A 141,961-nucleotide genomic window follows, 5' to 3' on the forward strand; every position below is an offset into this window, starting at 1 on the left:
GTCGTGCCACCATTCCAAGAGTCCCCCAGATGTGTCAGTCCATTCCAGAGGAACCTGTTTTCCCTGCACTGCCTTGACGTTCAAGCCGAGGATCGACTCCCACCACGTGTGCACCTGGGACAGCCCTGTGGGAAAGCCTCGTGGGAAAGACTCGAGGGAAAACCATAGATCCTTTGATCCACGCGGCGGACTGCGTGACACTGCTGCTACCGCTCTGGAGGAAAGCGCAAGTGCATGCCCGCATTCGAGACGAGGACTGACTCCCCTGGGGAGACTCCAGAAGTACCCCAAGATCCATGTCAGCACTGGAGAGGAATCCTCAGGTTCCGGCCCCGACTCCACACAAGGTCTTAGGCCCCGGCATCGATGGGCGAGGAATCCCGAGACGCCCCCGAGGAACTCGCATGGGACTGGCCTTTACTGAGGCCACCAGAGCGGGTCCCTGAGGTCCCCGTCGTAAGTCGAGAGCACCTGCCGCAACTCGAGAAAATCCAGGAGGTTTTGCCCTCCAGGCGAGATGAGGCCCATTTCCGCTGAGGCTTCTCGAGGCTAATCACGTCTAACCACTGGAACTTCCAAAGGGTCCTTCACACCCTTGCTGCAACTCAAGAAGTTGCCCGACATACCCGTCTCCACTCGAGAGGAAGCACGTGGGGTTCCGCACACATCCAGGGGAGCCCCGTTTCAGCCTCCTAGCTCGAGATGAGGGATCCTTTCCCTGTTTCGTAGGGAAAGAATTCCCGGCGTTCCCGTCGCATCTCAAGAGGAGGCGCTCTCCACAGGAAAGGCGAGAGGAACTCCAGGGTCGTGCCACCATTCCAAGAGTCCCCCAGATGTGTCAGTCCATTCCAGAGGAACCTGTTTTCCCTGCACTGCCTTGACGTTCAAGCCGAGGATCGACTCCCACCACGTGTGCACGTGGGACAGCCCTGTGGGAAAGCCTCGTGGGAAAGCCTCTTGGGAAAGACTCGAGGGAAAACCATAGATCCTTTGATCCACGCGGCGGACTGCGTGACACTGCTGCTACCGTTCTGGAGGAAAGCGCAAGTGCATGCCCGCATTCGAGACGAGGACTGACTCCCCTGGGGAGACTCCAGAATTACCCCAAGATCCATGTCAGCACTGGAGAGGAATCCTCAGGTTCCGGCCCCGACTCCACACAAGGTCTAAGGCCCCGGCATCGACGGGAGAGGAATCCCGAGAGGCCCCCGAGGAACTCGCATGGGGACTGGCCTTTCCTGAGGCCACCAGAGCGGGTCCCTGAGGTCCCCGTCGTAAGTCGAGAGCACCTGCCACAACTCGAGAAAATCCAGGAGGTTTTGCCCTCCAGGCGAGATGAGGCCCATTTCCGCTGAGGCTTCTCGAGGCTAATCACGTCTAACCACTGGAACTTCCAAAGGGTCCTTCACACCCTTGCTGTAACTCAAGAAGTTCCCCGACTTACCCGTCTCCACTCGAGAGGAAGCACGTGGGGTCCCGCACACATCCAGGGGAGCCCCGTTTCCGCCTCCTAGCTCGAGATGAGGGATCCTTTCCCTGTTTCGTAGGGAAAGAATTCCCGGCGTTCCCGTCGCATCTCATTAGGAGGCGCTCTCCACAGGAAAGGCGAGAGGAACTCCAGGGTCGTGCCACCATTCCAAGAGTCCCCCAGATGTGTCAGTCCATTCCAGAGGAACCTGTTTTCCCTGCACTGCCTTGACGTTCAAGCCGAGGATCCACTCCCACCACGTGTGCACGTGGGACAGCCCTGTGGGAAAGCCTCGTGGGAAAGCCTCGTGGGAAAGACTCGAGGGAAAACCATAGATCCTTTGATCCACGCGGCGGACTGCGTGACACTGCTGCTACCGCTCTGGAGGAAAGCGCAAGTGCATGCCCGCATTCGAGACGAGGACTGACTCCCCTGGGGAGACTCCAGGAGTACCCCAAGATCCATGTCAGCACTGGAGAGGAATCCTCAGGTTCCGGCCCCGACTCCACACAAGGTCTTAGGCCCCGGCATCGACGGGAGAGGAATCCCGAGAGGCCCCCGAGGAACTCGCATGGGGACTGGCCTTTCCTGAGGCCACCAGAGCGGGTCCCTGAGGTCCCCGTCGTAAGTCGAGAGCACCTGCCGCAACTCGAGAAAATCCAGGAGGTTTTGCCCTCCAGGCGAGATGAGGCCCATTTCCGCTGAGGCTTCTCGAGGCTAATCACGTCTAACCACTGGAACTTCCAAAGGGTCCTTCACACCCTTGCTGCAACTCAAGAAGATCCCCGACATACCCGTCTCCACTCGAGAGGAAGCACGTGGGGTCCCGCACACATCCAGGGGAGCCCCGTTTCCGCCTCCTAGCTCGAGATGAGGGATCCTTTCCCTGTTTCCTAGGGAAAGAATTCCCGGCGTTCCCGTCGCATCTCAAGAGGAGGCGCTCTCCACAGGAAAGGCGAGAGGAACTCCAGGGTCGTGCCACCATTCCAAGAGTCCCCCAGATGTGTCAGTCCATTCCAGAGGAACCTGTTTTCCCTGCACTGCCTTGACGTTCAAGCCGAGGATCCACTCCCACCACGTGTGCACATGGGACAGCCCTGTGGGAAAGCCTCGTGGGAAAGCCTCGTGGGAAAGACTCGAGGGAAAACCATAGATCCTTTGATCCACGCGGCGGACTGCGTGACACTGCTGCTACCGCTCTGGAGGAAAGCGCAAGTGCATGCCCGCATTCGAGACGAGGACTGACTCCCCTGGGGAGACTCCAGAAGTACCCCAAGATCCATGTCAGCACTGGAGAGGAATCCTCAGGTTCCGGCCCCGAGTCCACACAAGGTCTTAGGCCCCGGCATCGACGGGAGAGGAATCCCGAGACGCCCCCGAGGAACTCGCATGGGACTGGCCTTTCCTGAGGCCTCCAGAGCGGGTCCCTGACGTCCCCGTCCTAAGTCGAGAGCACCTGCCGCAACTCGAGAAAATCCAGGAGGTTTTGCCCTCCAGGCGAGATGAGGACCATTTCCGCTGAGGCTTCTCGAGGCTAATCACTTCTAACCACTGGAACTTCCAAAGGGTGCTTCACAACCTTGCTGCAACTCAAGAAGTTCCCCGACATACCCGTCTCCACTCGAGAGGAAGCACGTGGGGTCCCGCACACATCCAGGGGAGCCCCGTTTCCGCCTCCTAGCTCGAGATGAGGGATCCTTTCCCTGTTTCGTAGGGAAAGAATTCCCGGCGTTCCCGTCGCATCTCAAGAGGAGGCGCTCTCCACAGGAAAGGCGAGAGGAACTCCAGGGTCGTGCCACCATTCCAAGAGTCCCCCAGATGTGTCAGTCCATTCCAGAGGAACCTGTTTTCCCTGCACTGCCTTGACGTTCAAGCCGAGGATCGACTCCCACCACGTGTGCACGTGGGACAGCCCTGTGGGAAAGCCTCGTGGGAAAGCCTCGTGGGAAAGACTCGAGGGAAAACCATAGATCCTTTGATCCACGCGGTGGACTGCGTGACACTGCTGCTACCGCTCTGGAGGAAAGCGCAAGTGCATGCCCGCATTCGAGACGAGGACTGACTCCCCTGGGGAGACTCCAGAAGTACCCCAAGATCCATGTCAGCACTGGAGAGGAATCCTCAGGTTCCGGCCCCGACTCCACACAAGGTCTTAGACCCCGGCATCGACGGGAGAGGAATCCCGAGAGGCCCCCGAGGAACTCGCATGGGGACTGGCCTTTCCTGAGGCCACCAGAGCGGGTCCCTGAGGTCCCCGTCGTAAGTCGAGAGCACCTGCCGCAACTCGAGAACATCCAGGAGGTTTTGCCCTCCAGGCGAGATGAGGCCCATTTCCGCTGAGGCTTCTCGAGGCTAATCACGTCTAACCACTGGAACTTCCAAAGGGTCCTTCACACCCTTGCTGCAACTCAAGAAGTTCCCCGACATACCCGTCTCCACTCGAGAGGAAGCACGTGGGGTCCCGCACACATCCAGGGGAGCCCCGTTTCCGCCTCCTAGCTCGAGATGAGGGATCCTTTCCCTGTTTCGTAGGGAAAGAATTCCCGGCGTTCCCGTCGCATCTCAAGAGGAGGCGCTCTCCACAGGAAAGGCGAGAGGAACTCCAGGGTCGTGCCACCATTCCAAGAGTCCCCCAGATGTGTCAGTCCATTCCAGAGGAACCTGTTTTCCCTGCACTGCCTTGACGTTCAAGCCGAGGATCGACTCCCACCACGTGTGCACGTGGGACAGCCCTGTGGGAAAGCCTCGTGGGAAAGCCTCGTGGGAAAGACTCGAGGGAAAACCATAGATCCTTTGATCCACGCGGCGGACTGCGTGACACTGCTGCTACCGCTCTGGAGGAAAGCGCAAGTGCATGCCCGCATTCGAGACGAGGACTGACTCCCCTGGGGAGACTCCAGGAGTACCCCAAGATCCATGTCAGCACTGGAGAGGAATCCTCAGGTTCCGGCCCCGACTCCACACAAGGTCTTAGGCCCCGGCATCGACGGGAGAGGAATCCCGAGAGGCCCCCGAGGAACTCGCCTGGGGACTGGCCTTTCCTGAGGCCACCAGAGCGGGTCCCTGAGGTCCCCGTCGTAAGTCGAGAGCACCTGCCGCAACTCGAGAAAATCCAGGAGGTTTTGGCCTCCAGGCGAGATGAGGCCCATTTCCGCTGAGGCTTCTCGAGGCTAATCACGTCTAACCACTGGAACTTCCAAAGGGTCCTTCACACCCTTGCTGCAACTCAAGAAGTTCCCGGACATACCCGTCTCCACTCGAGAGGAAGCACGTTCGGTCCCGCACACATCCAGGGGAGCCCCGTTTCCGCCTCCTAGCTCGAGATGAGGGATCCTTTCCCTGTTTCGTAGGGAAAGAATTCCCGGCGTTCCCTTCGCATCTCAAGTGGAGGCGCCCTCCACAGGAAAGGCGAGAGGAACTCCAGGGTCGTGCCACCATTGCAAGAGTCCCCCAGATGTGTCAGTCCATTCCAGAGGAACCTGTTTTCCCTGCACTGCCTTGACGTTCAAGCCGAGGATCCACTCCCACCACGTGTGCACGTGGGACAGCCCTGTGGGAAAGCCTCGTGGGAAAGCCTCGTGGGAAAGACTCGAGGGAAAACCATAGATCCTTTGATCCACGCGGCGGACTGCGTGACACTGCTGCTACCGCTCTGGAGGAAAGCGCAAGTGCATGCCCGCATTCGAGACGAGGACTGACTCCCCTGGGGAGACTCCAGAAGTACCCCAAGATCCATGTCAGCACTGGAGAGGAATCCTCAGGATCCGGCCCCGACTCCACAGAAGGTCTTAGACCCCGGCATCGACGGGAGAGGAATCCCGAGAGGCCCCCGAGGAACTCGCATGGGGACTGGCCTTTCCTGAGGCCACCAGAGCGGGTCCCTGAGGTCCCCGTCGTAAGTCGAGAGCACCTGCCGCAACTCGAGAAAATCCAGGAGGTTTTGCCCTCCAGGCGAGATGAGGCCCATTTCCGCTGAGGCTTCTCGAGGCTAATCACGTCTAACCACTGGAACTTCCAAAGGGTCCTTCACACCCTTGCTGCAACTCAAGAAGTTCCCCGACATACCCGTCTCCACTCGAGAGGAAGCACGTGGGGTCCCGCACACATCCAGGGGAGCCCCGTTTCCGCCTCCTAGCTCGAGATGAGGGATCCTTTCCCTGTTTCTTAGGGAAAGAATTCCCGGCGTTCCCGTCGCATCTCAAGAGGAGGCGCTCTCCACAGGAAAGGCGAGAGGAACTCCAGGGTCGTGCCACCATTCCAAGAGTCCCCCAGATGTGTCAGTCCATTCCAGAGGAACCTGTTTTCCCTGCACTGCCTTGACGTTCAAGCCGAGGATCGACTCCCACCACGTGTGCACGTGGGACAGCCCTGTGGGAAAGCCTCGTGGGAAAGCCTCGTGGGAAAGACTCGAGGGAAAACCATAGATCCTTTGATCCACGCGGCGGACTGCGTGACACTGCTGCTACCGCTCTGGAGGAAAGCGCAAGTGCATGCCCGCATTGGAGGCGAGGACTGACTCCCTGGGGAGACTCCAGAAGTACCCCAAGATCCATGTCAGCACTGGAGAGGAATCCTCAGGTTCCGGCCCCGACTCCACACAAGGTCTTAGGCCCGGCATCGACGGGAGAGGAATGCCGAGAGGCCCCCGAGGAACTCGCCTGGGGACTGGCCTTTCCTGAGGCCACCAGAGCGGGTCCCTGAGGTCCCCATCGTAAGTCGAGAGCACCTGCCGCAACTCGAGAAAATCCAGGAGGTTTTGCCCTCCAGGCGAGATGAGGCCCATTTCCGCTGAGGCTTCTCGAGGCTAATCACATCTAACCGCTGGAACTTCCAAAGGGTCCTTCACACCCTTGCTGCAACTCAAGCAGTTCCCCGACATACCCTTCTCCACTCGAGAGGAAGCACGTGGGGTCCCGCACACATCCAGGGGAGCCCCGTTTCCGCCTCCTAGCTCGAGATGAGGGATCCTTTCCCTGTTTCGTAGGGAAAGAATTCCCGGCGTTCCCGTCGCATCTCAAGAGGAGGCGCTCTCCACAGGAAAGGCGAGAGGAACTCCAGGGTCGTGCCACCATTCCAAGAGTCCACCAGATGTGTCAGTCCATTCCAGAGGAACCTGTTTTCCCTGCACTGCCTAGACGTTCAAGCCGAGGATCCACTCCCACCACGTGTGCACGTGGGACAGCCCTGTGGGAAAGCCTCGTGGGAATGCCTCGTGGGAAAGACTCGAGGGAAAACCATAGATCCTTTGATCCACGCGGCGGACTGCGTGACACTGCTGCTACCGCTCTGGAGGAAAGCGCAAGTGCATGCCCGCATTCGAGACGAGGACTGACTCCCCTGGGGAGACTCCAGAAGTACCCCAAGATCCATGTCAGCACTGGAGAGGAATCCTCAGGTTCCGGTCCCGACTCCACACAAGGTCTTAGGCCCCGGCATCGACGGGAGAGGAATCCCGAGAGGCCCCCGAGGAACTCGCATGGGGACTGGCCTTTCCTGAGGCCACCAGAGCGGGTCCCTGAGGTCCCCGTCGTAAGTCGAGAGCACCTGCCGCAACTCGAGAAAATCCAGGAGGTTTTGCCCTCCAGGCGAGATGAGGCCCATTTCCGCTGAGGCTTCTCGAGGCTAATCACGTCTAACCACTGGAACTTCCAAAGGGTGCTTCACACCCTTGCTGCAACTCAAGAAGTTCCCCGACATACCCGTCTCCATTCGAGAGGAAGCACGTGGTGTCCCGCACACATCCAGGGGAGCCCCGTTTCCGCCTCCTAGCTCGAGATGAGGGATCCTTTCCCTGTTTCGTAGGGAAAGAATTCCTGGCGTTCCCGTCGCATCTCAAGAGGAGGCGCTCTCCACAGGAAAGGCGAGAGGAACTCCAGGGTCGTGCCACCATTCCAAGAGTCCCCCAGATGTGTCAGTCCATTCCAGAGGAACCTGTTTTCCCTGCACTGCCTTGACGTTCAAGCCGAGGATCGACTCCCACCACGTGTGCACGTGGGACAGCCCTGTGGGAAAGCCTCGTGGGAAAGCCTCGTGGGAAAGACTCGAGGGAAAACCATAGATCCTTTGATCCACGCGGTGGACTGCGTGACACTGCTGCTACCGCTCTGGAGGAAAGCGCAAGTGCATGCCCGCATTCGAGACGAGGACTGACTCCCCTGGGGAGACTCCAGAAGTACCCAAGATCCATGTCAGCACTGGAGAGGAATCCTCAGGTTCCGGCCCCCACTCCACACAAGGTCTTAAGCCCCGGCATCGACGGGAGAGGAATCCCGAGAGGCCCCCGAGGAACTCGCATGGGGACTGGCCTTTCCTGAGGCCACCAGAGCGGGTCCCTGAGGTCCCCGTCGTAAGTCGAGAGCACCTGCCGCAACTCGAGAAAATCCAGGAGGTTTTGCCCTCCAGGCGAGATGAGGCCCATTTCCGCTGAGGCTTCTCGAGGCTAATCACGTCTAACCACTGGAACTTCCAAAGGGTCCTTCACACCCTTGCTGCAACTCAAGAAGTTCCCCGACATACCCGTCTCCACTCGAGAGGAAGCACGTGGGGTCCCGCACCCATCCAGGGGAGCCCCGTTTCCGCCTCCTAGCTCGAGATGAGGGATCCTTTCCCTGTTTCGTAGGGAAAGAATTCCCGGCGTTCCCGTCGCATCTCAAGAGGAGGCGCTCTCCACAGGAAAGGCGAGAGGAACTGAAGGGTCGTGCCACCATTCCAAGAGTCCCCCAGATGTGTCAGTCCATTCCAGAGGAACCTGTTTTCCCTGCACTGCCTTGACGTTCAAGCCGAGGATCGACTCCCACCACGTGTGCACGTGGGACAGCCCTGTGGGAAAGCCTCGTGGGAAAGCCTCGTGGGAAAGACTCGAGGGAAAACCATAGATCATTTAATCCACGCGGCGGACTGCGTGACTCTGCTGCTACCGCTCTGGAGGAAAGCGCAAGTGCATGCCCGCATTCGAGACGAGGACTGACTCCCCTGGGGAGACTCCAGAAGTACCCCAAGATCCATGTCAGCACTGGAGAGGAATCCTCAGGTTCCGGCCCCGACTCCACACAAGGTCTTCGGCCCCGGCATCGACGGGAGAGGAATGCCGAGAGGCCCCCGAGGAACTCGCCTGGGGACTGGCCTTTCCTGAGGCCACCAGAGCGGGTCCCTGACGTCCCCGTCGTAAGTCGAGAGCACCTGCCGAAACTCGAGAAAATCCAGGAGGTTTTGCCCTCCAGGCGAGATGAGGCCCATTTCCGCTGAGGCTTCTCGAGGCTAATCACGTCTAACCACTGGAACTTCCAAAGGGTCCTTCACACCCTTGCTGCAACTCAAGAAGTTCCCCGACATACCCGTCTCCACTCGAGAGGAAGCACGTGGGGTCCCGCACACATCCAGGGGAGCCCCGTTTCCGCCTCCTAGCTCGAGATGAGGGATCCTTTCCCTGTTTCGTAGGGAAAGAATTCCCGGCGTTCCCGTCGCATCTCAAGAGGAGGCGCTCTCCACAGGAAAGGCGAGAGGAACTCCAGGGTCGTGCCACCATTCCAAGAGTCCCCCAGATGTGTCAGTCCATTCCAGAGGAACCTGTTTTCCCTGCACTGCCTTGACGTTGAAGCCGAGGATCGACTCCCACCACGTGTGCACGTGGGACAGCCCTGTGGGAAAGCCTCGTGGGAAAGCCTCGTGGGAAAGACTCGAGGGAAAACCATAGATCCTTTGATCCACGCGGCGGACTGCGTGACACTGCTGCTACCGCTCTGGAGGAAAGCGCAAGTGCATGCCCGCATTGGAGGCGAGGACTGACTCCCCTGGGGAGACTCCAGAAGTACCCCAAGATCCATGTCAGCACTGGAGAGGAATCCTCAGGTTCCGGCCCCGACTCCACACAAGGTCTTAGGCCCGGCATCGACGGGAGAGGAATGCCGAGAGGCCCCCGAGGAACTCGCATGGGGACTGGCCTTTCCTGAGGCCACCAGAGCGGGTCCCTGAGGTCCCCATCGTAAGTCGAGAGCACCTGCCGCAACTCGAGAAAATCCAGGAGGTTTTGCCCTCCAGGCGAGATGAGGCCCATTTCCGCTGAGGCTTCTCGAGGCTAATCACATCTAACCGCTGGAACTTCCAAAGGGTCCTTCACACCCTTGCTGCAACTCAAGAAGTTCCCGGACATACCCGTCTCCACTCGAGAGGAAGCACGTTCGGTCCCGCACACATCCAGGGGAGCCCCGTTTCCGCCTCCTAGCTCGAGATGAGGGATCCTTTCCCTGTTTCGTAGGGAAAGAATTCCCGGCGTTCCCGTCGCATCTCAAGTGGAGGCGCCCTCCACAGGAAAGGCGAGAGGAACTCCAGGGTCGTGCCACCATTGCAAGAGTCCCCCAGATGTGTCAGTCCATTCCAGAGGAACCTGTTTTCCCTGCACTGCCTTGACGTTCAAGCCGAGGATGAACTCCCACCACGTGTGCACGTGGGACAGCCCTGTGGGAAAGCCTCGTGGGAAAGCCTCGTGGGAAAGACTCGAGGGAAAACCATAGATCCTTTGATCCACGCGGCGGACTGCGTGACACTGCTGCTACCGCTCTGGAGGAAAGCGCAAGTGCATGCCCGCATTCGAGACGAGGACTGACTCCCCTGGGGAGACTCCAGAAGTACCCCAAGATCCATGTCAGCACTGGAGAGGAATCCTCAGGTTCCGGCCCCGACTCCACACAAGGTCTTAGGCCCCGGCATCGACGGGAGAGGAATCCCGAGAGGCCCACGAGGAACTCGCATGGGGACTGGCCTTTCCTGAGGCCACCAGAGCGGGTCCCTGAGGTCCCCGTCGTAAGTCGAGAGCACCTGCCGCAACTCGAGAAAATCCAGGAGGTTTTGCCCTCCAGGCGAGATGAGGCCCATTTCCGCTGAGGCTTCTCGAGGCTAATCACGTCTAACCACTGGAACTTCCAAAGGGTCCTTCACACCCTTGCTGCAACTCAAGAAGTTCCCCGACATACCCGTCTCCACTCGAGAGGAAGCACGTGGGGTCCCGCACACATCCAGGGGAGCCCCGTTTCCGCCTCCTAGCTCGAGATGAGGGATCCTTTCCCTGTTTCTTAGGGAAAGAATTCCCGGCGTTCCCGTCGCATCTCAAGAGGAGGCGCTCTCCACAGGAAAGGCGAGAGGAACTCCAGGGTCGTGCCACCATTCCAAGAGTCCCCCAGATGTGTCAGTCCATTCCAGAGGAACCTGTTTTCCCTGCACTGCCTTGACGTTCAAGCCGAGGATCGACTCCCACCACGTGTGCACGTGGGACAGCCCTGTGGGAAAGCCTCGTGGGAAAGCCTCGTGGGAAAGACTCGAGGGAAAACCATAGATCCTTTGATCCACGCGGCGGACTGCGTGACACTGCTGCTACCGCTCTGGAGGAAAGCGCAAGTGCATGCCCGCATTGGAGGCGAGGACTGACTCCCCTGGGGAGACTCCAGAAGTACCCCAAGATCCATGTCAGCACTGGAGAGGAATCCTCAGGTTCCGGCCCCGACTCCACACAAGGTCTTAGGCCCGGCATCGACGGGAGAGGAATGCCGAGAGGCCCCCGAGGAACTCGCCTGGGGACTGGCCTTTCCTGAGGCCACCAGAGCGGGTCCCTGAGGTCCCCATCGTAAGTCGAGAGCACCTGCCGCAACTCGAGAAAATCCAGGAGGTTTTGCCCTTCAGGCGAGATGAGGCCCATTTCCGCTGAGGCTTCTCGAGGCTAATCACATCTAACCGCTGGAACTTCCAAAGGGTCCTTCACACCCTTGCTGCAACTCAAGCAGTTCCCCGACATACCCGTCTCCACTCGAGAGGAAGCACGTGGGGTCCCGCACACATCCAGGGGAGCCCCGTTTCCGCCTCCTAGCTCGAGATGAGGGATCCTTTCCCTGTTTCGTAGGGAAAGAATTCCCGGCGTTCCCGTCGCATCTCAAGAGGAGGCGCTCTCCACAGGAAAGGCGAGAGGAACTCCAGGGTCGTGCCACCATTCCAAGAGTCCACCAGATGTGTCAGTCCATTCCAGAGGAACCTGTTTTCCCTGCACTGCCTAGACGTTCAAGCCGAGGATCTACTCCCACCACGTGTGCACGTGGGACAGCCCTGTGGGAAAGCCTCGTGGGAATGCCTCGTGGGAAAGACTCGAGGGAAAACCATAGATCCTTTGATCCACGCGGCGGACTGCGTGACACTGCTGCTACCGCTCTGGAGGAAAGCGCAAGTGCATGCCCGCATTCGAGACGAGGACTGACTCCCCTGGGGAGACTCCAGAAGTACCCCAAGATCCATGTCAGCACTGGAGAGGAATCCTCAGGTTCCGGTCCCGACTCCACACAAGGTCTTAGGCCCCGGCATCGACGGGAGAGGAATCCCGAGAGGCCCCCGAGGAACTCGCATGGGGACTGGCCTTTCCTGAGGCCACCAGAGCGGGTCCCTGAGGTCCCCGTCGTAAGTCGAGAGCACCTGCCGCAACTCGAGAAAATCCAGGAGGTTTTGCCCTCCAGGCGAGATGAGGCCCATTTCCGCTGAGGCTTCTCGAAGCTAATCACGTCTAACCACTGGAACTTCCAAAGGGTGCTTCACACCCTTGCTGCAACTCAAGAAGTTCCCCGACATACCCGTCTCCATTCGAGAGGAAGCACGTGGGGTCCCGCACACATCCAGGGGAGCCCCGTTTCCGCCTCCTAGCTCGAGATGAGGGATCCTTTCCCTGTTTCGTAGGGAAAGAATTCCTGGCGTTCCCGTCGCATCTCAAGAGGAGGCGCTCTCCACAGGAAAGGCGAGAGGAACTCCAGGGTCGTGCCACCATTCCAAGAGTCCCCCAGATGTGTCAGTCCATTCCAGAGGAACCTGTTTTCCCTGCACTGCCTTGACGTTCAAGCCGAGGATCGACTCCCACCACGTGTGCACGTGGGACAGCCCTGTGGGAAAGCCTCGTGGGAATGCCTCGTGGGAAAGACTCGAGGGAAAACCATAGATCCTTTGATCCACGCGGCGGACTGCGTGACACTGCTGCTACCGCTCTGGAGGAAAGCGCAAGTGCATGCCCGCATTCGAGACGAGGACTGACTCCCCTGGGGAGACTCCAGAAGTACCCCAAGATCCATGTCAGCACTGGAGAGGAATCCTCAGGTTCCGGTCCCGACTCCACACCAGGTCTTAGGCCCCGGCATCGACGGGAGAGGAATCCCGAGAGGCCCCCGAGGAACTCGCATGGGGACTGGCCTTTCCTGAGGCCACCAGAGCGGGTCCCTGACGTCCCCGTCGTAAGTCGAGAGCACCTGCCGCAACTCGAGAAAATCCAGGAGGTTTTGCCCTCCAGGCGAGATTAGGCCCATTTCGGCTGAGGCTTCTCGAGGCGAATCACGTCTAACCAGTGGAATTTCCAAAGGGTCCTTCACACCCTTGCTGCAACTCAAGAAGTTCCCGACATACCCGTCTCCACTCGAGAGGAAGCACGTGGGGTCCTGCACACATCCAGGGGAGCCCCGTTTCCGCCTCCTAGCTCGAGATGAGGGATCCTTTCCCTGTTTCGTAGGGAAAGAATTCCCGGCGTTCCCGTCGCATCTCAAGAGGAGGGGCTCTCCACAGGAGAGGCGAGAGGAACTCCAGGGTCGTGCCACCATTCCAAGAGACGCCCAGATGTGTCAGTCCATTACAGAGGAACCTGTTTTCCCTGCACTGCCTTGACTTTCAAGCCGAGGATCGACTCCCACCACGTGTGCACGTGGGACAGCCCTGTGGGAAAGCCTCGTGGGAAAGCCTCGTGGGAAAGACTCGAGGGAAAACCATAGATCCTTTGATCCATGCCGCGGATTGCATAACACTGCTGCTACCGCTCTAGAGGAAAGCGCAAGTGCATGCCCGCATTCGAGACGAGGACTGACTCCCCTGGGGAGACTCCAGAAGTACCCCAAGATCCATGTCAGCACTGGAGAGGAATCCTCAGGTTCCGGCCCCGACTCCACACAAGGCCTTAGGCCCCGGTATCGACGGGAGAGGAATCCCGAGAGGCCTCCGAGGAATTCGCATGGGGACTGGCCTTTCCTGAGGCCACCAGAGCGGGTCCCTGAGGTCCCCGTCGTAAGTCGAGAGCACCTGCCGCAACTCGAGAAAATCCAGGAGGTTTTGCCCTTCAGGCGAGATGAGGCCCATATCCGCTGAGGCTTCTCGAGGCGAATCACGTCTAACCACTGAAACTTCCAAAGGGTCCTTCACACCCTTGCTGCAACTCAAGAAGTTCCCCGACATACCCGTCTCCACTCGAGAGGAAGCACGTGTGGTCCCGCACACATCCAGGGGAGCCCCGTTTCCGCCTCCTAGCTCGAGATGAGGGATCCTTTCCCTGTTTCGTAGGGAAAGAATTCCCGGCGTTCCCGTCGCATCTCAAGAGGAGGGGCTCTCCACAGGAGAGGCGAGAGGAACTCCAGGGTCGTGCCACCATTCCAAGAGACGCCCAGATGTGTCAGTCCATTACAGAGGAACCTGTTTTCCCTGCACTGCCTTGACGTTCAAGCCGAGGATCGACTCCCACCACCTGTGCACGTGGGACAGCCCTGTGGGAAAGCCTCGTGGGAAAGCCTCGTGGGAAAGACTCGAGGGAAAACCATAGATCCTTTGATCCACGCGCCGGACTGCGTGACACTGCTGCTACCGCTCTGGAGGAAAGCGCAAGTGCATGCCCGCATTCGAGACGAGGACTGACTCCCCTGGGGAGACTCCAGAAGTACCCCAAGATCCATGTCAGCACTGGAGAGGAATCCTCAGGTTCAGGCCCCGACTCCACACAAGGTCTTAGGACCCGGCATGGACGGGAGAGGAATCCCGAGAGGACCCCGAGGAACTCGCATGGGGACTGGCCTTTCCTGAGGCCACCAGAGTGTGTCCCTGAGGTCCCTGTCGTAAGTCGAGAGCACCTGCCGCAACTCGAGAAAATCCAGGAGGTTTTGCCCTCCAGGCGAGATGAGGCCCATTTCCGCTGAGGCTTCTCGAGGCTAATCACGTCTAACCACTGGAACTTCCAAAGGGTCCTTCACACCCTTGCTGCAACTCAAGAAGTTCCCCGACATACCCGTCTCCACTCGAGAGGAAGCACGTGGGGTCCCGCACACATCCAGGGGAGCCCCGTTTCCGCCTCCTAGCTCGAGATGAGGGATCCTTTCCCTGTTTCGTACGGAAAGAATTCCCGGCGTTCCCGTCGCATCTCAAGAGGAGGCGCTCTCCACAGGAAAGGCGAGAGGAACTCCAGGGTCGTGCCACCATTCCAAGAGTCCCCCAGATGTGTCAGTCCATTCCAGAGGAACCTGTTTTCCCTGCACTGCCTTGACGTTCAAGCCGAGGATCGACTCCCACCACGTGTGCACGTGGGACAGCCCTGTGGGAAAGCCTCGTGGGAAAGACTCGTGGGAAAGACTCGAGGGAAAACCATAGATCCTTTGATCCACGCGGCGGACTGCGTGACACTGCTGCTACCGCTCTGGAGGAAAGCGCAATTGCATGCCCGCATTCGAGACGAGGACTGACTCCCCTGGGGAGACTCCAGAAGTACCCCAAGATCCATGTCAGCACTGGAGAGGAATCCTCAGGTTCCGGCCCCGACTCCACACAAGGTCTTAGGCCCCGGCATGGACGGGAGAGGAATGCCGAGAGGCCCCTGAGGAACTCGCATGGGGACTGGCATTTCCTGAGGTCACCAGAGCGGGTCCCCGAGGTCCCCGTCGTAAGTCGAGAGCACATGCCGCAACTCGAGAAAATCCAGGAGGTTTTGCCCTCCAGGCGAGATGAGGCCCATTTCCGCTGAGGCTTCTCGAGGCTAATCACATCTAACCACTGGAACTTCCAAAGGGTCCTTCACACCCTTGCTGCAACTCAAGAAGTTCCCCGACATACCCGTCTCCACTCGAGAGGAAGCACGTGGGGTCCCGCACACATCCAGGGGAGCCCCGTTTCCGCCTCCTAGCTCGAGATGAGGGATCCTTTCCCTGTTTCTTAGGGAAAGAATTCCCGGCGTTCCCGTCGCATCTCAAGAGGAGGGGCTCTCCACAGGAGAGGCGAGAGGAACTCCAGGGTCGTGCCACCATTCCAAGAGACGCCCAGATGTGTCAGTCCATTATAGAGGAACCTGTTTTCCCTGCACTGCCTTGACGTTCAAGCCGAGGATCGACTCCCACCACGTGTGCACGTGGGAGAGCCCTGTGGGAAAGCCTCGTGGGAAAGCCTCGTGGGAAAGACTCGAGGGAAAACCATAGATCCTTTGATCCACGCGGCGGACTGCGTGACACTGCTGCTACCGCTCTGGAGGAAAGCGCAAGTGCATGCCCGCATTCGAGACGAGGACTGACTCCCCTGGGGAGACTCCAGAAGTACCCCAAGATCCATGTCAGCACTGGAGAGGAATCCTCAGGTTCCGGCCCCGACTCCACACAAGGTCTTAGGCCCCGGCATCGACGGGAGAGGAATCCCGAGAGGCCCCCGAGGAACTCGCATGGGGACTGGCCTTTCCTGAGGCCACCAGAGTGTGTCCCTGAGGTCCCCGTCGTAAGTCGAGAGCACCTGCCGCAACTCGAGAAAATCCAGGAGGTTTTGCCCTCCAGGCGAGATGAGGCCCATTTCCGCTGAGGCTTCTCGAGGCTAATCACGTCTAACCACTGGAACTTCCAAAGGGTCCTTCACACCCTTGCTGCAACTCAAGAAGTTCCCGGACATACCCGTCTCCACTCGAGAGGAAGCACGTTCGGTCCCGCACACATCCAGGGGAGCCCCGTTTCCGCCTCCTAGCTCGAGATGAGGGATCCTTTCCCTGTTTCGTAGGGAAAGAATTCCCGGCGTTCCCGTCGCATCTCAAGAGGAGGCGCTCTCCACAGGAAAGGCGAGAGGAACTCCAGGGTCGTGCCACCATTCCAAGAGTCCCCCAGATGTGTCAGTCCATTCCAGAGGAACCTGTTTTCCCTGCACTGCCTTGACGTTCAAGCCGAGGATCGACTCCCACCAGGTGTGCACGTGGGACAGCCCTGTGGGAAAGCCTCGTGGGAAAGCCTCGTGGGAAAGACTTGAGGGAAAACCATAGATCCTTTGATCCACGCGGCGGACTGCGTGACACTGCTGCTACCGCTCTGGAGGAAAGCGCAAGTGCATGCCCGCATTGGAGGCGAGGACTGACTCCCCTGGGGAGACTCCAGAAGTACCCCAAGATCCATGTCAGCACTGGAGAGGAATCCTCAGGTTCCGGCCCCGACTCCACACAAGTTCTTAGGCCCGGCATCGACGGGAGAGGAATCCCGAGAGGCCCCCGAGGAACTCGCATGGGGACTGGCCTTTCCTGAGGCCACCAGAGCGGGTCCCTGAGGTCCCCGTCGTAAGTCGAGAGCACCTGCCGCAACTCGAGAAAATCCAGGAGGTTTTGCCCTCCAGGCGAGATGAGGCCCATTTCCGCTGAGGCTTCTCGAGGATAATCACGTCTAACCACTGGAACTTCCAAAGGGTCCTTCACACCCTTGCTGCAACTCAAGAAGTTCCCCGACATACCCGTCTCCACTCGAGAGGAAGCACGTGGGGTCCCGCACACATCCAGGGGAGCCCCGTTTCCGCCTCCTAGCTCGAGATGAGGGATCCTTTCCCTGTTTCTTAGGGAAAGAATTCCCGGCGTTCCCGTCGCATCTCAAGAGGAGGCGCTCTCCACAGGAAAGGCGAGAGGAACTCCAGGGTCGTGCCACCATTCCAAGAGTCCCCCAGATGTGTCAGTCCATTCCAGAGGAACCTGTTTTCCCTGCACTGCCTTGACGTTCAAGCCGAGGATCGACTCCCACCACGTGTGCACGTGGGACAGCCCTGTGGGAAAGCCTCGTGGGAAAGCCTCGTGGGAAAGACTCGAGGGAAAACCATAGATCCTTTAATCCACGCGGCGGACTGCGTGACACTGCTGCTACCGCTCTGGAGGAAAGCGCAAGTGCATGCCCGCATTCGAGACGAGGACTGACTCCCCTGGGGAGACTCCAGAAGTACCCCAAGATCCATGTCAGCACTGGAGAGGAATCCTCAGGTTCCGGCCCCGACTCCACACAAGGTCTTCGGCCCCGGCATCGACGGGAGAGGAATGCCGAGAGGCCCCCGAGGAACTCGCCTGGGGACTGGCCTTTCCTGAGGCCACCAGAGCGGGTCCCTGACGTCCCCGTCGTAAGTCGAGAGCACCTGCCGCAACTCGAGAAAATCCAGGAGGTTTTGCCCTCCAGGCGAGATGAGGCCCATTTCCGCTGAGGCTTCTCGAGGCTAATCACGTCTAACCACTGGAACTTCCAAAGGGTCCTTCACACCCTTGCTGCAACTCAAGAAGTTCCCCGACATACCCGTCTCCACTCGAGAGGAAGCACGTGGGGTCCCGCACACATCCAGGGGAGCCCCGTTTCCGCCTCCTAGCTCGAGATGAGGGATCCTTTCCCTGTTTCGTAGGGAAAGAATTCCCGGCGTTCCCGTCGCATCTCAAGAGGAGGCGCTCTCCACAGGAAAGGCGAGAGGAACTCCAGGGTCGTGCCACCATTCCAAGAGTCCCCCAGATGTGTCAGTCCATTCCAGAGGAACCTGTTTTCCCTGCACTGCCTTGACGTTGAAGCCGAGGATCGACTCCCACCACGTGTGCACGTGGGACAGCCCTGTGGGAAAGCCTCGTGGGAAAGCCTCGTGGGAAAGACTCGAGGGAAAACCATAGATCCTTTGATCCACGCGGCGGACTGCGTGACACTGCTGCTACCGCTCTGGAGGAAAGCGCAAGTGCATGCCCGCATTGGAGGCGAGGACTGACTCCCCTGGGGAGACTCCAGAATTACCCCAAGATCCATGTCAGCACTGGAGAGGAATCCTCAGGTTCCGGCCCCGACTCCACACAAGGTCTTAGGCCCGGCATCGACGGGAGAGGAATGCCGAGAGGCCCCCGAGGAACTCGCCTGGGGACTGGCCTTTCCTGAGGCCACCAGAGCGGGTCCCTGAGGTCCCCATCGTAAGTCGAGAGCACCTGCCGCAACTCGAGAAAATCCAGGAGGTTTTGCCCTCCAGGCGAGATGAGGCCCATTTCCGCTGAGGCTTCTCCAGGCTAATCACATCTAACCGCTGGAACTTCCAAAGGGTCCTTCACACCCTTGCTGCAACTCAAGCAGTTCCCCGACATACCCGTCTCAACTCGAGAGGAAGCACGTGGGGTCCCGCACACATCCAGGGGAGCCCCGTTTCCGCCTCCTAGCTCGAGATGAGGGATCCTTTCCCTGTTTCGTAGGGAAAGAATTCCCGGCGTTCCCGTCGCATCTCAAGAGGAGGCGCTCTCCACAGGAAAGGCGAGAGGAACTCCAGGGTCGTGCCACCATTCCAAGAGTCCACCAGATGTGTCAGTCCATTCCAGAGGAACCTGTTTTCCCTGCACTGCCTAGACGTTCAAGCCGAGGATCCACTCCCACCACGTGTGCACGTGGGACAGCCCTGTGGGAAAGCCTCGTGGGAAAGCCTCGTGGGAAAGACTCGAGGGAAAACCATAGATCCTTTGATCCACGCGGCGGACTGCGTGACACTGCTGCTACCGCTCTGGAGGAAAGCGCAAGTGCATGCCCGCATTGGAGGCGAGGACTGACTCCCCTGGGGAGACTCCAGAAGTACCCCAAGATCCATGTCAGCACTGGAGAGGAATCCTCAGGTTCCGGCCCCGACTCCACACAAGGTCTTAGGCCCGGCATCGACGGGAGAGGAATGCCGAGAGGCCCCCGAGGAACTCGCCTGGGGACTGGCCTTTCCTGAGGCCACCAGAGCGGGTCCCTGAGGTCCCCATCGTAAGTCGAGAGCACCTGCCGCAACTCGAGAAAATCCAGGAGGTTTTGCCCTCCAGGCGAGATGAGGCCCATTTCCGCTGAGGCTTCTCGAGGCTAATCACATCTAACCGCTGGAACTTCCAAAGGGTCCTTCACACCCTTGCTGCAACTCAAGCAGTTCCCCGACATACCCGTCTCCACTCGAGAGGAAGCACGTGGGGTCCCGCACACATCCAGGGGAGCCCCGTTTCCGCCTCCTAGCTCGAGATGAGGGATCCTTTCCCTGTTTCGTAGGGAAAGAATTCCCGGCGTTCCCGTCGCATCTCAAGAGGAGGCGCTCTCCACAGGAAAGGCGAGAGGAACTCCAGGGTCGTGCCACCATTCCAAGAGTCCACCAGATGTGTCAGTCCATTCCAGAGGAACCTGTTTTCCCTGCACTGCCTAGACGTTCAAGCCGAGGATCCACTCCCACCACGTGTGCACGTGGGACAGCCCTGTGGGAAAGCCTCGTGGGAATGCCTCGTGGGAAAGACTCGAGGGAAAACCATAGATCCTTTGATCCACGCGGCGGACTGCGTGACACTGCTGCTACCGCTCTGGAGGAAAGCGCAAGTGCATGCCCGCATTCGAGACGAGGACTGACTCCCCTGGGGAGACTCCAGAAGTACCCCAAGATCCATGTCAGCACTGGAGAGGAATCCTCAGGTTCCGGTCCCGACTCCACACAAGGTCTTAGGCCCCGGCATCGACGGGAGAGGAATCCCGAGAGGCCCCCGAGGAACTCGCATGGGGACTGGCCTTTCCTGAGGCCACCAGAGCGGGTCCCTGAGGTCCCCGTCGTAAGTCGAGAGCACCTGCCGCAACTCGAGAAAATCCAGGAGGTTTTGCCCTCCAGGCGAGATGAGGCCCATTTCCGCTGAGGCTTCTCGAGGCTAATCACGTCTAACCACTGGAACTTCCAAAGGGTGCTTCACACCCTTGCTGCAACTCAAGAAGTTCCCCGACATACCCGTCTCCATTCGAGAGGAAGCACGTGGGGTCCCGCACACATCCAGGGGAGCCCCGTTTCCGCCTCCTAGCTCGAGATGAGGGATCCTTTCCCTGTTTCGTAGGGAAAGAATTCCTGGCGTTCCCGTCGCATCTCAAGAGGAGGCGCTCTCCACAGGAAAGGCGAGAGGAACTCCAGGGTCGTGCCACCATTCCAAGAGTCCCCCAGATGTGTCAGTCCATTCCAGAGGAACCTGTTTTCCCTGCACTGCCTTGACGTTCAAGCCGAGGATCGACTCCCACCACGTGTGCACGTGGGACAGCCCTGTGGGAAAGCCTCGTGGGAAAGCCTCGTGGGAAAGACTCGAGGGAAAACCATAGACCCTTTGATCCACGCGGCGTACTGCGTGACACTGCTGCTACCGCTCTGGAGGAAAGCGCAAGTGCATGCCCGCATTCGAGACGAGGACTGACTCCCCTGGGGAGACTCCAGAAGTACCCCAAGATCCATGTCAGCACTGGAGAGGAATCCTCAGGTTCCGGCCCCCACTCCACACAAGGTCTTAAGCCCCGGCATCGACGGGAGAGGAATCCCGAGAGGCCCCCGAGGAACTCGCATGGGGACTGGCCTTTCCTGAGGCCACCAGAGCGGGTCCCTGAGGTCCCCGTCGTATGTCGAGAGCACCTGCCGCAACTCGAGAAAATCCAGGAGGTTTTGCCCTCCAGGCGAGATGAGGCCCATTTCCGCTGAGGCTTCTCGAGGCTAATCACGTCTAACCACTGGAACTTCCAAAGGGTCCTTCACACCCTTGCTGCAACTCAAGAAGTTCCCCGACATACCCGTCTCCACTCGAGAGGAAGCACGTGGGGTCCCGCACCCATCCAGGGGAGCCCCGTTTCCGCCTCCTAGCTCGAGATGAGGGATCCTTTCCCTGTTTCGTAGGGAAAGAATTCCCGGCGTTCCCGTCGCATCTCAAGAGGAGGCGCTCTCCACAGGAAAGGCGAGAGGAACTGAAGGGTCGTGCCACCATTCCAAGAGTCCCCCAGATGTGTCAGTCCATTCCAGAGGAACCTGTTTTCCCTGCACTGCCTTGACGTTCAAGCCGAGGATCGACTCCCACCACGTGTGCACGTGGGACAGCCCTGTGGGAAAGCCTCGTGGGAAAGCCTCGTGGGAAAGACTCGAGGGAAAACCATAGATCATTTAATCCACGCGGCGGACTGCGTGACTCTACTGCTACCGCTCTGGAGGAAAGCGCAAGTGCATGCCCGCATTCGAGACGAGGACTGACTCCCCTGGGGAGACTCCAGAAGTACCCCAAGATCCATGTCAGCACTGGAGAGGAATCCTCAGGTTCCGGCCCCGACTCCACACAAGGTCTTCCGCCCCGGCATCGACGGGAGAGGAATGCCGAGAGGCCCCCGAGGAACTCGCCTGGGGACTGGCCTTTCCTGAGGCCACCAGAGCGGGTCCCTGACGTCCCCGTCGTAAGTCGAGAGCACCTGCCGCAACTCGAGAAAATCCAGGAGGTTTTGCCCTCCAGGCGAGATGAGGCCCATTTCCACTGAGGCTTCTCGAGGCTAATCACGTCTAACCACTGGAACTTCCAAAGGGTCCTTCACACCCTTGCTGCAACTCAAGAAGTTCCCCGACATACCCGTCTCCACTCGAGAGGAAGCACGTGGGGTCCCGCACACATCCAGGGGAGCCCCGTTTCCGCCTCCTAGCTCGAGATGAGGGATCCTTTCCCTGTTTCGTAGGGAAAGAATTCCCGGCGTTCCCGTCGCATCTCAAGAGGAGGCGCTCTCCACAGGAAAGGCGAGAGGAACTCCAGGGTCGTGCCACCATTCCAAGAGTCCCCCAGATGTGTCAGTCCATTCCAGAGGAACCTGTTTTCCCTGCACTGCCTTGACGTTGAAGCCGAGGATCGACTCCCACCACGTGTGCACGTGGGACAGCCCTGTGGGAAAGCCTCGTGGGAAAGCCTCGTGGGAAAGACTCGAGGGAAAACCATAGATCCTTTGATCCACGCGGCGGACTGCGTGACACTGCTGCTACCGCTCTGGAGGAAAGCGCAAGTGCATGCCCGCATTCGAGACGAGGACTGACTCCCCTGGGGAGACTCCAGAAGTACCCCAAGATCCATGTCAGCACTGGAGAGGAATCCTCAGGTTCCGGCCCCGACTCCACACAAGGTCTTAGGCCCCGGCATCGACGGGAGAGGAATCCCGAGAGGCCCCCGAGGAACTCGCATGGGGACTGGCCTTTCCTGAGGCCACCAGAGCGGGTCCCTGAGGTCCCCGTCGTAAGTCGAGAGCACCTGCCGTAACTCGAGAAAATCCAGGAGGTTTTGCCCTCCAGGCGAGATGAGGCCCATTTCCGCTGAGGCTTCTCGAGGCCAATCACATCTAACCACTGGAACTTCCAAAGGGTCCTTCACACCCTTGCTGCTACTCAAGAAGTTCCCCGACATACCCGTCTCCACTCGATAGGAAGCACGTGGTATCCCGCACACATCCAGGGGAGCCCCGTTTCCGCCTCCTAGCTCGAGATGAGGGATCCTTTCCCTGTTTCTTAGGGAAAGAATTCCCGGTGTTCCCGTCGCATCTCAAGAGGAGGCGCTCTCCACAGGAATGGCGAGAGGAACTCCAGGGTCGTGCCACCATTCCAAGAGTCCCCCAGATGTGTCAGTCCATTCCAGAGGAACCTGTTTTCCCTGCACTGCCTTGACGTTCAAGCCGAGGATCCACTCCCACCACGTGTGCACGAGGTACAGCCCTGTGGGAAAGCCTCGTGGGAAAGCCTCGTGGGAAAACTCGAGGGAAAACCATAGATCCTTTGATCCACGCGGCGGACTGCGTGACACTGCTGCTACCGCTCTGGAGGAAAGCGCAAGTGCATGCCCGCATTCGAGACGAGGACTGACTCCCCTGGGGAGACTCCAGAAGTACCCCAAGATCCATGTCAGCACTGGAGAGGAATCCTCAGGTTCCGGCCCCGACTCCACACAAGGTCTTAGGCCCCGGCATCGACGGGAGAGGAATCCCGAGAGGCCCCCGAGGAACTCGCATGGGGACTGGCCTTTCCTGAGGTCACCAGAGCGGGTCCCTGAGGTCCCCGTCGTATGTCGAGAGCACATGGCGCAACTCGAGAAAATCCAGGAGGTTTTGCCCTCCAGGCGAGATGAGGCCCATTTCCGCTGAGGCTTCACAAGGCTAATCACGTCTAACCACTGGAACTTCCAAAGGGTAATTCACACCCTTGCTGCAACTCAAGAAGTTCCCCGACATACCCGTCTCCACTCGAGAGGAAGCACGTGGGGTCCCGCACACATCCAGGGGAGCCCCGTTTCCGCCTCCTAGCTCGAGATGAGGGATCCTTTCCCTGTTTCGTAGGGAAAGAATTCCCGGCGTTCCCGTCGCATCTCAAGAGGAGGCGCTCTCCACAGGAAAGGCGAGAGGAACTCCAGGGTCGTGCCACCATTCCAAGAGTCCCCCAGATGTGACAGTCCATTCCAGAGGAACCTGTTTTCCCTGCACTGCCTTGACGTTCAAGCCGAGGATCGACTCCCACCACGTGTGCACGTGGGACAGCCCTGTGGGAAAGCCTCGTGGGAAAGCCTCGTGGGAAAGACTCGAGGGAAAACCATAGATCCTTTGATCCACGCGGCGGACTGCGTGACACTGCTGCTACCGCTCTGGAGGAAAGCGCAAGTGCATGCCCGCATTCGAGACGAGGACTGACTCCCCTGGGGAGACTCCAGAAGTACCCCAAGATCCATGTCAGCACTGGAGAGGAATCCTCAGGTTCCGGCCCCGACTCCACACAAGGTCTTAGGCCCCGGCATCGACGGGAGAGGAATCCCGAGAGGCCCCCGAGGAACTCGCATGGGGACTGGCCTTTCCTGAGGCCACCAGAGCGGGTCCCTGAGGTCCCCGTCGTAAGTCGAGAGCACCTGCCGCAACTCGAGAAAATCCAGGAGGTTTTGCCCTCCAGGCGAGATTAGGCCCATTTCCGCTGAGGCTTCTCGAGGCCAATCACATCTAACCACTGGAACTTCCAAAGGGTCCTTCACACCCTTGCTGCTACTCAAGAAGTTCCCCGACATACCCGTCTCCACTCGATAGGAAGCACGTGGTATCCCGCACACATCCAGGGGAGCCCCGTTTCCGCCTCCTAGCTCGAGATGAGGGATCCTTTCCCTGTTTCGTAGGGAAAGAATTCCCGGTGTTCCCGTCGCATCTCAAGAGGAGGCGCTCTCCACAGGAAAGGCGAGAGGAACTCCAGGGTCGTGCCACCATTCCAAGAGTCCCCCAGATGTGTCAGTCCATTCCAGAGGAACCTGTTTTCCCTGCACTGCCTTGACGTTCAAGCCGAGGATCCACTCCCACCACGTGTGCACGAGGTACAGCCCTGTGGGAAAGCCTCGTGGGAAAGCCTCGTGGGAAAACTCGAGGGAAAACCATAGATCCTTTGATCCACGCGGCGGACTGCGTGACACTGCTGCTACCGCTCTGGAGGAAAGCGCAAGTGCATGCCCGCATTCGAGACGAGGACTGACTCCCCTGGGGAGACTCCAGAAGTACCCCAAGATCCATGTCAGCACTGGAGAGGAATCCTCAGGTTCCGGCCCCGACTCCACACAAGGTCTTAGGCGCCGGCATCGACGGGAGAGGAATGCCGAGATGCCCCCGAGGAACTCGCCTGGGGACTGACCTTTCCTGAAGCCACCAGAGCGGGTCCCTGACGTCCCCGTCGTAAGTCGAGAGCACCTGCCGCAACTCGAGAAAATCCAGGAGGTTTTGCCCTCCAGGCGAGATGAGGCCCATTTCCGCTGAGGCTTCTCGAGGCTAATCACGTCTAACCACTGGAACTTCCAAAGGGTCCTTCACACCCTTGCTGCAACTCAAGAAGTTCCCCGACATACCCGTCTCCACTCGAGAGGAAGCACGTGGGGTCCCGCACACATCCAGGGGAGCCCCGTTTCCGCCTCCTAGCTCGAGATGAGGGATCCTTTCCCTGTTTCGTAGGGAAAGAATTCCCGGCGTTCCCGTCGCATCTCAAGAGGAGGCGCTCTCCACAGGAAAGGCGAGAGGAACTCCAGGGTCGTGCCACCATTCCAAGAGTCCCCCAGATGTGTCAGTCCATTCCAGAGGAACCTGTTTTCCCTGCACTGCCTTGACGTTGAAGCCGAGGATCGACTCCCACCACGTGTGCACGTGGGACAGCCCTGTGGGAAAGCCTCGTGGGAAAGCCTCGTGGGAAAGACTCGAGGGAAAACCATAGATCCTTTGATCCACGCGGCGGACTGCGTGACACTGCTGCTACCGCTCTGGAGGAAAGGCAAGTGCATGCCCGCATTGGAGGCGAGGACTGACTCCCCTGGGGAGACTCCAGAAGTACCCCAAGATCCATGTCAGCACTGGAGAGGAATCCTCAGGTTCCGGCCCCGACTCCACACAAGGTCTTAGGCCCGGCATCGACGGGAGAGGAATGCCGAGAGGCCCCCGAGGAACTCGCATGGGGACTGGCCTTTCCTGAGGCCACCAGAGCGGGTCCCTGAGGTCCCCATCGTAAGTCGAGAGCACCTGCCGCAACTCGAGAAAATCCAGGAGGTTTTGCCCTCCAGGCGAGATGAGGCCCATTTCCGCTGAGGCTTCTCGAGGCTAATCACATCTAACCGCTGGAACTTCCAAAGGGTCCTTCACACTCTTGCTGCAACTCAAGCAGTTCCGCCACATACCCGTCTCCACTCGAGAGGAAGCACGTGGGGTCCCGCACACATCCAGGGGAGCCCCGTTTCCGCCTCCTAGCTCGAGATGAGGGATCCTTTCCCTGTTTCGTAGGGAAAGAAGTCCCGGCGTTCCCGTCGCATCTCAAGAGGAGGCGCTCTCCACAGGAAAGGCGAGAGGAACTCCAGGGTCGTGCCACCATTCCAAGAGTCCCCCAGATGTGTCAGTCCATTCCAGAGGAACCTGTTTTCCCTGCACTGCCTAGACGTTCAAGCCGAGGATCCACTCCCACCACGTGTGCACGTGGGACAGCCCTGTGGGAAAGCCTCGTGGGAAAGCCTCGTGGGAAAGACTCGAGGGAAAACCATAGATCCTTTGATCCACGCGGCGGACTGCGTGACACTGCTGCTACCGCTCTGGAGGAAAGCGCAAGTGCATGCCCGCATTCGAGACGAGGACTGACTCCCCTGGGGAGACTCCAGAAGTACCCCAAGATCCATGTCAGCATTGGAGAGGAATCCTCAGGTTCCGGCCCCGACTCCACACAAGGTCTTAGGCCCCGGCATCGACGGGAGAGGAATCCCGAGAGGCCCCCGAGGAACTCGCATGGGGACTGGCCTTTCCTGAGGCCACCAGAGCAGGTCCCTGACGTCCCCATCGTAAGTCGAGAGACCTGCCGCAACTCGAGAAAATCCAGGAGGTTTTGCCCTCCAGGCGAGATGAGGCCCATTTCCGCTGAGGCTTCTCGAGGCGAATCACGTCTAACCACTGGAATTTCCAAAGGGTCCTTCACACCCTTGCTGCAACTCAAGAAGTTCCCGACATACCCGTCTCCACTCGAGAGGAAGCACGTGTGGTCCCGCACACATCCAGGGGAGCCCCGTTTCCGCCTCCTAGCTCGAGATGAGGGATCCTTTCCCTGTTTCGTAGGGAAAGAATTCCCGGCGTTCCCGTCGCATCTCAAGAGGAGGCGCTCTCCACAGGAAAGGCGAGAGGAACTCCAGGGTCGTGCCACCATTCCAAGAGTCCCCCAGATGTGTCAGTCCATTCCAGAGGAACCTGTTTTCCCTGCACTGCCTTGACGTTCAAGCCGAGGATCGACTCCCACCACCTGTGCACGTGGGACAGCCCTGTGGGAAAGCCTCGTGGGAAAGCCTCGTGGGAAAGCCTCGTGGGAAAGACTCGAGGGAAAACCATAGATCCTTTGATCCACGCGGCGGACTGCGTGACACTGCTGCTACCGCTCTGGAGGAAAGCGCAAGTGCATGCCCGCATTCGAGACGAGGACTGACTCCCCTGGGGAGACTCCAGAAGTACCCCAAGATCCATGTCAGCACTGGAGAGGAATCCTCAGGTTCCGGCCCCGACTCCACACAAGGTCTTAGGCCCCGGCATCGACGGGAGAGGAATGCCGAGAGGCCCCTGAGGAACTCGCATGGGGACTGGCATTTCCTGAGGTCACCAGAGCGGGTCCCCCAGGTCCCCGTCGTAAGTCGAGAGCACATGCCGCAACTCGAGAAAATCCAGGAGGTTTTGCCCTCCAGGCGAGATGAGGCCCATTTCCGCTGAGGCTTCTCGAGGCTAATCACATCTAACCACTGGAACTTCCAAAGGGTCCTTCACACCCTTGCTGCAACTCAAGAAGTTCCCCGACATACCCGTCTCCACTCGAGAGGAAGCACGTGGGGTCCTGCACACATCCAGGGGAGCCCCGTTTCCGCCTCCTAGCTCGAGATGAGGGATCCTTTCCCTGTTTCTTAGGGAAAGAATTCCCGGCGTTCCCGTCGCATCTCAAGAGGAGGGGCTCTCCACAGGAGAGGCGAGAGGAACTCCAGGGTCGTGCCACCATTCCAAGAGACGCCCAGATGTGTCAGTCCATTCCAGAGGAACCTGTTTTCCCTGCACTGCCTTGACTTTCAAGCCGAGGATCGACTCCCACCACGTGTGCACGTGGGACAGCCCTGTGGGAAAGCCTCGTGGGAAAGCCTCGTGGGAAAGACTCGAGGGAAAACCATAGATCCTTTGATCCACGCGGCGGATTGCGTAACACTGCTGCTACCACTCTAGAGGAAAGCGCAAGTGCATGCCCGCATTCGAGACGAGGACTGACTCCCCTGGGGAGACTCCAGAAGTACCCCAAGATCCATGTCAGCACTGGAGAGGAATCCTCAGGTTCCGGCCCCGACTCCACACAAGGTCTTAGGCCCCGGTATCGACGGGAGAGGAATCCCGAGAGGCCTCCGAGGAATTCGCATGGGGACTGGCCTTTCCTGAGGCCACCAGAGCGGGTCCCTGAGGTCCCCGTCGTAAGTCGAGAGCACCTGCCGCAACTCGAGAAAATCCAGGAGGTTTTGCCCTCCAGGCGAGATGAGGCCCATTTCCGCTGAGGCTTCTCGAGGCTAATCACGTCTAACCACTGGAACTTCCAAAGGGTCCTTCACACCCTTGCTGCAACTCAAGAAGTTCCCCGACATACCCGTCTCCACTCGAGAGGAAACACGTGGGTCCAGCACACATCCAGGGGAAACCCGTTTCCGCCTCCTAGCTCGAGATGAGGGATCCTTTCCCTGTTTCGTAGGGAAAGAATTCCCGGCGTTCCCGTCGCATCTCAAGAGGAGGCGCTCTCCACAGGAAAGGCGAGAGGAACTCCAGGGTCGTGCCACCATTCCAAGAGTCCCCCAGATGTGTCAGTCCTTTCCAGAGGAACCTGTTTTCCCTGCACTGCCTTGACGTTCAAGCCGAGGATCGACTCCCACCACGTGTGCACGTGGGACAGCCCTGTGGGAAAGCCTCGTGGGAAAGCCTCGTGGGAAAGACTCGAGGGAAAACCATAGATCCTTTGATCCACGCGGCGGACTGCGTGACACTGCTGCTACCGCTCTGGAGGAAAGCGCAAGTGCATGCCCGCATTCGAGACGAGGACTGACTCCCCTGGGGAGACTCCAGAAGTACCCCAATATCCATGTCAGCACTGGAGAGGATCCTCAGGTTCCGGCCCCGACTCCACACAAGGTCTTAGGCCCCGGCATCGACGGGAGAGGAATCCCGAGAGGCCCCCGAGGAACTCGCATGGGGACTGGTCTTTCCTGAGGCCACCAGAGCGGGTCCCTGAGGTCCCCGTCGTAAGTAGAGAGCACCTGCCGCAACTCGAGAAAATCCAGGAGGTTTTGCCCTCCAGGCGAGATGAAGCCCATTTCCGCTGAGGCTTCTCGAGGCTAATCACATCTAACCACTGGAACTTCCAAAGGGTCCTTCACACCCTTGCTGCAACTGAAGAAGTTCCCCGACATACCCGTCTCCACTCGAGAGGTAGCACGTGGGGTCCCGCACACATCCAGGGGAGCCCCGTTTACGCCTCCTAGTTCGAGATGAGGGATCCTTTCCCTGTTTCGCAGGGAAAGAATTCCCGGCGTTCCCGTCTCATCTCAAGGGGAGGCGCTCTCCACAGGAAAGGCGAGAGGAACTCCAGGGTCGTGCCACCATTCCAAGAGACCCCCAGATGTGTCAGTCCATTCCAGAGTAACCTGTTTTCCCTGCACTGCCTTGACGTTCAAGCCGAGGATCGACTCCCATCACGTGTGCACGTGGGACAGCCCTGTGGGAAAGCCTCGTGGGAAAGCCTCGTGGGAAAGACTCGAGGGAAAACCATAGATCCTTTGATCCACGCGGCGGACTGCGTGACACTGCTGCTACCGCTCTGGAGGAAAGTGCAAGTGCAATCCCGCATTCGAGACGAGGACTGACTCCCCTGGGGAGACTCCAGAAGTACCCCAAGATCCATGTCAGCACTGGAGAGGAATCCTCAGGTTCCGGCCCCGACTCCACACAAGGTCTTAGGCCCCGGCATCGACGGGAGAGGAATCCCGAGACGCCCCCGAGGAACTCGCATGGGGACTGGCCTTTCCTGAGGCCACCAGAGCGGTTCCCTGAGGTCCCCGTCGTAAGTCGAGAGCACCTGCCGCAACTCGAGAAAATCCAGGAGGTTTTGCCCTCCAGGCGAGATGAGGCCCATTTCCGCTGAGGCTTCTCGAGGCCAATCACATCTAACCACTGCAACTTCCAAAGGGTCCTTCACACCCTTGCTGCAACTCAAGAAGTTCCCCGACATACCCGTCTCCACTCGAGAGGAAGCACGTGGGGTCCCGCACACATCCAGGGGAGCCCCGTTTCCGCCTCCTAGCTCGAGATGAGGGATCCTTTCCCTGTTTCGTAGGGATAGAATTCCCGGTGTTCCCGTCGCATCTCAAGAGGAGGCGCTCTCCACAGGAAAGGCGAGAGGAACTCCAGGGTCGTGCCACCATTCCAAGAGTCCCCCAGATGTGTCAGTCCATTCCAGAGGAACCTGTTTTCCCTGCACTGCCTTGACGTTCAAGCCGATGATCGACTCCCACCACGTGTGCACGTGGGACAGCCCTGTGGGAAAGCCTCGTGGGAAAGCCTCATGATAAAAACTCGAGGGAAAACCATAGATCCTTTGATCCACGCAGCGGACTGCGTGACACTGCTGCTACCGCTCTGGAGGAAAGCGCAAGTGCATGCCCGCATTCGAGACGAGGACTGACTCCCCGGGGACACTCCAGAAGTACCCCAAGATCCATGTCAGCACTGGAGAGGAATCCTCAGGTTCCGGCCCCGAATCCACACAAGGTCTTAGGCCCCGGCATCGACGGGAGAGGAATCCCGAGAGGCCCCCGAGGAACTCGCATGGGGACTGGCCTTTCCTGAGGCCACCAGAGCGGGTCCCTGAGGTCCCCGTCGTAAGTCGAGAGCACCTGCCGCAACTCGAGAAAATCCAGGAGGTTTTGCCCTCCAGGCGAGATGAGGCCCATTTCCGCTGAGGCTTCTCGAGGCCAATCACGTCTAACCACTGGAACTTCCAAAGGGTCCTTCACACCCTTGCTGCAACTCAAGAAGTTCCCCGACATACCCGTCTCCACTCGAGAGGAAGCACGTGGGGTCCCGCACACATCCAGGGGAGCCCCGTTTCCGCCTCCTAGCTCGAGATGAGGGATCCTTTCCCTGTTTCGTAGGGAAAGAATTCCCGGCGTTCCCGTCGCATCTCAAGAGGAGGCGCTCTCCACAGGAAAGGCGAGAGGAACTCCAGGGTCGTGCCACCATTCCAAGAGTCCCCCAGATGTGTCAGTCCATTCCAGAGGAACCTGTTTTCCCTGCACTGCCTTGACGTTCAAGCCGAGGATCGACTCCCACCACGTGTGCACGTGGGACAGCCCTGTGGGAAAGCCTCGTGGGAAAGCCTCGTGGGAAAGACTCGAGGGAAAACCATAGATCCTTTGATCCACGCGGCGGACTGCGTGACACTGCTGCTACCGCTCTGGAGGAAAGCGCAAGTGCATGCCCGCATTCGAGACGAGGACTGACTCCCCTGGGGAGACTCCAGAAGTACCCCAAGATCCATGTCAGCACTGGAGAGGAATCCTCAGGTTCCGGCCCCGACTCCACACAAGGTCTTAGGCCCCGGCATCGACGGGAGAGGAATCCCGAGAGGCCCCCGAGGAACTCGCATGGGGACTGGCCTTTCCTGAGGCCACCAGAGCGGTTCCCTGAGGTCCCCGTCGTAAGTCGAGAGCACCTGCCGCAACTCGAGAAAATCCAGGAGGTTTTGCCCTCCAGGCGAGATGAGGCCCATTTCCGCTGAGGCTTCTCGAGGCCAATCACATCTAACCACTGGAACTTCCAAAGGGTCCTTCACACCCTTGCTGCAACTCAAGAAGTTCCCCGACATACCCGTCTCCACTCGAGAGGAAGCACGTGGGGTCCCGCACACATCCAGGGGAGCCCCGTTTCCGCCTCCTAGCTCGAGATGAGGGATCCTTTCCCTGTTTCGTAGGGATAGAATTCCCGGCGTTCCCGTCGCATCTCAAGAGGAGGCGCTCTCCACAGGAAAGGCGAGAGGAACTCCAAGGTCGTGCCACCATTCCAAGAGTCCCCCAGATGTGTCAGTCCATTCCAGAGGAACCTGTTTTCCCTGCACTGCCTTGACGTTCAAGCCGAGGATCGACTCCCACCACGTGTGCACGTGGGACAGCCCTGTGGGAAAGCCTCGTGGGAAAGCCTCGTGGGAAAAACTCGAGGGAAAACCATAGATCCTTTGATCCACGCGGCGGACTGCGTGACACTGCTGCTACCGCTCTGGAGGAAAGCGCAAGTGCATGCCCGCATTCGAGACGAGGACTGACTCCCCGGGGAAACTCCAGAAGTACCCCAAGATCCATGTCAGCACTGGAGAGGAATCCTCAGGTTCCGGCCCCGACTCCACACAAGGTCTTAGGCCCCGGCATCGACGGGAGAGGAATCCCGAGAGGCCCCCGAGGAACTCGAATGGGGACTGGCCTTTCCAGGGGCCAACAGAGCGGGTCCCTGAGGTCCCCGTCGTAAGTCGAGAGCACCTGCCGCAACTCGAGAAAATCCAGGAGGTTTTGCCCTCCAGGCGAGATGAGGCCCATTTCCGCTGAGGCTTCTCGAGGCTAATCACGTCTAACCACTGGAACTTCCAAAGGGTCCTTCACACCCTTGCTGCAACTCAAGAAGTTCCCCGACATACCCGTCTCCACTCGAGAGGAAGCACGTTTGTCCCGCACACATCCAGGGGAGCCCCGTTTCCGCCTCCTAGCTCGAGATGAGGGATCCTTTCCCTGTTTCGTAGGGAAAGAATTCCCGGCGTTCCCGTCGCATCTCAAGAGGAGGCGCTCTCCACAGGAAAGGCGAGAGGAACTCCAGGGTCGTGCCACCATTCCAAGAGTCCCCCAGATGTGTCAGTCCATTCCAGAGGAACCTGTTTTCCCTGCACTGCCTTGACGTTCAAGCCGAGGATCGACTCCCACCACGTGTGCACGTGGGACAGCCCTGTGGGAAAGCCTCGTGGGAAAGCCTCGTGGGAAAGACTCTAGGGAAAACCATAGATCCTTTGATCCACGCGACGAACTGCGTGACACTGCTGCTACCGCTCTGGAGGAAAGCGCAAGTGCATGCCCGCATTCGAGACGAGGACTGATTCCCTGGGGAGACTCCAGAAGTACCCCAAGATCCATGTCAGCACTGGAGAGGAATCCTCAGGTTCCGGCCCCGACTCCACACAAGGTCTTTGGCCCCGGCATGGACGGGAGAGGAATCCCGAGAGGCCCCCGAGGAACTCGCCTGGGGACTGGCCTTTCCTGAGGCTACCAGAGCGGGTCCCTGAGGTCCCCGTCGTAAGTCGAGAGCACCTGCCGCAACTCGAGAAAATCCAGGAAGTTTTGCCCTCCAGGTGAGATGAGGCCCATTTCCGCTGAGGCTTCTCGAGGCCAATCACATCTAACCACTGGAACTTCCAAAGGGTCCTTCACACCCTTGCTGCAACTCAAGAAGTTCCCCGACATACCCGTCTCCACTCGAGAGGAAGCACGTGGTGTCCCGCACACATCCAGGGGAGCCCCGTTTCCGCCTCCTAGCTCGAGATGAGGGATCCTTTCCCTGTTTCGTAGGGAAAGAATTCCCGGCGTTCCCGTCGCATCTCAAGAGGAGGCGCTCTCCACAGGAAAGGCGAGAGGAACTCCAGGGTCATGCCACCATTCCAAGAGTCCCCCAGATGTGTCAGTCCTTTCCAGAGGAACCTGTTTCCCCTGCACTGCCTTGACGTTCAAGCCGAGGATCGACTCCCACCACGTGTGCACGTGGGACAGCCCTGTGGGAAAGCCTCGTGGGAAAGCCTCGTGGGAAAGACTCGAGGGAAAACCATAGATCCTTTGATCCACGCGGCGGACTGCGTGACACTGCTGCTACCGCTCTGGAGGAAAGCGCAAGTGCATGCCCGCATTCGAGACGAGGACTGACTCCCCTGGGGAGACTCCAGAAGTACCCCAAGATCCATGTCAGCACTGGAGAGGAATCCTCAGGTTCCGGCCCCGACTCCACACAAGGTCTTAGGCCCCGGCATCGACGGGAGAGGAATCCCGAGAGGCCCCCGAGGAACTCGCATGGGGACTGGCCTTTCCTGAGGCCACCAGAGCGGGTCCCTGAGGTCCCCATCGTAAGTCGAGAGCACCTGCCGCAACTCGAGAAAATCCAGGAGGTTTTGCCCTCCAGGCGAGATGAGGCCCGTTTCCGCTGAGGCTTCTCGAGCCTAATCACATCTAACCACTGAACTTCCAAAGGGTCCTTCACACCCTTGCTGCAACTCAAGCATTTCCGCGACATACCCGTCTACACTCGAGAGGAAGCACGTGGAGTCCCGCACACATCCAGCGGAGCCCCGTTTCCGCCTCATAGCTGGAGATGAGGGATCCTTTCCCTGTTTCGTAGGGAAAGAATTCCCGGCGTTCCCTTCGCATCTCAAGAGGTGGCGCTCTCCACAGGAAAGGCGAGAGGAACTCCAGGGTCGTGGCACCAATCCAAGAGACCCCCAGATGTGTCAGTCCATTCCAGAGGAACCTGCTTTCCCTGCACTGTCTTGACGTTCATGCCGAGGATCGACTCCCACCACGTGTGCACGTGGGACAGCCCTGTGGGAAAGCCTCGTGGGAAAGACTCGAGGGAAAACCATAGATCCTTTGATCCACGCGGCGGACTGCGTGACACTGCTGCTACCGCTCTGGAGGAAAGCGCAAGTGCATGCCCGCATTCGAGACGAGGACTGACTCCCCTGGGGAGACTCCAGAAGTACCCCAAGATCCATGTCAGCACTCGAGAGGAATCCTCAGGTTTCGGCCCCGAATTCCACACAAGGTCTTAGGCCCCGGCATCGACGGGAGAGGGATCCCGAGAGGCCCCCGAGGAACTCGCATGGGGACTGGCCTTTCCTGAGGCCACCAGAGCGGGTCCCTGAGGTCCCCGTCGTAAGTCGAGAGCACCTGCCGCAACTCGAGAAAATCCAGGAGGTTTTGCCCTCCAGGCGAGATGAGGCCCATTTCCGCTGAGGCTTCTCGAGGCTAATCACGTCTAACCACTGGAACTTCCAAAGGGTCCTTCACACCCTTGCTGCAACTCAAGAAGTTCCCCGACATACCCGTCTCCACTCGAGAGGAAGCACGTGGGGTCCCGCACACATCCAGGGGAGCCCCGTTTCCGCCTCCTAGCTCGAGATGAGGGATCCTTTCCCTGTTTCGTAGGGAAAGAATTCCCGGCGTTCCCTTCGCATCTCAAGAGGAGGCGCTCTCCACAGGAAAGGCGAGAGGAACTCCAGGGTCGTGCCACCATTCCAAGAGTCCCCCAGATGTGTCAGTCCATTCCAGAGGAACCTGTTTTCCCTGCACTGCCTTGACGTTCAAGCCGAGGATCCACTCCCACCACGTGTGCACGTGGGACAGCCCTGTGGGAAAGCCTCGTGGGAAAGCCTCGTGGGAAAGACTCGAGGGAAAACCATAGATCCTTTGATCCACGCGGAGGACTGCGTGACACTGCTGCTACCGCTCTGGAGGAAAGCACAAGTGCATGCCCGCATTCGAGACGAGGACTGACTCCCCTGGGGAGGCTCCAGAAGTACCCCAAGATCCATGTCAGCACTGGAGAGGAATCCTCAGGTGCCGGCCCCGACTCCACACAAGGTCTTAGGACCCGGCATCGACGGGAGAGGAATCCCGAGAGGCCCCCGAGGAACTCGCATGGGGACTGGCCTTTCCTGAGGCCACCAGAGCGGGTCCCTGAGGTCCCCGTCGTAAGTCGAGAGCACCTGCCGCAACTCGAGAAAATCCAGGAGGTTTTGCCCTCCAGGCGAGATGAGGCCCATTTCCGCTGAGGCTTCTCGAGGCTAATCACGTCTAACCACTGGAACTTCCAAAGGGTCCTTCACACCCTTGCTGCAACTCAAGAAGTTCCCCGACATACCCGTCTCCACTCGAGAGGAAGCACGTGGGGTCCCGCACACATCCAGGGGAGCCCCGTTTCCGCCTCCTAGCTCGAGATGAGGGATCCTTTCCCTGTTTCGTAGGGAAAGAATTCCCGGCGTTCCCGTCGCATCTCAAGAGGAGGCGCTCTCCACAGGAAAGGCGAGAGGAACTCCAGAGTCGTGCCACCATTCCAAGAGTCCCCCAGATGTGTCAGTCCATTCCAGAGGAACCTGTTTTCCCTGCACTGCCTTGACGTTCAAGCCGAGGATCGACTCCCACCACGTGTGCACCTGGGACAGCCCTGTGGGAAAGCCTCGTGGGAAAGACTCGAGGGAAAACCATAGATCCTTTGATCCACGCGGCGGACTGCGTGACACTGCTGCTACCGCTCTGGAGGAAAGCGTAAGTGCATGCCCGCATTCGAGACGAGGACTGACTCCCCTGGGGAGACTCCAGAAGTACCCCAAGATCCATGTCAGCACTGGAGAGGAATCCTCAGGTTCCGGCCCAGACTCCACACAAGGTCTTAGGCCCCGGCATCGACGGGAGAGGAATCCCGAGAGGCCCCCGAGGAACTCGCATGGGGACTGGCCTTTCCTGAGGCCACCAGAGCGGGTCCCTGAGGTCCCCGTCGTAAGTTGAGAGCACCTGCCGCAACTCGAGAAAATCCAGGAGGTTTTGCCCTCCAGGCGAGATGAGGCCCATTTCCGCTGAGGCTTCTCGAGGCTAATCACGTCTAACCACTGGAACTTCCAAAGGGTCCTTCACACCCTTGCTGCAACTCAAGAAGTTCCCCGACATACCCGTCTCCACTCGAGAGGAAGCACGTGGGGTCCCGCACACATCCAGGGGAGCCCCGTTTCCGCCTCCTAGCTCGAGATGAGGGATCCTTTCCCTGTTTCGTAGGGAAAGAATTCCCGGCGTTCCCGTCGCATCTCCAGAGGAGGCGCTCTAAACAGGAAAGGCGAGAGGAACTCCAGGGTCGTGCCACCATTCCAAGAGTCCCCCAGATGTGTCAGTCCATTCCAGAGGAACCTGTTTTCCCAGCACTGCCTTGACGTTCAAGCCGAGGATCGACTCCCACCACGTGTGCACGTGGGACAGCCCTGTGGGAAAGCCTCGTGGGAAAGCCTCGTGGGAAAGACTCGAGAGAAAACCATAGATCCTTTGATCCACGCGGCGGACTGCGTGACACTGCTGCTACCGCTCTGGAGGAAAGCGCAAGTGCATGCATGCATTCGAGACGAGGACTGACTCCCCTGGGGAGACTCCAGAAGTACCCCAAGATCCATGTCAGCACTGGGGAGGAATCCTCAGGTTCCGGCCCCGACTCCACACAAGGTCTTAGGCCCCGGCATCGACGGAGAGGAATGCCGAGAGGCCCCCGACGAACTCGCATGGGGACTGGCCTTTCCTGAGGCCACCAGAGCGGGTCCCTGAGGTCCCCGTCGTAAGTCGAGAGCACCTGCCGCAACTCGAGAAAATCCAGGAGGTTCTGCCCTCCAGGAGAGATGAGGCCCATTTCCGCTGAGGCTTCTCGAGGCTAATCACGACTAACCACTGGAACTTCCAAAGGGTCCTTCACACCCTTGCTGCATCTCAAGAAGTTCCCCGACAAACCCGTCTCCACTCGATAGGAAGCACGTGGGGTCCCGCACACATCCAGGGGAGCCCCGTTTCCGCCTCCTAGCTCGAGATGAGGGATCCTTTCCCTGTTTCGTAGGGAAAGAATTCCCGGCGTTCCCGTCGCATCTCAAGAGGAGGCGCTCTCCACAGGAAAGGCGAGAGGAACTCCAGGGTCGTGCCACCATTCCAAGAGTCCCCCAGATGTGTCAGTCCATTCCAGAGGAACCTGTTTTCCCTGCACTGCCTTGACGTTCAAGCCGAGGATCGACTCCCACCACGTGTGCACGTGGGACAGCCCTGTGGGAAAGCCTCGTGGGAAAGCCTCGTGGGAAAGACTCGAGGGAAAACCATAGATCCTTTGATCCACGCGGCGGACTGCGTGACACTGCTGCTACCGCTCTGGAGGAAAGCGCAAGTGCATGCCCGCATTCGAGACGAGGACTGACTCCCCTGGGGAGACTCCAGAAGTACCCCAAGATCCATGTCAGCACTGGAGAGGAATCCTCAGGTTCCGGCCCCGACTCCACACAAAGTCTTAGGCCCCGGCATCGACGGGAGAGGAATGCCGAGAGGCCCCCGAGGAACTCGCATGGGGACTGGCCTTTCCTGAGGCCACCAGAGCGGGTCCCTGAGGTCCCCGTCGTAAGTCGAGAGCACCTGCCGCAACTCGAGAAAATCCAGGAGGTTTTGCCCTCCAGGCGAGATGAGGCCCATTTCCGCTGAGGCTTCTCGAGGCTAATCACGTCTAACCACTGGAACTTCCAAAGGGTCCTTCAAACCCTTGCTGCATCTCAAGAAGTTCCCCGACATACCCGTCTCCACTCGAGAGGAAGCACGTGGGGTCCCGCACACATCCAGGGGAGCCCCGTTTCCGCCTCCTAGCTCGAGATGAGGGATCCTTTCCCTGTTTCGTAGGGAAAGAATTCCCGGCGTTCCCGTCGCATCTCAAGAGGAGGCGCTCTCCACAGGAAAGGCGAGAGGAACTCCAGGGTCGTGCCACCATTCCAAGAGTCCCCCAGATGTGTCAGTCCATTCCAGAGGAACCTGTTTTCCCTGCACTGCCTTGACGTTCAAGCCGAGGATCGACTCCCACCACGTATGCACGTGGGACAGCCCTGTGGGAAAGCCTCGTGGGAAAGCCTCGTGGGAAAGACTCGAGGGAAAACCATAGATCCTTTGATCCACGCGGCGGACTGCGTGACACTGCTGCTACCGCTCTGGAGGAAAGCGCAAGTGCATGCCCGCATTCGAGACGAGGACTGACTCCCCTGGGGAGACTCCAGAATTACCCGAAGATCCATGTCAGCACTGGAGAGGAATCCTCAGGTTCCGGCCCCGACTCCACACAAGGTCTTAGGCCCCGGCATCGACGGGAGAGGAATCCCGAGAGGCCCCCGAGGAACTCGCATGGGGACTGGCCTTTCCTGAGGCCACCAGAGCGGGTCCCTGAGGTCCCCGTCGTAAGTCGAGAGCACCTGCCGCAACTCGAGAAAATCCAGGAGGTTTTGCCCTCCAGGCGAGATGAGGCCCATTTCCGCTGAGGCTTCTCGAGGCTAATCACGTCTAACCACTGGAACTTCCAAAGGGTCCTTCACACCCTTGCTGCATCTCAAGAAGTTCCCCGACATACCCGTCTCCACTCGAGAGGAAGCACGTGGGGTCCCTCACACATCCAGGGGAGACCCGTTTCCGCCTCCTAGCTCGAGATGAGGGATCCTTTCCCTGTTTCGTAGGGAAAGAATTCCCGGCGTTCCCGTCGCATCTCAAGAGGAGGCGCTCTCCACAGGAAAGGCGAGAGGAACTCCAGGGTCGTGCCACCATTCCAAGAGTCCCCCAGATGTGTCAGTCCATTCCAGAGGAACCTGTTTTCCCTGCACTGCCTTGACGTTCAAGCCGAGGATCGACTCCCACCACGTGTGCACGTGGGACAGCCCTGTGGGAAAGCCTCGTGGGAAAGCCTCGTGGGAAAGACTCGAGGGAAAACCATAGATCCTTTGATCCACGCGGCGGACTGCGTGACACTGCTGCTACCGCTCTGGAGGAAAGCGCAAGTGCATGCCCGCATTCGAGACGAGGACTGACTCCCCTGGGGAGACTCCAGAAGTACCCCAAGATCCATGTCAGCACTGGAGAGGAATCCTCAGGTTCCGGCCCCGACTCCACACAAGGTCTTAGGCCCCGGCATCGACGGGAGAGGAATCCCGAGAGGCCCCCGAGGAACTCGCATGGGGACTGGCCTTTCCTGAGGCCACCAGACCGGGTCCCTGAGGTCCCCGTCGTAAGTCGAGAGCACCTGCCGCAACTCGAGAAAATCCAGGAAGTTTTGCCCTCCAGGCGAGATGAGGCCCATTTCCGCTGAGGCTTCTCGAGGCTAATCACGTCTAACCACTGGAACTTCCAAAGGGTCCTTCACACCCTTGCTGCAACTCAAGAAGTTCCCCGACATACCCGTCTCCACTCGAGAGGAAGCACGTGGGGTCCCGCACACATCCAGGGGAGCCCCGTTTCCGCCTCCTAGCTCGAGATGAGGGATCCTTTCCCTGTTTCGTAGGGAAAGAATTCCCGGCGTTCCCGTCGCATCTCAAGAGGAGGCGCTCTCCACAGGAAAGGCGAGAGGAACTCCAGGGTCGTGCCACCATTCCAAGAGTCCCCCAGATGTGTCAGTCCATTCCAGAGGAACCTGTTTTCCCTGCACTGCCTTGACGTTCAAGCCGAGGATCCACTCCCACCACGTGTGCACGTGGGACAGCCCTGTGGGAAAGCCTCGTGGGAAAGCCTCGTGGGAAAGACTCGAGGGAAAACCATAGATCCTTTGATCCACGCGGCGGACTGCGTGACACTGCTGCTACCGCTCTGGAGGAAAGCGCAAGTGCATGCCCGCATTCGAGACGAGGACTGACTCCCCTGGGGAGACTCCAGAATTACCCGAAGATCCATGTCAGCACTGGAGAGGAATCCTCAGGTTCCGGCCCCGACTCCACACAAGGTCTTAGGCCCCGGCATCGACGGGAGAGGAATCCCGAGAGGCCCCCGAGGAACTCGCATGGGGACTGGCCTTTCCTGAGGCCACCAGAGCGGATCCCTGAGGTCCCCGTCGTAAGTCGAGAGCACCTGCCGCAACTCGAGAAAATCCAGGAGGTTTTGCCCTCCAGGCGAGATGAGGCCCATTTCCGCTGAGGCTTCTCGAGGCTAATCACGTCTAACCACTGGAACTTCCAAAGGGTCCTTCACACCCTTGCTGCATCTCAAGAAGTTCCCCGACATACCCGTCTCCACTCGAGAGGAAGCACGTGGGGTCCCGCACACATCCAGGGGAGCCCCGTTTCCGGCTCCTAGCTCGAGATGAGGGATCCTTTCCCTGTTTCGTAGGGAAAGAATTCCCGGCGTTCCCGTCGCATCTCAAGAGGAGGCGCTCTCCACAGGAAAGGCGAGAGGAACTCCAGGGTCGTGCCACCATTCCAAGAGTCCCCCAGATGTGTCAGTCCATTCCAGAGGAACCTGTTTTCCCTGCACTGCCTTGACGTTCAAGCCGAGGATCGACTCCCACCACGTGTGCACGTGGGACAGCCCTGTGGGAAAGCCTCGTGGGAAAGCCTCGTGGGAAAGACTCGAGAGAAAACCATAGATCCTTTGATCCACGCGGCGGACTGCGTGACACTGCTGCTACCGCTCTGGAGGAAAGCGCAGGTGCATGCATGCATTCGAGACGAGGACTGACTCCCCTGGGGAGACTCCAGAAGTACCCCAAGATCCATGTCAGCACTGGGGAGGAATCCTCAGGTTCCGGCCCCGACTCCACACAAGGTCTTAGGCCCCGGCATCGACGGGAGAGGAATGCCGAGAGGCCCCCGAGGAACTCGCATGGGGACTGGCCTTTCCTGAGGCCACCAGAGCGGGTCCCAGAGGTCCCCGTCGTAAGTCGAGAGCACCTGCCGCAACTCGAGAAAATCCAGGAGGTTTTGCCCTCCAGGCGAGATGAGGCCCATTTCCGCTGAGGCTTCTCGAGGCTAATCACGTCTAACCACTGGAACTTCCAAAGGGTCCTTCACACCCTTGCTGCATCTCAAGAAGTTCCCCGACAAACCCGTCTCCACTCGAGAGGAAGCACGTGGGGTCCCGCACACATCCAGGGGAGCCCCGTTTCCGCCTCCTAGCTCGAGATGAGGGATCCTTTCCCTGTTTCGTAGGGAAAGAATTCCCGGCGTTCCCGTCGCATCTCAAGAGGAGGCGCTCTCCACAGGAAAGGCGAGAGGAACTCCAGGGTCGTGCCACCATTCCAAGAGTCCCCCAGATGTGTCAGTCCATTCCAGAGGAACCTGTTTTCCCTGCACTGCCTTGACGTTCAAGCCGAGGATCGACTCCCACCACGTGTGCACGTGGGACAGCCCTGTGGGAAAGCCTCGTGGGAAAGCCTCGTGGGAAAAACTCGAGGGAAAACCATAGATCCTTTGATCCACGCGGCGGACTGCGTGACACTGCTGCTACCGCTCTGGAGGAAAGCGCAAGTGCATGCCCGCATTCGAGACGAGGACTGACTCCCCTGGGGAGACTCCAGAAGTACCCCAAGATCCATGTCAGCACTGGAGAGGAATCCTCAGGTTCCGGCCCCGACTCCACACAAGGTCTTAGGCCCCGGCATCGACGGGAGAGGAATCCCGAGAGGCCCCCGAGGAACTCGCATGGGGACTGGCCTTTCCTGAGGCCACCAGAGCGGGTCCCTGAGGTCCCCGTCGTAAGTCGAGAGCACCTGCCGCAACTCGAGAAAATCCAGGAGGTTTTGCCCTCCAGGCGAGATGAGGCCCATTTCCGCTGAGGCTTCTCGAGGCTAATCACGTCTAACCACTGGAACTTCCAAAGGGTCCTTCACACCCTTGCTGCAACTCAAGAAGTTCCCCGACATACCCGTCTCCACTCGAGAGGAAGCACGTGGGGTCCCGCACACATCCAGGGGAGCCCCGTTTCCGCCTCCTAGCTCGAGATGAGGGATCCTTTCCCTGTTTCGTAGAGAAAGAATTCCCGGCGTTCCCGTCGCATCTCAAGAGGAGGCGCTCTCCACAGGAAAGGCGAGAGGAACTCCAGGGTCGTGCCACCATTCCAAGAGTCCCCCAGATGTGTCAGTCCATTCCAGAGGAACCTGTTTTCCCTGCACTGCCTTGACGTTCAAGCCGAGGATCGACTCCCACCACGTGTGCACGTGGGACAGCCCTGTGGGAAAGCCTCGTGGGAAAGCCTCGTGGGAAAGACTCGAGGGAAAACCATAGATCCTTTGATCCACGCGGCGGACTGCGTGACACTGCTGCTACCGCTCTGGAGGAAAGCGCAAGTGCATGCCCGCATTCGAGACGAGGACTGACTCCCCTGGGGAGACTCCAGAAGTACCCCAAGATCCATGTCAGCACTGGAGAGGAATCCTCAGGTTCCGGCCCCGACTCCACACAAGGACTTAGGCCCCGGCATCGACGGGAGAGGAATCCCGATACGCCCCCGAGGAACTCGCATGGGGACTGGCCTTTCCTGAGGCCACCAGAGCGGGTCCCTGAGGTCCCCGTCGTAAGTCGAGAGCACCTGCCGCAACTCGAGAAAATCCAGGAGGTTTTGCCCTCCAGGCGAGATGAGGCCCATTTCCGCTGAGGCTTCTCGAGGCTAATCACGTCTAACCACTGGAACTTCCAAAGGGTCCTTCACACCCTTGCTGCATCTCAAGAAGTTCCCCGACATACCCGTCTCCACTCGAGAGGAAGCACGTGGGGTCCCGCACACATCCAGGGGAGCCCCGTTTCCGCCTCCTAGCTCGAGATGAGGGATCCTTTCCCTGTTTCGTAGGGAAAGAATTCCCGGCGTTCCCGTCGCATCTCAAGAGGAGGCGCTCTCCACAGGAAAGGCGAGAGGAACTCCAGAGTCGTGCCACCATTCCAAGAGTCCCCCAGATGTGTCAGTCCATTCCAGAGGAACCTGTTTTCCCTGCACTGCCTTGACGTTCAAGCCGAGGATCGACTCCCACCACGTGTGCACGTGGGACAGCCCTGTGGGAAAGCCTCGTGGGAAAGCCTCGTGGGAAAGACTCGAGGGAAAACCATAGATCCTTTGATCCACGCGGCGGACTGCGTGACACTGCTGCTACCGCTCTGGAGGAAAGCGCAAGTGCATGTCCGCATTCGAGACGAGGACTGACTCCCCTGGGGAGACTCCAGAAGTACCCCAAGATCCATGTCAGCACTGGAGAGGAATCCTCAGGTTCCGGCCCCGACTCCACACAAGGTCTTAGGCCCCGGCATCGACGGGAGAGGAATGCCGAGAGGCCCCCGAGGAACTCGCATGGGGACTGGCCTTTCCTGAGGCCACCAGAGCGGGTCCCTGAGGTCCCCGTCGTAAGTCGAGAGCACCTGCCGCAACTCGAGAAAATCCAGGAGGTTTTGCCCTCCAGGCGAGATGAGGCCCATTTCCGCTGAGGCTTCTCGAGGCTAATCACGTCTAACCACTGGAACTTCCAAAGGGTCCTTCACACCCTTGCTGCAACTCAAGAAGTTCCCCGACATACCCGTCTCCACTCGAGAGGAAGCACGTGGGGTCCCTCACACATCCAGGGGAGCCCCGTTTCCGCCTCCTAGCTCGAGATGAGGGATCCTTTCCCTGTTTCGTAGGGAAAGAATTCCCGGCGTTCCTGTCGCATCTCAAGAGGAGGCGCTCTCCACAGGAAAGGCGAGAGGAACTCCAGGGTCGTGCCACCATTCCAAGAGTCCCCCAGATGTGTCAGTCCATTCCAGAGGAACCTGTTTTCCCTGCACTGCCTTGACGTTCAAGCCGAGGATCGACTCCCACCACGTGTGCACGTGGGACAGCCCTGTGGGAAAGCCTCGTGGGAAAGCCTCGTGGGAAAGACTCGAGGGAAAACCATAGATCCTTTGATCCACGCGGCGGACTGAGTGACACTGCTGCTACCGCTCTGGAGGAAAGCGCAAGTGCATGCCCGCATTCGAGACGAGGACTGACTCCCCTGGGGAGACTCCAGAAGTACCCCAAGATCCATGTCAGCACTGGAGAGGAATCCTCAGGTTCCGGCCCCGACTCCACACAAGGTCTTAGGCCCCGGCATCGACGGGAGAGGAATCCCGAGAGGCCCCCGAGGAACTCGCATGGGGACTGGCCTTTCCTGAGGCCACCAGAGCGGGTCCCTGAGGTCCCCGTCGTAAGTCGAGAGCACCTGCCGCAACTCGAGAAAATCCAGGAGGTTTTGCCCTCCAGGCGAGATGAGGCCCATTTCCGCTGAGGCTTCTCGAGGCCAATCACATCTAACCACTGGAACTTCCAAAGGGTCCTTCACACCCTTGCTGCAACTCAAGAAGTTCCCCGACATACCCGTCTCCACTCGAGAGGAAGCACGTGGGGTCCCGCACACATCCAGGGGAGCCCCGTTTCCGCCTCCTAGCTCGAGATGAGGGATCCTTTCCCTGTTTCGTAGGGAAAGAATTCCCGGCGTTCCCGTCGCATCTCAAGAGGAGGCGCTCTCCACAGGAAAGGCGAGAGGAACTCCAGGGTCGTGCCACCATTCCAAGAGTCCCCCAGATGTGTCAGTCCATTCCAGAGGAACCTGTTTTCCCTGCACTGCCTTGACGTTCAAGCCGAGGATCCACTCCCACCACGTGTGCACGTGGGACAGCCCTGTGGGAAAGCCTCGTGGGAAAGCCTCGTGGGAAAGACTCGAGGGAAAACCATAGATCCTTTGATCCACACGGCGGACTGCGTGACACTGCTGCTACCGCTCTGGAGGAAAGCGCAAGTGCATGCCCGCATTCGAGACGAGGACTGACTCCCCTGGGGAGACTCCAGAATTACCCGAAGATCCATGTCAGCACTGGAGAGGAATCCTCAGGTTCCGGCCCCGACTCCACACAAGGTCTTAGGCCCCGGCATCGACGGGAGAGGAATCCCGAGAGGCCCCCGAGGAACTCGCATGGGGACTGGCCTTTCCTGAGGCCACCAGAGCGGGTCCCTGAGGTCCCCGTCGTAAGTCGAGAGCACCTGCCGCAACTCGAGAAAATCCAGGAGGTTTTGCCCTCCAGGCGAGATGAGGCCCATTTCCGCTGAGGCTTCTCGAGGCTAATCACGTCTAACCACTGGAACTTCCAAAGGGTCCTTCACACCCTTGCTGCAACTCAAGAAGTTCCCCGACATACCCGTCTCCACTCGAAAGGAAGCACGTGGGGTCCCGCACACATCCAGGGGAGCCCCGTTTCCGCCTCCTAGCTCGAGATGAGGGATCCTTTCCCTGTTTCGTAGGGAAAGAATTCCTGGCGTTCCCGTCGCATCTCAAGAGGAGGCGCTCTCCACAGGAAAGGCGAGAGGAACTCCAGGGTCGTGCCACCATTCCAAGAGTCCCCCAGATGTGTCAGTCCATTCCAGAGGAACCTGTTTTCCCTGCACTGCCTTGACGTTCAAGCCGAGGATCGACTCCCACCACGTGTGCACGTGGGACAGCCCTGTGGGAAAGCCTCGTGGGAAAGCCTCGTGGGAAAGACTCGAGGGAAAACCATAGATCCTTTGATCCACGCGGCGGACTGCGTGACACTGCTGCTACCGCTCTGGAGGAAAGCGCAAGTGCATGCCCGCATTCGAGACGAGGACTGACTCCCCTGGGGAGACTCCAGAATTACCCGAAGATCCATGTCAGCACTGGAGAGGAATCCTCAGGTTCCGGCCCCGACTCCACACAAGGTCTTAGGCCCCGGCATCGACGGGAGAGGAATCCCGAGAGGCCCCCGAGGAACTCGCATGGGGACTGGCCTTTCCTGAGGCCACCAGAGCGGGTCCCTGAGGTCCCCGTCGTAAGTCGAGAGCACCTGCCGCAACTCGAGAAAATCCAGGAGGTTTTGCCCTCCAGGCGAGATGAGGCCCATTTCCGCTGAGGCTTCTCGAGGCTAATCACGTCTAACCACTGGAACTTCCAAAGGGTCCTTCACACCCTTGCTGCAACTCAAGAAGTTCCCCGACATACCCGTCTCCACTCGAGAGGAAGCACGTGGGGTCCCTCACACATCCAGGGGAGCCCCGTTTCCGCCTCCTAGCTCGAGATGAGGGATCCTTTCCCTGTTTCGTAGGGAAAGAATTCCCGGCGTTCCCGTCGCATCTCAAGAGGAGGCGCTCTCCACAGGAAAGGCGAGAGGAACTCCAGGGTCGTGCCACCATTCCAAGAGTCCCCCAGATGTGTCAGTCCATTCCAGAGGAAACTGTTTTCCCTGCACTGCCTTGACGTTCAAGCCGAGGATCGACTCCCACCACGTGTGCACGTGGGACAGCCCTGTGGGAAAGCCTCGTGGGAAAGCCTCGTGGGAAAGACTCGAGGGAAAACCATAGATCCTTTGATCCACGCGGCGGAGTGCGTGACACTGCTGCTACCGCTCTGGAGGAAGGCGCAAGTGCATGCCCGCATTCGAGACGAGGACTGACTCCCCTGGGGAGACTCCAGAAGTACCCCAAGATCCATGTCAGCACTGGAGAGGAATCCTCAGGTTCCGGCCCCGACTCCACACAAGGTCTTAGGCCCCGGCATCGACGGGAGAGGAATCCCGAGAGGACCCCGAGGAACTCGCATGGGGACTGGCCTTTCCTGAGGCCACCAGAGCGGGTCCCTGAGGTCCCCGTCGTAAGTCGAGAGCACCTGCCGCAACTCGAGAAAATCCAGGAGGTTTTGCCCTCCAGGCGAGATGAGGCCCATTTCCGCTGAGGCTTCTCGAGGCAAATCACGTCTAACCACTGGAACTTCCAAAGGGTCCTTCACACCCTTGCTGCAACTCAAGAAGTTCCCCGACATACCCGTCTCCACTCGAGAGGAAGCACGTGGGGTCCCGCACACATCCAGGGGAGCCCCGTTTCCGCCTCCTAGCTCGAGATGAGGGATCCTTTCCCTGTTTCGTAGGGAAAGAATTCCCGGCGTTCCCGTCGCATCTCAAGAGGAGGCGCTCTCCACAGGAAAGGCGAGAGGAACTCCAGGGTCGTGCCGCCATTCCAAGAGTCCCCCAGATGTGTCAGTCCATTCCAGAGGAACCTGTTTTCCCTGCACTGCCTTGACGTTCAAGCCGAGGATCCACTCCAACCACGTGTGCACGTGGGACAGCCCTGTGGGAAAGCCTCGTGGGAAAGCCTCGTGGGAAAGACTCGAGGGAAAACCATAGATCCTTTGATCCACGCGGCGGACTGCGTGACACTGCTGCTACCGCTCTGGAGGAAAGCGCAACTGCATGCCCGCATTCGAGACGAGGACTGACTCCCCTGGGGAGACTCCAGAATTACCCGAAGATCCATGTCAGCACTGGAGAGGAATCCTCAGGTTCCGGCCCCGACTCCACACAAGGTCTTAGGCCCCGGCATCGACGGGAGAGGAATCCCGAGAGGCCCCAGAGGAACTCGCATGGGGACTGGCCTTTCCTGAGGCCACCAGAGCGTGTCCCTGAGGTCCCCGTCGTAAGTCGAGAGCACCTGCCGCAACTCGAGAAAATCCAGGAGGTTTTGCCCTCCAGGCGAGATGAGGCCCATTTCCGCTGAGGCTTCTCGAGGCTAATCACGTCTAACCACTGGAACTTCCAAAGGGTCCTTCACACCCTTGCTGCAACTCAAGAAGTTCCCCGACATACCCGTCTCCACTTGAGAGGAAGCACGTGGGGTCCCGCACACATCCAGGGGAGCCCCGTTTCCGCCTCCTAGCTCGAGATGAGGGATCCTTTCCCTGTTTCGTAGGGAAAGAATTCCTGGCGTTCCCGTCGCATCTCAAGAGGAGGCGCTCTCCACAGGAAAGGCGAGAGGAACTCCAGGGTCGTGCCACCATTCCAAGAGTCCCCCAGATGTGTCAGTCCATTCCAGAGGAACCTGTTTTCCCTGCACTGCCTTGACGTTCAAGCCGAGGATCCACTCCCACCACGTGTGCACGTGGGACAGCCCTGTGGGAAAGCCTCGTGGGAAAGCCTCGTGGGAAAGACTCGAGGGAAAACCATAGATCCTTTGATCCACGCGGCGGACTGCGTGACACTGCTGCTACCGCTCTGGAGGAAAGCGCAAGTGCATGCCCGCATTCGAGACGAGGACTGACTCCCCTGGGGAGACTCCAGAATTACCCGAAGATCCATGTCAGCACTGGAGAGGAATCCTCAGGTTCCGGCCCCGACTCCACACAAGGTCTTAGGCCCCGGCATCGACGGGAGAGGAATCCCGAGAGGCCCCCGAGGAACTCGCATGGGGACTGGCCTTTCCTGAGGCCACCAGAGCGGATCCCTGAGGTCCCCGTCGTAAGTCGAGAGCACCTGCCGCAACTCGAGAAAATCCAGGAGGTTTTGCCCTCCAGGCGAGATGAGGCCCATTTCCGCTGAGGCTTCTCGAGGCTAATCACGTCTAACCACTGGAACTTCCAAAGGGTCCTTCACACCCTTGCTGCATCTCAAGAAGTTCCCCGACATACCCGTCTCCACTCGAGAGGAAGCACGTGGGGTCCCGCACACATCCAGGGGAGCCCCGTTTCCGCCTCCTAGCTCGAGATGAGGGATCCTTTCCCTGTTTCGTAGGGAAAGAATTCCCGGCGTTCCCGTCGCATCTCAAGAGGAGGCGCTCTCCACAGGAAAGGCGAGAGGAACTCCAGGGTCGTGCCACCATTCCAAGAGTCCCCCAGATGTGTCAGTCCATTCCAGAGGAACCTGTTTTCCCTGCACTGCCTTGACGTTCAAGCCGAGGATCCACTCCCACCACGTGTGCACGTGGGACAGCCCTGTGGGAAAGCCTCGTGGGAAAGCCTCGTGGGAAAGACTCGAGGGAAAACCATAGATCCTTTGATCCACGCGGCGGACTGCGTGACACTGCTGCTACCGCTCTGGAGGAAAGCGCAAGTGCATGTCCGCATTCGAGACGAGGACTGACTCCCCTGGGGAGACTCCAGAAGTACCCCAAGATCCATGTCAGCACTGGAGAGGAATCCTCAGGTTCCGGCGCCGACTCCACACAAGGTCTTAGGACCCGGCATCGATGGGAGAGGAATCCCGAGACGCCCCCGAGGAACTCGCATGGGGACTGGCCTTTCCTGAGGCCACCAGAGCGGGTCCCTGAGGTCCCCGTCGTAAGTCGAGAGCACCTGCCGCAACTCGAGAAAATCCAGGAGGTTTTGCCCTCCAGGCGAGATGAGGCCCATTTCCGCTGAGGCTTCTCGAGGCTAATCACGTCTAACCACTGGAACTTCCAAAGGGTCCTTCACACCCTTGCTGCAACTCAAGAAGTTCCCCGACATACCCTTCTCCACTCGAGAGGAAGCACGTGGGGTCCCTCACACATCCAGGGGAGCCCCGTTTCCGCCTCCTAGCTCGAGATGAGGGATCCTTTCCCTGTTTCGTAGGGAAAGAATTCCCGGCGTTCCCGTCGCATCTCAAGAGGAGGCGCTCTCCACAGGAAAGGCGAGAGGAACTCCAGGGTCGTGCCACCATTCCAAGAGTCCCCCAGATGTGTCAGTCCATTCCAGAGGAACCTGTTTTCCCTGCACTGCCTTGACGTTCAAGCCGAGGATCGACTCCCACCACGTGTGCACGTGGGACAGCCCTGTGGGAAAGCCTCGTGGGTAAGCCTCGTGGGAAAGACTCGAGGGAAAACCATAGATCCTTTGATCCACGCGGCGGACTGCGTGACACTGCTGCTACCGCTCTGGAGGAAAGCGCAAGTGCATGCCCGCATTCGAGACGAGGACTGACTCCCCTGGGGAGACTCCAGAAGTACCCCAAGATCCATGTCAGCACTGGAGAGGAATTCTCAGGTTCCGGCCCCGACTCCACACAAGGTCTTAGGCCCCGGCATCGACGGGAGAGGAATCCCGAGAGGCCCCCGAGGAACTCGCATGGGGACTGGCCTTTCCTGAGGCCACCAGAGCGGGTCCCTGAGGTCCCCGTCGTAAGTCGAGAGCACCTGCCGCAACTCGAGAAAATCCAGGAGGTTTTGCCCTCGAGGCGAGATAAGGCCCATTTCCGATGAGGCTTCTCGAGGCTAATCACGTCTAACCACTGGAACTTCCAAAGGGTCCTTCACACCCTTGCTGTAACTCAAGAAGTTCCCCGACATACCCGTCTCCACTCGAGAGGAAGCACGTGGGGTCCCGCACACATCCAGGGGAGCCCCGTTTCCGCCTCCTAGCTCGAGATGAGGGATCCTTTCCCTGTTTCGTAGGGAAAGAATTCCCGGCGTTCCCATCGCATCTCAAGAGGAGGCGCTCTCCACAAGAAAGGCGAGAGGAACTCCAGGGTCGTGCCACCATTCCAAGAGTCCCCCAGATGTGTCAGTCCATTCCAGAGGAACCTTTTTTCCCTGCACTGCCTTGACGTTCAAGCCGAGGATCCACTCCCACCACGTGTGCACGTGGGACAGCCCTGTGGGAAAGCCTCGTGGGAAAGCTTCGTGGGAAAGACTCGAGGGAAAACCATAGATCCTTTGATCCACGCGGCGGACTGCGTGACACTGCTGCTACCGCTCTGGAGGAAAGCGCAAGTGCATGCCCGCATTCGAGACGAGGACTGACTCCCCTGGGGAGACTCCAGAAGTACCCCAAGATCCATGTCAGCACTGGAGAGGAATCCTCAGGTTCCTACCCCGACCCACACAAGGTCTTAGGCCCCGGCATCGACGGGAGAGGAATGCCAAGAGGCCCCCGAGGAACTCGCATGGGGACTGGCCTTTCCTGAGGCCACCAGAGCGGGTCCCTGAGGTCCCCGTCGTAAGTCGAGAGCACCTGCCGCAACTCGAGAAAATCCAGGAGGTTTTGCCCTCCAGGCGAGATGAGGCCCATTTCCGCTGAGGCTTCTCGAGGCTAATCACGTCTAACCACTGGAACTTCCAAAGGGTCCTTCACACCCTTGCTGCAACTCAAGAAGTTCCCCGACATACCCTTCTCCACTCGAGAGGAAGCACGTGGGGTCCCTCACACATCCAGGGGAGCCCCGTTTCCGCCTCCTAGCTCGAGATGAGGGATCCTTTCCCTGTTTCGTAGGGAAAGAATTCCCGGCGTTCCCGTCGCATCTCAAGAGGAGGCGCTCTCCACAGGAAAGGCGAGAGGAACTCCAGGGTCGTGCCACCATTCCAAGAGTCCCCCAGATGTGTCAGTCCATTCCAGAGGAACCTGTTTTCCCTGCACTGCCTTGACGTTCAAGCCGAGGATCGACTCCCACCACGTGTGCATGTGGGACAGCCCTGTGGGAAAGCCTCGTGGGTAAGCCTCGTGGGAAAGACTCGAGGGAAAACCATAGATCCTTTGATCCACGCGGCGGACTGCGTGACACTGCTGCTACCGCTCTGGAGGAAAGCGCAAGTGCATGCCCGCATTCGAGACGAGGACTGACTCCCCTGGGGAGACTCCAGAAGTACCCCAAGATCCATGTCAGCACTGGAGAGGAATCCTCAGGTTCCGGCCCCGACTCCACACAAGGTCTTAGGCCCCGGCATCGACGGGAGAGGAATCCCGAGAGGCCCCCGAGGAACTCGCATGGGGACTGGCCTTTCCTGAGGCCACCAGAGCGGGTCCCTGAGGTCCCCGTCGTAAGTCGAGAGCACCTGCCGCAACTCGAGAAAATCCAGGAGGTTTTGCCCTCGAGGCGAGATAAGGCCCATTTCCGATGAGGCTTCTCGAGGCTAATCACGTCTAACCACTGGAACTTCCAAAGGGTCCTTCACACCCTTGCTGTAACTCAAGAAGTTCCCCGACATACCCGTCTCCACTCGAGAGGAAGCACGTGGGGTCCCGCACACATCCAGGGGAGCCCCGTTTCCGCCTCCTAGCTCGAGATGAGGGATCCTTTCCCTGTTTCGTAGGGAAAGAATTCCCGGCGTTCCCGTCGCATCTCAAGAGGAGGCGCTCTCCACAGGAAAGGCGAGAGGAACTCCAGGGTCGTGCCGCCATTCCAAGAGTCCCCCAGATGTGTCAGTCCATTCCAGAGGAACCTGTTTTCCCTGCACTGCCTTGACGTTCAAGCCGAGGATCCACTCCAACCACGTGTGCACGTGGGACAGCCCTGTGGGAAAGCCTCGTGGGAAAGCCTCGTGGGAAAGACTCGAGGGAAAACCATAGATCCTTTGATCCACGCGGCGGACTGCGTGACACTGCTGCTACCGCTCTGGAGGAAAGCGCAAGTGCATGCCCGCATTCGAGACGAGGACTGACTCCCCTGGGGAGACTCCAGAATTACCCGAAGATCCATGTCAGCACTGGAGAGGAATCCTCAGGTTCCGGCCCCGACTCCACACAAGGTCTTAGGCCCCGGCATCGACGGGAGAGGAATCCCGAGAGGCCCCAGAGGAACTCGCATGGGGACTGGCCTTTCCTGAGGCCACCAGAGCGGGTCCCTGAGGTCCCCGTCGTAAGTCGAGAGCACCTGCCGCAACTCGAGAAAATCCAGGAGGTTTTGCCCTCCAGGCGAGATGAGGCCCATTTCCGCTGAGGCTTCTCGAGGCTAATCACGTCTAACCACTGGAACTTCCAAAGGGTCCTTCACACCCTTGCTGCAACTCAAGAAGTTCCCCGACATACCCGTCTCCACTTGAGAGGAAGCACGTGGGGTCCCGCACACATCCAGGGGAGCCCCGTTTCCGCCTCCTAGCTCGAGATGAGGGATCCTTTCCCTGTTTCGTAGGGAAAGAATTCCTGGCGTTCCCGTCGCATCTCAAGAGGAGGCGCTCTCCACAGGAAAGGCGAGAGGAACTCCAGGGTCGTGCCACCATTCCAAGAGTCCCCCAGATGTGTCAGTCCATTCCAGAGGAACCTGTTTTCCCTGCACTGCCTTGACGTTCAAGCCGAGGATCCACTCCCACCACGTGTGCACGTGGGACAGCCCTGTGGGAAAGCCTCGTGGGAAAGCCTCGTGGGAAAGACTCGAGGGAAAACCATAGATCCTTTGATCCACGCGGCGGACTGCGTGACACTGCTGCTACCGCTCTGGAGGAAAGCGCAAGTGCATGCCCGCATTCGAGACGAGGACTGACTCCCCTGGGGAGACTCCAGAATTACCCGAAGATCCATGTCAGCACTGGAGAGGAATCCTCAGGTTCCGGCCCCGACTCCACACAAGGTCTTAGGCCCCGGCATCGACGGGAGAGGAATCCCGAGAGGCCCCCGAGGAACTCGCATGGGGACTGGCCTTTCCTGAGGCCACCAGAGCGGATCCCTGAGGTCCCCGTCGTAAGTCGAGAGCACCTGCCGCAACTCGAGAAAATCCAGGAGGTTTTGCCCTCCAGGCGAGATGAGGCCCATTTCCGCTGAGGCTTCTCGAGGCTAATCACGTCTAACCACTGGAACTTCCAAAGGGTCCTTCACACCCTTGCTGCATCTCAAGAAGTTCCCCGACATACCCGTCTCCACTCGAGAGGAAGCACGTGGGGTCCCGCACACATCCAGGGGAGCCCCGTTTCCGCCTCCTAGCTCGAGATGAGGGATCCTTTCCCTGTTTCGTAGGGAAAGAATTCCCGGCGTTCCCGTCGCATCTCAAGAGGAGGCGCTCTCCACAGGAAAGGCGAGAGGAACTCCAGGGTCGTGCCACCATTCCAAGAGTCCCCCAGATGTGTCAGTCCATTCCAGAGGAACCTGTTTTCCCTGCACTGCCTTGACGTTCAAGCCGAGGATCCACTCCCACCACGTGTGCACGTGGGACAGCCCTGTGGGAAAGCCTCGTGGGAAAGCCTCGTGGGAAAGACTCGAGGGAAAACCATAGATCCTTTGATCCACGCGGCGGACTGCGTGACACTGCTGCTACCGCTCTGGAGGAAAGCGCAAGTGCATGTCCGCATTCGAGACGAGGACTGACTCCCCTGGGGAGACTCCAGAAGTACCCCAAGATCCATGTCAGCACTGGAGAGGAATCCTCAGGTTCCGGCGCCGACTCCACACAAGGTCTTAGGCCCCGGCATCGATGGGAGAGGAATCCCGAGACGCCCCCGAGGAACTCGCATGGGGACTGGCCTTTCCTGAGGCCACCAGAGCGGGTCCCTGAGGTCCCCGTCGTAAGTCGAGAGCACCTGCCGCAACTCGAGAAAATCCAGGAGGTTTTGCCCTCCAGGCGAGATGAGGCCCATTTCCGCTGAGGCTTCTCGAGGCTAATCACATCTAACCACTGGAACTTCCAAAGGGTCCTTCACACCCTTGCTGCAACTCAAGAAGTTCCCCGACATACCCTTCTCCACTCGAGAGGAAGCACGTGGGGTCCCTCACACATCCAGGGGAGCCCCGTTTCCGCCTCCTAGCTCGAGATGAGGGATCCTTTCCCTGTTTCGTAGGGAAAGAATTCCCGGCGTTCCCGTCGCATCTCAAGAGGAGGCGCTCTCCACAGGAAAGGCGAGAGGAACTCCAGGGTCGTGCCACCATTCCAAGAGTCCCCCAGATGTGTCAGTCCATTCCAGAGGAACCTGTTTTCCCTGCACTGCCTTGACGTTCAAGCCGAGGATCGACTCCCACCACGTGTGCACGTGGGACAGCCCTGTGGGAAAGCCTCGTGGGTAAGCCTCGTGGGAAAGACTCGAGGGAAAACCATAGATCCTTTGATCCACGCGGCGGACTGCGTGACACTGCTGCTACCGCTCTGGAGGAAAGCGCAAGTGCATGCCCGCATTCGAGACGAGGACTGACTCCCCTGGGGAGACTCCAGAAGTACCCCAAGATCCATGTCAGCACTGGAGAGGAATTCTCAGGTTCCGGCCCCGACTCCACACAAGGTCTTAGGCCCCGGCATCGACGGGAGAGGAATCCCGAGAGGCCCCCGAGGAACTCGCATGGGGACTGGCCTTTCCTGAGGCCACCAGAGCGGGTCCCTGAGGTCCCCGTCGTAAGTCGAGAGCACCTGCCGCAACTCGAGAAAATCCAGGAGGTTTTGCCCTCGAGGCGAGATAAGGCCCATTTCCGATGAGGCTTCTCGAGGCTAATCACGTCTAACCACTGGAACTTCCAAAGGGTCCTTCACACCCTTGCTGTAACTCAAGAAGTTCCCCGACATACCCGTCTCCACTCGAGAGGAAGCACGTGGGGTCCCGCACACATCCAGGGGAGCCCCGTTTCCGCCTCCTAGCTCGAGATGAGGGATCCTTTCCCTGTTTCGTAGGGAAAGAATTCCCGGCGTTCCCATCGCATCTCAAGAGGAGGCGCTCTCCACAAGAAAGGCGAGAGGAACTCCAGGGTCGTGCCACCATTCCAAGAGTCCCCCAGATGTGTCAGTCCATTCCAGAGGAACCTTTTTTCCCTGCACTGCCTTGACGTTCAAGCCGAGGATCCACTCCCACCACGTGTGCACGTGGGACAGCCCTGTGGGAAAGCCTCGTGGGAAAGCTTCGTGGGAAAGACTCGAGGGAAAACCATAGATCCTTTGATCCACGCGGCGGACTGCGTGACACTGCTGCTACCGCTCTGGAGGAAAGCGCAAGTGCATGCCCGCATTCGAGACGAGGACTGACTCCCCTGGGGAGACTCCAGAAGTACCCCAAGATCCATGTCAGCACTGGAGAGGAATCCTCAGGTTCCTACCCCGACCCACACAAGGTCTTAGGCCCCGGCATCGACGGGAGAGGAATGCCAAGAGGCCCCCGAGGAACTCGCATGGGGACTGGCCTTTCCTGAGGCCACCAGAGCGGGTCCCTGAGGTCCCCGTCGTAAGTCGAGAGCACCTGCCGCAACTCGAGAAAATCCAGGAGGTTTTGCCCTCCAGGCGAGATGAGGCCCATTTGCGCTGAGGCAACTCGAGGCTAATCACGTCTAACCACTGGAACTTCCAAAGGGTCCTTCACACCCTTGCTGCAACTCAAGCATTTCCGCGACATACCCGTATCCACTCGAGAGGAAGCACGTGGGGTCCCGCACACATCCAGGGGAGCCCCGTTTCCGCCTCCTAGCTCGAGATGAGTGATCCTTTCCCTGTTTCGTAGGGAAAGAATTCCCGGCGTTCCCGTCGCATCTCAAGAGGAGGCGCTCTCCACAGGAAAGGCGAGAGGAACTCCAGGGTCGTGCCACCATTCCAAGAGTCCCCCAGATGTGTCAGTCCATTCCAGAGGAACCTGTTTTCCCTGCACTGCCTTGACGTTCAAGCCGAGGATCCACTCCAACCACGTGTGCACGTGGGACAGCCCTGTGGGAAAGCCTCGTGGGAAAGCCTCGTGGGAAAGACTCGAGGGAAAACCATAGATCCTTTGATCCACGCGGCGGACTGCGTGACACTGCTGCTACCGCTCTGGAGGAAAGCGCAAGTGCATGTCCGCATTTGAGACGAGGACTGACTCCCCTGGGGAGACTCCAGAAGTACCCCAAGATCCATGTCAGCACTGGAGAGGAATCCTCAGGTTCCGGCGCCGACTCCACACAAGGTCTTAGGCCCCGGCATCGATGGGAGAGGAATCCCGAGACGCCCCCGAGGAACTCGCATGGGGACTGGCCTTTCCTGAGGCCACCAGAGCGGGTCCCTGAGGTCCCCGTCGTAAGTCGAGAGCACCTGCCGCAACTCGAGAAAATCCAGGAGGTTTTGCCCTCGAGGCGAGATGAGGCCCATTTCCGCTGAGGCTTCTCGAGGCTAATCACGTCTAACCACTGGAACTTCCAAAGGGTCCTTCACACCCTTGCTGCAACTCAAGAAGTTCCCCGACATACCCTTCTCCACTCGAGAGGAAGCACGTGGGGTCCCTCACACATCCAGGGGAGCCCCGTTTCCGCCTCCTAGCTCGAGATGAGGGATCCTTTCCCTGTTTCGTAGGGAAAGAATTCCCGGCGTTCCCGTCGCATCTCAAGAGGAGGCGCTCTCCACAGGAAAGGCGAGAGGAACTCCAGGGTCGTGCCACCATTCCAAGAGTCCCCCAGATGTGTCAGTCCATTCCAGAGGAACCTGTTTTCCCTGCACTGCCTTGACGTTCAAGCCGAGGATCGACTCCCACCACGTGTGCACGTGGGACAGCCCTGTGGGAAAGCCTCGTGGGTAAGCCTCGTGGGAAAGACTCGAGGGAAAACCATAGATCCTTTGATCCACGCGGCGGACTGCGTGACACTGCTGCTACCGCTCTGGAGGAAAGCGCAAGTGCATGCCCGCATTCGAGACGAGGACTGACTCCCCTGGGGAGACTCCAGAAGTAACCCAAGATCCATGTCAGCACTGGAGAGGAATCCTCAGGTTCCGGCCCCGACTCCACACAAGGTCTTAGGCCCCGGCATCGACGGGAGAGGAATCCCGAGAGGCCCCCGAGGAACTCGCATGGGGACTGGCCTTTCCTGAGGCCACCAGAGCGGGTCCCTGAGGTCCCCGTCGTAAGTCGAGAGCACCTGCCGCAACTCGAGAAAATCCAGGAGGTTTTGCCCTCGAGGCGAGATAAGGCCCATTTCCGATGAGGCTTCTCGAGGCTAATCACGTCTAACCACTGGAACTTCCAAAGGGTCCTTCACACCCTTGCTGTAACTCAAGAAGTTCCCCGACATACCCGTCTCCACTCGAGAGGAAGCACGTGGGGTCCCGCACACATCCAGGGGAGCCCCGTTTCCGCCTCCTAGCTCGAGATGAGGGATCCTTTCCCTGTTTCGTAGGGAAAGAATTCCCGGCGTTCCCATCGCATCTCAAGAGGAGGCGCTCTCCACAAGAAAGGCGAGAGGAACTCCAGGGTCGTGCCACCATTCCAAGAGTCCCCCAGATGTGTCAGTCCATTCCAGAGGAACCTTTTTTCCCTGCACTGCCTTGACGTTCAAGCCGAGGATCCACTCCACCACGTGTGCACGTGGGACAGCCCTGTGGGAAAGCCTCGTGGGAAAGCCTCGTGGGAAAGACTCGAGGGAAAACCATAGATCCTTTGATCCACGCGGCGGACTGCGTGACACTGCTGCTACCGCTCTGGAGGAAAGCGCAAGTGCATGCCCGCATTCGAGACGAGGACTGACTCCCCTGGGGAGACTCCAGAAGTACCCCAAGATCCATGTCAGCACTGGAGAGGAATCCTCAGGTTCCTACCCCGACCCACACAAGGTCTTAGGCCCCGGCATCGACGGGAGAGTAATGCCAAGAGGCCCCCGAGGAACTCGCATGGGGACTGGCGTTTCCTGAGGCCACCAGAGCGGGTCCCTGAGGTCCCCGTCGTAAGTCGAGAGCACCTGCCGCAACTCGAGAAAATCCAGGAGGTTTTGCCCTCCAGGCGAGATGAGGCCCATTTGCGCTGAGGCAACTCGAGGCTAATCACGTCTAACCACTGGAAATTCCAAAGGGTCCTTCACACCCTTGCTGCAACTCAAGCATTTCCGCGACATACCCGTATCCACTCGAGAGGAAGCACGTGGGGTCCCGCACACATCCAGGGGAGCCCCGTTTCCGCCTCCTAGCTCGAGATGAGTGATCCTTTCCCTGTTTCGTAGGGAAAGAATTCCCGGCGTTCCCGTCGCATCTCAAGAGGAGGCGCTCTCCACAGGAAAGGCGAGAGGAACTCCAGGGTCGTGGCACCATTCCAAGAGACCCCCAGATGTGTCAGTCCATTCCAGAGGAACCTGTTTTCCCTGCACTGCCTTGACGTTCAAGCCGAGGATCGACTCCCACCACGTGTGCACGTGGGACAGCCCTGTGGGAAAGCCTCGTGGGAAAGCCTCGTGGGAAAGACTCTAGGGAAAACCTTAGATCCTTTGATCCACGCGGCGGACTGCGTGACACTGCTGCTACCGCTCTGGAGGGAAGCGCAAGTGCATGCCCGCATTCGAGACGAGGACTGACTCCCCTGGGGAGACTCCAGAAGTACCCCAAGATCCATGTCAGCACTGGAGAGGAATCCTCAGGTTCCGGCCCCGACTCCACACAAGGTCTTAGGCCCCGGCATCGACGGGAGAGGAATCCCGAGAGGCCCCCGAGGAACTCGCCTGGGGACTGGCCTTTCCTGAGGCCACCAGAGCGGGTCCCTGAGGTCCCCGTCGTAAGTCGAGAGCACCTGCCGCAACTCGAGAAAATCCAGGAGGTTTTGCCCTCCAGGCGAGATGAGGCCCATTTCCGCTGAGGCTTCTCGAGGCTAATCACGTCTAACCACTGGAACTTCCAAAGGGTCCTTCACACCCTTGCTGCAACTCAAGAAGTTCCCCGACATACCCGTCTCCACTCGAGAGGAAGCACGTGGGGTCCCTCACACATCCAGGGGAGCCCCGTTTCCGCCTCCTAGCTCGAGATGAGGGATCCTTTCCCTGTTTCGTAGGGAAAGAATTCCCGGCGTTCCCGTCGCATCTCAAGAGGAGGCGCTCTCCACAGGAAAGGCGAGAGGAACTCCAGGGTCGTGCCACCATTCCAAGAGTCCCCCAGATGTGTCAGTCCATTCCAGAGGAATCTGTTTTCCCTGCACTGCCTTGACGTTCAAGCCGAGGATCGACTCCCACCACGTGTGCACGTGGGACAGCCCTGTGGGAAAGCCTCGTGGGAAAGCCTCGTGGGAAAGACTCGAGGGAAAACCATAGATCCTTTGATCCACGCGGCGTACTGCGTGACACTGCTGCTACCGCTCTGGAGGAAAGCGCAAGTGCATGCCCGCATTCGAGACGAGGACTGACTCCCCTGGGGAGACTCCAGAAGTACCCCAAGATCCATGTCAGCACTGGAGAGGAATCCTCAGGTTCCGGCCCCGACTCCACACAAGGTCTTAGGCCCCGGCATCGACGGGAGAGGAATCCCGAGAGGCCCCCGAGGAACTCGCATGGGGACTGGCCTTTCCTGAGGCCACCAGAGCGGGTCCCTGAGGTCCCCGTCGTAAGTCGAGAGCACCTGCCGCAACTCGAGAAAATCCAGGAGGTTTTGCCCTCCAGGCGAGATAAGGCCCATTTCCGCTGAGGCTTCTCGAGGTTAATCACGTCTAACCACTGGAACTTCCAAAGGGTCCTTCACACCCTTGCTGCAAATCAAGAAGTTCCCCGACATACCCGTCTCCACTCGAGAGGAAGCACGTGGGGTCCCGCACACATCCAGGGGAGCCCCGTTTCCGCCTCCTAGCTCGAGATGAGGGATCCTTTCCCTGTTTCGTAGGGAAAGAATTCCCGGCGTTCCCGTCGCATCTCAAGAGGAGGCGCTCTCCACAGGAAAGGCGAGAGGAACTCCAGGGTCGTGCCACCATTCCAAGAGTCCCCCAGATGTGTCAGTCCATTCCAGAGGAACCTGTTTTCCCTGCACTGCCTTGACGTTCAAGCCGAGGATCCACTCCCACCACGTGTGCACGTGGGACAGCCCTGTGGGAAAGCCTCGTGGGAAAGCTTCGTGGGAAAGACTCGAGGGAAAACCATAGATCCTTTGATCCACGCGGCGGACTGCGTGACACTGCTGCTACCGCTCTGGAGGAAAGCGCAAGTGCATGCCCGCATTCGAGACGAGGACTGACTCCCCTGGGGAGACTCCAGAAGTACCCCAAGATCCATGACAGCACTGGAGAGGAATCCTCAGGTTCCTACCCCGACCCACACAAGGTCTTAGGCCCCGGCATCGACGGGAGAGGAATGCCAAGAGGCCCCCGAGGAACTCGCATGGGGACTGGCCTTTCCTGAGGCCACCAGAGCGGGTCCCTGAGGTCCCCATCATAAGTCGAGAGCACCTGCCGCAACTCGAGAAAATCCAGGAGGTTTTGCCCTCCAGGCGAGATGAGGCCCATTTCCGCTGAGGCAACTCGAGGCTAATCACGTCTAACCACTGGAACTTCCAAAGGGTCCTTCACACCCTTGCTGCAACTCAAGCATTTCCGCGACATACTCGTATCCACTCGAGAGGAAGCACGTGGGGTCCCGCACACATCCAGGGGAGCCCCGTTTCCGCCTCCTAGCTCGAGATGAGTGATCCTTTCCCTGTTTCGTAGGGAAAGAATTCCCGGCGTTCCCGTCGCATCTCAAGAGGAGGCGCTCTCCACAGGAAAGGCGAGAGGAACTCCAGGGTCGTGGCACCATTCCAAGAGACCCCCAGATGTGTCAGTCCATTCCAGAGGAACCTGTTTTCCCTGCACTGCCTTGACGTTCAAGCCGAGGATCGACTCCCACCACGTGTGCACATGGGACAGCCCTGTGGGAAAGCCTCCTGTGAAAGCCTCGTGGGAAAGACTCTAGGGAAAACCTTAGATCCTTTGATCCACGCGGCGGACTGCGTGACACTGCTGCTACCGCTCTGGAGGGAAGCGCAAGTGCATGCCCGCATTCGAGACGAGGACTGACTCCCCTGGGGAGACTCCAGAAGTACCCCAAGATCCATGTCAGCACTGGAGAGGAATCCTCAGGTTCCGGCCCCGACTCCACACAAGGTCTTAGGCCCCGGCATGGACGGGAGAGGAATCCCGAGAGGCCCCCGAGGAACTCGCCTGGGGACTGGCCTTTCCTGAGGCCAACAGAGCGGGTCCCTGAGGTCCCCGTCGTAAGTCGAGAGCACCTGCCGCAACTCGAGAAAATCCAGGAGGCTTTGCCCTCCAGGCGAGATGAGGCCCATTTCCGCTGAGGCTTCTCGAGGCTAATCACGTCTAACCACTGGAACTTCCAAAGGGTCCTTCACACCCTTGCTGCAACTCAAGAAGTTCCCCGACATACCCGTCTCCACTCGAGAGGAAGCACGTGGGGTCCCTCACACATCCAGGGGAGCCCCGTTTCCGCCTCCTAGCTCGAGATGAGGGATCCTTTCCCTGTTTCGTAGGGAAAGAATTCCCGGCGTTCCCGTCGCATCTCAAGAGGAGGCGCTCTCCACAGGAAAGGCGAGAGGAACTCCAGGGTCGTGCCACCATTCCAAGAGTCCCCCAGATGTGTCAGTCCATTCCAGAGGAACCTGTTTTCCCTGCACTGCCTTGACGTTCAAGCCGAGGATCGACTCCCACCACGTGTGCACCTGGGACAGCCCTGTGGGAAAGCCTCGTGGGAAAGCCTCGTGGGAAAGACACGAGGGAAAACCATAGATGCTTTGATCCACGCGGCGGACTGCGTGACACTGCTGCTACCGCTCTGGAGGTAAGCGCAAGTGCATGCCCGCATTCGAGACGAGGACTGACTCCCCTGGGGAGAATCCAGAATTACCCGAAGATCCATGTCAGCACTGGAGAGGAATCCTCAGGTTCCGGCCCCGACTCCACACAAGGTCTTAGGCCCCGGCATCGACGGGAGAGGAATCCCGAGAGGCCCCCGAGGAACTCGCATGGGGACTGGCCTTTCCTGAGGCCACCAGAGCGGGTCCCTGAGGTCCCCGTCGTAAGTCGAGAGCACCTGCCGCAACTCGAGAAAATCCAGGAGGTTTTGCCCTCCAGGCGAGATGAGGCCCATTTCCGCTGAGGCTTCTCGAGGCTAATCACGTCTAACCACTGGAACTTCCAAAGGGTCCTTCACACCCTTGCTGCATCTCAAGAAGTTCCCCGACAAACCCGTCTCCACTCGAGAGGAAGCACGTGGGGTCCCGCACACATCCAGGGAAGCCCCGTTTCCGCCTCCTAGCTCGAGATGAGGGATCCTTTCCCTGTTTCGTAGGGAAAGAATTCCCGGCGTTCCCGTCGCATCTCAAGAGGAGGCGCTCTCCACAGGAAAGGCGAGAGGAACTCCAGGGTCGTGCCACCATTCCAAGAGTCCCCCAGATGTGTCAGTCCATTCCAGAGGAACCTGTTTTCCCTGCACTGCCTTGACGTTCAAGCCGAGGATCGACTCCCACCACGTGTGCACGTGGGACAGCCCTGTGGGAAAGCCTCGTGGGAAAGCCTCGTGGGAAAGACTCGAGGGAAAACCATAGATCCTTTGATCCACGCGGCGGACTGCGTGACACTGCTGCTACCGCTCTGGAGGAAAGCGCAAGTGCATGCCCGCATTCGAGACGAGGACTGACTCCCCTGGGGAGACTCCAGAAGTACCCCAAGATCCATGTCAGCACTGGAGAGGAATCCTCAGGTTCCGGCCCCGACTCCACACAAGGTCTTAGGCCCCGGCATCGACGGGAGAGGAATGCCGAGAGGCCCCCGAGGAACTCGCATGGGGACTGGCCTTTCCTGAGGCCACCAGAGCGGGTCCCTGAGGTCCCCGTCGTAAGTGGAGAGCACCTGCCGCAACTCGAGAAAATCCAGGAGGTTTTGCCCTCCAGGCGAGATGAGGCCCATTTCCGCTGAGGCTTCTCGAGGCTAATCACGTCTAACCACTGGAACTTCCAAAGGGTCCTTCACACCCTTGCTGCAACTCAAGAAGTTCCCCGACATACCCGTCTCCACTCGAGAGGAAGCACGTGGGGTCCCTCACACATCCAGGGGAGCCCCGTTTCCGCCTCCTAGCTCGAGATGAGGGATCCTTTCCCTGTTTCGTAGGGAAAGAATTCCCGGCGTTCCCGTCGCATCTCCAGAGGAGGCGCTCTCCACAGGAAAGGCGAGAGGAACTCCAGGGTCGTGCCACAATTCCAAGAGTCCCCCAGATGTGTCAGTCCATTCCAGAGGAACCTGTTTTCCCTGCACTGCCTTGACGTTCAAGCCGAGGATCGACTCCCACCACGTGTGCACGTGGGACAGCCCTGTGGGAAAGCCTCGTGGGAAAGCCTCGTGGGAAAGACTCGAGGGAAAACCATAGATCCTTTGATCCACGCGGCGGACTGCGTGACACTGCTGCTACCGCTCTGGAGGAAAGCGCAAGTGCATGCCCGCATTCGAGACGAGGACTGACTCCCCTGGGGAGACTCCAGAAGTACCCCAAGATCCATGTCAGCACTGGAGAGGAATCCTCAGGTTCCGGCCCCGACTCCACACAAGGTATTAGGCCCCGGCATCGACGGGAGAGGAATCCCGAGACGCCACCGAGGAACTCGCATGGGGACTGGCCTTTCCTGAGGCCACCAGAGCGGGTCCCTGAGGTCCCCGTCGTAAGTCGAGAGCACCTGCCGCAACTCGAGAATATCCAGGACTTTTGCCCTCCAGGCGAGATGAGGCCCATTTCCGCTGAGGCTTCTCGAGGCTAATCACGTCTAACCACTGGAACTTCCAAAGGGTCCTTCACACCCTTGCTGCAACTCAAGAAGTTCCCCGACATACCCGTCTCCACTCGAGAGGAAGCACGTGGGGTCCCGCACACATCCAGGGGAGCCCCGTTTCCGCCTCCTAGCTCGAGATGAGGGATCCTTTCCCTGTTTCGTAGGGAAAGAATTCCCGGCGTTCCCGTCGCATCTCAAGTGGAGGCGCTCTCCCCAGGAAAGGCGAGAGGAACTCCAGGGTCGTGCCACCATTCCAAGAGTCCCCCAGATGTGTCAGTCCATTCCAGAGGAACCTGTTTTCCCTGCACTGCCTTGACGTTCAAGCCGAGGATCGACTCCCACCACGTGTGCACGTGGGACAGCCCTGTGGGAAAGCCTCGTGGGAAAGCCTCGTGGGAAAGACTCGAGGGAAAACCATAGATCCTTTGATCCACGCGGCGGACTGCGTGACACTGCTGCTACCGCTCTGGAGGAAAGCGCAAGTGCATGCCCGCATTCGAGACGAGGACTGACTCCCCTGGGGAGACTCCAGAAGTACCCCAAGATCCATGTCAGCACTGGAGAGGAATCCTCAGGTTCCGGCCCCGACTCCACACAAGGTCTTAGGCCCCGGCATCGACGGGAGAGGAATCCCGAGAGGCCCCCGAGGAACTCGCATGGGGACTGGCCTTTCCTGAGGCCACCAGAGCGGGTCCCTGAGGTCCCCGTCGTAAGTCGAGAGCACCTGCCGCAACTCGAGAAAATCCAGGAGGTTTTGCCCTCCAGGCGAGATAAGGCCCATTTCCGATGAGGCTTCTCGAGGCTAATCACGTCTAACCACTGGAACTTCCAAAGGGTCCTTCACACCCTTGCTGCATCTCAAGAAGTTCCCCGACATACCCGTCTCCACTCGAGAGGAAGCACGTGGGGTCCCGCACACATCCAGGGGAGCCCCGTTTCCGCCTCCTAGCTCGAGATGAGGGATCCTTTCCCTGTTTCGTAGGGAAAGAATTCCCGGCGTTCCCGTCGCATCTCAAGAGGAGGCGCTCTCCACAGGAAAGGCGAGAGGAACTCCAGGGTCGTGCCACCATTCCAAGAGTCCCCCAGATGTGTCAGTTCATTCCAGAGGAACCTTTTTTCCCTGCACTGCCTTGACGTTCAAGCCGAGGATCGACTCCCACCACGTGTGCACGTGGGACAGCCCTGTGGGAAAGCCTCGTGGGAAAGCCTCGTGGGAAAGACTCGAGGGAAAACCATAGATCCTTTGATCCACGCGGCGGACTGCGTGACACTGCTGCTACCGCTCTGGAGGAAAGCGCAAGTGCATGCCCGCATTCGAGACGAGGACTGACTCCCCTGGGGAGACTCCAGAAGTACCCCAAGATCCATGTCAGCACTGGAGAGGAATCCTCAGGTTCCTACCCCGACCCACACAAGGTCTTAGGCCCCGGCATCGACGGGAGAGGAATGCCGAGAGGCCCCCGAGGAACTCGCATGGGGACTGGCCTTTCCTGAGGCCACCAGAGCGGGTCCCTGAGGTCCCCATCGTAAGTCGAGAGCACCTGCCGCAACTCGAGAAAATCCAGGAGGCTTTGCCCTCCAGGCGAGATGAGGCCCATTTCCGCTGAGGCTTCTCGAGGCTAATCACGTCTAACCACTGGAACTTCCAAAGGGTCCTTCACACCCTTGCTGCATCTCAAGAAGTTCCCCGACATACCCGTCTCCACTCGAGAGGAAGCACATGGGGTCCCGCACACATCCAGGGGAGCCCCGTTTCCGCCTCCTAGCTCGAGATGAGGGATCCTTTCCCTGTTTCGTAGGGAAAGAATTCCCGGCGTTCCTGTCGCATCTCAAGAGGAGGCGCTCTCCACAGGAAAGGCGAGAGGAACTCCAGGGTCGTGCCACCATTCCAAGAGTCCCCCAGATGTGTCAGTCCATTCCAGAGGAACCTGTTTTCCCTGCACTGCCTTGACGTTCAAGCCGAGGATCGACTCCCACCACGTGTGCACGTGGGACAGCCCTGTGGGAAAGCCTCGTGGGAAAGCCTCGTGGGAAAGACTCGAGGGAAAACCATAGATCCTTTGATCCACGCGGCGGACTGAGTGACACTGCTGCTACCGCTCTGGAGGAAAGCGCAAGTGCATGCCCGCATTCGAGACGAGGACTGACTCCCCTGGGGAGACTCCAGAAGTACCCCAAGATCCATGTCAGCACTGGAGAGGAATCCTCAGGTTCCGGCCCCGACTCCACACAAGGTCTTAGGCCCCGGCATCGACGGGAGAGGAATCCCGAGAGGCCCCCGAGGAACTCGCATGGGGACTGGCCTTTCCTGAGGCCACCAGAGCGGGTCCCTGAGGTCCCCGTCGTAAGTCGAGAGCACCTGCCGCAACTCGAGAAAATCCAGGAGGTTTTGCCCTCCAGGCGAGATGAGGCCCATTTCCGCTGAGGCTTCTCGAGGCCAATCACATCTAACCACTGGAACTTCCAAAGGGTCCTTCACACCCTTGCTGCAACTCAAGAAGTTCCCCGACATACCCGTCTCCACTCGAGAGGAAGCACGTGGGGTCCCGCACACATCCAGGGGAGCCCCGTTTCCGCCTCCTAGCTCGAGATGAGGGATCCTTTCCCTGTTTCGTAGGGAAAGAATTCCCGGCGTTCCCGTCGCATCTCAAGAGGAGGCGCTCTCCACAGGAAAGGCGAGAGGAACTCCAGGGTCGTGCCACCATTCCAAGAGTCCCCCAGATGTGTCAGTCCATTCCAGAGGAACCTGTTTTCCCTGCACTGCCTTGACGTTCAAGCCGAGGATCCACTCCCACCACGTGTGCACGTGGGACAGCCCTGTGGGAAAGCCTCGTGGGAAAGCCTCGTGGGAAAGACTCGAGGGAAAACCATAGATCCTTTGATCCACGCGGCGGACTGCGTGACACTGCTGCTACCGCTCTGGAGGAAAGCGCAAGTGCATGCCCGCATTCGAGACGAGGACTGACTCCCCTGGGGAGACTCCAGAATTACCCGAAGATCCATGTCAGCACTGGAGAGGAATCCTCAGGTTCCGGCCCCGACTCCACACAAGGTCTTAGGCCCCGGCATCGACGGGAGAGGAATCCCGAGAGGCCCCCGAGGAACTCGCATGGGGACTGGCCTTTCCTGAGGCCACCAGAGCGGGTCCCTGAGGTCCCCGTCGTAAGTCGAGAGCACCTGCCGCAACTCGAGAAAATCCAGGAGGTTTTGCCCTCCAGGCGAGATGAGGCCCATTTCCGCTGAGGCTTCTCGAGGCTAATCACGTCTAACCACTGGAACTTCCAAAGGGTCCTTCACACCCTTGCTGCAACTCAAGAAGTTCCCCGACATACCCGTCTCCACTCGAAAGGAAGCACGTGGGGTCCCGCACACATCCAGGGGAGCCCCGTTTCCGCCTCCTAGCTCGAGATGAGGGATCCTTTCCCTGTTTCGTAGGGAAAGAATTCCTGGCGTTCCCGTCGCATCTCAAGAGGAGGCGCTCTCCACAGGCAAGGCGAGAGGAACTCCAGGGTCGTGCCACCATTCCAAGAGTCCCCCAGATGTGTCAGTCCATTCCAGAGGAACCTGTTTTCCCTGCACTGCCTTGACGTTCAAGCCGAGGATCGACTCCCACCACGTGTGCACGTGGGACAGCCCTGTGGGAAAGCCTCGTGGGAAAGCCTCGTGGGAAAGACTCGAGGGAAAACCATAGATCCTTTGATCCACGCGGCGGACTGCGTGACACTGCTGCTACCGCTCTGGAGGAAAGCGCAAGTGCATGCCCGCATTCGAGACGAGGACTGACTCCCCTGGGGAGACTCCAGAATTACCCGAAGATCCATGTCAGCACTGGAGAGGAATCCTCAGGTTCCGGCCCCGACTCCACACAAGGTCTTAGGCCCCGGCATCGACGGGAGAGGAATCCCGAGAGGCCCCCGAGGAACTCGCATGGGGACTGGCCTTTCCTGAGGCCACCAGAGCGGGTCCCTGAGGTCCCCGTCGTAAGTCGAGAGCACCTGCCGCAACTCGAGAAAATCCAGGAGGTTTTGCCCTCCAGGCGAGATGAGGCCCATTTCCGCTGAGGCTTCTCGAGGCTAATCACGTCTAACCACTGGAACTTCCAAAGGGTCCTTCACACCCTTGCTGCAACTCAAGAAGTTCCCCGACATACCGGTCTCCACTCGAGAGGAAGCACGTGGGGTCCCTCACACATCCAGGGGAGCCCCGTTTCCGCCTCCTAGCTCGAGATGAGGGATCCTTTCCCTGTTTCGTAGGGAAAGAATTCCCGGCGTTCCCGTCGCATCTCAAGAGGAGGCGCTCTCCACAGGAAAGGCGAGAGGAACTCCAGGGTCGTGCCACCATTCCAAGAGTCCCCCAGATGTGTCAGTCCATTCCAGAGGAAACTGTTTTCCCTGCACTGCCTTGACGTTCAAGCCGAGGATCGACTCCCACCACGTGTGCACGTGGGACAGCCCTGTGGGAAAGCCTCGTGGGAAAGCCTCGTGGGAAAGACTCGAGGGAAAACCATAGATCCTTTGATCCACGCGGCGGACTGCGTGACACTGCTGCTACCGCTCTGGAGGAAGGCGCAAGTGCATGCCCGCATTCGAGACGAGGACTGACTCCCCTGGGGAGACTCCAGAAGTACCCCAAGATCCATGTCAGCACTGGAGAGGAATCCTCAGGTTCCGGCCCCGACTCCACACAAGGTCTTAGGCCCCGGCATCGACGGGAGAGGAATCCCGAGAGGACCCCGAGGAACTCGCATGGGGACTGGCCTTTCCTGAGGCCACCAGAGCGGGTCCCTGAGGTCCCCGTCGTAAGTCGAGAGCACCTGCCGCAACTCGAGAAAATCCAGGAGGTTTTGCCCTCCAGGCGAGATGAGGCCCATTTCCGCTGAGGCTTCTCGAGGCAAATCACGTCTAACCACTGGAACTTCCAAAGGGTCCTTCACACCCTTGCTGCAACTCAAGAAGTTCCCCGACATACCCGTCTCCACTCGAGAGGAAGCACGTGGGGTCCCGCACACATCCAGGGGAGCCCCGTTTCCGCCTCCTAGCTCGAGATGAGGGATCCTTTCCCTGTTTCGTAGGGAAAGAATTCCCGGCGTTCCCGTCGCATCTCAAGAGGAGGCGCTCTCCACAGGAAAGGCGAGAGGAACTCCAGGGTCGTGCCGCCATTCCAAGAGTCCCCCAGATGTGTCAGTCCATTCCAGAGGAACCTGTTTTCCCTGCACTGCCTTGACGTTCAAGCCGAGGATCCACTCCAACCACGTGTGCACGTGGGACAGCCCTGTGGGAAAGACTCGTGGGAAAGCCTCGTGGGAAAGACTCGAGGGAAAACCATAGATCCTTTGATCCACGCGGCGGACTGCGTGACACTGCTGCTACCGCTCTGGAGGAAAGCGCAACTGCATGCCCGCATTCGAGACGAGGACTGACTCCCCTGGGGAGACTCCAGAATTACCCGAAGATCCATGTCAGCACTGGAGAGGAATCCTCAGGTTCCGGCCCCGACTCCACACAAGGTCTTAGGCCCCGGCATCGACGGGAGAGGAATCCCGAGAGGCCCCAGAGGAACTCGCATGGGGACTGGCCTTTCCTGAGGCCACCAGAGCGGGTCCCTGAGGTCCCCGTCGTAAGTCGAGAGCACCTGCCGCAACTCGAGAAAATCCAGGAGGTTTTGCCCTCCAGGCGAGATGAGGCCCATTTCCGCTGAGGCTTCTCGAGGCTAATCACGTCTAACCACTGGAACTTCCAAAGGGTCCTTCACACCCTTGCTGCAACTCAAGAAGTTCCCCGACATACCCGTCTCCACTTGAGAGGAAGCACGTGGGGTCCCGCACACATCCAGGGGAGCCCCGTTTCCGCCTCCTAGCTCGAGATGAGGGATCCTTTCCCTGTTTCGTAGGGAAAGAATTCCTGGCGTTCCCGTCGCATCTCAAGAGGAGGCGCTCTCCACAGGAAAGGCGAGAGGAACTCCAGGGTCGTGCCACCATTCCAAGAGTCCCCCAGATGTGTCAGTCCATTCCAGAGGAACCTGTTTTCCCTGCACTGCCTTGACGTTCAAGCCGAGGATCCACTCCCACCACGTGTGCACGTGGGACAGCCCTGTGGGAAAGCCTCGTGGGAAAGCCTCGTGGGAAAGACTCGAGGGAAAACCATAGATCCTTTGATCCACGCGGCGGACTGCGTGACACTGCTGCTACCGCTCTGGAGGAAAGCGCAAGTGCATGCCCGCATTCGAGACGAGGACTGACTCCCCTGGGGAGACTCCAGAATTACCCGAAGATCCATGTCAGCACTGGAGAGGAATCCTCAGGTTCCGGCCCCGACTCCACACAAGGTCTTAGGCCCCGGCATCGACGGGAGAGGAATCCCGAGAGGCCCCCGAGGAACTCGCATGGGGACTGGCCTTTCCTGAGGCCACCAGAGCGGATCCCTGAGGTCCCCGTCGTAAGTCGAGAGCACCTGCCGCAACTCGAGAAAATCCAGGAGGTTTTGCCCTCCAGGCGAGATGAGGCCCATTTCCGCTGAGGCTTCTCGAGGCTAATCACGTCTAACCACTGGAACTTCCAAAGGGTCCTTCACACCCTTGCTGCATCTCAAGAAGTTCCCCGACATACCCGTCTCCACTCGAGAGGAAGCACGTGGGGTCCCGCACACATCCAGGGGAGCCCCGTTTCCGCCTCCTAGCTCGAGATGAGGGATCCTTTCCCTGTTTCGTAGGGAAAGAATTCCCGGCGTTCCCGTCGCATCTCAAGAGGAGGCGCTCTCCACAGGAAAGGCGAGAGGAACTCCAGGGTCGTGCCACCATTCCAAGAGTCCCCCAGATGTGTCAGTCCATTCCAGAGGAACCTGTTTTCCCTGCACTGCCTTGACGTTCAAGCCGAGGATCCACTCCCACCACGTGTGCACGTGGGACAGCCCTGTGGGAAAGCCTCGTGGGAAAGCCTCGTGGGAAAGACTCGAGGGAAAACCATAGATCCTTTGATCCACGCGGCGGACTGCGTGACACTGCTGCTACGCTCTGGAGGAAAGCGCAAGTGCATGTCCGCATTCGAGACGAGGACTGACTCCCCTGGGGAGACTCCAGAAGTACCCCAAGATCCATGTCAGCACTGGAGAGGAATCCTCAGGTTCCGGCGCCGACTCCACACAAGGTCTTAGGCCCCGGCATCGATGGGAGAGGAATCCCGAGACGCCCCCGAGGAACTCGCATGGGGACTGGCCTTTCCTGAGGCCACCAGAGCGGGTCCCTGAGGTCCCCGTCGTAAGTCGAGAGCACCTGCCGCAACTCGAGAAAATCCAGGAGGTTTTGCCCTCCAGGCGAGATGAGGCCCATTTCCGCTGAGGCTTCTCGAGGCTAATCACGTCTAACCACTGGAACTTCCAAAGGGTCCTTCACACCCTTGCTGCAACTCAAGAAGTTCCCCGACATACCCTTCTCCACTCGAGAGGAAGCACGTGGGGTCCCTCACACATCCAGGGGAGCCCCGTTTCCGCCTCCTAGCTCGAGATGAGGGATCCTTTCCCTGTTTCGTAGGGAAAGAATTCCCGGCGTTCCCGTCGCATCTCAAGAGGAGGCGCTCTCCACAGGAAAGGCGAGAGGAACTCCAGGGTCGTGCCACCATTCCAAGAGTCCCCCAGATGTGTCAGTCCATTCCAGAGGAACCTGTTTTCCCTGCACTGCCTTGACGTTCAAGCCGAGGATCGACTCCCACCACGTGTGCACGTGGGACAGCCCTGTGGGAAAGCCTCGTGGGTAAGCCTCGTGGGAAAGACTCGAGGGAAAACCATAGATCCTTTGATCCACGCGGCGGACTGCGTGACACTGCTGCTACCGCTCTGGAGGAAAGCGCAAGTGCATGCCCGCATTCGAGACGAGGACTGACTCCCCTGGGGAGACTCCAGAAGTACCCCAAGATCCATGTCAGCACTGGAGAGGAATTCTCAGGTTCCGGCCCCGACTCCACACAAGGTCTTAGGCCCCGGCATCGACGGGAGAGGAATCCCGAGAGGCCCCCGAGGAACTCGCATGGGGACTGGCCTTTCCTGAGGCCACCAGAGCGGGTCCCTGAGGTCCCCGTCGTAAGTCGAGAGCACCTGCCGCAACTCGAGAAAATCCAGGAGGTTTTGCCCTCGAGGCGAGATAAGGCCCATTTCCGATGAGGCTTCTCGAGGCTAATCACGTCTAACCACTGGAACTTCCAAAGGGTCCTTCACACCCTTGCTGTAACTCAAGAAGTTCCCCGACATACCCGTCTCCACTCGAGAGGAAGCACGTGGGGTCCCGCACACATCCAGGGGAGCCCCGTTTCCGCCTCCTAGCTCGAGATGAGGGATCCTTTCCCTGTTTCGTAGGGAAAGAATTCCCGGCGTTCCCATCGCATCTCAAGAGGAGGCGCTCTCCACAAGAAAGGCGAGAGGAACTCCAGGGTCGTGCCACCATTCCAAGAGTCCCCCAGATGTGTCAGTCCATTCCAGAGGAACCTTTTTTCCCTGCACTGCCTTGACGTTCAAGCCGAGGATCCACTCCCACCACGTGTGCACGTGGGACAGCCCTGTGGGAAAGCCTCGTGGGAAAGCTTCGTGGGAAAGACTCGAGGGAAAACCATAGATCCTTTGATCCACGCGGCGGACTGCGTGACACTGCTGCTACCGCTCTGGAGGAAAGCGCAAGTGCATGCCCGCATTCGAGACGAGGACTGACTCCCCTGGGGAGACTCCAGAAGTACCCCAAGATCCATGTCAGCACTGGAGAGGAATCCTCAGGTTCCTACCCCGACCCACACAAGGTCTTAGGCCCCGGCATCGACGGGAGAGGAATGCCAAGAGGCCCCCGAGGAACTCGCATGGGGACTGGCCTTTCCTGAGGCCACCAGAGCGGGTCCCTGAGGTCCCCGTCGTAAGTCGAGAGCACCTGCCGCAACTCGAGAAAATCCAGGAGGTTTTGCCCTCCAGGCGAGATGAGGCCCATTTGCGCTGAGGCAACTCGAGGCTAATCACGTCTAACCACTGGAACTTCCAAAGGGTCCTTCACACCCTTGCTGCAACTCAAGCATTTCCGCGACATACCCGTATCCACTCGAGAGGAAGCACGTGGGGTCCCGCACACATCCAGGGGAGCCCCGTTTCCGCCTCCTAGCTCGAGATGAGTGATCCTTTCCCTGTTTCGTAGGGAAAGAATTCCCGGCGTTCCCGTCGCATCTCAAGAGGAGGCGCTCTCCACAGGAAAGGCGAGAGGAACTCCAGGGTCGTGCCACCATTCCAAGAGTCCCCCAGATGTGTCAGTCCATTCCAGAGGAACCTGTTTTCCCTGCACTGCCTTGACGTTCAAGCCGAGGATCCACTCCAACCACGTGTGCACGTGGGACAGCCCTGTGGGAAAGCCTCGTGGGAAAGCCTCGTGGGAAAGACTCGAGGGAAAACCATAGATCCTTTGATCCACGCGGCGGACTGCGTGACACTGCTGCTACCGCTCTGGAGGAAAGCGCAAGTGCATGTCCGCATTCGAGACGAGGACTGACTCCCCTGGGGAGACTCCAGAAGTACCCCAAGATCCATGTCAGCACTGGAGAGGAATCCTCAGGTTCCGGCGCCGACTCCACACAAGGTCTTAGGCCCCGGCATCGATGGGAGAGGAATCCCGAGACGCCCCCGAGGAACTCGCATGGGGACTGGCCTTTCCTGAGGCCACCAGAGCGGGTCCCTGAGGTCCCCGTCGTAAGTCGAGAGCACCTGCCGCAACTCGAGAAAATCCAGGAGGTTTTGCCCTCGAGGCGAGATGAGGCCCATTTCCGCTGAGGCTTCTCGAGGCTAATCACGTCTAACCACTGGAACTTCCAAAGGGTCCTTCACACCCTTGCTGTAACTCAAGAAGTTCCCCGACATACCCGTCTCCACTCGAGAGGAAGCACGTGGGGTCCCGCACACATCCAGGGGAGCCCCGTTTCCGCCTCCTAGCTCGAGATGAGGGATCCTTTCCCTGTTTCGTAGGGAAAGAATTCCCGGCGTTCCCGTCGCATCTCAAGAGGAGGCGCTCTCCACAGGAAAGGCGAGAGGAACTCCAGGGTCGTGCCGCCATTCCAAGAGTCCCCCAGATGTGTCAGTCCATTCCAGAGGAACCTGTTTTCCCTGCACTGTCTTGACGTTCAAGCCGAGGATCCACTCCAACCACGTGTGCACGTGGGACAGCCCTGTGGGAAAGCCTCGTGGGAAAGCCTCGTGGGAAAGACTCGAGGGAAAACCATAGATCCTTTGATCCACGCGGCGGACTGCGTGACACTGCTGCTACCGCTCTGGAGGAAAGCGCAAGTGCATGCCCGCATTCGAGACGAGGACTGACTCCCCTGGGGAGACTCCAGAATTACCCGAAGATCCATGTCAGCACTGGAGAGGAATCCTCAGGTTCCGGCCCCGACTCCACACAAGGTCTTAGGCCCCGGCATCGACGGGAGAGGAATCCCGAGAGGCCCCAGAGGAACTCGCATGGGGACTGGCCTTTCCTGAGGCCACCAGAGCGGGTCCCTGAGGTCCCCGTCGTAAGTCGAGAGCACCTGCCGCAACTCGAGAAAATCCAGGAGGTTTTGCCCTCCAGGCGAGATGAGGCCCATTTCCGCTGAGGCTTCTCGAGGCTAATCACGTCTAACCACTGGAACTTCCAAAGGGTCCTTCACACCCTTGCTGCAACTCAAGAAGTTCCCCGACATACCCGTCTCCACTTGAGAGGAAGCACGTGGGGTCCCGCACACATCCAGGGGAGCCCCGTTTCCGCCTCCTAGCTCGAGATGAGGGATCCTTTCCCTGTTTCGTAGGGAAAGAATTCCTGGCGTTCCCGTCGCATCTCAAGAGGAGGCGCTCTCCACAGGAAAGGCGAGAGGAACTCCAGGGTCGTGCCACCATTCCAAGAGTCCCCCAGATGTGTCAGTCCATTCCAGAGGAACCTGTTTTCCCTGCACTGCCTTGACGTTCAAGCCGAGGATCCACTCCCACCACGTGTGCACGTGGGACAGCCCTGTGGGAAAGCCTCGTGGGAAAGCCTCGTGGGAAAGACTCGAGGGAAAACCATAGATCCTTTGATCCACGCGGCGGACTGCGTGACACTGCTGCTACCGCTCTGGAGGAAAGCGCAAGTGCATGCCCGCATTCGAGACGAGGACTGACTCCCCTGGGGAGACTCCAGAATTACCCGAAGATCCATGTCAGCACTGGAGAGGAATCCTCAGGTTCCGGCCCCGACTCCACACAAGGTCTTAGGCCCCGGCATCGACGGGAGAGGAATCCCGAGAGGCCCCCGAGGAACTCGCATGGGGACTGGCCTTTCCTGAGGCCACCAGAGCGGATCCCTGAGGTCCCCGTCGTAAGTCGAGAGCACCTGCCGCAACTCGAGAAAATCCAGGAGGTTTTGCCCTCCAGGCGAGATGAGGCCCATTTCCGCTGAGGCTTCTCGAGGCTAATCACGTCTAACCACTGGAACTTCCAAAGGGTCCTTCACACCCTTGCTGCATCTCAAGAAGTTCCCCGACATACCCGTCTCCACTCGAGAGGAAGCACGTGGGGTCCCGCACACATCCAGGGGAGCCCCGTTTCCGCCTCCTAGCTCGAGATGAGGGATCCTTTCCCTGTTTCGTAGGGAAAGAATTCCCGGCGTTCCCGTCGCATCTCAAGAGGAGGCGCTCTCCACAGGAAAGGCGAGAGGAACTCCAGGGTCGTGCCACCATTCCAAGAGTCCCCCAGATGTGTCAGTCCATTCCAGAGGAACCTGTTTTCCCTGCACTGCCTTGACGTTCAAGCCGAGGATCCACTCCCACCACGTGTGCACGTGGGACAGCCCTGTGGGAAAGCCTCGTGGGAAAGCCTCGTGGGAAAGACTCGAGGGAAAACCATAGATCCTTTGATCCACGCGGCGGACTGCGTGACACTGCTGCTACCGCTCTGGAGGAAAGCGCAAGTGCATGCCCGCATTCGAGACGAGGACTGACTCCCCTGGGGAGACTCCAGAAGTACCCCAAGATCCATGTCAGCACTGGAGAGGAATCCTCAGGTTCCGGCGCCGACTCCACACAAGGTCTTAGGCCCCGGCATCGATGGGAGAGGAATCCCGAGACGCCCCCGAGGAACTCGCATGGGGACTGGCCTTTCCTGAGGCCACCAGAGCGGGTCCCTGAGGTCCCCGTCGTAAGTCGAGAGCACCTGCCGCAACTCGAGAAAATCCAGGAGGTTTTGCCCTCCAGGCGAGATGAGGCCCATTTCCGCTGAGGCTTCTCGAGGCTAATCACGTCTAACCACTGGAACTTCCAAAGGGTCCTTCACACCCTTGCTGCAACTCAAGAAGTTCCCCGACATACCCTTCTCCACTCGAGAGGAAGCACGTGGGGTCCCTCACACATCCAGGGGAGCCCCGTTTCCGCCTCCTAGCTCGAGATGAGGGATCCTTTCCCTGTTTCGTAGGGAAAGAATTCCCGGCGTTCCCGTCGCATCTCAAGAGGAGGCGCTCTCCACAGGAAAGGCGAGAGGAACTCCAGGGTCGTGCCACCATTCCAAGAGTCCCCCAGATGTGTCAGTCCATTCCAGAGGAACCTGTTTTCCCTGCACTGCCTTGACGTTCAAGCCGAGGATCGACTCCCACCACGTGTGCACGTGGGACAGCCCTGTGGGAAAGCCTCGTGGGTAAGCCTCGTGGGAAAGACTCGAGGGAAAACCATAGATCCTTTGATCCACGCGGCGGACTGCGTGACACTGCTGCTACCGCTCTGGAGGAAAGCGCAAGTGCATGCCCGCATTCGAGACGAGGACTGACTCCCCTGGGGAGACTCCAGAAGTACCCCAAGATCCATGTCAGCACTGGAGAGGAATTCTCAGGTTCCGGCCCCGACTCCACACAAGGTCTTAGGCCCCGGCATCGACGGGAGAGGAATCCCGAGAGGCCCCCGAGGAACTCGCATGGGGACTGGCCTTTCCTGAGGCCACCAGAGCGGGTCCCTGAGGTCCCCGTCGTAAGTCGAGAGCACCTGCCGCAACTCGAGAAAATCCAGGAGGTTTTGCCCTCCAGGCGAGATAAGGCCCATTTCCGATGAGGCTTCTCGAGGCTAATCACGTCTAACCACTGGAACTTCCAAAGGGTCCTTCACACCCTTGCTGTAACTCAAGAAGTTCCCCGACATACCCGTCTCCACTCGAGAGGAAGCACGTGGGGTCCCGCACACATCCAGGGGAGCCCCGTTTCCGCCTCCTAGCTCGAGATGAGGGATCCTTTCCCTGTTTCGTAGGGAAAGAATTCCCGGCGTTCCCATCGCATCTCAAGAGGAGGCGCTCTCCACAAGAAAGGCGAGAGGAACTCCAGGGTCGTGCCACCATTCCAAGAGTCCCCCAGATGTGTCAGTCCATTCCAGAGGAACCTTTTTTCCCTGCACTGCCTTGACGTTCAAGCCGAGGATCCACTCCCACCACGTGTGCACGTGGGACAGCCCTGTGGGAAAGCCTCGTGGGAAAGCTTCGTGGGAAAGACTCGAGGGAAAACCATAGATCCTTTGATCCACGCGGCGGACTGCGTGACACTGCTGCTACCGCTCTGGAGGAAAGCGCAAGTGCATGCCCGCATTCGAGACGAGGACTGACTCCCCTGGGGAGACTCCAGAAGTACCCCAAGATCCATGTCAGCACTGGAGAGGAATCCTCAGGTTCCTACCCCGACCCACACAAGGTCTTAGGCCCCGGCATCGACGGGAGAGGAATGCCAAGAGGCCCCCGAGGAACTCGCATGGGGACTGGCCTTTCCTGAGGCCACCAGAGCGGGTCCCTGAGGTCCCCGTCGTAAGTCGAGAGCACCTGCCGCAACTCGAGAAAATCCCGGAGGTTTTGCCCTCCAGGCGAGATGAGGCCCATTTGCGCTGAGGCAACTCGAGGCTAATCACGTCTAACCACTGGAACTTCCAAAGGGTCCTTCACACCCTTGCTGCAACTCAAGCATTTCCGCGACATACCCGTATCCACTCGAGAGGAAGCACGTGGGGTCCCGCACACATCCAGGGGAGCCCCGTTTCCGCCTCCTAGCTCGAGATGAGTGATCCTTTCCCTGTTTCGTAGGGAAAGAATTCCCGGCGTTCCCGTCGCATCTCAAGAGGAGGCGCTCTCCACAGGAAAGGCGAGAGGAACTCCAGGGTCGTGCCACCATTCCAAGAGTCCCCCAGATGTGTCAGTCCATTCCAGAGGAACCTGTTTTCCCTGCACTGCCTTGACGTTCAAGCCGAGGATCCACTCCAACCACGTGTGCACGTGGGACAGCCCTGTGGGAAAGCCTCGTGGGAAAGCCTCGTGGGAAAGACTCGAGGGAAAACCATAGATCCTTTGATCCACGCGGCGGACTGCGTGACACTGCTGCTACCGCTCTGGAGGAAAGCGCAAGTGCATGTCCGCATTTGAGACGAGGACTGACTCCCCTGGGGAGACTCCAGAAGTACCCCAAGATCCATGTCAGCACTGGAGAGGAATCCTCAGGTTCCGGCGCCGACTCCACACAAGGTCTTAGGCCCCGGCATCGATGGGAGAGGAATCCCGAGACGCCCCCGAGGAACTCGCATGGGGACTGGCCTTTCCTGAGGCCACCAGAGCGGGTCCCTGAGGTCCCCGTCGTAAGTCGAGAGCACCTGCCGCAACTCGAGAAAATCCAGGAGGTTTTGCCCTCGAGGCGAGATGAGGCCCATTTCCGCTGAGGCTTCTCGAGGCTAATCACGTCTAACCACTGGAACTTCCAAAGGGTCCTTCACACCCTTGCTGCAACTCAAGAAGTTCCCCGACATACCCTTCTCCACTCGAGAGGAAGCACGTGGGGTCCCTCACACATCCAGGGGAGCCCCGTTTCCGCCTCCTAGCTCGAGATGAGGGATCCTTTCCCTGTTTCGTAGGGAAAGAATTCCCGGCGTTCCCGTCGCATCTCAAGAGGAGGCGCTCTCCACAGGAAAGGCGAGAGGAACTCCAGGGTCGTGCCACCATTCCAAGAGTCCCCCAGATGTGTCAGTCCATTCCAGAGGAACCTGTTTTCCCTGCACTGCCTTGACGTTCAAGCCGAGGATCGACTCCCACCACGTGTGCACGTGGGACAGCCCTGTGGGAAAGCCTCGTGGGTAAGCCTCGTGGGAAAGACTCGAGGGAAAACCATAGATCCTTTGATCCACGCGGCGGACTGCGTGACACTGCTGCTACCGCTCTGGAGGAAAGCGCAAGTGCATGCCCGCATTCGAGACGAGGACTGACTCCCCTGGGGAGACTCCAGAAGTAACCCAAGATCCATGTCAGCACTGGAGAGGAATCCTCAGGTTCCGGCCCCGACTCCACACAAGGTCTTAGGCCCCGGCATCGACGGGAGAGGAATCCCGAGAGGCCCCCGAGGAACTCGCATGGGGACTGGCCTTTCCTGAGGCCACCAGAGCGGGTCCCTGAGGTCCCCGTCGTAAGTCGAGAGCACCTGCCGCAACTCGAGAAAATCCAGGAGGTTTTGCCCTCGAGGCGAGATAAGGCCCATTTCCGATGAGGCTTCTCGAGGCTAATCACGTCTAACCACTGGAACTTCCAAAGGGTCCTTCACACCCTTGCTGTAACTCAAGAAGTTCCCCGACATACCCGTCTCCACTCGAGAGGAAGCACGTGGGGTCCCGCACACATCCAGGGGAGCCCCGTTTCCGCCTCCTAGCTCGAGATGAGGGATCCTTTCCCTGTTTCGTAGGGAAAGAATTCCCGGCGTTCCCATCGCATCTCAAGAGGAGGCGCTCTCCACAAGAAAGGCGAGAGGAACTCCAGGGTCGTGCCACCATTCCAAGAGTCCCCCAGATGTGTCAGTCCATTCCAGAGGAACCTTTTTTCCCTGCACTGCCTTGACGTTCAAGCCGAGGATCCACTCCACCACGTGTGCACGTGGGACAGCCCTGTGGGAAAGCCTCGTGGGAAAGCCTCGTGGGAAAGACTCGAGGGAAAACCATAGATCCTTTGATCCACGCGGCGGACTGCGTGACACTGCTGCTACCGCTCTGGAGGAAAGCGCAAGTGCATGCCCGCATTCGAGACGAGGACTGACTCCCCTGGGGAGACTCCAGAAGTACCCCAAGATCCATGTCAGCACTGGAGAGGAATCCTCAGGTTCCTACCCCGACCCACACAAGGTCTTAGGCCCCGGCATCGACGGGAGAGTAATGCCAAGAGGCCCCCGAGGAACTCGCATGGGGACTGGCCTTTCCTGAGGCCACCAGAGCGGGTCCCTGAGGTCCCCGTCGTAAGTCGAGAGCACCTGCCGCAACTCGAGAAAATCCAGGAGGTTTTGCCCTCCAGGCGAGATGAGGCCCATTTGCGCTGAGGCAACTCGAGGCTAATCACGTCTAACCACTGGAACTTCCAAAGGGTCCTTCACACCCTTGCTGCAACTCAAGCATTTCCGCGACATACCCGTATCCACTCGAGAGGAAGCACGTGGGGTCCCGCACACATCCAGGGGAGCCCCGTTTCTGCCTCCTAGCTCGAGATGAGTGATCCTTTCCCTGTTTCGTAGGGAAAGAATTCCCGGCGTTCCCGTCGCATCTCAAGAGGAGGCGCTCTCCACAGGAAAGGCGAGAGGAACTCCAGGGTCGTGGCACCATTCCAAGAGACCCCCAGATGTGTCAGTCCATTCCAGAGGAACCTGTTTTCCCTGCACTGCCTTGACGTTCAAGCCGAGGATCGACTCCCACCACGTGTGCACGTGGGACAGCCCTGTGGGAAAGCCTCGTGGGAAAGCCTCGTGGGAAAGACTCTAGGGAAAACCTTAGATCCTTTGATCCACGCGGCGGACTGCGTGACACTGCTGCTACCGCTCTGGAGGGAAGCGCAAGTGCATGCCCGCATTCGAGACGAGGACTGACTCCCCTGGGGAGACTCCAGAAGTACCCCAAGATCCATGTCAGCACTGGAGAGGAATCCTCAGGTTCCGGCCCCGACTCCACACAAGGTCTTAGGCCCCGGCATCGACGGGAGAGGAATCCCGAGAGGCCCCCGAGGAACTCGCCTGGGGACTGGCCTTTCCTGAGGCCACCAGAGCGGGTCCCTGAGGTCCCCGTCGTAAGTCGAGAGCACCTGCCGCAACTCGAGAAAATCCAGGAGGTTTTGCCCTCCAGGCGAGATGAGGCCCATTTCCGCTGAGGCTTCTCGAGGCTAATCACGTCTAACCACTGGAACTTCCAAAGGGTCCTTCACACCCTTGCTGCAACTCAAGAAGTTCCCCGACATACCCGTCTCCACTCGAGAGGAAGCACGTGGGGTCCCTCACACATCCAGGGGAGCCCCGTTTCCGCCTCCTAGCTCGAGATGAGGGATCCTTTCCCTGTTTCGTAGGGAAAGAATTCCCGGCGTTCCCGTCGCATCTCAAGAGGAGGCGCTCTCCACAGGAAAGGCGAGAGGAACTCCAGGGTCGTGCCACCATTCCAAGAGTCCCCCAGATGTGTCAGTCCATTCCAGAGGAATCTGTTTTCCCTGCACTGCCTTGACGTTCAAGCCGAGGATCGACTCCCACCACGTGTGCACGTGGGACAGCCCTGTGGGAAAGCCTCGTGGGAAAGCCTCGTGGGAAAGACTCGAGGGAAAACCATAGATCCTTTGATCCACGCGGCGTACTGCGTGACACTGCTGCTACCGCTCTGGAGGAAAGCGCAAGTGCATGCCCGCATTCGAGACGAGGACTGACTCCCCTGGGGAGACTCCAGAAGTACCCCAAGATCCATGTCAGCACTGGAGAGGAATCCTCAGGTTCCGGCCCCGACTCCACACAAGGTCTTAGGCCCCGGCATCGACGGGAGAGGAATCCCGAGAGGCCCCCGAGGAACTCGCATGGGGACTGGCCTTTCCTGAGGCCACCAGAGCGGGTCCCTGAGGTCCCCGTCGTAAGTCGAGAGCACCTGCCGCAACTCGAGAAAATCCAGGAGGTTTTGCCCTCCAGGCGAGATAAGGCCCATTTCCGCTGAGGCTTCTCGAGGTTAATCACGTCTAACCACTGGAACTTCCAAAGGGTCCTTCACACCCTTGCTGCAAATCAAGAAGTTCCCCGGCATACCCGTCTCCACTCGAGAGGAAGCACGTGGGGTCCCGCACACATCCAGGGGAGCCCCGTTTCCGCCTCCTAGCTCGAGATGAGGGATCCTTTCCCTGTTTCGTAGGGAAAGAATTCCCGGCGTTCCCGTCGCATCTCAAGAGGAGGCGCTCTCCACAGGAAAGGCGAGAGGAACTCCAGGGTCGTGCCACCATTCCAAGAGTCCCCCAGATGTGTCAGTCCATTCCAGAGGAACCTGTTTTACCTGCACTGCCTTGACGTTCAAGCCGAGGATCCACTCCCACCACGTGTGCACGTGGGACAGCCCTGTGGGAAAGCCTCGTGGGAAAGCTTCGTGGGAAAGACTCGAGGGAAAACCATAGATCCTTTGATCCACGCGGCGGACTGCGTGACACTGCTGCTACCGCTCTGGAGGAAAGCGCAAGTGCATGCCCGCATTCGAGACGAGGACTGACTCCCCTGGGGAGACTCCAGAAGTACCCCAAGATCCATGACAGCACTGGAGAGGAATCCTCAGGTTCCTACCCCGACCCACACAAGGTCTTAGGCCCCGGCATCGACGGGAGAGGAATGCCAAGAGGCCCCCGAGGAACTCGCATGGGGACTGGCCTTTCCTGAGGCCACCAGAGCGGGTCCCTGAGGTCCCCATCATAAGTCGAGAGCACCTGCCGCAACTCGAGAAAATCCAGGAGGTTTTGCCCTCCAGGCGAGATGAGGCCCATTTCCGCTGAGTCAACTCGAGGCTAATCACGTCTAACCACTGGAACTTCCAAAGGGTCCTTCACACCCTTGCTGCAACTCAAGCATTTCCGCGACATACTCGTATCCACTCGAGAGGAAGCACGTGGGGTCCCGCACACATCCAGGGGAGCCCCGTTTCCGCCTCCTAGCTCGAGATGAGTGATCCTTTCCCTGTTTCGTAGGGAAAGAATTCCCGGCGTTCCCGTCGAATCTCAAGAGGAGGCGCTCTCCACAGGAAAGGCGAGAGGAACTCCAGGGTCGTGGCACCATTCCAAGAGACCCCCAGATGTGTCAGTCCATTCCAGAGGAACCTGTTTTCCCTGCACTGCCTTGACGTTCAAGCCGAGGATCGACTCCCACCACGTGTGCACGTGGGACAGCCCTGTGGGAAAGCCTCCTGGGAAAGCCTCGTGGGAAAGACTCTAGGGAAAACCTTAGATCCTTTGATCCACGCGGCGGACTGCGTGACACTGCTGCTACCGCTCTGGAGGGAAGCGCAAGTGCATGCCCGCATTCGAGACGAGGACTGACTCCCCTGGGGAGACTCCAGAAGTACCCCAAGATCCATGTCAGCACTGGAGAGGAATCCTCAGGTTCCGGCCCCGACTCCACACAAGGTCTTAGGCCCCGGCATGGACGGGAGAGGAATCCCGAGAGGCCCCCGAGGAACTCGCCTGGGGACTGGCCTTTCCTGAGGCCAACAGAGCGGGTCCCTGAGGTCCCCGTCGTAAGTCGAGAGCACCTGCCGCAACTCGAGAAAATCCAGGAGGCTTTGCCCTCCAGGCGAGATGAGGCCCATTTCCGCTGAGGCTTCTCGAGGCTAATCACGTCTAACCACTGGAACTTCCAAAGGGTCCTTCACACCCTTGCTGCAACTCAAGAAGTTCCCCGACATACCCGTCTCCACTCGAGAGGAAGCACGTGGGGTCCCTCACACATCCAGGGGAGCCCCGTTTCCGCCTCCTAGCTCGAGATGAGGGATCCTTTCCCTGTTTCGTAGGGAAAGAATTCCCGGCGTTCCCGTCGCATCTCAAGAGGAGGCGCTCTCCACAGGAAAGGCGAGAGGAACTCCAGGGTCGTGCCACCATTCCAAGAGTCCCCCAGATGTGTCAGTCCATTCCAGAGGAACCTGTTTTCCCTGCACTGCCTTGACGTTCAAGCCGAGGATCGACTCCCACCACGTGTGCACCTGGGACAGCCCTGTGGGAAAGCCTCGTGGGAAAGCCTCGTGGGAAAGACTCGAGGGAAAACCATAGATCCTTTGATCCACGCGGCGGACTGCGTGACACTGCTGCTACCGCTCTGGAGGTAAGCGCAAGTGCATGCCAGCATTCGAGACGAGGACTGACTCCCCTGGGGAGAATCCAGAATTACCCGAAGATCCATGTCAGCACTGGAGAGGAATCCTCAGGTTCCGGCCCCGACTCCACACAAGGTCTTAGGCCCCGGCATCGACGGGAGAGGAATCCCGAGAGGCCCCCGAGGAACTCGCATGGGGACTGGCCTTTCCTGAGGCCACCAGAGCGGGTCCCTGAGGTCCCCGTCGTAAGTCGAGAGCACCTGCCGCAACTCGAGAAAATCCAGGAGGTTTTGCCCTCCAGGCGAGATGAGGCCCATTTCCGCTGAGGCTTCTCGAGGCTAATCACGTCTAACCACTGGAACTTCCAAAGGGTCCTTCACACCATTGCTGCATCTCAAGAAGTTCCCCGACAAACCCGTCTCCACTCGAGAGGAAGCACGTGGGGTCCCGCACACATCCAGGGAAGCCCCGTTTCCGCCTCCTAGCTCGAGATGAGGGATCCTTTCCCTGTTTCGTAGGGAAAGAATTCCCGGCGTTCCCGTCGCATCTCAAGAGGAGGCGCTCTCCACAGGAAAGGCGAGAGGAACTCCAGGGTCGTGCCACCATTCCAAGAGTCCCCCAGATGTGTCAGTCCATTCCAGAGGAACCTGTTTTCCCTGCACTGCCTTGACGTTCAAGCCGAGGATCGACTCCCACCACGTGTGCACGTGGGACAGCCCTGTGGGAAAGCCTCGTGGGAAAGCCTCGTGGGAAAGACTCGAGGGAAAACCATAGATCCTTTGATCCACGCGGCGGACTGCGTGACACTGCTGCTACCGCTCTGGAGGAAAGCGCAAGTGCATGCCCGCATTCGAGACGAGGACTGACTCCCCTGGGGAGACTCCAGAAGTACCCCAAGATCCATGTCAGCACTGGAGAGGAATCCTCAGGTTCCGGCCCCGACTCCACACAAGGTCTTAGGCCCCGGCATCGACGGGAGAGGAATGCCGAGAGGCCCCCGAGGAACTCGCATGGGGACTGGCCTTTCCTGAGGCCACCAGAGCGGATCCCTGAGGTCCCCGTCGTAAGTCGAGAGCACCTGCCGCAACTCGAGAAAATCCAGGAGGTTTTGCCCTCCAGGCGAGATGAGGCCCATTTCCGCTGAGGCTTCTCGAGGCTAATCACGTCTAACCACTGGAACTTCCAAAGGGTCCTTCACACCCTTGCTGCAACTCAAGAAGTTCCCCGACATACCCGTCTCCACTCGAGAGGAAGCACGTGGGGTCCCTCACACATCCAGGGGAGCCCCGTTTCCGCCTCCTAGCTCGAGATGAGGGATCCTTTCCCTGTTTCGTAGGGAAAGAATTCCCGGCGTTCCCGTCGCATCTCCAGAGGAGGCGCTCTCCACAGGAAAGGCGAGAGGAACTCCAGGGTCGTGCCACAATTCCAAGAGTCCCCCAGATGTGTCAGTCCATTCCAGAGGAACCTGTTTTCCCTGCACTGCCTTGACGTTCAAGCCGAGGATCGACTCCCACCACGTGTGCACGTGGGACAGCCCTGTGGGAAAGCCTCGTGGGAAAGCCTCGTGGGAAAGACTCGAGGGAAAACCATAGATCCTTTGATCCACGCGGCGGACTGCGTGACACTGCTGCTACCGCTCTGGAGGAAAGCGCAAGTGCATGCCCGCATTCGAGACGAGGACTGACTCCCCTGGGGAGACTCCAGAAGTACCCCAAGATCCATGTCAGCACTGGAGAGGAATCCTCAGGTTCCGGCCCCGACTCCACACAAGGTATTAGGCCCCGGCATCGACGGGAGAGGAATCCCGAGACGCCACCGAGGAACTCGCATGGGGACTGGCCTTTCCTGAGGCCACCAGAGCGGGTCCCTGAGGTCCCCGTCGTAAGTCGAGAGCACCTGCCGCAACTCGAGAATATCCAGGACTTTTGCCCTCCAGGCGAGATGAGGCCCATTTCCTCTGAGGCTTCTCGAGGCAAATCACGTCTAACCACTGGAACTTCCAAAGGGTCCTTCACACCCTTGCTGCAACTCAAGAAGTTCCCCGACATACCCGTCTCCACTCGAGAGGAAGCACGTGGGGTCCCGCACACATCCAGGGGAGCCCCGTTTCCGCCTCCTAGCTCGAGATGAGGGATCCTTTCCCTGTTTCGTAGGGAAAGAATTCCCGGCGTTCCCGTCGCATCTCAAGAGGAGGCGCTCTCCACAGGAAAGGCGAGAGGAACTCCAGGGTCGTGCCACCATTCCAAGAGTCCCCCAGATGTGTCAGTCCATTCCAGAGGAATCTGTTTTCCCTGCACTGCCTTGACGTTCAAGCCGAGGATCGACTCCCACCACGTGTGCACGTGGGACAGCCCTGTGGGAAAGCCTCGTGGGAAAGCCTCGTGGGAAAGACTCGAGGGAAAACCATAGATCCTTTGATCCACGCGGCGGACTGCGTGACACTGCTGCTACCGCTCTGGAGGAAAGCGCAAGTGCATGCCCGCATTCGAGACGAGGACTGACTCCCCTGGGGAGACTCCAGAAGTACCCCAAGATCCATGTCAGCACTGGAGAGGAATCCTCAGGTTCCGGCCCCGACTCCACACAAGGTCTTAGGCCCCGGCATCGACGGGAGAGGAATCCCGAGAGGCCCCCGAGGAACTCGCATGGGGACTGGCCTTTCCTGAGGCCACCAGAGCGGGTCCCTGAGGTCCCCGTCGTAAGTCGAGAGCACCTGCCGCAACTCGAGAAAATCCAGGAGGTTTTGCCCTCCAGGCGAGATAAGGCCCATTTCCGATGAGGCTTCTCGAGGCTAATCACGTCTAACCACTGGAACTTCCAAAGGGTCCTTCACACCCTTGCTGCATCTCAAGAAGTTCCCCGACATACCCGTCTCCACTCGAGAGGAAGCACGTGGGGTCCGGCACACATCCAGGGGAGCCCCGTTTCCGCCTCCTAGCTCGAGATGAGGGATCCTTTCCCTGTTTCGTAGGGAAAGAATTCCCGGCGTTCCCGTCGCATCTCAAGAGGAGGCGCTCTCCACAGGAAAGGCGAGAGGAACTCCAGGGTCGTGCCACCATTCCAAGAGTCCCCCAGATGTGTCAGTTCATTCCAGAGGAACCTTTTTTCCCTGCACTGCCTTGACGTTCAAGCCGAGGATCGACTCCCACCACGTGTGCACGTGGGACAGCCCTGTGGGAAAGCCTCGTGGGAAAGCCTCGTGGGAAAGACTCGAGGGAAAACCATAGATCCTTTGATCCACGCGGCGGACTGCGTGACACTGCTGCTACCGCTCTGGAGGAAAGCGCAAGTGCATGCCCGCATTCGAGACGAGGACTGACTCCCCTGGGGAGACTCCAGAAGTACCCCAAGATCCATGTCAGCACTGGAGAGGAATCCTCAGGTTCCTACCCCGACCCACACAAGGTCTTAGGCCCCGGCATCGACGGGAGAGGAATGCCGAGAGGCCCCCGAGGAACTCGCATGGGGACTGGCCTTTCCTGAGGCCACCAGAGCGGGTCCCTGAGGTCCCCATCGTAAGTCGAGAGCACCTGCCGCAACTCGAGAAAATCCAGGAGGCTTTGCCCTCCAGGCGAGATGAGGCCCATTTCCGCTGAGGCTTCTCGAGGCTAATCACGTCTAACCACTGGAACTTCCAAAGGGTCCTTCACACCCTTGCTGCAACTCAAGAAGTTCCCCGACATACCCGTCTCCACTCGAGAGGAAGCACGTGGGGTCCCTCACACATCCAGGGGAGCCCCGTTTCCGCCTCCTAGCTCGAGATGAGGGATCCTTTCCCTGTTTCGTAGGGAAAGAATTCCCGGCGTTCCCGTCGCATCTCAAGAGGAGGCGCTCTCCACAGGAAAGGCGAGAGGAACTCCAGGGTCGTGCCACCATTCCAAGAGTCCCCCAGATGTGTCAGTCCATTCCAGAGGAACCTGTTTTCCCTGCACTGCCTTGACGTTCAAGCCGAGGATCGACTCCCACCACGTGTGCACCTGGGACAGCCCTGTGGGAAAGCCTCGTGGGAAAGCCTCGTGGGAAAGACTCGAGGGAAAACCATAGATCCTTTGATCCACGCGGCGGACTGCGTGACACTGCTGCTACCGCTCTGGAGGTAAGCGCAAGTGCATGCCCGCATTCGAGACGAGGACTGACTCCCCTGGGGAGAATCCAGAATTACCCGAAGATCCATGTCAGCACTGGAGAGGAATCCTCAGGTTCCGGCCCCGACTCCACACAAGGTCTTAGGCCCCGGCATCGACGGGAGAGGAATCCCGAGAGGCCCCCGAGGAACTCGCATGGGGACTGGCCTTTCCTGAGGCCACCAGAGCGGGTCCCTGAGGTCCCCGTCGTAAGTCGAGAGCACCTGCCGCAACTCGAGAAAATCCAGGAGGTTTTGCCCTCCAGGCGAGATGAGGCCCATTTCCGCTGAGGCTTCTCGAGGCTAATCACGTCTAACCACTGGAACTTCCAAAGGGTCCTTCACACCCTTGCTGCATCTCAAGAAGTTCCCCGACAAACCCGTCTCCACTCGAGAGGAAGCACGTGGGGTCCCGCACACATCCAGGGGAGCCCCGTTTCCGCCTCCTAGCTCGAGATGAGGGATCCTTTCCCTGTTTCGTAGGGAAAGAATTCCCGGCGTTCCCGTCGCATCTCAAGAGGAGGCGCTCTCCACAGGAAAGGCGAGAGGAACTCCAGGGTCGTGCCACCATTCCAAGAGTCCCCCAGATGTGTCAGTCCATTCCAGAGGAACCTGTTTTCCCTGCACTGCCTTGACGTTCAAGCCGAGGATCCACTCCCACCACGTGTGCACGTGGGACAGCCCTGTGGGAAAGCCTCGTGGGAAAGCCTCGTGGGAAAGACTCGAGGGAAAACCATAGATCCTTTGATCCACGCGGCGGACTGCGTGACACTGCTGCTACCGCTCTGGAGGAAAGCGCAAGTGCATGCCCGCATTCGAGACGAGGACTGACTCCCCTGGGGAGACTCCAGAAGTACCCCAAGATCCATGTCAGCACTGGAGAGGAATCCTCAGGTTCCGGCCCCGACTCCACACAAGGTCTTAGGCCCCGGCATCGACGGGAGAGGAATGCCGAGAGGCCCCCGAGGAACTCGCATGGGGACTGGCCTTTCCTGAGGCCACCAGAGCGGGTCCCTGAGGTCCCCGTCGTAAGTCGAGAGCACCTGCCGCAACTCGAGAAAATCCAGGAGGTTTTGCCCTCCAGGCGAGATGAGGCCCATTTCCGCTGAGGCTTCTCGAGGCTAATCACGTCTAACCACTGGAACTTCCAAAGTGTCCTTCACACCCTTGCTGCATCTCAAGAAGTTCCCCGACATACCCGTCTCCACTCGAGAGGAAGCACATGGGGTCCCGCACACATCCAGGGGAGACCCGTTTCCGCCTCCTAGCTCGAGATGAGGGATCCTTTCCCTGTTTCGTAGGGAAAGAATTCCCGGCGTTCCCGTCGCATCTCAAGAGGAGGCGCTCTCCACAGGAAAGGCAAGAGGAACTCCAGGGTCGTGCCACAATTCCAAGAGTCCCCCAGATGTGTCAGTCCATTCCAGAGGAACCGGTTTTCCCTGCACTGCCTTGACGTTCAAGCCGAGGATCGACTGCCACCATGTGTGCACGTGGGACAGCCCTGTGGGAAAGCCTCGTGGGAAAGCCTCGTGGGAAAGACTCGAGGGAAAACCATAGATCCTTTGATCCACGCGGCGGACTGCGTGACACTGCTGCTACCGCTCTGGAGGAAAGCGCAAGTGCATGCCCGCATTCGAGACGAGGACTGACTCCCCTGGGGAGACTCCAGAAGTACCCCAAGATCCATGTCAGCACTGCAGAGGAATCCTCAGGTTCCGGCCCCGACTCCACACAAGGTCTTAGGCCCCGGCATCGACGGGAGAGGAATCCCGAGAGGCCCCCGAGGAACTCGCATGGGGACTGGCCTTTCCTGAGGCCACCAGAGCGGGTCCCTGAGGTCCCCGTCGTAAGTCGAGAGCACCTGCCGCAACTCGAGAAAATCCAGGAGGTTTTGCCCTCCAGGCGAGATGAGGCCCATTTCCGCTGAGGCTTCTCGAGGCTAATCACGTCTAACCACTGGAACTTCCAAAGGGTCCTTCACACCCTTGCTGCAACTCAAGAAGTTCCCCGACATACCCGTCTCCACTCGAGAGGAAGCACGTGGGGTCCCGCACACATCCAAGGGAGCCCCGTTTCCGCCTCCTAGCTCGAGATGAGGGATCCTTTCCCTGTTTCGTAGGGAAAGAATTCCCGGCGTTCCCGTCGCATCTCAAGAGGAGGCGCTCTCCACAGGAAAGGCGAGAGGAACTCCAGGATCGTGCCACCATTCCAAGAGTCCCCCAGATGTGTCAGTCCATTCCAGAGGAACCTGTTTTCCCTGCACTGCCTTGACGTTCAAGCCGAGGATCGACTCCCACCACGTGTGCACGTGGGACAGCCCTGTGGGAAAGCCTCGTGGGAAAGCCTCGTGGGAAAGACTCGAGGGAAAACCATAGATCCTTTGATCCACGCGGCGGACTGCGTGACACTGCTGCTACCGCTCTGGAGGAAAGCGCAAGTGCATGCCCGCATTCGAGACGAGGACTGACTCCCCTGGGGAGACTCCAGAAGTACCCCAAGATCCATGTCAGCACTGGAGAGGAATCCTCAGGTTCCGGCCCCGTCTCCACACAAGGTCTTAGGCCCCGGCATCGACGGGAGAGGAATCCCGAGAGGCCCCCGAGGAACTCGCATGGGGACTGGCCTTTCCTGAGGCCACCAGAGCGGGTCCCTGAGGTCCCCGTCGTAAGTCGAGAGCACCTGCCGCAACTCGAGAAAATCCAGGAGGTTTTGCCCTCCAGGCGAGATGAGGCCCATTTCCGCTGAGGCTTCTCGAGGCTAATCACGTCTAACCACTGGAACTTCCAAACGGTGCTTCACACCCTTGCTGCAACTCAAGAAGTTCCCCGACATACCCGTCTCCACTCGAGCGGAAGCACGTGGGGTCCCGCACACATCCAGGGGAGCCCCGTTTCCGCCTCCTAGCTCGAGATGAGGGATCCTTTCCCTGTTTCGTAGGGAAAGAATTCCCGGCGTTCCCGTCGCATCTCCAGAGGAGGCGCTCTCCACAGGAAAGGCGAGAGGAACTCCAGGGTCGTGCCACAATTCCAAGAGTCCCCCAGATGTGTCAGTCCATTCCAGAGGAACCTGTTTTCCCTGCACTGCCTTGACGTTCAAGCCGAGGATCGACTCCCACCACGTGTGCACGTGGGACAGCCCTGTGGGAAAGCCTCGTGGGAAAGCCTCGTGGGAAAGACTCGAGGGAAAACCATAGATCCTTTGATCCACGCGGCGGACTGCGTGACACTGCTGCTACCGCTCTGGAGGAAAGCGCAAGTGCATGCCCGCATTCGAGACGAGGACTGACTCCCCTGGGGAGACTCCAGAAGTACCCCAAGATCCATGTCAGCACTGGAGAGGAATCCTCAGGTTCCGGCCCCGACTCCACACAAGGTATTAGGCCCCGGCATCGACGGGAGAGGAATCCCGAGACGCCACCGAGGAACTCGCATGGGGACTGGCCTTTCCTGAGGCCACCAGAGCGGGTCCCTGAGGTCCCCGTCGTAAGTCGAGAGCACCTGCCGCAACTCGAGAAAATCCAGGACTTTTGCCCTCCAGGCGAGATGAGGCCCATTTCCGCTGAGGCTTCTCGAGGCTAATCACGTCTAACCACTGGAACTTCCAAAGGGTCCTTCACACCCTTGCTGCAACTCAAGAAGTTCCCCGACATACCCGTCTCCACTCGAGAGGAAGCACGTGGGGTCCCGCACACATCCAGGGGAGCCCCGTTTCCGCCTCCTAGCTCGAGATGAGGGATCCTTTCCCTGTTTCGTAGGGAAAGAATTCCCGGCATTCCCGTCGCATCTCAAGTGGAGGCGCTCTCCACAGGAAAGGCGAGAGGAACTCCAGGGTCGTGCCACCATTCCAAGAGTCCCCCAGATGTGTCAGTCCATTCCAGAGGAACCTGTTTTCCCTGCACTGCCTTGACGTTCAAGCCGAGGATCGACTCCCACCACGTGTGCACGTGGGACAGCCCTGTGGGAAAGCCTCGTGGGAAAGCCTCGTGGGAAAGACTCGAGGGAAAACCATAGATCCTTTGATCCACGCGGCGGACTGCGTGACACTGCTGCTACCGCTCTGGAGGAAAGCGCAAGTGCATGCCCGCATTCGAGACGAGGACTGACTCCCCTGGGGAGACTCCAGAAGTACCCCAAGATCCATGTCAGCACTGGAGAGGAATCCTCAGGTTCCGGCCCCGACTCCACACAAGGTCTTAGGCCCCGGCATCGACGGGAGAGGAATCCCGAGAGGCCCCCGAGGAACTCGCATGGGGACTGGCCTTTCCTGAGGCCACCAGAGCGGGTCCCTGAGGTCCCCGTCGTAAGTCGAGAGCACCTGCCGCAACTCGAGAAAATCCAGGAGGTTTTGCCCTCCAGGCGAGATAAGGCCCATTTCCGCTGAGGCTTCTCGAGGCTAATCACGTCTAACCACTGGAACTTCCAAACGGTGCTTCACACCCTTGCTGCAACTCAAGAAGTTCCCCGACATACCCGTCTCCACTCGAGAGGAAGCACGTGGGGTCCCTCACACATCCAGGGGAGCCACGTTTCCGCCTCCTAGCTCGAGATGAGGGATCCTTTCCCTGTTTCGTAGGGAAAGAATTCCCGGCGTTCCCGTCGCATCTCCAGAGGAGGCGCTCTAAACAGGAAAGGCGAGAGGAACTCCAGGGTCGTGCCACCATTCCAAGAGTCCCCCAGATGTGTCAGTCCATTCCAGAGGAACCTGTTTTCCCTGCACTGCCTTGACGTTCAAGCCGAGGATCGACTCCCACCACGTGTGCACGTGGGACAGCCCTGTGGGAAAGCCTCGTGGGAAAGCCTCGTGGGAAAGACTCGAGGGAAAACCATAGATCCTTTGATCCACGCGGCGGACTGCGTGACACTGCTGCTACCGCTCTGGAGGAAAGCGCAAGTGCATGCCCGCATTCGAGACGAGGACTGACTCCCCTGGGGAGACTCCAGAAGTACCCCAAGATCCATGTCAGCACTGGAGAGGAATCCTCAGGTTCCGGCCCCGACTCCACACAAGGTCTTAGGCCCCGGCATCGACGGGAGAGGAATCCCGAGACGCCACCGAGGAACTCGCATGGGGACTGGCCTTTCCTGAGGCCACCAGCGCGGGTCCCTGAGGTCCCCGTCGTAAGTCGAGAGCACCTGCCGCAACTCGAGAAAATCCAGGACTTTTGCCCTCCAGGCGAGATGAGGCCCATTTCCGCTGAGGCTTCTCGAGGCTAATCACGTCTAACCACTGGAACTTCCAAAGGGTCCTTCACACCCTTGCTGCAACTCAAGAAGTTCCCCGACATACCCGTCTCCACTCGAGAGGAAGCACGTGGGGTCCCGCACACATCCAGGGGAGCCCCGTTTCCGCCTCCTAGCTCCAGATGAGGGATCCTTTCCCTGTTTCGTAGGGAAAGAATTCCCGGCGTTCCCGTCGCATCTCAAGTGGAGGCGCTCTCCACAGGAAAGGCGAGAGGAACTCCAGGGTCGTGCCACCATTCCAAGAGTCCCCCAGATGTGTCAGTCCATTCCAGAGGAACCTGTTTTCCCTGCACTGCCTTGACGTTCAAGCCGAGGATCGACTCCCACCACGTGTGCACGTGGGACAGCCCTGTGGGAAAGCCTCGTGGGAAAGCCTCGTGGGAAAGACTCGAGGGAAAACCATAGATCCTTTGATCCACGCGGCGGACTGCGTGACACTGCTGCTACCGCTCTGGAGGAAAGCGCAAGTGCATGCCCGCATTCGAGACGAGGACTGACTCCCCTGGGGAGACTCCAGAAGTACCCCAAGATCCATGTCAGCACTGGAGAGGAATCCTCAGGTTCCGGCCCCGACTCCACACAAGGTCTTAGGCCCCGGCATCGACGGGAGAGGAATGCCGAGAGGCCCCCGAGGAACTCGCATGGGGACTGGCCTTTCCTGAGGCCACCAGAGCGGGTCCCTGAGGTCCCCGTCGTAAGTCGAGAGCACCAGCCGCAACTCGAGAAAATCCAGGAGGTTTTGCCCTCCAGGCGAGATAAGGCCCATTTCCGATGAGGCTTCTCGAGGCTAATCACGTCTAACCACTGGAACTTCCAAAGGGTCCTTCACACCCTTGCTGCAACTCAAGAAGTTCCCCGACATACCCGTCTCCACTCGAGAGGAAGCACGTGGGGTCCCGCACACATCCAGGGGAGCCCCGTTTCCGCCTCCTAGCTCGAGATGAGGGATCCTTTCCCTGTTTCGTAGGGAAAGAATTCCCGGCGTTCCCGTCGCATCTCAAGAGGAGGCGCTCTCCACAGGAAAGGCGAGAGGAACTCCAGGATCGTGCCACCATTCCAAGAGTCCCCCAGATGTGTCAGTCCATTCCAGAGGAACCTGTTTTCCCTGCACTGCCTTGACGTTCAAGCCGAGGATCGACTCCCACCATGTGTGCACGTGGGACAGCCCTGTGGGAAAGCCTCGTGGGAAAGCCTCGTGGGAAAGACTCGAGGGAAAACCATAGATCCTTTGATCCACGCGGCGGACTGCGTGACACTGCTGCTACCGCTCTGGAGGAAAGCGCAAGTGCATGCCCGCATTCGAGACGAGGACTGACTCCCCTGGGGAGACTCCAGAAGTACCCCAAGATCCATGTCAGCACTGCAGAGGAATCCTCAGGTTCCGGCCCCGTCTCCACACAAGGTCTTAGGCCCCGGCATCGACGGGAGAGGAATCCCGAGAGGCCCCCGAGGAACTCGCATGGGGACTGGCCTTTCCTGAGGCCACCAGAGCGGGTCCCTGAGGTCCCCGTCGTAAGTCGAGAGCACCTGCCGCAACTCGAGAAAATCCAGGAGGTTTTGCCCTCCAGGCGAGATGAGGCCCATTTCCGCTGAGGCTTCTCGAGGCTAATCACGTCTAACCACTGGAACTTCCAAACGGTGCTTCACACCCTTGCTGCAACTCAAGATGTTCCCCGACATACCCGTCTCCACTCGAGAGGAAGCACGTGGGGTCCCGCACACATCCAGGGGAGCCCCGTTTCCGCCTCCTAGCTCGAGATGAGGGATCCTTTCCCTGTTTCGTAGGGAAAGAATTCCCGGCGTTCCCGTCGCATCTCCAGAGGAGGCGCTCTCCACAGGAAAGGCGAGAGGAACTCCAGGGTCGTGCCACAATTCCAAGAGTCCCCCAGATGTGTCAGTCCATTCCAGAGGAACCTGTTTTCCCTGCACTGCCTTGACGTTCAAGCCGAGGATCGACTCCCACCACGTGTGCACGTGGGACAGCCCTGTGGGAAAGCCTCGTGGGAAAGCCTCGTGGGAAAGACTCGAGGGAAAACCATAGATCCTTTGATCCACGCGGCGGACTGCGTGACACTGCTGCTACCGCTCTGGAGGAAAGCGCAAGTGCATGCCCGCATTCGAGACGAGGACTGACTCCCCTGGGGAGACTCCAGAAGTACCCCAAGATCCATGTCAGCACTGGAGAGGAATCCTCAGGTTCCGGCCCCGACTCCACACAAGGTCTTAGGCCCCGGCATCGACGGGAGAGGAATGCCGAGAGGCCCCCGAGGAACTCGCATGGGGACTGGCCTTTCCTGAGGCCACCAGAGCGGGTCCCTGAGGTCCCCGTCGTAAGTCGAGAGCACCTGCCGCAACTCGAGAATATCCAGGACTTTTGCCCTCCAGGCGAGATGAGGCCCATTTCCGCTGAGGCTTCTCGAGGCTAATCACGTCTAACCACTGGAACTTCCAAAGGGTCCTTCACACCCTTGCTGCAACTCAAGAAGTTCCCCGACATACCCGTCTCCACTCGAGAGGAAGCACGTGGGGTCCCGCACACATCCAGGGGAGCCCCGTTTCCGCCTCCTAGCTCGAGATGAGGGATCCTTTCCCTGTTTCGTAGGGAAAGAATTCCCGGCGTTCCCGTCGCATCTCAAGTGGAGGCGCTCTCCACAGGAAAGGCGAGAGGAACTCCAGGGTCGTGCCACCATTCCAAGAGTTCCCCAGATGTGTCAGTCCATTCCAGAGGAACCTGTTTTCCCTGCACTGCCTTGACGTTCAAGCCGAGGATCGACTCCCACCACGTGTGCACGTGGGACAGCCCTGTGGGAAAGCCTCGTGGGAAAGCCTCGTGGGAAAGACTCGAGGGAAAACCATAGATCCTTTGATCCACGCGGCGGACTGCGTGACACTGCTGCTACCGCTCTGGAGGAAAGCGCAAGTGCATGCCCGCATTCGAGACGAGGACTGACTCCCCTGGGGAGACTCCAGAAGTACCCCAAGATCCATGTCAGCACTGGAGAGGAATCCTCAGGTTCCGGCCCCGACTCCACACAAGGTCTTAGGCCCCGGCATCGACGGGAGAGGAATCCCGAGAGGCCCCCGAGGAACTCGCATGGGGACTGGCCTTTCCTGAGGCCACCAGAGCGGGTCCCTGAGGTCCCCGTCGTAAGTCGAGAGCACCTGCCGCAACTCGAGAAAATCCAGGAGGTTTTGCCCTCCAGGCGAGATAAGGCCCATTTCCGATGAGGCTTCTCGAGGCTAATCACGTCTAACCACTGGAACTTCCAAAGGGTCCTTCACACCCTTGCTGCAACTCAAGAAGTTCCCCGACATACCCGTCTCCACTCGAGAGGAAGCACGTGGGGTCCCGCACACATCCAGGGGAGCCCCGTTTCCGCCTCCTAGCTCGAGATGAGGGATCCTTTCCCTGTTTCGTAGGGAAAGAATTCCCGGCGTTCCCGTCGCATCTCAAGAGGAGGCGCTCTCCACAGGAAAGGCGAGAGGAACTCCAGGGTCGTGCCACCATTCCAAGAGTCCCCCAGATGTGTCAGTTCATTCCAGAGGAACCTTTTTTCCCTGCACTGCCTTGACGTTCAAGCCGAGGATCGACTCCCACCACGTGTGCACGTGGGACAGCCCTGTGGGAAAGCCTCGTGGGAAAGCCTCGTGGGAAAGACTCGAGGGAAAACCATAGATCCTTTGATCCACGCGGCGGACTGCGTGACACTGCTGCTACCGCTCTGGAGGAAAGCGCAAGTGCATGCCCGCATTCGAGACGAGGACTGACTCCCCTGGGGAGACTCCAGAAGTACCCCAAGATCCATGTCAGCACTGGAGAGGAATCCTCAGGTTCCTACCCCGACCCACACAAGGTCTTAGGCCCCGGCATCGACGGGAGAGGAATGCCGAGAGGCCCCCGAGGAACTCGCATGGGGACTGGCCTTTCCTGAGGCCACCAGAGCGGGTCCCTGAGGTCCCCATCGTAAGTCGAGAGCACCTGCCGCAACTCGAGAAAATCCAGGAGGTTTTGCCCTCCAGGCGAGATGAGGCCCATTTCCGCTGAGGCAACTCGAGGCTAATCACGTCTAACCACTGGAACTTCCAAAGGGTCCTTCACACCCTTGCTGCAACTCAAGCATTTCCGCGACATACCCGTATCCACTCGAGAGGAAGCACGTGGGGTCCCGCACACATCCAGGGGAGCCCCGTTTCCGCCTCCAAGCTCGAGATGAGTGATCCTTTCCCTGTTTCGTAGGGAAAGAATTCCCGGCGTTCCCGTCGCATCTCAAGAGGAGGCGCTCTCCACAGGAAAGGCGAGAGGAACTCCAGGGTCGTGGCACCATTCCAAGAGACCCCCAGATGTGTCAGTCCATTCCAGAGGAACCTGTTTTCCCTGCACTGCCTTGACGTTCAAGCCGAGGATCGACTCCCACCACGTGTGCACGTGGGACAGCCCTGTGGGAAAGCCTCGTGGGAAAGCCTCGTGGGAAAGACTCGAGGGAAAACCATAGATCCTTTGATCCACGCGGCGGACTGCGTGACACTGCTGCTACCGCTCTGGAGGAAAACGCAAGTGCATGCCCGCATTCGAGACGAGGACTGACTCCCCTGGGGAGACTCCAGAAGTACCCCAAGATCCATGTCAGCACTGGAGAGGAATCCTCAGGTTCCGGCCCCGACTCCACACAAGGTCTTAGGCCCCGGCATGGACGGGAGAGGAATCCCGAGAGGCCCCCGAGGAACTCGCCTGGGGACTGGCCTTTCCTGAGGCCACCAGAGCGGGTCCCTGAGGTCCCCGTCGTAAGTCGAGAGCACCTGCCGCAACTCGAGAAAATCCAGGAGGTTTTGCCCTCCAGGCGAGATGAGGCCCATTTCCGCTGAGGCTTCTCGAGGCTAATCACGTCTAACCACTGGAACTTCCAAAGGGTCCTTCACACCCTTGCTGCATCTCAAGAAGTTCCCCGACATACCCGTCTCCACTCGAGAGGAAGCACATGGGGTCCCGCACACATCCAGGGGAGACCCGTTTCCGCCTCCTAGCTCGAGATGAGGGATCCTTTCCCTGTTTCGTAGGGAAAGAATTCCCGGCGTTCCCGTCGCATCTCAAGAGGAGGCGCTCTCCACAGGAAAGGCAAGAGGAACTCCAGGGTCGTGCCACAATTCCAAGAGTCCCCCAGATGTGTCAGTCCATTCCAGAGGAACCGGTTTTCCCTGCACTGCCTTGACGTTCAAGCCGAGGATCGACTCCCACCATGTGTGCACGTGGGACAGCCCTGTGGGAAAGCCTCGTGGGAAAGCCTCGTGGGAAAAACTCGAGGGAAAACCATAGATCCTTTGATCCACGCGGCGGACTGCGTGACACTGCTGCTACCGCTCTGGAGGAAAGCGCAAGTGCATGCCCGCATTCGAGACGAGGACTGACTCCCCTGGGGAGACTCCAGAAGTACCCCAAGATCCATGTAAGCACTGCAGAGGAATCCGCAGGTTCCGGCCCCGACTCCACACAAGGTCTTAGGCCCCGGCATCGACGGGAGAGGAATCCCGAGAGGCCCCCGAGGAACTCGCATGGGGACTGGCCTTTCCTGAGGCCACCAGAGCGGGTCCCTGAGGTCCCCGTCGTAAGTCGAGAGCACCTGCCGCAACTCGAGAAAATCCAGGAGGTTTTGCCCTCCAGGCGAGATGAGGCCCATTTCCGCTGAGGCTTCTCGAGGCTAATCACGTCTAACCACTGGAACTTCCAAAGGGTCCTTCACACCCTTGCTGCAACTCAAGAAGTTCCCCGACATACCCGTCTCCACTCGAGAGGAAGCACGTGGGGTCCCGCACACATCCAAGGGAGCCCCGTTTCCGCCTCCTAGCTCGAGATGAGGGATCCTTTCCCTGTTTCGTAGGGAAAGAATTCCCGGCGTTCCCGTCGCATCTCAAGAGGAGGCGCTCTCCACAGGAAAGGCGAGAGGAACTCCAGGATCGTGCCACCATTCCAAGAGTCCCCCAGATGTGTCAGTCCATTCCAGAGGAACCTGTTTTCCCTGCACTGCCTTGACGTTCAAGCCGAGGATCGACTCCCACCACGTGTGCACGTGGGACAGCCCTGTGGGAAAGCCTCGTGGGAAAGCCTCGTGGGAAAGACTCGAGGGAAAACCATAGATCCTTTGATCCACGCGGCGGACTGCGTGACACTGCTGCTACCGCTCTGGAGGAAAGCGCAAGTGCATGCCCGCATTCGAGACGAGGACTGACTCCCCTGGGGAGACTCCAGAAGTACCCCAAGATCCATGTCAGCACTGGAGAGGAATCCTCAGGTTCCGGCCCCGACTCCACACAAGGTCTTAGGCCCCGGCATCGACGGGAGAGGAATGCCGAGAGGCCCCCGAGGAACTCGCATGGGGACTGGCCTTTCCTGAGGCCACCAGAGCGGGTCCCTGAGGTCCCCGTCGTAAGTCGAGAGCACCTGCCGCAACTCGAGAAAATCCAGGAGGTTTTGCCCTCCAGGCGAGATGAGGCCCATTTCCGCTGAGGCTTCTCGAGGCTAATCACGTCTAACCACTGGAACTTCCAAAGGGTGCTTCACACCCTTGCTGCAACTCAAGAAGTTCCCCGACATACCCGTCTCCACTCGAGAGGAAGCACGTGGGGTCCCTCACACATCCAGGGGAGCCACGTTTCCGCCTCCTAGCTCGAGATGAGGGATCCTTTCCCTGTTTCGTAGGGAAAGAATTCCCGGCGTTCCCGTCGCATCTCCAGAGGAGGCGCTCTAAACAGGAAAGGCGAGAGGAACTCCAGGGTCGTGCCACAATTCCAAGAGTCCCCCAGATGTGTCAGTCCATTCCAGAGGAACCTGTTTTCCCTGCACTGCCTTGACGTTCAAGCCGAGGATCGACTCCCACCACGTGTGCACGTGGGACAGCCCTGTGGGAAAGCCTCGTGGGAAAGCCTCGTGGGAAAGACTCGAGGGAAAACCATAGTTCCTTTGATCCACGCGGCGGACTGCGTGACACTGCTGCTACCGCTCTGGAGGAAAGCGCAAGTGCATGCCCGCATTCGAGACGAGGACTGACTCCCCTGGGGAGACTCCAGAAGTACCCCAAGATCCATGTCAGCACTGGAGAGGAATCCTCAGGTTCCGGCCCCGACTCCACACAAGGTCTTAGGCCCCGGCATCGACGGGAGAGGAATCCCGAGACGCCACCGAGGAACTCGCATGGGGACTGGCCTTTCCTGAGGCCACCAGAGCGGGTCCCTGAGGTCCCAGTCGTAAGTCGAGAGCACCTGCCGCAACTCGAGAAAATCCAGGACTTTTGCCCTCCAGGCGAGATGAGGCCCATTTCCGCTGAGGCTTCTCGAGGCTAATCACGTCTAACCACTGGAACTTCCAAAGGGTCCTTCACACCCTTGCTGCAACTCAAGAAGTTCCCCGACATACCCGTCTCCACTCGAGAGGAAGCACGTGGGGTCCCGCACACATCCAGGGGAGCCCCGTTTCCGCCTCCTAGCTCGAGATGAGGGATCCTTTCCCTGTTTCGTAGGAAAAGAATTCCCGGCGTTCCCGTCGCATCTCAAGTGGAGGCGCTCTCCACAGGAAAGGCGAGAGGAACTCCAGGGTCGTGCCACCATTCCAAGAGTCCACCAGATGTGTCAGTCCATTCCAGAGGAACCTGTTTTCCCTGCACTGCCTTGACGTTCAAGCCGAGGATCGACTCCCACCAAGTGTGCACGTGGGACAGCCCTGTGGGAAAGCCTCGTGGGAAAGCATCGTGGGAAAGACTCGAGGGAAAACCATAGATCCTTTGATCCACGCGGCGGACTGCGTGACACTGCTGCTACCGCTCTGGAGGAAAGCACAAGTGCATGCCCGCATTCGAGACGAGGACTGACTCCCCTGGGGAGACTCCAGAAGTACCCCAAGATCCATGTCAGCACTGGAGAGGAATCCTCAGGTTCCGGCCCCGACTCCACACAAGGTCTTAGGCCCCGGCATCGACGGGAGAGGAATCCCGAGAGGCCCCCGAGGAACTCGCATGGGGACTGGCCTTTCCTGAGGCCACCAGAGCGGGTCCCTGAGGTCCCCGTCGTAAGTCGAGAGCACCTGCCGCAACTCGAGAAAATCCAGGAGGTTTTGCCCTCCAGGCGAGATGAGGCCCATTTCCGCTGAGGCTTCTCGAGGCTAATCACGTCTAACCACTGGAACTTCCAAAGGGTGCTTCACACCCTTGCTGCAACTCAAGAAGTTCCCCGACATACCCGTCTCCACTCGAGAGGAAGCACGTGGGGTCCCTCACACATCCAGGGGAGCCACGTTTCCGCCTCCTAGCTCGAGATGAGGGATCCTTTCCCTGTTTCGTAGGGAAAGAATTCCCGGCGTTCCCGTCGCATCTCCAGAGGAGGCGCTCTAAACAGGAAAGGCGAGAGGAACTCCAGGGTCGTGCCACCATTCCAAGAGTCCCCCAGATGTGTCAGTCCATTCCAGAGGAACCTGTTTTCCCTGCACTGCCTTGACGTTCAAGCCGAGGATCGACTCCCACCACGTGTGCACGTGGGACAGCCCTGTGGGAAAGCCTCGTGGGAAAGCCTCGTGGGAAAGACTCGAGGGAAAACCATAGATCCTTTGATCCACGCGGCGGACTGCGTGACACTGCTGCTACCGCTCTGGAGGAAAGCGCAAGTGCATGCCCGCATTCGAGACGAGGACTGACTCCCCTGGGGAGACTCCAGAAGTACCCCAAGATCCATGTCAGCACGGGAGAGGAATCCTCAGGTTCCGGCCCCGACTCCACACAAGGTCTTAGGCCCCGGCATCGACGGGAGAGGAATCCCGAGAGGCCCCCGAGGAACTCGCATGGGGACTGGCCTTTCCTGAGGCCACCAGAGCGGGTCCCTGAGGTCCCCGTCGTAAGTCGAGAGCACCTGCCGCAACTCGAGAAAATCCAGGACTTTTGCCCTCCAGGCGAGATGAGGCCCATTTCCGCTGAGGCTTCTCGAGGCTAATCACGTCTAACCACTGGAACTTCCAAAGGGTCCTTCACACCCTTGCTGCAACTCAAGAAGTTCCCCGACATACCCGTCTCCACTCGAGAGGAAGCACGTGGGGTCCCGCACACATCCAGGGGAGCCCCGTTTCCGCCTCCTAGCTCGAGATGAGGGATCCTTTCCCTGTTTCGTAGGGAAAGAATTCCCGGCGTTCCCGTCGCATCTCAAGAGGAGGCGCTCTCCACAGGAAAGGCGAGAGGAACTCCAGGGTCGTGCCACCATTCCAAGAGTCCCCCAGATGTGTCAGTCCATTCCAGAGGAACCTGTTTTCCCTGCACTGCCTTGACGTTCAAGCCGAGGATCGACTCCCACCACGTGTGCAAGTGGGACAGCCCTGTGGGAAAGCCTCGTGGGAAAGCCTCGTGGGAAAGACTCGAGGGAAAACCATAGATCCTTTGATCCACGCGGCGGACTGCGTGACACTGCTGCTACCGCTCTGGAGGAAAGCGCAAGTGCATGCCCGCATTCGAGACGAGGACTGACTCCCCTGGGGAGACTCCAGAAGTACCCCAACATCCATGTCAGCACTGCAGAGGAATCCTCAGGTTCCGGCCCCGACTCCACACAAGGTCTTAGGCCCCGGCATCGACGGGAGAGGAATCCCGAGAGGCCCCCGAGGAACTCGCATGGGGACTGGCCTTTCCTGAGGCCACCAGAGCGGGTCCCTGAGGTCCCCGTCGTAAGTCGAGAGCACCTGCCCCAACTCGAGAAAATCCAGGAGGTTTTGCCCTCCAGGCGAGATGAGGCCCATTTCCGCTGAGGCTTCTCGAGGCTAATCACGTCTAACCACTGGAACTTCCAAAGGGTGTTTCACACCCTTGCTGCAACTCAAGAAATTCCCCGACATACCCGTCTCCACTCGAGAGGAAGCACGTGGGGTCCCGCACACATCCAAGGGAGCCCCGTTTCCGCCTCCTAGCTCGAGATGAGTGATCCTTTCCCTGTTTCGTAGGGAAAGAATTCCCGGCGTTCCCGTCGCATCTCAAGAGGAGGCGCTCTCCACAGGAAAGGCGAGAGGAACTCCAGGGTCGTGCCACCATTCCAAGAGTCCCCCAGATGTGTCAGTCCATTCCAGAGGAACCTGTTTTCCCTGCACTGCATTGACGTTCAAGCCGAGGATCGACTCCCACCACGTGTGCACGTGGGACAGCCCTGTGGGAAAGCCTCGTGGGAAAGACTCGAGGGAAAACCATAGATCCTTTGATCCACGCGGCGGACTGCGTGACACTGCTGCTACCGCTCTGGAGGAAAGCGCAAGTGCATGCCCGCATTCGAGACGAGGACTGACTCCCCTGGGGAGACTCCAGAAGTACCCCAAGATCCATGTCAGCACTGGAGAGGAATCCTCAGGTTCCGGCCCCGACTCCACACAAGGTCTTAGGCCCCGGCATCGATGGGCGAGGAATCCCGAGACGCCCCCGAGGAACTCGCATGGGACTGGCCTTTACTGAGGCCACCAGAGCGGGTCCCTGAGGTCCCCGTCGTAAGTCGAGAGCACCTGCCGCAACTCGAGAAAATCCAGGAGGTTTTGCCCTCCAGGCGAGATGAGGCCCATTTCCGCTGAGGCTTCTCGAGGCTTATCACGTCTAACCACTGGAACTTCCAAAGGGTCCTTCACACCCTTGCTGCAACTCAAGAAGTTGCCCGACATACCCGTCTCCACTCGAGAGGAAGCACGTGGGGTTCCGCACACATCCAGGGGAGCCCCGTTTCAGCCTCCTAGCTCGAGATGAGGGATCCTTTCCCTGTTTCGTAGGGAAAGAATTCCCGGCGTTCCCGTCGCATCTCAAGAGGAGGCGCTCTCCACAGGAAAGGCGAGAGGAACTCCAGGGTCGTGCCACCATTCCAAGAGTCCCCCAGATGTGTCAGTCCATTCCAGAGGAACCTGTTTTCCCTGCACTGCCTTGACGTTCAAGCCGAGGATCGACTCCCACAACGTGTGCACGTGGGACAGCCCTGTGGGAAAGCCTCGTGGGAAAGCCTCTTGGGAAAGACTCGAGGGAAAACCATAGATCCTTTGATCCACGCGGCGGACTGCGTGACACTGCTGCTACCGTTCTGGAGGAAAGCGCAAGTGCATGCCCGCATTCGAGACGAGGACTGACTCCCCTGGGGAGACTCCAGAATTACCCCAAGATCCATGTCAGCACTGGAGAGGAATCCTCAGGTTCCGGCCCCGACTCCACACAAGGTCTAAGGCCCCGGCATCGACGGGAGAGGAATCCCGAGAGGCCCCCGAGGAACTCGCATGGGGACTGGCCTTTCCTGAGGCCACCAGAGCGGGTCCCTGAGGTCCCCGTCGTAAGTCGAGAGCACCTGTCACAACTCGAGAAAATCCAGGAGGTTTTGCCCTCCAGGCGAGATGAGGCCCATTTCCGCTGAGGCTTCTCGAGGCTAATCACGTCTAAACACTGGAACTTCCAAAGGGTCCTTCACACCCTTGCTGCAACTCAAGAAGTTCCCCGACTTACCCGTCTCCACTCGAGAGGAAGCACGTGGGGTCCCGCACACATCCAGGGGAGCCCCGTTTCCGCCTCCTAGCTCGAGATGAGGGATCCTTTCCCTGTTTCGTAGGGAAAGAATTCCCGGCGTTCCCGTCGCATCTCAAGAGGAGGCGCTCTCCACAGGAAAGTCGAGAGGAACTCCAGGGTCGTGCCACCATTCCAAGAGTCCCCCAGATGTGTCAGTCCATTCCCGAGGAACCTGTTTTACCTGCACTGCCTTGACGTTCAAGCCGAGGATCCACTCCCACCACGTGTGCACGTGGGACAGCCCTGTGGGAAAGCCTCGTGGGAAAGCCTCGTGGGAAAGACTCGAGGGAAAACCATAGATCCTTTGATCCACGCGGCGGACTGCGTGACACTGCTGCTACCGCTCTGGAGGAAAGCGCAAGTGCATGCCCGCATTCGAGACGAGGACTGACTCCCCTGGGGAGACTCCAGAAGTACCCCAAGATCCATGTCAGCACTGGAGAGGAATCCTCAGGTTCCGGCCCCGACTCCACACAAGGTCTTAGGCCCCGGCATCGACGGGAGAGGAATCCCGAGAGGCCCCCGAGGAACTCGCATGGGGACTGGCCTTTCCTGAGGCCACCAGAGCGGGTCCCTGAGGTCCCCGTCGTAAGTCGAGAGCACCTGCCGCAACTCGAGAAAATCCAGGAGGTTTTGCCCTCCAGGCGAGATGAGGCCCATGTCCGCTGAGGCTTCTCGAGGCTAATCACTTCTAACCACTGGAACTTCCAAAGGGTCCTTCACACCCTTGCTGCAACTCAAGAAGTTCCCCGACATACCCGTCTCCACTCGAGAGGAAGCACGTGGGGTCCCTCACACATCCAGGGGAGCCCCGTTTCCGCCTCCTAGCTCGAGATGAGGGATCCTTTCCCTGTTTCGTAGGGAAAGAATTCCCGGCGTTCCCGTCGCATCTCAAGAGGAGGCGCTCTCCACAGGAAAGGCGAGAGGAACTCCAGGGTCGTGCCACCATTCCAAGAGTCCCCCAGATGTGTCAGTCCATTCCAGAGGAACCTGTTTTCCCTGCACTTCCTTGACGTTCAAGCCGAGGATCGACTCCCACCACGTGTGCACGTGGGACAGCCCTGTGGGAAAGCCTCGTGGGAAAGCCTCGTGGGAAAGACTCGAGGGAAAACCATAGATCCTTTGATCCACGCGGCGGACTGCGTGACACTGCTGCTACCGCTCTGGAGGAAAGCGCAAGTGCATGCCCGCATTCGAGACGAGGACTGACTCCCCTGGGGAGACTCCAGAAGTACCCCAAGATCCATGTCAGCACTGGAGAGGAATCCTCAGGTTCCGGCCCCGACTCCACACAAGGTCTTAGGCCCCGGCATCGACGGGAGAGGAATCCCGAGAGGCCCCCGAGGAACTCGCATGGGGACTGGCCTTTCCTGAGGCCACCAGAGCGGGTTCCTGAGGTCCCCGTCGTAAATCGAGAGCACCTGCCGCAACTCGAGGAAATCCAGGAGGTTTTGCCCTCCAGGCGAGATGAGGCCCATTTCCGCTGAGGCTTCACGAGGCTAATCACGTCTAACCACTGGAACTTCCAAAGGGTGCTTCACACCCTTGCTGCAACTCAAGAAGTTCCCCGACATACCCGTCTCCACTCGAGAGGAAGCACGTGGGGTCCCGCACACATCCAGGGGAGACCCGTTTCCGCCTCCTAGCTCGAGATGAGGGATCCTTTCCCTGTTTCGTAGGGAAAGAATTCCCGGCGTTCCCGTCGCATCTCAAGAGGAGGCGCTCTCCACAGGAAAGGCGAGAGGAACTCCAGGGTCGTGCCACCATTCCAAGAGTCCCCCAGATGTGTCAGTCCATTCCAGAGGAACCTGTTTTCCCTGCACTGCCTTGACGTTCAAGCCGAGGATCCACTCCCACCACGTGTGCACGTGGGACAGCCCTGTGGGAAAGCCTCGTGGGAAAGCCTCGTGGGAAAGACTCGAGGGAAAACCATAGATCCTTTGATCCACGCGGAGGACTGCGTGACACTGCTGCTACCGCTCTGGAGGAAAGCGCAAGTGCATGACCGCATTCGAGACGAGGACTGACTCCCCTGGGGAGACTCCAGAAGTACCCCAAGATCCATGTCAGCACTGGAGAGGAATCCTCAGGTTCCGGCCCCGACTCCACACAAGGTCTTAGACCCCGGCATCGACGGGAGAGGAATCCCGAGAGGCCCCCGAGGAATTCGCATGGGGACTGGCCTTTCCTGAGGCCACCAGAGCGGGTCCCTGAGGTCCCCGACGTAAGTCGAGAGCTCCTGACGCAACTCGAGAAAATCCAGGAGGTTTTGCCCTCCAGGCGAGATGAGGCCCATTTCCGCTGAGGCTTCTCGAGGCTAATCACGTCTAAACACTGGAACTTCCAATGGGTCCTTCACACCCTTGCTGCATCTCAAGAAGTTCCCCGACATACCCGTCTCCACTCAAGAGGAAGCACGTGGGGTCCCGCACACATCCAGGGGAGCCCCGTTTCCGCCTCCTAGCTCGAGATGAGGGATCCTTTCCCTGTTTCGTAGGGAAAGAATTCCCGGCGTTCCCGTCGCATCTCAAGAGGAGGCGCTCTCCACAGGAAAGGCGAGAGGAACTCCAGGGTGGTGCCACCATTCCAAGAGTCCCCCAGATGTGTCAGTCCATTCCAGAGGAACCTGTTTTCCCTGCACTGCCTTGACGTTCAAGCCGAGGATCGACTCCCACCACGTGTGCACGTGGGACAGCCCTGTGGGAAAGCCTCGTGGGAAAGACTCGAGGGAAAACCATAGATCCTTTGATCCACGCGGCGGACTGCGTGACACTGCTGCTACCGCTCTGGAGGAAAGCGCAAGTGCATGCCCGCATTCGAGACGAGGACTGACTCCCCTGGGGAGACTCCAGAAGTACCCCAAGATCCATGTCAGCATTGGAGAGGAATCCTCAGGTTCCGGCCCCGACTCCACACAAGGTCTTAGGCCCCGGAATCGACGGGAGAGGAATCCCGAGAGGCCCCCGAGGAACTCGCATGGGGACTGGCCTTTCCTGAGGCCACCAGAGCGGGTCCCTGAGGTCCCCGTCGTAAGTCGAGAGCACCTGCCGCAACTCGAGAAAATCCAGGAGGTTTTGCCCTCCAGGCGAGATGAGGCCCATTTCCGCTGAGGCTTCTCGAGGCTAATCACGTCTAACCACTGGAACTTCCAAAGGGTCCTTCACACCCTTGCTGCAGCTCAAGAAGTTCCCCGACATACCCGTCTCCACTCGAGAGGAAGCACGTGGGGTCCCGCACACATCCAGGGGAGCCCCGTTTCCCCCTCCTAGCTCGAGATGAGGGATCCTTTCCCTGTTTCATAGGGAAAGAATTCCCGGCGTTCCCGTCGCATCTCAAGAGGAGGCGCTCTCCACAGGAAAGGCGAGAGGAACTCCAGGGTCGTGCCACCATTCCAAGAGTCCCCCAGATGTGTCAGTCCATTACAGAGGAACCTGTTTTCCCTGCACTGCCTTGACGTTCAAGCCGAGGATCGACTCCCACCACGTGTGCACGTGGGACAGCCCTGTGGGAAAGCCTCGTGGGAAAGCCTCGTGGGAAAGACTCGAGGGAAAACCATAGATCCTTTGATCCACGCGGCGGACTGCGTGACACTGCTGCTACCGCTCTGGAGGAAAGCGCAAGTGCATGCCCGCATTCGAGACGAGGACTGACTCCCCTGGGGAGACTCCAGAAGTACCCCAAGATCCATGTCAGCACTGGAGAGGAATCCTCAGGTTCCGGCCCCGACTCCACACAAGGTCTTAGGCCCCGGCATCGACGGGAGAGGAATCCCGAGAGGCCCCCGAGGAACTCGCATGGGGACTGGCCTTTCCTGAGGCCACCAGAGCGGGTCCCTGAGGTCCCCGTCGTAAGTCGAGAGCACCTGCCGCAACTCGAGAAAATCCAGGAGGTTTTGCCCTTCAGGCGAGATGAGGCCCATTTCAGCTGAGGCTTCTCGAGGCTAATCACGTCTAACCACTGGAACTTCCAAAGGGTCCTTCACACCCTTGCTGCAACTCAAGAAGTTCCCCGACATACCCGTCTCCACTCGAGAGGAAGCACGTGGGGTCCCGCACACATCCAGGGGAGCCCCGTTTCCGCCTCCTAGCTCGAGATGAGGGATCCTTTCCCTGTTTCGTAGGGAAAGAATTCCCGGCGTTCCCGTCGCATCTCAAGAGGAGGCGCTCTCCACAGGAAAGGCGAGAGGAACTCCAGGGTCGTGCCACCATTCCAAGAGTCCCCCAGATGTGTCAGTCCATTCCAGAGGAACCTGTTTTCCCTGCACTGCCTTGACGTTCAAGCCGAGGATCGACTCCCACCACGTGTGCACGTGGGACAGCCCTGTGGGAAAGCCTCGTGGGAAAGCCTCGTGGGAAAGACTCGAGGGAAAACCATAGATCCTTTGATCCACGCGGCGGACTGCGTGACACTGCTGCTACCGCTCTGGAGGAAAGCGCAAGTGCATGCCCGCATTCGAGACGAGGACTGACTCCCCTGGGGAGACTCCAGGAGTACCCCAAGATCCATGTCAGCACTGGAGAGGAATCCTCAGGTTCCGGCCCCGACTCCACACAAGGTCTTAGGCCCCGGCATCGACGGGAGAGGAATCCCGAGAGGCCCCCGAGGAACTCGCATGGGGACTGGCCTTTCCTGAGGCCACCAGAGCGGGTCCCTGAGGTCCCCGTCGTAAGTCGAGAGCACCTGCCGCAACTCGAGAAAATCCAGGAGGTTTTGCCCTCCAGGCGAGATGAGGCCCATTTCCGCTGAGGCTTCTCGAGGCTAATCACGTCTAACCACTGGAACTTCCAAAGGGTCCTTCACACCCTTGCTGCAACTCAAGAAGTTCCCCGACATACCCGTCTCCACTCGAGAGGAAGCACGTGGGGACCCGCACACATCCAGGGGAGCCCCGTTTCCCCCTCCTAGCTCGAGATGAGGGATCCTTTCCCTGTTTCGTAGGGAAAGAATTCCCGGCGTTCCCGTCGCATCTCAAGAGGAGGCGCTCTCCACAGGAAAGGCGAGAGGAACTCCAGGGTGGTGCCACCATTCCAAGAGTCCCCAAGATGTGTCAGTCCATTCCAGAGGAACCTGTTTTCCCTGCACTGCCTTGACGTTCAAGCCGAGGATCGACTCCCACCACGTGTGCACGTGGGACAGCCCTGTGGGAAAGCCTCGTGGGAAAGCCTCGTGGGAAAGACTCGAGGGAAAACCATAGATCCTTTGATCCACGCGGCGGACTGCGTGACACTGCTGCTACCGCTCTGGAGGAAAGCGCAAGTGCATGCCCGCATTCGAGACGAGGACTGACTCCCCTGGGGAGACTCCAGAAGTACCCCAAGATCCATGTCAGCACTGGAGAGGAATCCTCAGGTTCCGGCGCCGACTCCACACAAGGTCTTAGTCCCCGGCATCGACGGGAGAGGAATATCGAGAGGCCCCCGAGGAACTCGCATGGGGACTGGCCTTTCCTGAGGCCACCAGAGCGGGTCCCTGAGGTCCCCGTCGTAAATCGAGAGCACCTGCCGCAACTCGAGGAAATCCAGGAGGTTTTGCCCTCCAGGCGAGATGAGGCCCATTTCCGCTGAGGCTTCCCGAGGCTAATCACGTCTAACCACTGGAACTTCCAAAGGGTGCTTCACACCCTTGCTGCAACTCAAGAAGTTCCCCGACATACCCGTCTCCACTCGAGAGGAAGCACGTGGGGTCCCGCACACATCCAGGGGAGACCCGTTTCTGCCTCCTAGCTCGAGATGAGGGATCCTTTCCCTGTTTCGTAGGGAAAGAACTCCCGGCGTTCCCGTCGCATCTCAAGAGGAGGCGCTCTCCACAGGAAAGGCGAGAGGAACTGAAGGGTCGTGCCACCATTCCAAGAGTCCCCCAGATGTGTCAGTCCATTCCAGAGGAACCTGTTTTCCCTGCACTGCCTTGACGTTCAAGCCGAGGATCGACTCCCACCACGTGTGCACGTGGGACAGCCCTGTGGGAAAGCCTCGTGGGAAAGCCTCGTGGGAAAGACTCGAGGGAAAACCATAGATCCTTTGATCCACGCGGAGGACTGCGTGACACTGCTGCTACCGCTCTGGAGGAAAGCGCAAGTGCATGCCCGCATTCGAGACGAGGACTGACTCCCCTGGGGAGACTCCAGAAGTACCCCAAGATCCATGTCAGCACTGGAGAGGAATCCTCAGGTTCCGGCCCCGACTCCACAGAAGGTCTTAGGCCCCGGCATCGACGGGAGAGGAATCCCGAGAGGCCCCCGAGGAATTCGCATGGGGACTGGCCTTTCCTGAGGCCACCAGAGCGGGTCCCTGAGGTCCCCGACGTAAGTCGAGAGCACCTGACGCAACTCGAGAAAATCCAGGAGGTTTTGCCCTCCAGGCGAGATGAGGCCCATTTCCGCTGAGGCTTCTCGAGGCTAATCACGTCTAACCACTGGAACTTCCAAAGGGTCCTTCACACCCTTGCTGCAACTCAAGAAGTTCCCCGACATACCCGTCTCCACTCGAGAGGAAGCACGTGGGGTCCCGCACACATCCAGGGGAGCCCCGTTTCCCCCTCCTAGCTCGAGATGAGGGATCCTTTCCCTGTTTCGTAGGGAAAGAATTCCCGGCGTTCCCGTCGCATCTCAAGAGGAGGCGCTCTCCACAGGAAAGGCGAGAGGAACTCCAGGGTCGTGCCACCATTCCAAGAGTCCCCCAGATGTGTCAGTCCATTCCAGAGGAACCTGTTTTCCCTGCACTGCCTTGACGTTCAAGCCGAGGATCGACTCCCACCACGTGTGCACGTGGGACAGCCCTGTGGGAAAGCCTCGTGGGAAAGCCTCGTGGGAAAGACTCGAGGGAAAACCATAGATCCTTTGATCCACGCGGCGGACTGCGTGACACTGCTGCTACCGCTCTGGAGGAAAGCGCAAGTGCATGCCCGCATTCGAGACGAGGACTGACTCCCCTGGGGAGACTCCAGAAGTACCCCAAGATCCATGTCAGCACTGGAGAGGAATCCTCAGGTTCCGGCCCCCACTCCACACAAGGTCTTAGGCCCCGGCATCGACGGGAGAGGAATCCCGAGAGGCCCCAGAGGAACTCGCATGGGGACTGGCCTTTCCTGAGGCCACCAGAGCGGGTCCCTGAGGTCCCCGTCGTAAGTCGAGAGCACCTGCCGCAACTCGAGAAAATCCAGGAGGTTTTGCCCTCCAGGCGAGATGAGGCCCATTTCCGCTGTGGCTTCTCGAGGATAATCACCTCTAACCACTGGAACTTCCAAAGGGTCCTTCACACCCTTGCTGCAACTCAAGAAGTTCCCCGACATACCCGTCTCCACTCGAGAGGAAGCACGTGGGGTCCCGCACACATCCAGGGGAGCCCCGTTTCCGCCTCCTAGCTCGAGATGAGGGATCCTTTCCCTGTTTCGTAGGGAAAGAATTCCCGGCGTTCCCGTCGCATCTCAAGAGGAGGCGCTCTCCACAGGAAAGGCGAGAGGAACACCAGGGTCGTGCCACCATTCCAAGAGTCCCCCAGATGTGTCAGTCCATTCCAGAGGAACCTGTTTTCCCTGCACTGCCTTGACGTTCAAGCCGAGGATCGACTCCCACCACGTGTGCACGTGGGACAGCCCTGTGGGAAAGCCTCGTGGGAAAGCCTCGTGGGAAAGACTCGAGGGAAAACCATAGATCCTTTAATCCACGCGGCGGACTGCGTGACACTGCTGCTACCGCTCTGGAGGAAAGCGCAAGTGCATGCCCGCATTCGAGACGAGGACTGACTCCCCTGGGGAGACTCCAGAAGTACCCCAAGATCCATGTCAGCACTGGAGAGGAATCCTCAGGTTCCGGCCCCGACTCCACACAAGGTCTTAGGCCCCGGTATCGACGGGAGAGGAATCCCGAGAGGCCCCCGAGGAACTCGCATGGGGACTGGCCTTTCCTGAGGCCACCAGAGCGGGTCCCTGAGGTCCCCGTCGTAAGTCGAGAGCACCTGCCGCAACTCGAGAAAATCCAGGAGGTTTTGCCCTTCAGGCGAGATGAGGCCCATATCCGCTGAGGCTTCTCGAGGCGAATCACGTCTAACCACTGAAACTTCCAAAGGGTCCTTCACACCCTTGCTGCAACTCAAAGAGTTCCCCGACATACCCGTCTCCACTCGAGAGGAAGCACGTGGGGTCCCGCACACATCCAGGGGAGCCCCGTTTCCGCCTCCTAGCTCGAGATGAGGGATCCTTTCCCTGTTTCGTAGGGAAAGAATTCCCGGCGTTCCCGTCGCATCTCAAGAGGAGGGGCTCTCCACAGGAGAGGCGAGAGGAACTCCAGGGTCGTGCCACCATTCCAAGAGACGCCCAGATGTGTCAGTCCATTACAGAGGAACCTGTTTTCCCTGCACTGCCTTGACTTTCAAGCCGAGGATCGACTCCCACCACCTGTGCACGTGGGACAGCCCTGTGGGAAAGCCTCGTGGGAAAGCCTCGTGGGAAAGACTCGAGGGAAAACCATAGATCCTTTGATCCACGCGGCGGACTGCGTGACACTGCTGCTACCGCTCTGGAGGAAAGCGCAAGTGCATGCCCGCATTCGAGACGAGGACTGACTCCCCTGGGGAGACTCCAGAAGTACCCCAAGATCCATGTCAGCACTGGAGAGGAATCCTCAGGTTCCGGCCCCGACTCCACACAAGGTCTTAGACCCCGGCATCGACGGGAGAGGAATCCCGAGAGGCCCCCGAGGAACTCGCATGGGGACTGGCCTTTCCTGAGGCCACCAGAGCGGGTCCCTGAGGTCCCCGTCGTAAGTCGAGAGCACCTGCCGCAACTCGAGAAAATCCAGGAGGTTTTGCCCTCCAGGCGAGATGAGGCCCATTTCCGCTGAGGCTTCTCGAGGCTAATCACGTCTAACCACTGGAACTTCCAAAGGGTCCTTCACACCCTTCCTGCAACTCAAGAAGTTCCCCGACATACCCGTCTCCACTCGAGAGGAAGCACGTGGGGTCCCGCACACATCCAGGGGAGCCCCGTTTCCGCCTCCTAGCTCGAGATGAGGGATCCTTTCCCTGTTTCGTAGGGAAAGAATTCCCGGCGTTCCCGTCGCATCTCAAGAGGAGGCGCTCTCCACCGGAAAGGCGAGAGGAACTCCAGGGTCGTGCCACCATTCCAAGAGTCCCCCAGATGTGTCAGTCCATTCCAGAGGAACCTGTTTTCCCTGCACTGCCTTGACGTTCAAGCCGAGGATCGACTCCCACCACGTGTGCACGTGGGACAGCCCTGTGGGAAAGCCTCGTGGGAAAGCCTCGTGGGAAAGACTCGAGGGAAAACCATAGATCCTTTGATCCACGCGGCGGACTGCGTGACACTGCTGCTACCGCTCTGGAGGAAAGCGCAAGTGCATGCCCGCATTCGAGACGAGGACTGACTCCCCTGGGGAGACTCCAGAAGTACCCCAAGATCCATGTCAGCACTGGACAGGAATCCTCAGGTTCCGGCCCCGACTCCACACAAGGTCTTAGGCCCCGGCATCGACGGGAGAGGAATGCCGAGAGGCCCCCGAGGAACTCGCATGGGGACTGGCCTTTCCCGAGGCCACCAGAGCGGGTCCCTGAGGTCCCCATCGTAAGTCGAGAGCACCTGCCGCAACTCGAGAAAATCCAGGAGGTTTTGCCCTCCAGGCGAGATGAGGCCCATTTCCGCTGAGGCTTCTCGAGGCTAATCACGTCTAACCACTGGAACTTCCAAAGGGTCCTTCACACCCTTGCTGCAACTCAAGAAGTTCCCGGACATACCCGTCTCCACTCGAGAGGAAGCACGTTCGGTCCCGCACACATCCAGGGGAGCCCCGTTTCCGCCTCCTAGCTCGAGATGAGGGATCCTTTCCCTGTTTGGTAGGGAAAGAATTCCCGGCGTTCCCGTCGCATCTCAAGAGGAGGCGCTCTCCACAGGAAAGGCGAGAGGAACTCCAGGGTCGTGCCACCATTCCAAGAGTCCCCCAGATGTGTCAGTCCATTCCAGAGGAACCTGTTTTCCCTGCACTGCCTTGACGTTCAAGCCGAGGATCGACTCCCACCACGTGTGCACGTGGGACAGCCCTGTGGGAAAGCCTCGTGGGAAAGCCTCGTGGGAAAGACTCGAGGGAAAACCATAGATCCTTTGATCCACGCGGCGGACTGCGTGACACTGCTGCTACCGCTCTGGAGGAAAGCGCAAGTGCATGCCCGCATTCGAGACGAGGACTGACTCCCCTGGGGAGACTCCAGAAGTACCCCAAGATCCATGTCAGCACTGGAGAGGAATCCTCAGGTTCCGGCCCCCACTCCACACAAGGTCTTAGGCCCCGGCATCGACGGGAGAGGAATCCCGAGAGGCCCCCGAGGAACTCGCATGGGGACTGGCCTTTCCTGAGGCCACCAGAGCGGGTCCCTGAGGTCCCCGTCGTAAGTCGAGAGCACCTGCCGCAACTCGAGAAAATCCAGGAGGTTTTGCCCTCCAGGCGAGTTGAGGCCCATTTCCGCTGAGGCTTCTCGAGGATAATCACGTCTAACCACTGGAACTTCCAAAGGGTCCTTCACACCCTTGCTGCAACTCAAGAAGTTCCCCGACATACCCGTCTCCACTCGAGAGGAAGCACGTGGGGTCCCGCACACATCCAGGGGAGCCCCGTTTCCGCCTCCTAGCTCGAGATGAGGGATCCTTTCCCTGTTTCGTAGGGAAAGAATTCCCGGCGTTCCCGTCGCATCTCAAGAGGAGGCGCTCTCCACAGGAAAGGCGAGAGGAACACCAGGGTCGTGCCACCATTCCAAGAGTCCCCCAGATGTGTCAGTCCATTCCAGAGGAACCTGTTTTCCCAGCACTGCCTTGACGTTCAAGCCGAGGATCGACTCCCACCACGTGTGCACGTGGGACAGCCCTGTGGGAAAGCCTCGTGGGAAAGCCTCGTGGGAAAGACTCGAGGGAAAACCATAGATCCTTTAATCCACGCGGCGGACTGCGTGACACTGCTGCTACCGCTCTGGAGGAAAGCGCAAGTGCATGCCCGCATTCGAGACGAGGACTGACTCCCCTGGGGAGACTCCAGAAGTACCCCAAGATCCATGTCAGCACTGGAGAGGAATCCTCAGGTTCCGGCCCCGACTCCACACAAGGTCTTCGGCCCCGGCATCGACGGGAGAGGAATGCCGAGAGGCCCCCGAGGAACTCGCCTGGGGACTGGCCTTTCCTGAGGCCACCAGAGCGGGTCCCTGACGTCCCCGTCGTAAGTCGAGAGCACCTGCCGCAACTCGAGAAAATCCAGGAGGTTTTGCCCTCCAGGCGAGATGAGGCCCATTTCCGCTGAGGCTTCTTGAGGCTAATCACGTCTAACCACTGGAACTTCCAAAGGGTCATTCACACCCTTGCTGCAACTCAAGAAGTTCCCCGACATACCCGTCTCCACTCGAGAGGAAGCACGTGGGGTCCCGCACACATCCAGGGGAGCCCCGTTTCCGCCTCCTAGCTCGAGATGAGGGATCCTTTCCCTGTTTCGTAGGGAAAGAATTCCGGGCGTTCCAGTCGCATCTCAAGAGGAGGCGCTCTCCACAGGAAAGGCGAGAGGAACTCCAGGGTCGTGCCACCATTCCAAGAGTCCCCCAGATGTGTCAGTCCATTCCAGAGGAACCTGTTTTCCCTGCACTGCCTGACGTTCAAGCCGAGGATCGACTCCCACCACGTGTGCACGTGGGACAGCCCTGTGGGAAAGCCTCGTGGGAAAGCCTCGTGGGAAAGACTCGAGGGAAAACCATAGATCCTTTGATCCACGCGGCGGACTGCGTGACACTGCTGCTACCGCTCTGGAGGAAAGCGCAAGTGCATGCCCGCATTCGAGACGAGGACTGACTCCCCTGGGGAGACTCCAGAAGTACCCCAAGATCCATGTCAGCACTGGAGAGGAATCCTCAGGTTCCGGCCCCGACTCCACACAAGGTCTTAGGCGCCGGCATCGACGGGAGAGGAATCCCGAGAGGCCCCCGAGGAACTCGCATGGGGACTGGCCTTTCCTGAGGCCACCAGATCGGGTCCCTGAGGTCCCCGTCGTAAGTCGAGAGCACCTGCCGCAACTCGAGAAAATCCAGGAGGTTTTGCCCTCCAGGCGAGATGAGGCCCATTTCCGCTGAGTCTTCTCGAGGCTAATCACGTCTAACCACTGGAACTTCCAAAGGGTCCTTCACACCCTTGCTGCAACTCAAGAAGTTCCCCGACATACCCGTCTCCACTCGAGAGGAAGCACGTGGGGTCCCGCACACATCCAGGGGAGCCCCGTTTCCGCCTCCTAGCTCGAGATGAGGGATCCTTTCCCTGTTTCGTAGGGAAAGAATTCCCGGCGTTCCCGTCGCATCTCAAGAGGAGGCGCTCTCCACAGGAAAGGCGAGAGGAACTCCAGGGTCGTGCCACCATTCCAAGAGTCCCCCAGATGTGTCAGTCCATTCCAGAGGAACCTGTTTTCCCTGCACTGCATTGACGTTCAAGCCGAGGATCGACTCCCACCACGTGTGCACGTGGGACAGCCCTGTGGGAAAGCCTCGTGGGAAAGCCTCGTGGGAAAGACTCGAGGGAAAACCATAGATCCTTTGATCCACGCGGCGGACTGCGTGACACTGCTGCTACCGCTCTGGAGGAAAGCGCAAGTGCATGCCCGCATTCGAGACGAGGACTGACTCCCCTGGGGAGACTCCAGAAGTACCCCAAGATCCATGTCAGCACTGGAGAGGAATCCTCAGGTTCCGGCCCCGACTCCACACAAGGTCTTAGGCCCCGGCATCGACGGGAGAGGAATGCCGAGAGGCCCCCGAGGAACTCGCATGGGGACTGGCCTTTCCTGAGGCCACCAGAGCGGGTCCCTGAGGTCCCCGTCGTAAGTCGAGAGCACCTGCCGCAACTCGAGAAAATCCAGGAGGTTTTGCCCTCCAGGCGAGATGAGGCCCATTTCCGCTGAGGCTTCTCGAGGCTAATCACATCTAACCGCTGGAACTTCCAAAGGGTCCTTCACACCATTGCTGCAACTCAAGCAGGTCCGCGACATACCCGTCTGCACTCGAGAGGAAGCACGTGTGGTCCCGCACCCATCCAGGGGAGCCCCGTTTCCGCCTCCTAGCTCGAGATGAGGGATCCTTTCCCTGTTTGGTATGGAAAGAATTCCCGGCGTTCCCGTCGCATCTCAAGAAGTGGCGCTCTCCACAGGAAAGGCGAGAGGAACTCCAGGGTCGTGCCACCATTGCAAGAGACCCCCAGATGTGTCAGTCCATTCCAGAGGAACCTGTTTTCCCTGCACTGCCTGACGTTCAAGCCGATTATCGACTCCCACCACGTGTGCACGTGGGACAGCCCTGTGAGAAAGCCTCGTGGGAAAGCCTCGTGGGAAAGACTCGAGGGAAAACCATAGATCCTTTGATCCACGCGGCGGACTGCGTGACACTGCTGCTACCGCTCTGGAGGAAAGGGCAAGTGCATGCCCGCATTCGAGACGAGTACTGACTCCCCTGGGGAGACTCCAGAAGTACCCCAAGATCCATGTCAGCACTGGAGAGGAATCCTCAGGTTCCGGCCCCGACTCCACACAAGGTCTTAGGCCCCGGCATCGACGGGAGAGGAATCCCGAGAGGCCCCCGAGGAACTCGCATGGGGACTGGCCTTTCCTGAGGCCACCAGAGCGGGTCCCTGAGGTCCCCGTCGTAAGTCGAGAGCACCTGCCGTAACTCGAGAAAATCCAGGAGGTTTTGCCCTCCAGGCGAGATGAGGCCCATTTCCGCTGAGGCTTCTCGAGGCCAATCACATCTAACCACTGGAACTTCCAAAGGGTCCTTCACACCCTTGCTGCTACTCAAGAAGTTCCCCGACATACCCGTCTCCACTCGATAGGAAGCACGTGGTATCCCGCACACATCCAGGGGAGCCCCGTTTCCGCCTCCTAGCTCGAGATGAGGGATCCTTTCCCTGTTTCTTAGGGAAAGAATTCCCGGTGTTCCCGTCGCATCTCAAGAGGAGGCGCTCTCCACAGGAATGGCGAGAGGAACTCCAGGGTCGTGCCACCATTCCAAGAGTCCCCCAGATGTGTCAGTCCATTCCAGAGGAACCTGTTTTCCCTGCACTGCCTTGACGTTCAAGCCGAGGATCCACTCCCACCACGTGTGCACGAGGTACAGCCCTGTGGGAAAGCCTCGTGGGAAAGCCTCGTGGGAAAACTCGAGGGAAAACCATAGATCCTTTGATCCACGCGGCGGACTGCGTGACACTGCTGCTACCGCTCTGGAGGAAAGCGCAAGTGCATGCCCGCATTCGAGACGAGGACTGACTCCCCTGGGGAGACTCCAGAAGTACCCCAAGATCCATGTCAGCACTGGAGAGGAATCCTCAGGTTCCGGCCCCGACTCCACACAAGGTCTTAGGCCCCGGCATCGACGGGAGAGGAATCCCGAGAGGCCCCCGAGGAACTCGCATGGGGACTGGCCTTTCCTGAGGTCACCAGAGCGGGTCCCTGAGGTCCCCGTCGTATGTCGAGAGCACATGGCGCAACTCGAGAAAATCCAGGAGGTTTTGCCCTCCAGGCGAGATGAGGCCCATTTCCGCTGAGGCTTCACAAGGCTAATCACGTCTAACCACTGGAACTTCCAAAGGGTCCTTCACACCCTTGCTGCTACTCAAGAAGTTCCCCGACATACCCGTCTCCACACGAGAGGAAGCACGTGGTATCCCGCACACATCCAGGGGAGCCCCGTTTCCGCATCCTAGCTCGAGATGAGGGATCCTTTCCCTGTTTCGTAGGGAAAGAATTCCCGGCGTTCCCGTCGCATCTCAAGAGGAGGCGCTCTCCACAGGAAAGGCGAGAGGAACTCCAGGGTCGTGCCACCATTCCAAGAGTCCCCCAGATGTGACAGTCCATTCCAGAGGAACCTGTTTTCCCTGCACTGCCTTGACGTTCAAGCCGAGGATCGACTCCCACCACGTGTGCACGTGGGACAGCCCTGTGGGAAAGCCTCGTGGGAAAGCCTCGTGGGAAAGACTCGAGGGAAAACCATAGATCCTTTGATCCACGCGGCGGACTGCGTGACACTGCTGCTACCGCTCTGGAGGAAAGCGCAAGTGCATGCCCGCATTCGAGACGAGGACTGACTCCCCTGGGGAGACTCCAGAAGTACCCCAAGATCCATGTCAGCACTGGAGAGGAATCCTCAGGTTCCGGCCCCGACTCCACACAAGGTCTTAGGCCCCGGCATCGTCGGGAGAGGAATCCCGAGAGGCCCCCGAGGAACTCGCATGGGGACTGGCCTTTCCTGAGGCCACCAGAGCGTGTCCCTGAGGTCCCCGTCGTAAGTCGAGAGCACCTGCAGCAACTCGAGAAAATCCAGGAGGTTTTGCCCTCCAGGCGAGATTAGGCCCATTTCCGCTGAGGCTTCTCGAAGCCAATCACATCTAACCACTGGAACTTCCAAAGGGTCCTTCACACCCTTGCTGCTACTCAAGAAGTTCCCCGACATACCCGTCTCCACTCGATAGGAAGCACGTGGTATCCCGCACACATCCAGGGGAGCCCCGTTTCCGCCTCCTAGCTCGAGATGAGGGATCCTTTCCCTGTTTCTTAGGGAAAGAATTCCCGGTGTTCCCGTCGCATCTCAAGAGGAGGCGCTCTCCACAGGAAAGGCGAGAGGAACTCCAGGGTCGTGCCACCATTCCAAGAGTCCCCCAGATGTGTCAGTCCATTCCAGAGGAACCTGTTTTCCCTGCACTGCCTTGACGTTCAAGCCGAGGATCGACTCCCACCACGTGTGCACGTGGGACAGCCCTGTGGGAAAGCCTCGTGGGAAAGCCTCGTGGGAAAGACTCGAGGGAAAACCATAGATCCTTTGATCCACGCGGCGGACTGCGTGACACTGCTGCTACCGCTCTGGAGGAAAGCGCAAGTGCATGCCCGCATTCGAGACGAGGACTGACTCCCCTGGGGAGACTCCAGAAGTACCCCAAGATCCATGTCAGCACTGGAGAGGAATCCTCAGGTTCCGGCCCCGACTCCACACAAGGTCTTAGGCCCAGGCATCGACGGGAGAGGAATCCCGAGAGGCCCCCGAGGAACTCGCATGGGGACTGGCCTTTCCTGAGGTCACCAGAGCGGGTCCCTGAGGTCCCCGTCGTATGTCGAGAGCACATGGCGCAACTCGAGAAAATCCAGGAGGTTTTGCCCTCCAGGCGAGATGAGGCCCATTTCCGCTGAGGCTTCACAAGGCTAATCACGTCTAACCGCTGGAACTTCCAAAGGGTAATTCACACCCTTGCTGCAACTCAAGAAGTTCCCCGACATACCCGTCTCCACACGAGAGGAAGCACGTGGGGTCCCGCACACATCCAGGGGAGCCCCGTTTCCGCATCCTAGCTCGAGATGAGGGATCCTTTCCCTGTTTCGTAGGGAAAGAATTCCCGGCGTTCCCGTCGCATCTCAAGAGGAGGCTCTCTCCACAGGAAAGGCGAGAGGAACTCCAGGGTCGTGCCACCATTCCAAGAGTCCCCCAGATGTGACAGTTCATTCCAGAGGAACCTGTTTTCCCTGCACTGCCTTGACGTTCAAGCCGAGGATCGACTCCCACCACGTGTGCACGTGGGACAGCCCTGTGGGAAAGCCTCGTGGGAAAGCCTCGTGGGAAAGACTCGAGGGAAAACCATAGATCCTTTGATCCACGCGGCGGACTGCGTGACACTGCTGCTACCGCTCTGGAGGAAAGCGCAAATGCATGCCCGCATTCGAGACGAGGACTGACTCCCCTGGGGAGACTCCAGAAGTACCCCAAGATCCATGTCAGCACTGGAGAGGAATCCTCAGGTTCCGGCCCCGACTCCACACAAAGTCTTAGGCCCCGGCATCGTCGGGAGAGGAATCCCGAGAGGCCCCCGAGGAACACGCATGGGGACTGGCCTTTCCTGAGGCCACCAGAGCGGGTCCCTGAGGTCCCCGTCGTAAGTCGAGAGCACCTGCCGCAACTCGAGAAAATCCAGGAGGTTTTGCCCTCCAGGCGAGATTAGGCCCATTTCCGCTGAGGCTTCTCGAGGCCAATCACATCTAACCACTGGAACTTCCAAAGGGTCCTTCACACCCTTGCTGCTACTCAAGAAGTTCCCCGACATACCCGTCTCCACTCGAGAGGAAGCACGTGGTATCCCGCACACATCCAGGGGAGCCCCGTTTCCGCCTCCTAGCTCGAGATGAGGGATCCTTTCCCTGTTTCTTAGGGAAAGAATTCCCGGTGTTCCCGTCGCATCTCAAGAGGAGGCGCTCTCCACAGGAAAGGCGAGAGGAACTCCAGGGTCGTGCCACCATTCCAAGAGTCCCCCAGATGTGTCAGTACATTCCAGAGGAACCTGTTTTCCCTGCACTGCCTTGACGTTCAAGCCGAGGATCCACTCCCACCACGTGTGCACGAGGTACAGCCCTGTGGGAAAGCCTCGTGGGAAAGCCTCGTGGGAAAACTCGAGGGAAAACCATAGATCCTTTGATCCACGCGGCGGACTGCGTGACACTGCTGCTACCGCTCTGGAGGAAAGCGCAAGTGCATGCCCGCATTCGAGACGAGGACTGACTCCCCTGGGGAGACTCCAGAAGTACCCCAAGATCCATGTCAGCACTGGAGAGGAATCCTCAGGTTCCGGCCCCGACTCCACACAAGGTCTTAGGCGCCGGCATCGACGGGAGAGGAATGCCGAGAGGCCCCCGAGGAACTCGCATGGGGACTGACCTTTCCTGAGGCCACCAGAGCGGGTCCCTGATGTCCCCATCGTAAGTCGAGAGCACCTGCCGCAACTCGAGAAAATCCAGGAGGTTTTGCCCTCCAGGCGAGATGAGGCCCATTTCCGCTGAGGCTTCTCGAGGCTAATCACGTCTAACCACTGGAACTTCCAAAGGGTCCTTCACACCCTTGCTGCAACTCAAGAAGTTCCCCGACATACCCGTCTCCACTCGAGAGGAAGCACGTGGGGTCCCGCACACATCCAGGGGAGCCCCGTTTCCGCCTCCTAGCTCGAGATGAGGGATCCTTTCCCTGTTTCGTAGGGAAAGAATTCCCGGCGTTCCCGTCGCATCTCAAGAGGAGGCGCTCTCCACAGGAAAGGCGAGAGGAACTCCAGGGTCGTGCCACCATTCCAAGAGTCCCCCAGATGTGTCAGTCCATTCCAGAGGAACCTGTTTTCCCTGCACTGCCTTGACGTTCAAGCCGAGGATCGACTCCCACCACGTGTGCACGTGGGACAGCCCTGTGGGAAAGCCTCGTGGGAAAGCCTCGTGGGAAAGACTCGAGGGAAAACCATAGATCCTTTGATCCACGCGGCGGACTGCGTGACACTGCTGCTACCGCTCTGGAGGAAAGCGCAAGTGCATGCCCGCATTCGAGACGAGGACTGACTCCCCTGGGGAGACTCCAGAAGTACCCCAAGATCCATGTCAGCACTGGAGAGGAATCCTCAGGTTCCGGCCCCGACTCCACACAAGGTCTTAGGCCCCGGCATCGACGGGAGAGGAATCCCGAGAGGCCCCCGAGGAACTCGCATGGGGACTGGCCTTTCCTGAGGCCACCAGAGCGGGTCCCTGAGGTCCCCGTCGTAAGTCGAGAGCACCTGCCGTAACTCGAGAAAATCCAGGAGGTTTTGCCCTCCAGGCGAGATGAGGCACATTTCCGCTGAGGCTTCTCGAGGCCAATCACATCTAACCACTGGAACTTCCAAAGGGTCCTTCACACCCTTGCTGCTACTCAAGAAGTTCCCCGACATACCCGTCTCCACTCGATAGGAAGCACGTGGTATCCCGCACACATCCAGGGGAGCCCCGTTTTCGCCTCCTAGCTCGAGATGAGGGATCCTTTCCCTGTTTCTTAGGGAAAGAATTCCCGGTGTTCCCGTCGCATCTCAAGAGGAGGCGCTCTCCACAGGAATGGCGAGAGGAACTCCAGGGTCGTGCCACCATTCCAAGAGTCCCCCAGATGTGTCAGTCCATTCCAGAGGAACCTGTTTTCCCTGCACTGCCTTGACGTTCAAGCCGAGGATCCACTCCCACCACGTGTGCACGAGGTACAGCCCTGTGGGAAAGCCTCGTGGGAAAGCCTCGTGGGAAAACTCGAGGGAAAACCATAGATCCTTTGATCCACGCGTCGGACTGCGTGACACTGCTGCTACCGCTCTGGAGGAAAGCGCAAGTGCATGCCCGCATTCGAGACGAGGACTGACTCCCCTGGGGAGACTCCAGAAGTACCCCAAGATCCATGTCAGCACTGGAGAGGAATCCTCAGGTTCCGGCCCCGACTCCACACAAGGTCTTAGGCCCCGGCATCGACGGGAGAGGAATCCCGAGAGGCCCCCGAGGAACTCGCATGGGGACTGGCCTTTCCTGAGGTCACCAGAGCGGGTCCCTGAGGTCCCCGTCGTATGTCGAGAGCACATGGCGCAACTCGAGAAAATCCAGGAGGTTTTGCCCTCCAGGCGAGATGAGGCCCATTTCCGCTGAGGCTTCACGAGGCTAATCACGTCTAACCACTGGAACTTCCAAAGGGTAATTCACACCCTTGCTGCAACTCAAGAAGTTCCCCGACATACCCGTCTCCACACGAGAGGAAGCACGTGGGGTCCCGCACACATCCAGGGGAGCCCCGTTTCCGCCTGCTAGCTCGAGATGAGGGATCCTTTCCCTGTTTCTTAGGGAAAGAATTCCCGGTGTTCCCGTCGCATCTCAAGAGGAGGCGCTCTCCACAGGAAAGGCGAGAGGAACTCCAGGGTCGTGCCACCATTCCAAGAGTCCCCCAGATGTGTCAGTCCATTCCAGAGGAACCTGTTTTCCCTGCACTGCCTTGACGTTCAAGCCGAGGATCCACTCCCACCACGTGTGCACGAGGTACAGCCCTGTGGGAAAGCCTCGTGGGAAAGCCTAGTGGGAAAACTCGAGGGAAAACCATAGATCCTTTGATCCACGCGGCGGACTGCGTGACACTGCTGCTACCGCTCTGGAGGAAAGCGCAAGTGCATGCCCGCATTCGAGACGAGGACTGACTCCCCTGGGGAGACTCCAGAAGTACCCCAAGATCCATGTCAGCACTGGAGAGGAATCCTCAGGTTCCGGCCCCGACTCCACACAAGGTCTTAGGCGCCGGCATCGACGGGAGAGGAATGCCGAGAGGCCCCCGAGGAACTCGCCTGGGGACTGACCTTTCCTGAAGCCACCAGAGCGGGTCCCTGACGTCCCCGTCGTAAGTCGAGAGCACCTGCCGCAACTCGAGAAAATCCAGGAGGTTTTGCCCTCCAGGCGAGATGAGGCCCATTTCCGCTGAGGCTTCTCGAGGCTAATCACGTCTAACCACTGGAACTTCCAAAGGGTCCTTCACACCCTTGCTGCAACTCAAGAAGTTCCCCGACATACCCGTCTCCACTTGAGAGGAAGCACGTGGGGTCCCGCACACATCCAGGGGAGCCCCGTTTCCGCCTCCTAGCTCGAGATGAGGGATCCTTTCCCTGTTTCGTAGGGAAAGAATTCCCGGCGTTCCCGTCGCATCTCAAGAGGAGGCGCTCTCCACAGGAAAGGCGAGAGGAACTCCAGGGTCGTGCCACCATTCCAAGAGTCCCCCAGATGTGTCAGTCCATTCCAGAGGAACCTGTTTTCCCTGCACTGCCTTGACGTTGAAGCCGAGGATCGACTCCCACCACGTGTGCACGTGGGACAGCCCTGTGGGAAAGCCTCGTGGGAAAGCCTCGTGGGAAAGACTCGAGGGAAAACCATAGATCCTTTGATCCACGCGGCGGACTGCGTGACACTGCTGCTACCGCTCTGGAGGAAAGCGCAAGTGCATGCCCGCATTCGAGACGAGGACTGACTCCCCTGGGGAGACTCCAGAAGTACCCCAAGATCCATGTCAGAACTGGAGAGGAATCCTCAGGTTCCGGCCCCGACTCCACACAAGGTCTTAGGCCCCGGCATCGACGGGAGAGGAATGCCGAGAGGCCCCCGAGGAACTCGCATGGGGACTGGCCTTTCCTGAGGCCACCAGAGCGGGTCCCTGAGGTCCCCGTCGTAAGTCGAGAGCACCTGCCGCAACTCGAGAAAATCCAGGAGGTTTTGCCCTCCAGGCGAGATGAGGCCCATTTCCGCTGAGGCTTCTCGAGGCTAATCACATCTAACCGCTGGAACTTCCAAAGGGTCCTTCACACCATTGCTGCAACTCAAGCAGGTCCGCGACATACCCGTCTGCACTCGAGAGGAAGCACGTGTGGTCCCGCACCCATCCAGGGGAGCCCCGTTTCCGCCTCCTAGCTCGAGATGAGGGATCCTTTCCCTGTTTGGTATGGAAAGAATTCCCGGCGTTCCCGTCGCATCTCAAGAAGTGGCGCTCTCCACAGGAAAGGCGAGAGGAACTCCAGGGTCGTGCCACCATTCCAAGAGACCCCCAGATGTGTCAGTCCATTCCAGAGGAACCTGTTTTCCCTGCACTGCCTGACGTTCAAGCCGATTATCGACTCCCACCACGTGTGCACGTGGGACAGCCCTGTGAGAAAGCCTCGTGGGAAAGCCTCGTGGGAAAGACTCGAGGGAAAACCATAGATCCTTTGATCCACGCGGCGGACTGCGTGACACTGCTGCTACCGCTCTGGAGGAAAGCGCAAGTGCATGCCCGCATTCGAGACGAGTACTGACTCCCCTGGGGAGACTCCAAAAGTACCCCAAGATCCATGTCAGCACTGGAGAGGAATCCTCAGGTTCCGGCCCCGACTCCACACAAGGTCTTAGGCCCCGGCATCGACGGGAGAGGAATCCCGAGAGGCCCCCGAGGAACTCGCATGGGGACTGGCCTTTCCTGAGGCCACCAAAGCGGGTCCCTGAGGTCCCCGTCGTAAGTCGAGAGCACCTGCCGTAACTCGAGAAAATCCAGGAGGTTTTGCCCTCCAGGCGAGATGAGGCACATTTCCGCTGAGGCTTCTCGAGGCCAATCACATCTAACCACTGGAACTTCCAAAGGGTCCTTCACACCCTTGCTGCTACTCAAGAAGTTCCCCGACATACCCGTCTCCACTCGATAGGAAGCACGTGGTATCCCGCACACATCCAGGGGAGCCCCGTTTCCGCCTCCTAGCTCGAGATGAGGTATCCTTTCCCTGTTTCTTAGGGAAAGAATTCCCGGTGTTCCCGTCGCATCTCAAGAGGAGGCGCTCTCCACAGGAAAGGCGAGAGGAACTCCAGGGTCGTGCCACCATTCCAAGAGTCCCCCAGATGTGTCAGTCCATTACAGAGGAACCTGTTTTCCCTGCACTGCCTTGACGTTCAAGCCGAGGATCCACTCCCACCACGTGTGCACGTGGGACAGCCCTGTGGGAAAGCCTCGTGGGAAAGCCTCGTGGGAAAGACTCGAGGGAAAACCATAGATCCTTTGATCCACGCGGCGGACTGCGTGACACTGCTGCTACCGCTCTGGAGGAAAGCGCAAGTGCATGCCCGCATTCGAGACGAGGACTGACTCCCCTGGGGAGACTCCAGAAGTACCCCAAGATCCATGTCAGCACTGGAGAGGAATCCTCAGGTTCCGGCCCCGACTCCACACAAGGTCTTAGGCCCCGGCATCGACGGGAGAGGAATCCCGAGAGGCCCCCGAGGAACTCGCATGGGGACTGGCCTTTCCTGAGGTCACCAGAGCGGGTCCCTGAGGTCCCCGTCGTATGTCGAGAGCACATGGCGCAACTCGAGAAAATCCAGGAGGTTTTGCCCTCCAGGCGAGATGAGGCCCATTTCCACTGAGGCTTCACAAGGCTAATCACGTCTAACCGCTGGAACTTCCAAAGGGTAATTCACCCCCTTGCTGCAACTCAAGAAGTTCCCCGACATACCCGTCTCCACACGAGAGGAAGCACGTGGGGTCCCGCACACATCCAGGGGAGCCCCGTTTCCGCATCCTAGCTCGAGATGAGGGATCCTTTCCCTGTTTCGTAGGGAAAGAATTCCCGGCGTTCCCGTCGCATCTCAAGAGGAGGCGCTCTCCACAGGAAAGGCGAGAGGAACTCCAGGGTCGTGCCACCATTCCAAGAGTCCCCCAGATGTGACAGTCCATTCCAGAGGAACCTGTTTTCCCTGCACTGCCTTGACGTTCAAGCCGAGGATCGACTCCCACCACGTGTGCACGTGGGACAGCCCTGTGGGAAAGCCTCGTGGGAAAGCCTCGTGGGAAAGACTCGAGGGAAAACCATAGATCCTTTGATCCACGCGGCGGACTGCGTGACACTGCTGCTACCGCTCTGGAGGAAAGCGCAAGTGCATGCCCGCATTCGAGACGAGGACTGACTCCCCTGGGGAGACTCCAGAAGTACCCCAAGATCCATGTCAGCACTGGAGAGGAATCCTCAGGTTCCGGCCCCGACTCCACACAAGGTCTTAGGCCCCGGCATCGTCGGGAGAGGAATCCCGAGAGGCCCCCGAGGAACTCGCATGGGGACTGGCCTTTCCTGAGGCCACCAGAGCGGGTCCCTGAGGTCCCCGTCGTAAGTCGAGGGCACCTGCCGCAACTCGAGAAAATCCAGGAGGTTTTGCCCTCCAGGCGAGATGAGGCCCATTTCCGCTGAGGCTTCTCGAGGCCAATCACATCTAACCACTGGAACTTCCAAAGGGTCCTTCACACCCTTGCTGCTACTCAAGAAGTTCCCCGACATACCCGTCTCCACTCGATAGGAAGCACGTGGTATCCCGCACACATCCAGGGGAGCCCCGTTTCCGCCTCCTAGCTCGAGATGAGGGATCCTTTCCCTGTTTCGTAGGGAAAGAATTCCCGGTGTTCCCGTCGCATCTCAAGAGGAGGCGCTCTCCACAGGAAAGGCGAGAGGAACTCCAGGGTCGTGCCACCATTCCAAGAGTCCCCCAGATGTGTCAGTACATTCCAGAGGAACCTGTTTTCCCTGCACTGCCTTGACGTTCAAGCCGAGGATCCACTCCCACCACGTGTGCACGAGGTACAGCCCTGTGGGAAAGCCTCGTGGGAAAGCCTCGTGGGAAAACTCGAGGGAAAACCATAGATCCTTTGATCCACGCGGCGGACTGCGTGACACTGCTGCTACCGCTCTGGAGGAAAGCGCAAGTGCATGCCCGCATTCGAGACGAGGACTGACTCCCCTGGGGAGACTCCAGAAGTACCCCAAGATCCATGTCAGCACTGGAGAGGAATCCTCAGGTTCCGGCCCCGACTCCACTCAAGGTCTTAGGCGCCGGCATCGACGGGAGAGGAATGCCGAGAGGCCCCCGAGGAACTCGCATGGGGACTGACCTTTCCTGAGGCCACCAGAGCGGGTCCCTGAGGTCCCCGTCGTAAGTCGAGAGCACCTGCCGCAACTCGAGAAAATCCAGGAAGTTTTGCCCTCCAGGCGAGATGAGGCCCATTTCCGCTGAGGCTTCTCGAGGCTAATCACGTCTAACCACTGGAACTTCCAAAGGGTCCTTCACACCCTTGCTGCAACTCAAGAAGTTCCCCGACATACCCGTCTCCACTCGAGAGGAAGCACGTGGGGTCCCGCACACATCCAGGGGAGCCCCGTTTCCGCCTCCTAGCTCGAGATGAGGGATCCTTTCCCTGTTTCGTAGGGAAAGAATTCCCGGCGTTCCCGTCGCATCTCAAGAGGAGGCGCTCTCCACAGGAAAGGCGAGAGGAACTCCAGGGTCGTGCCACCATTCCAAGAGTCCCCCAGATGTGTCAGTCCATTCCAGAGGAACCTGTTTTCCCTGCACTGCCTTGACGTTCAAGCCGAGGATCGACTCCCACCACGTGTGCACGTGGGACAGCCCTGTGGGAAAGCCTCGTGGGAAAGCCTCGTGGGAAAGACTCGAGGGAAAACCATAGATCCTTTGATCCACGCGGCGGACTGCGTGACACTGCTGCTACCGCTCTGGAGGAAAGCGCAAGTGCATGCCCGCATTCGAGACGAGGACTGACTCCCCTGGGGAGACTCCAGAAGTACCCCAAGATCCATGTCAGCACTGGAGAGGAATCCTCAGGTTCCGGCCCCGACTCCACACAAGGTCTTAGGCCCCGGCATCGACGGGAGAGGAATCCCGAGAGGCCCCCGAGGAACTCGCATGGGGACTGGCCTTTCCTGAGGCCACCAGAGCGGGTCCCTGAGGTCCCCGTCGTAAGTCGAGAGCACCTGCCGTAACTCGAGAAAATCCAGGAGGTTTTGCCCTCCAGGCGAGATGAGGCCCATTTCCGCTGAGGCTTCACGAGGCTAATCACGTCTAACCACTGGAACTTCCAAAGGGTAATTCACACCCTTGCTGCAACTCAAGAAGTTCCCCGACATACCCGTCTCCACACGAGAGGAAGCACGTGGGGTCCCGCACACATCCAGGGGAGCCCCGTTTCCGCCTGCTAGCTCGAGATGAGGGATCCTTTCCCTGTTTCTTAGGGAAAGAATTCCCGGTGTTCCCGTCGCATCTCAAGAGGAGGCGCTCTCCACAGGAAAGGCGAGAGGAACTCCAGGGTCGTGCCACCATTCCAAGAGTCCCCCAGATGTGTCAGTCCATTCCAGAGGAACCTGTTTTCCCTGCACTGCCTTGACGTTCAAGCCGAGGATCCACTCCCACCACGTGTGCACGAGGTACAGCCCTGTGGGAAAGCCTCGTGGGAAAGCCTCGTGGGAAAACTCGAGGGAAAACCATAGATCCTTTGATCCACGCGTCGGACTGCGTGACACTGCTGCTACCGCTCTGGAGGAAAGCGCAAGTGCATGCCCGCATTCGAGACGAGGACTGACTCCCCTGGGGAGACTCCAGAAGTACCCCAAGATCCATGTCAGCACTGGAGAGGAATCCTCAGGTTCCGGCCCCGACTCCACACAAGGTCTTAGGCGCCGGCATCGACGGGAGAGGAATGCCGAGAGGCCCCCGAGGAACTCGCCTGGGGACTGACCTTTCCTGAAGCCACCAGAGCGGGTCCCTGAGGTCCCCGTCGTAAGTCGAGAGCACCTGCCGCAACTCGAGAAAATCCAGGAGGTTTTGCCCTCCAGGCGAGATGAGGCCCATTTCCGCTGAGGCTTCTCGAGGCTAATCACGTCTAACCACTGGAACTTCCAAAGGGTCCTTCACACCCTTGCTGCAACTCAAGAAGTTCCCCGACATACCCGTCTCCACTCGAGAGGAAGCACGTGGGGTCCCGCACACATCCAGGGGAGCCCCGTTTCCGCCTCCTAGCTCGAGATGAGGGATCCTTTCCCTGTTTCGTAGGGAAAGAATTCCCAGCGTTCCCGTCGCATCTCAAGAGGAGGCGCTCTCCACAGGAAAGGCGAGAGGAACTCCAGGGTCGTGCCACCATTCCAAGAGTCCCCCAGATGTGTCAGTCCATTCCAGAGGAACCTGTTTTCCCTGCACTGCCTTGACGTTGAAGCCGAGGATCGACTCCCACCACGTGTGCACGTGGGACAGCCCTGTGGGAAAGCCTCGTGGGAAAGCCTCGTGGGAAAGACTCGAGGGAAAACCATAGATCCTTTGATCCACGCGGCGGACTGCGTGACACTGCTGCTACCGCTCTGGAGGAAAGGCAAGTGCATGCCCGCATTGGAGGCGAGGACTGACTCCCCTGGGGAGACTCCAGAAGTACCCCAAGATCCATGTCAGCACTGGAGAGGAATCCTCAGGTTCCGGCCCCGACTCCACACAAGGTCTTAGGCCCGGCATCGACGGGAGAGGAATGCCGAGAGGCCCCCGAGGAACTCGCATGGGGACTGGCCTTTCCTGAGGCCACCAGAGCGGGTCCCTGAGGTCCCCATCGTAAGTCGAGAGCACCTGCCGCAACTCGAGAAAATCCAGGAGGTTTTGCCCTCCAGTCGAGATGAGGCCCATTTCCGCTGAGGCTTCTCGAGGCTAATCACATCTAACCGCTGGAACTTCCAAAGGGTCCTTCACACCCTTGCTGCAACTCAAGCAGTTCCGCCACATACCCGTCTCCACTCGAGAGGAAGCACGTGGGGTCCCGCACACATCCAGGGGAGCCCCGTTTCCGCCTCCTAGCTCGAGATGAGGGATCCTTTCCCTGTTTCGTAGGGAAAGAATTCCCGGCGTTCCCGTCGCATCTCAAGAGGAGGCGCTCTCCACAGGAAAGGCGAGAGGAACTCCAGGGTCGTGCCACCATTCCAAGAGTCCCCCAGATGTGTCAGTCCATTCCAGAGGAACCTGTTTTCCCTGCACTGCCTAGACGTTCAAGCCGAGGATCCACTCCCACCACGTGTGCACGTGGGACAGCCCTGTGGGAAAGCCTCGTGGGAAAGCCTCGTGGGAAAGACTCGAGGGAAAACCATAGATCCTTTGATCCACGCGGCGGACTGCGTGACACTGCTGCTACCGCTCTGGAGGAAAGCGCAAGTGCATGCCCGCATTCGAGACGAAGACTGACTCCCCTGGGGAGACTCCAGAAGTACCCCAAGATCCATGTCAGCACTGGAGAGGAATCCTCAGGTTCCGGCCCCGACTCCACACAAGGTCTTAGGCGCCGGCATCGACGGGAGAGGAATCCCGAGAGGCCCCCGAGGAACTCGCATGGGGACTGGCCTTTCCTGAGGCCACCAGAGCGGGTCCCTGAGGTCCCCGTCGTAAGTCGAGAGCACCTGCCGCAACTCGAGAAAATCCAGGAGGTTTTGCCCTCCAGGCGAGATGAGGCCCATTTCCGCTGAGGCTTCTCGAGGCTAATCACGTCTAACCACTGGAACTTCCAAAGGGTCCTTCACACCCTTGCTGCAACTCAAGAAGTTCCCCGACATATCCGTCTCCACTCGAGAGGAAGCACGTGGGGTCCCGCACACATCCAGGGGATCCCCGTTTCCGCCTCCTAGCTCGAGATGAGGGATCCTTTCCCTGTTTCGTAGGGAAAGAATTCCCGGCGTTCCCGTCGCATCTCAAGAGGTGGCGCTCTCCACAGGAAAGGCGAGAGGAACTCCAGGGTCGTGCCACCATTCCAAGAGTCCCCCAGATGTGTCAGTCCATTCCAGAGGAACCTGTTTTCCCTGCACTGCCTTGACGTTCAAGCCGAGGATCGACTCCCACCACGTGTGCACGTGGGACAGCCCTGTGGGAAAGCCTCGTGGGAAAGCCTCGTGGGAAAGACTCGAGGGAAAACCATAGATCCTTTGATCCACGCGGCGGACTGCGTGACACTGCTGCTACCGCTCTGGAGGAAAGCGCAAGTGCATGCCCGCATTCGAGACGAGGACTGACTCCCCTGGGGAGACTCCAGAAGTACCCCAAGATCCATGTCAGCACTGGAGAGGAATCCTCAGGTTCCGGCCCCGACTCCACACAAGGTCTTAGGCCCCGGCATCGACGGGAGAGGAATGCCGAGAGGCCCCCGAGGAACTCGCATGGGGACTGGCCTTTCCTGAGGCCACCAGAGCGGGTCCCTGAGGTCCCCATCGTAAGTCGAGAGCACCTGCCGCAACTCGAGAAAATCCAGGAGGTTTTGCCCTCCAGGCGAGATGAGGCCCATTTCCGCTGAGGCTTCTCGAGGCTAATCACATCTAACCGCTGGAACTTCCAAAGGGTCCTTCACACCATTGCTGCAACTCAAGCAGGTCCGCGACATACCCGTCTGCACTCGAGAGGAAGCACGTGTGGTCCCGCCCCCATCCAGGGGAGCCCCGTTTCCGCCTCCTAGCTCGAGATGACGGATCCTTTCCCTGTTTGGTAGGGAAAGAATTCCCGGCGTTCCCGTCGCATCTCAAGAAGTGGCGCTCTCCACAGGAAAGGCGAGAGGAACTCCAGGGTCGTGCCACCATTCCAAGAGACCCCCAGATGTGTCAGTCCATTCCAGAGGAACCTGTTTTCCCTGCACTGCCTGACGTTCAAGCCGAGGATCGACTCCCACCACGTGTGCACGTGGGACAGCCCTGTGGGAAAGCCTCGTGGGAAAGCCTCGTGGGAAAGACTCGAGGGAAAACCATAGATCCTTTGATCCACGCGGCGGACTGCGTGACACTGCTGCTACCGCTCTGGAGGAAAGCGCAAGTGCATGCCCGCATTCGAGACGAGGACTGACTCCCCTGGGGAGACTCCAGAAGTACCCCAAGATCCATGTCAGCACTGGAGAGGAATCCTCAGGTTCCGGCCCCGACTCCACACAAGGTCTTAGGCCCCGGCATCGACGGGAGAGGAATCCCGAGAGGCCCCCGAGGAACTCGCATGGGGACTGGCCTTTCCTGAGGCCACCAGAGCGGGTCCCTGAGGTCCCCGTCGTAAGTCGAGAGCACCTGCCGTAACTCGAGAAAATCCAGGAGGTTTTGCCCTCCAGGCGAGATTAGGCCCATTTCCGCTGAGGCTTCTCGAGGCCAATCACATCTAACCACTGGAACTTCCAAAGGGTCCTTCACACCCTTGCTGCTACTCAAGAAGTTCCCCGACATACCCGTCTCCACTCGATAGGAAGCACGTGGTATCCCGCACACATCCAGGGGAGCCCCGTTTCCGCCTCCTAGCTCGAGATGAGGGATCCTTTCCCTGTTTCTTAGGGAAAGAATTCCCGGTGTTCCCGTCGCATCTCAAGAGGAGGCGCTCTCCACAGGAATGGCGAGAGGAACTCCAGGGTCGTGCCACCATTCCAGGAGTCCCCCAGATGTGTCAGTCCATTCCAGAGGAACCTGTTTTCCCTGCACTGCCTTGACGTTCAAGCCGAGGATCCACTCCCACCACGTGTGCACGAGGTACAGCCCTGTGGGAAAGCCTCGTGGGAAAGCCTCGTGGGAAAACTCGAGGGAAAACCATAGATCCTTTGATCCACGCGGCGGACTGCGTGACACTGCTGCTACCGCTCTGGAGGAAAGCGCAAGTGCATGCCCGCATTCGAGACGAGGACTGACTCCCCTGGGGAGACTCCAGAAGTACCCCAAGATCCATGTCAGCACAGGAGAGGAATCCTCAGGTTCCGGCCCCGACTCCACACAAGGTCTTAGGCCCCGGCATCGACGGGAGAGGAATCCCGAGAGGCCCCCGAGGAACTCGCATGGGGACTGGCCTTTCCTGAGGTCACCAGAGCGGGTCCCTGAGGTCCCCGTCGTATGTCGAGAGCACATGGCGCAAGTCGAGAAAATCCAGGAGGTTTTGCCCTCCAGGCGAGATGAGTCCCATTTCCGCTGAGGCTTCTCGAGGCTAATCACGTCTAACCACTGGAACTTCCAAAGGGTAATTCACACCCTTGCTGCAACTCAAGAAGTTCCCCGACATACCCGTCTCCACACGAGAGGAAGCACGTGGGGTCCCGCACACATCCAGGGGAGCCCCGTTTCCGCATCCTAGCTCGAGATGAGGGATCCTTTCCCTGTTTCGTAGGGAAAGAATTCCCGGCGTTCCCGTCGCATCTCAAGAGGAGGCGCTCTCCACAGGAAAGGCGAGAGGAACTCCAGGGTCGTGCCACCATTCCAAGAGTCCCCCAGATGTGACAGTCCATTCCAGAGGAACCTGTTTTCCCTGCACTGCCTTGACGTGCAAGCCGAGGATCGACTCCCACCACGTGTGCACGTGGGACAGCCCTGTGGGAAAGCCTCGTGGGAAAGCCTCGTGGGAAAGACTCGAGAGAAAACCATAGATCCTTTGATCCACGCTGCGGACTGCGTGACACTGCTGCTACCGCTCTGGAGGAAAGCGCAAGTGCATGCCCGCATTCGAGACGAGGACTGACTCCCCTGGGGAGACTCCAGAAGTACCCCAAGATCCATGTCAGCACTGGAGAGGAATCCTCAGGTTCCGGCCCCGACTCCACACAAGGTCTTAGGCCCCGGCATCGACGGGAGAGGAATCCCGAGAGGCCCCCGAGGAACTCGCATGGGGACTGGCCTTTCCTGAGGCCACCAGAGCGGGTCCCTGAGGTCCCCGTCGTAAGTCGAGAGCACCTGCCGCAACTCGAGAAAATAAAGGAGGTTTTGCCCTCCAGGCGAGATGAGGCCCATTTCCGCTGAGGCTTCTCGAGGCTAATCACGTCTAACCACTGGAACTTCCAAAGGGTCATTCACACCCTTGCTGCAACTCAAGAAGTTCCCCGACATACCCGTCTCCACTCGAGAGGAAGCACGTGGGTCTCCACACATCCAGGGGAGCCCCGTTTCCGCCTCCTAGCTCGAGATGAGGGATCCTTTCCCTGTTTCGTAGGGAAAGAATTCCCGGCGTTCCCGTCGCATCTCAAGAGGAGGCGCTCTCCACAGGAAAGGCGAGAGGAACTCCAGGGTCGTGCCACCATTCCAAGAGTCCCCCAGATGTGTCAGTCCATTCCAGAGGAACCTGTTTTCCCTGCACTGCCTTGACGTTCAAGCCGAGGATCGACTCCCACCACGTGTGCACGTGGGACAGCCCTGTGGGAAAGCCTCGTGGGAAAGCCTCGTGGGAAAGACTCGAGGGAAAACCATAGATCCTTTGATCCACGCGGCGGACTGCGTGACACTGCTGCTACCGCTCTGGAGGAAAGCGCAAGTGCATGCCCGCATTCGAGACGAGGACTGACTCCCCTGGGGAGACTCCAGAAGTACCCCAAGATCCATGTCAGCACTGGAGAGGAATCCTCAGGTTCCGGCCCCGACTCCACACAAGGTCTTAGGCCCCGGCATCGACGGGAGAGGAATGCCGAGAGGCCCCCGAGGAACTCGCATGGGGACTGGCCTTTCCTGAGGCCACCAGAGCGGGTCCCTGAGGTCCCCATCGTAAGTCGAGAGCACCTGCCGCAACTCGAGAAAATCCAGGAGGTTTTGCCCTCCAGGCGAGATGAGGCCCATTTCCGCTGAGGCTTCTCGAGGCTAATCACATCTAACCGCTGGAACTTCCAAAGGGTCCTTCACACCATTGCTGCAACTCAAGCAGGTCCGCGACATACCCGTCTGCACTCGAGAGGAAGCACGTGTGGTCCCGCCCCCATCCAGGGGAGCCCCGTTTCCGCCTCCTAGCTCGAGATGACGGATCCTTTCCCTGTTTGGTAGGGAAAGAATTCCCGGCGTTCCCGTCGCATCTCAAGAAGTGGCGCTCTCCACAGGAAAGGCGAGAGGAACTCCAGGGTCGTGCCACCATTCCAAGAGACCCCCAGATGTGTCAGTCCATTCCAGAGGAACCTGTTTTCCCTGCACTGCCTGACGTTCAAGCCGAGGATCGACTCCCACCACGTGTGCACGTGGGACAGCCCTGTGGGAAAGCCTCGTGGGAAAGCCTCGTGGGAAAGACTCGAGGGAAAACCATAGATCCTTTGATCCACGCGGCGGACTGCGTGACACTGCTGCTACCGCTCTGGAGGAAAGCGCAAGTGCATGCCCGCATTCGAGACGAGGACTGACTCCCCTGGGGAGACTCCAGAAGTACCCCAAGATCCATGTCAGCACTGGAGAGGAATCCTCAGGTTCCGGCCCCGACTCCACACAAGGTCTTAGGCCCCGGCATCGACGGGAGAGGAATCCCGAGAGGCCCCCGAGGAACTCGCATGGGGACTGGCCTTTCCTGAGGCCACCAGAGCGGGTCCCTGAGGTCCCCGTCGTAAGTCGAGAGCACCTGCCGTAACTCGAGAAAATCCAGGAGGTTTTGCCCTCCAGGCGAGATGAGGCCCATTTCCGCTGAGGCTTCTCGAGGCCAATCACATCTAACCACTGGAACTTCCAAAGGGTCCTTCACACCCTTGCTGCTACTCAAGAAGTTCCCCGACATACCCGTCTCCACTCGATAGGAAGCACGTGGTATCCCGCACACATCCAGGGGAGCCCCGTTTCCGCCTCCTAGCTCGAGATGAGGGATCCTTTCCCTGTTTCTTAGGGCAAGAATTCCCGGTGTTCCCGTCGCATCTCAAGAGGAGGCGCTCTCCACAGGAATGGCGAGAGGAACTCCAGGGTCGTGCCACCATTCCAGGAGTCCCCCAGATGTGTCAGTCCATTCCAGAGGAACCTGTTTTCCCTGCACTGCCTTGACGTTCAAGCCGAGGATCCACTCCCACCACGTGTGCACGAGGTACAGCCCTGTGGGAAAGCCTCGTGGGAAAGCCTCGTGGGAAAACTCGAGGGAAAACCATAGATCCTTTGATCCACGCGGCGGACTGCGTGACACTGCTGCTACCGCTCTGGAGGAAAGCGCAAGTGCATGCCCGCATTCGAGACGAGGACTGACTCCCCTGGGGAGACTCCAGAAGTACCCCAAGATCCATGTCAGCACAGGAGAGGAATCCTCAGGTTCCGGCCCCGACTCCACACAAGGTCTTAGGCCCCGGCATCGACGGGAGAGGAATCCCGAGAGGCCCCCGAGGAACTCGCATGGGGACTGGCCTTTCCTGAGGTCACCAGAGCGGGTCCCTGAGGTCCCCGTCGTATGTCGAGAGCACATGGCGCAAGTCGAGAAAATCCAGGAGGTTTTGCCCTCCAGGCGAGATGAGTCCCATTTCCGCTGAGGCTTCTCGAGGCTAATCACGTCTAACCACTGGAACTTCCAAAGGGTAATTCACACCCTTGCTGCAACTCAAGAAGTTCCCCGACATACCCGTCTCCACACGAGAGGAAGCACGTGGGGTCCCGCACACATCCAGGGGAGCCCCGTTTCCGCATCCTAGCTCGAGATGAGGGATCCTTTCCCTGTTTCGTAGGGAAAGAATTCCCGGCGTTCCCGTCGCATCTCAAGAGGAGGCGCTCTCCACAGGAAAGGCGAGAGGAACTCCAGGGTCGTGCCACCATTCCAAGAGTCCCCCAGATGTGACAGTCCATTCCAGAGGAACCTGTTTTCCCTGCACTGCCTTGACGTGCAAGCCGAGGATCGACTCCCACCACGTGTGCACGTGGGACAGCCCTGTGGGAAAGCCTCGTGGGAAAGCCTCGTGGGAAAGACTCGAGAGAAAACCATAGATCCTTTGATCCACGCTGCGGACTGCGTGACACTGCTGCTACCGCTCTGGAGGAAAGCGCAAGTGCATGCCCGCATTCGAGACGAGGACTGACTCCCCTGGGGAGACTCCAGAAGTACCCCAAGATCCATGTCAGCACTGGAGAGGAATCCTCAGGTTCCGGCCCCGACTCCACACAAGGTCTTAGGCCCCGGCATCGACGGGAGAGGAATCCCGAGAGGCCCCCGAGGAACTCGCATGGGGACTGGCCTTTCCTGAGGCCACCAGAGCGGGTCCCTGAGGTCCCCGTCGTAAGTCGAGAGCACCTGCCGCAACTCGAGAAAATAAAGGAGGTTTTGCCCTCCAGGCGAGATGAGGCCCATTTCCGCTGAGGCTTCTCGAGGCTAATCACGTCTAACCACTGGAACTTCCAAAGGGTCATTCACACCCTTGCTGCAACTCAAGAAGTTCCCCGACATACCCGTCTCCACTCGAGAGGAAGCACGTGGGTCTCCACACATCCAGGGGAGCCCCGTTTCCGCCTCCTAGCTCGAGATGAGGGATCCTTTCCCTGTTTCGTAGGGAAAGAATTCCCGGCGTTCCCGTCGCATCTCAAGAGGAGGCGCTCTCCACAGGAAAGGCGAGAGGAACTCCAGGGTCGTGCCACCATTCCAAGAGTCCCCCAGATGTGTCAGTCCATTCCAGAGGAACCTGTTTTCCCTGCACTGCCTTGACGTTCAAGCCGAGGATCGACTCCCACGACGTGTGCACGTGGGACAGCCCTGTGGGAAAGCCTCGTGGGAAAGCCTCGTGGGAAAGACTCGAGGGAAAACCATAGATCCTTTGATCCACGCGGCGGACTGCGTGACACTGCTGCTCTCGCTCTGGAGGAAAGCGCAAGTGCATGCCCGCATTCGAGACGAGGACTGACTCCCCTGGGGAGACTCCAGAAGTACCCCAAGATCCATGTCAGCACTGGAGAGGAATCCTCAGGTTCCGGCCCTGACTCCACACAAGGTCTTAGGCACCGGCATCGACGGGAGAGGAATCCCGAGAGGCCCACGAGGAACTCGCATGGGGACTGGCCTTTCCTGAGGCCACCAGAGCGGTTCCCTGAGATCCCCGTAGTAAGTCGAGAGCACCTGCCGCAACTCGAGAAAATCCAGGAGGTTTTGCCCTCCAGGCGAGATGAGGCCCTTTTCCGCTGAGGCTTCTCGAGGCCAATCACATCTAACCACTGGAACTTCCAAAGGGTCCTTCACACCATTGCTGCAACTCAAGAAGTTCCCCGACATACCCGTCTCCACTCGAGAGGAAGCACGTGGGGTCCCGCACACATCCAGGTTAGCCCCGTTTCCGCCTCCTAGCTCGAGATGAGGGATCCTTTCCCTGTTTCGTAGGGAAAGAATTCCCGGCGTTCCCGTCGCATCTCAAGAGGAGGCGCTCTCCACAGGAAATGCGAGAGGAACTCCAGGGTCGTGGCACCATTCCAAGAGTCCCCCAGATGTGTCAGTCCATTCCAGAGGAACCTGTTTTCCCTGCACTGCCTTGACGTTCAAGCCGAGGATCGACTCCCACCACGTGTGCACGTGGGACAGCCCTGTGGGAAAGCCTCGTGGGAAAGCCTCGTGGGAAAGACTCGAGGGAAAACCATAGATCCTTTGATCCACGCGGCGGACTGCGTGACACTGCTGCTACCGCTCTGGAGGAAAGCGCAAGTGCATACCCGCATTCGAAACGAGGACTGACTCCCCTGGGGAGACTCCAGACGTACCCCAAGATTCATGTCAGCACTGGAGAGGAATCCTCAGGTTCCGACCCCGACTCCACACAAGGTCTTAGGCCCCGGCATCGACGGGAGAGGAATCCCGAGACGCCCCCGAGGAACTCGCATGGGGACTGGCCTTTCCTGAGGCCACCAGAGCGGGTCCCTGAGGTCCCCGTCGTAAGTCGAGAGCACCTGCCGCAACTCGAGAAAATCCAGGAGGTTTTGCCCTCCAGGAGAGATGAGGCCCATTTCCGCTGAGGCTTCTCGAGGCTAATCACGTCTAACCACTGGAACTTCCAAAGGGTCCTTCACACCCTTGCTGCAACTCAAGAAGTTCCCTGACATACCCGTCTCCACTCGAGAGGAAGCACGTGGTGTCCCGCCCACATACAGGGGAGCTCCGTTTCCGACTCCTAGCTCGAGATGAGGGATCCTTTCCCTGTTTCGTAGGGAAAGAATTCCCGGCGTTCCCGTCGCATCTCAAGAGGAGACGCTCTCCACAGGAAAGGCGAGAGGAACTCCAGAGTCGTGCCACCATTCCAAGAGTCCCACAGATGTGTCAGTCCATTCCAGAGGAACCTGTTTTCCCTGCACTGCCTTGACGTTCAAGCCGAGGATCGACTCCCACCACGTGTGCACGTGGGACAGCCCTGTGGGAAAGCCTCGTGGGAAAGCCTCGTGGGAAAGACTCGAGGGAAAACCATAGATCCTTTGATCCACGCGGCGGACTGCGTGACACTGCTGCTACCGCTCTGGAGGAAAGCGCAAGTGCATGCCCGCATTCGAGACGAGGACTGACTCCCCTGGGGAGACTCCAGAAGTACCCCAAGATCCATGTCAGCACTGGAGAGGAATCCTCAGGTTCCGGCCCCGACTCCACACAAGGTCTTAGGCCCCGGCATCGACGGGAGAGGAATGCCGAGAGGCCCCCGAGGAACTCGCATGGGGACTGGCCTTTCCTGAGGCCACCAGAGCGGGTCCCTGAGGTCCCCATCGTAAGTCGAGAGCACCTGCCGCAACTCGAGAAAATCCAGGAGGTTTTGCCCTCCAGGCGAGATGAGGCCCATTTCCGCTGAGGCTTCTCGAGGC

The sequence above is a fragment of the Ovis canadensis genome, chromosome 21, assembly GCF_042477335.2.
Source record: "Ovis canadensis isolate MfBH-ARS-UI-01 breed Bighorn chromosome 21, ARS-UI_OviCan_v2, whole genome shotgun sequence".
Lineage (NCBI taxonomy): Eukaryota > Metazoa > Chordata > Mammalia > Artiodactyla > Bovidae > Ovis > Ovis canadensis.